Consider the following 136922-nt stretch of genomic DNA (forward strand, 5'->3'; position numbering starts at 1 on the left):
AGAGAGGCAGCAAGCCGAACTGTACAACCCTCCTTTTTCTGCCCAGCAGACAAAACCCAGTAGAACAGCATCTCTGTCTCACCTCTCCCCCAACATGAACAGCACTAGAGGGGATCTGAATCTCTACAGCTTCAGCAAAAGCAGAGCTGACACATTAAACCCAAGAGCAGAATTGTCTTTGTCTGGTGCCCACAGAGGCTGGCATCAGATGTTAACCCCGTAAGAGCTGACAGCACTGTGTTCAGGCTGGCACTCGGCAGCAATACAAGAGCCAAAATATTTTTATAAAAGCAGCAGATTTCCTGACCTGGAAGGTGCCGGTGAAAGGAACACTCCCTGTAGAAATGGGAATTGCAGCTACCAGGTATGTGTCCCAATGTAAAGTCTGCCCTGTCTGCAGAGGCAGTAGAAAGTAGCTCTAAGTAGCTGTGCGCAAAAAAAAAAACTCGGGCATATACAGCTGCAGGCTGAGCAGCACCTCACCTACCTCCACACAGCTTTGGGTGGGAAGGGGGTAGGAACTGGAGCTTATGGAGAAGTCAGGTTTGTGGGGAAAAGACTAATTAAGATCAGGTAAAGGGTGGTTCTATGTAAGACGGAAAAAGCCCTCAAAACACAATCTCACCATGAAGTCAGATGGCAATCACTCCAATGAGATGACAGAGTAAGAGGCTCCTGCTGCAAAAGTCATTCAGTGGGGCTCTGAAAATCTTTCAGGAGCTGGCGTATGGTAGCCAAAAGAGAAAGAAAGAAGCAGGGAAAAGCATGTGAACATGTGGCATGTGATGCTGCTTTGGCTGGCACCCATTTTGGAGGAGGAAGAGGATTCTTTGAAAGGCTTTTAAGTTATTAAGTACAACATTAATCCAGAGCCCTATAAAATCAGCACTCTCTCTTTCCAGTATTTGCATGATCAGTCTCATGCTGACCCAGTGCTGAATGAATTGCAAGCATCTGTCATCAATTTCTGATGCTGATTAGATTAGATGCTGCCCTAAGAACTGTCAGGATAGAGAATCCCCTTCTCAGGGCTTTGTTCTGTGGTTTTATTTCATTTCATTATATTATTATTGATGCCTCTGTTTTCTCAAGGGCCAAACCAATTTTATTCTTATCATTTACTAGCATTTCTCAGTCATCTTTTCCCTTGCAACCCCACAGCATGGCAAGATTACACAGCAAGAGAACCAGTGGTGCAATTCCTGCCCCACTTTCTCTCTCTCTCACACACACTTCTCACGAGATATATCTGCTCTTCTTGACAGCTATAGCTATAGCTCAAGGGAAGGAAAGACACTTTGTATAAAAATACCTTATAGACAGAAAGGCTTTGTCCCTGTGTCTCCAAAGTCTTATCTAGCTAGGATCTACAAAGAAGCATTCCACTTGATAAGAGAGGCACTCTTATCCAGCTCTGGCTGCTGTTGGAAAGGGGCTGGATTAACCAGAGGTCTGGTCTTTGACTAGCTGGCAGCCAACAGTTCATACATAAACCACTGCAAAGTTTTGTTGCTTCCTTTGCAATGGTTTGGCTAGAGATCCAAAAGCAAATGTATAAAAGGCATACAGATTAAATCTACTTTAATGTGACTACCGGTTGAGTTAGAAAAAGTACCCAAGAGAGGTATGTGGTTAAGAACGTGAAAGGTAACAAAATCTGGATGTAAAATTCCTTGGCTGAGTCAGTGTGGTGCCCGCAGGATTCCCCCTAAGATCCTCGCTCAGAACTTCACTGCTGGCACTTTAAGCCTCTTGTTTTGCTTACTCTTAGCTTCTCTTAGACACCGTTATCCAGGCTTCTTCTTTTGGTGAGGTTACCAGCTCATATTTGATCTCCATGACTTGTCCTTTCACTGGGTGGAGATACAGTTTCCTTACCAGGACACTCAGCAGAACTGTAGCCACCATATAGGCAAACCTGAGGGAAGAGGCAAGAGAAAAGAATAAAAACCTTGCTATGATGTACATCTGTCAAAGGACGACTGCCAGCTTGGACAGATTGTCTCAGTAGTAGCAAGAAGAGGCTGAAAGCACCTTCTCTCCTGTCTCTGACAGAGGTACCTGCTCACCTTAACTCCGGGCACTCCTGGCTTCCTGAAAAACCCAACATGGAGAGGTTTTTCATGGCTGATTCCTCATTAAATCTCTCTGGATCAAACCTATGAAAGACAAAATACACTGAGGCTTTCTGTGCAGGCACGGGATCCTTTCCCCAGACATTGTGTGCACACACACAAGTAAGAAACCAGGAATGAAATACAGAATCTCGCTAATTCGCTCTAAATCATGCTGGGTAATTCCACACAGATATATGAAGGCAATTGTGCATCCACTCCATCTATGTTCCCAGATGGTCAGCTGTGTTCCAGCTTGGTCAAAATGCTGATAAACCGAGTTAGTGTGACAAAGGGCTGTAAGTAATATGCATTACCTCTCAGCAGTGGGTATTTAGCTTGAGCACACAGCTGAGCTGATGCTGCTACCTGCCCTCTATTCCCCTCCAGGGCATACACAATCTGATTTGTCTCCCTTTCCTCCTGTGTCCCTTTCTCTCTCACTTCCAAAAATATTTCCCTTTTCTCCTTGCCCCTCACCCTTCTCTTCAAGCATCTGGTGTGTGTATGTGTATGTGCTGGGGGAGGGAAGCTGGTGACTCATTCAAGTGAGAAAAGTGGTTTCCAGCATTAGGATGGTAGAGGCTGTGAGAAAACTATTATCCAGGGCTGGCATGAGTTAAAACAAGTTTCTCATAATCAACTAACCACAGGGAGACTAATAAAATATCATTTAATTTAAATATATTTAAAAAAAAACACCACCAGGAAATTTGATGGATGGAAGGCAGTTCTCTTTCACTTTCTGCTAAATCTTTCTGCTTATACTTCAAGCCTTTGGCTCTCAGTCTAAACATCCAAGCTCTGCCTCTACCAAGGTGAAAAGGCATGTGGGTGCTGACCCTCAGTAAAAGCAGCATCAAACTTATGTTCCCTCTGAACTGAAGTGGCAAATTACAGATGTTGTAATAGGAAAGAACATTCAGCTCATTCAGCTGCCTAGCAAAAAATTAGGGAGGGCAAACACCATGCACAGTGTTTTTATACAGTAGGTAGGTGAAAGGATCACAAAGAGCTGATCTCCTACCTCTGTCACAGAAATATATGTCTACCTCTGTCTAAACTTCAACCTCAATCTCCTCCTCCTTGGAATAAACACACTGTGCTCACAGCAGTCCTCACTATCTCTCCCATGAGGCCTCAGCAAACCCTTCCTAAAATCAGAGCATGTCCAATCCTAGTGGGCAATCTCTGCCAAGACGCTTTTAGATCAGTGCATCAATGCCTGACTCTTTTGTAAGAGCTACACTTGCAGAAGAGGACAAGTGCTGTTCTAAAGCTCTGTTCTTTCTCCTAAATCTCAACTGTCTGTTCTCTCTGTCTGGAATAACCGACCCACATTTTTTTCCCAGCCCAAGTGAAGTCAGTCAGTCACACGTTAATATTTGCCACCTGGAGGCCGCAGGAAGCTACAGCAATTTTTTCTTTAACCTCCAAAATACTGGCCTGGATGCAGTTTTGTATTCACAGATAGAAGTAATGAGGTAGCATTTCCCTTCCTCCTGAAAAAAACAAAACTTCAGACTGACATTTCCTCTCTTGTGTCATGGTTTCACAATGACAAGCAGTGATTCCAAAGCCATTCAAATCACTGTTTCTCTCTCACAAAAAAAACTTAAAAAGAAGTTACCAGCATTTTCCAGGGAAGCTCTGTGTGTGTGTGTGTGCGCGCGCGTGCAAACAAAGTTGCTATTAAACTCTAACACATACACACACGCAGACCGGAACACGGTAGGATCACGACTTGAATTGCCCCAAAATGCCACCCATGGAGACAAACAAACCAAGACCTTCATAAATTGATTTTCTTACAGACTCCCTTTCATCTCCAAAATCTGCTTAAGGCAGGCCCTGCTGCCAAACAGGCTGTGCTGTAAGACGTAAACAATATTAATTTAAAAAAGGAAAGGAATTGGTTGCAATAAAATTCTTAATTCTACATACTTGTATGGTGACGGCCATGATGAACTATCTTGCAGCATCACACCAAGAGCATAAAGCACAAGTGTCTGCAAAGAAAATTAGGACGTGTATGTCAGAGTAGAAAGAAACGCACAACTAAAGACAACTCTGGACAGCCCTGCTGGATGACAATTATTCTGTAGACTACTCATATTTATTAGGTGGATTAAAAAGATAACATGCTATATTCATACACAGTTTCTGTAATCCATGCCTAGATGTCAGGATTTTAACTTTAATGGGTCTGATCCCATTTTGATAACTATTGCAATAACTATTGCTGGCATGTATGTATGGAAGATACCAGTCTGTGTGGGAAACACGGGTGACGTGTCAGGCCTGAAATCATGCTCTTTTATGCACAACTGAACCCATAAGCCCCTTCAAAAGATGATTCACTCCTGGTGGACCCAGAACCAGAAGCAAATCTGCTCAGAAGAGAACATGAATTCCCAGAGCTTCTCCCACAGAAGAACTGCAGGGCACACTTTGAGCTAAAGTGTACTTTCAGATGACAGAGCAGCTGCTCGGGTTCAATAGCGTCAGAAGAAATGGTCTTCCTGCCTCACCTCTCCGCAGGAAGAAGAGGAAACAGCAAATTACCCTTCAGGAAAGGAGGGTGGCCCAGGGCTCCCAGTACTGCTCTACCTCTTTGGGGATAGTATGTTGGTCAACTCTGCCCTCCAGCTCCTGCAGCTGTGCCGCAATGGGAGTAAGCTTTGCTGTTCGCACTGTCTCGCACAGGACCTGCCGACAGTATCTGCAACCAGTAAGACTTGGTTAGTTTAACACTCGCAGAGAAAAGCCTGTCCATGTCCTTGTGGCAGCATGGACAGCTGAGTCACCTGCTGCATTTAGGGTCACAGGCTGCTCCTGGAGCTGTCTCAAGCCACACAGACGCACTTCATTTTTTTCTGGCAAGGAATCTGAGTATCTTTGCAAGAAGCATTAAATTCCATTGTTGGCTTTTAGGAAACATTATCAAAATCTCTCTTCACCATGCTTTTTTCAGCTATTAAACCAAACTAACACTGCTAAAAAGCATAAGCTTTTCCTGGACCTCTCACCGATACAAGCAGCAGCAAGAAACTCACATACTCAATACTCCCTTACTGAATGAAACTCTAACACTAGTCCAAATACAAAATGCACCCAGTTGCACCAACAGGTGCATGAAAAATAAAGGCACACTGTTGACCAGCCGTCATCCTGGTTCTGGGGCCCTTTGAAAAGACTCTTCTATGCTTCTTCTCTAAATATGTCTAACATGAATCCAACTATTAAAATGACTGATTACCTCTACTTTTGGAAAACTAGGACAGAAACCAAACAAAACAGTAAGCAAACAAATTTTGGCCTGGCAGCCAGGGCACGGATTCTGTGTTTTCCTCTGCCAATGAACTTAAAGGGCTTCCTATAGACACCCTGAAGAGAGCAGCTTCGTCCCCATGTCTGGAGCCCTACAGCAGATTCTCTCTGTTCTGCAAGTCATTCTGTGGTTTGATCACTTCCAGAAAAAAGAAGGGAGTAGCTTTTGGATGCCTGCTCCTGGCCCATTGTAGGCTGTACATCAGGCTACTGCACATGAAGCCTCTGCTCCCACCATATGAGATACCCTTCCTCTGCAGTTCCTTCCATGGGACTCACCTGAGCTGCTCGATTTTCTCATGTGTAATTGGTCCCTTCCCCAAAACACGGTCCATCTCCTTGTAGAGATTCTGCTGGACATCTTCTGAGGTTGTCAGGAAATAGACTGCCCAGGTACACACTGGGGAATAAATGAAGACAAGACTGAACCCAGAAAATGCAGTCCCTTACAAACTGCATTCAGTTTTCTTACTTCCTGTATTTGCGACGTTACTTTTTGACCCAAAAGAGAGTGAACTCTGTTCACAGGCTGTACTGATTCTGTATTCAGTGGCAGGATTAGAGGCTGGACTCCTGTGTAATGAGAGACCCTGCAAGCTAAAATTCTCTTTCCAATATGATGAGGAGCTTTGCGAGCTGTGCAGGAGACTGAACCATTCAGCCTCACAGCTCTGGGGAAGGGACCACACAACCCAGCAAACCCTGGGGAACCAGGGTTATTAGACCAACCATGCAAATGAAACACTAGTTTGGCCAAAGCATCAGAAAAGTCCCTTATTTAGGGGACTTCCCCAGGACATCTCAGGTGAGTGCTCCAGACAGCCAATGTCTGGGGCTCCTGACAGGGAGCAAAAAGAACAGTACAGCTCTCTGCAGCAGGTTGGCCAGCTCTTGTCTCCCCTACACCTATTTTGTGAGGTACTCAAGAGATATCTTCAACAGCAGAGTGAAAAGAAACCTTGCATAAGAAATTAGTGTGTAGGATGCAGTTTCCCTAAAGCTACAAGGAAATGCTTCTACCACTCCGAACTGTCTATTCATGAGAACTATCTGGAATCCCTGAGGAGTCAAGCCCCTTAAAATGATAGTCTTCCTGGAGAGGATATTCTCTGAAGAGAGTATTATCATAGTTGCCAAATTAATTTTCCACATTCTTTAACACCCAGCTGCTCCTGGGAGGTTTTCTTTGGAGTCTCAGCATCATTGGCTGAGATACAGGGCCTGATAGTCATTGCCCTATCATAAGAGACTTTACACACTTTACACAGCTCCTGGTTGTATCTTAATTTGGGTTTTGTTGGGGGTTTTTTCCATAATCTTTGCACAAATCTCAAAGTAGCTCCTTTGAACGTCTTCCATACATGGAACACAGCTATCCTCCAGAAATTCAAAGCAGTCAGTCAGGTTGCAGCACTCTGCTCTAATTTCCTTCCCATGTGCCAGAACCTATTTTACAACATGATATTTGTGGATTACACCTCTTGGTGCTTTTTCATCAAATTTAGCATCAGTTGGCTGGGGTTAGAGTGCAAGTGGAAAGCAATGGGAAGAAATTCTAAGGTTCACCAAAAGACTGGGAAGGTTGTCAAACACAGCTTAGTTTCAACTCACTAGCTGTGAAGCTGAGTCGAAAGTCCGTTGTAAAATTAGCTTCTTCTATACATCTGCATCTCAGGAGAAACAGAATGATGAATATAATCTTTTATTAGCCTAGAATAAGTTTTATGTCATCACACACAGTTTTAGCCAGTTGAGTCTAAGGATGGAAAGTTACCTAAAATCTGTACTTACAGTTAGCAGTGATTATGGATCCTGCCAAGGAGAAAATCATTGTATCTTCCAGAATCTAGGAAATAAAATCTACTTCAGAGAATGAAGTTCATAAAACCGTAAAGCTAAAAAAGAAGTGGCACATTCTCCATTCAAGTGCATGAAATCCATTTGGTGCAGAGAGCAGGAAATACATCTAGAAGACACAGACTGAACTCTCTACAGAACTTCCACCAGAATGGCACATGAGACATGCTTGATACTAACATACTTCTGGTTTATAAAAACAGCAACGAAGCAGTGGCAAGGGAAGCTACCGAAGTCTAACAAAATTAAACATTGTAGGAATGGAAAAAGAATGAGAAACCTTGCTGTATTAAGGAATCTGACCTAAGATGCAAAAACTTAAATTAATCAAAAGCTACAATGTAATGACTTTGTAATAGCAAAAGTCAATTACTGTGTAATGACGTAACAGCTGCACAGACCTGCTGGTCACTCAGGTTCCCCTGCAGCAGGGTGTCTATAAAGACGTGCCTGTTGAATGATCTGCCTCGGTGCTCCTTTGTAACTTTCTTTAAGGTGGATTCCATCTCCTTCAGAGCTTTGGAAGCAAAAAGAAATGCTTATTTTAAAACTTCATCATCCTGAGTGCTGCAGAGAAGCAAATCCATCTCCCCAAGCAGATTTTCAGACCAGCTGTCCCTGCTGGGCTCACTTACAGAAGCAGCCTCTGTTACATGTTACTGTCAATTTGGAAGGTGGTATCTGCAATTCAGCTGAAAATGTAGGAACCAAGTAAGACTGGTTGCCTATAAAAAGCCACCCTTACAGGTATAGCTGAGACATGCACTCTCCGAGCTGAAATCACGTCAGGGGAAGTCAAGTAACAGTTAGTGTTGAACCAGCAGAGGACATGTTTAATCAGCCCCATAAAAAATTATTGAGCTAGATAACACTACTTGCGTGGCCTGTGGAGTTATAATTACTGAAGTGTTAGAGCACCTCCAGCCACTGATGGTGTCCCTTCTGCTAGGGGTTCTACGAGCACGGTGCAAGAGGATGGCTCTCTGCTAAAGAGTCTGCGTAGACAGAGAGAGGATGGCGGCGAAAACGTGGGAGGGTTTTGGCACAATGAGTCCACACATCTGAAGATATCTGGATGCCTTCCTGATGGCTGTTGTGGCAACAGTGGGGGAGTTACGGACCTAGATGCCATTGGCAGTCTGCTTTAAATGACCTACTCAAGACTACCCAGGAAACAAGGAGCAGAAAGTGGATCTGAAACTCAATTTATTAAGGCCCAATTCAGCCCACTTGTCTTAGAACTACCCTTCCTCCCTCCTCTCTGCATGGGAAGGCCAGCAACACTTAAACACCAAGCCTCACTATGCGGAGTTTGTGAAATTGTGTCCTAATGCATCATCCTACTACAACTCAGGAACAGTCCTGAACAAGTGCCCGTGGGAGAAGCCCATTTTAACAAGGCAGTAGTTGTCCTCAGGTTCTGAAACCCACAGAACCAGCAACATAAAGAAGGAAACACTGGGTCTGGAGGATTCACAAGCAAATCCTTAGTTCTAGATACAAGCTAATTTTGTTTAACATTTTATCAATCAATACTGAAATGCTGTAACTACTAACAGCAAAAAAGACAAGACAACTGAAAAATAAAATAACTCACTGTGAAATATATGAGAAATACAAGGACTGCCATAACAGACTTGAAAATTGTATTACCATGTTAAAAGCACATCAGCGGCTATCACGTGGAAAGCATCCATCAAAGCAGCACCTCTGTACTTGTGTCTTCTAGCCCTACGAGTGACTGTCTGGCAGTGCATTCACCAAATGATGCATCATAAGAATGACCATTGAGGCCAAATGAATTGGCTCCACCTCTCTCCACCTAGCACAGTTGCCTGCCTCCAAGAGAGGTCAAAAGTGGACACTAGGGAACAGAACAGGAAGGGAGCAAGCACAAGATATTTCACAGGGTCCTCTATCAGCCTACAGGCTGGACAGACCCTAGAAGTAGACCTGGAACTAGAGTTCCAGTCCTACAAACTCCTTGCGCAATGGCAGGCTTCTCACTCATCTCCAAAACAATGATCTTAGGCAAGAGTAAGGACACATTTGGCAGCTTACAGCATGACGATCAACTCTGCAGAAAAGCCAAGACAGCTGGGCAAATTAAGTGCTTCCATACTGTGCTGGTTTTGGCTGGAGTAGAGTAAATTTTATTCATAGTAGCTAGTATGAGGCTATGTTTTGGATTTGTGCTTGTCCTGGGTTTGGCTGGGAGAGAGTTAATTTTCACAAGAAGCTGACAGGGGACACAGTTAGAGGAGCTGACCCAAACTAGCCAGGGGTATATTCGATACCATATGACTTCATGCTCAGTACGTATATTGGGGAGCTAGTCGGGAAGGGGAAACGCAGATCGAGAGCGGGATGCGAGAACAGGCTATGCATCGGGTTCCAGGTGCTGAGCAATTGTATCACTCGCTTTGTGTTGTTCTTTTATCAGTATTATTGTTGTTATTAACCCTTCTCTCTCTTTGTGCTGTCCTATTAAACTCTCCTTATCCCAACCCAGAAGTTTTACCTTTTTCTTCCAATTCTCCTCTCCATCCCACTGAGGGGAAAGTGTGACTGAGTGTCAGCGTGGTAGCTTAGCTGCTGGCTGGGCTAAACCACGACAGTGTTGAAAACAGCGTTGATAACACAGGGACGTTTCAGTTGTTGCTGAGCAGCGCTTACACAGAGTCCAGACCTTTTCTGCCTCTCACACCACCCCACCAGCGAGGAGGCTGGGGCTGCACAAGGAGTTGGGAGGGGACACAGTTGGGACAGCTGAGTCTAACTGACCAAAGGGGTATCCCCATACCATACGACATCATGCTCAGCATATAAAGCTGGAGGAAGAAGAAGGAAGAGGGGGATGTTCAGAGTAATGGCGTTTGTCTTCTCAAGTCACCGTTACGCGTGATGGAGCCCTGCTTTCCTGGATATGGCTGAACACCTGCCTGCCGATGGGAAGCAGTGAATTAATTCCTTGGTTTGCTTTGCTTGTGCGTGCGGCTTTTCCTTTACCTATTAAATTGTTTTTATCCCAACTTTTGTCCTTCTGATTCACCCTCATCCCACTGGGGGTTGGGGCTGTGCGGTGCTTAGCTGCCAGCTGGGGTTAAACCACGACACATAGGCTAGCTATCTCTAAGTATTAATCGGTACGGGAGGAAGACTGTGATTTTGGGAGGAACCTACCATCTTCGTAGAGCTTCTTCCTAGTCATGTTTTTGTCAAGGGACCCATCCAAGAAACCCTTCCCAATCTCTGACCAGATCTGAAAGAAGGAAAGAGAAAAGCACAATCACTCACCACAGCCCGAGACTGCTGGGACTCTTCTAGTCTTCCCTACTAAACTTTCCCCTGTGATCCAACACAAGCCTTCTCTGCCGTACAAAGAATGAAAATGAAATGAGAATGATAATGAAAACATCAAATAAAATGAAGACTTCCTGTGAATATGGAACTGGTCTCTTTAGGACACCATGTCCCATTCCAGGTATTATATCTATAATAGCTGAAATTCAGTTGAAATGAAACAACTGTAATTACAGCCGCAGGGGAAAAGACATAGGAATCTTAAATGGGAGATGAAACTGTTTCTTTCCTATCCTATCACCAGCAGATTTAACATCCTCAGATGTGGACACATCTTGGAACCTCCTGAGATCTTCCTTTCTCCACAACATCACGGAGCCTTCGTAAGATCTTTGAAAAGGAGAAGTTCCACTGGCATTCCCAGTAGAGTTTAACTGACTTAGGTACCAAACACCTCTCAACTGCCATTGGATGTGTTTCTGATCCCCACAGATCCTTTAGAAACACCTTAGACTAATGACAGCAGGATCAACAGTGGGATCTTTCTGATAGTTTCAGTGTGGGACAATTGAGGCAGAGCTCTTAAGCTTAATGTTAGCGTCTCATCAGTAGCTTGTACTAAACTGGTCACAGACACAAGCTGTGTGCTGCTGGTGTGGAAAAATATAATAGGAGATTTCCTGGCTCTTTGTGACACTTACTGCATCATGGTGCCTGCGGAATCGGATGACTTCCCGGTCATCTTCAAAGCTGCTGCCCATAGCTGTCTGCGTGACAGACTTCATGGCAAAGCCCAGCATATGCTGGCAGAGTGGCACGTGTTGTGCCTCAGGGAGGGAGAGCCATTTGGCTAGCAACTCTTCTGACAGCTTGAGAGGGAAGGAACCATTAGTCGGCAGTAATATCAGCAGCCTATTTACCAAACATACCCTGGAGACGTTCCCACCCAGTTCCTAAGGCAGACCACACTTTCATGTCTATGGCATGAAGCCACACTCTTTCCAGGGTTTCCTTCAATTGTTAAACAGTTAACATTTTAGCCTCAAATCTTCCGTCTCTTCCCAAGGTTTTCCCCCAACATGGTGGCCTTGTCCTCCTCTCCTGTTCCAACTGTCTCAAAAGAAACCTTAAAACCTTTAATATTAGTAGCTCAACTGGTAAAACAGATCATATTCTGACTGCTGGACTGAGTCAACAGAAGAGTTATTCACCTGTTTGTGGTCCCAATAGCTGGATCCTTGCTTCTCCTTTCTGTCCTGGGAAATAAATCTAAAATCCAGATGCTCCAGTATCTTTAACTGCATCTGGTATCTTGGTATAAGAAGTCACCAAGCTCAGCCCTTCCCCCTAACCCACTCGAGCTAAGAGAAACCAAATATTCACAACATGCCTCAACAGGCAGAGGCTGTTTGCTGTCTCAGATGCTTATAGTTCCACCGCTAATTTGAATGCGCTTCCTTTATCCTAGTGATCATTGTCACTAAACTTTCCCCTGTGATCCAACACAAGGCTTCTTTGCTGTATAAAGGCAGTCACGCACCTTCTGGATGAGAGCAAAGTTACTTTGCGAGGACTTGGTCACACCATTTTCGTACAGCTTTCTCCTCAGGTGGCTCTCTCCTGTCTCACCATTCAGGCTGGACTGGTACCTCAAGAGGGACTTCAGCATTGTCTCAAAGGGATCCACTGAAAGCAAATGAAACAACATTTGAAAGTCAGGCACTCACACCACACAGGGATGAGGAAAACTGCAATTTCTTTAATCAGGCGCTGCTACTTCTGGCCAGCAAGCCAGGCATGGCTCCTTCCCTCAGGAACAGTCTCTTTGGGGTGTCAAGCTTCTCTTGCTCAGTGTGGGCTGGGACCTCATAAGGTCTCTTCTCCGTGGCAGGGTACCACCCTGTGATGAGCTCCCCCTGCAAAGGTTGCCTGCTGGCTCTACCAAGTAACTCTCTACTAATAATGCCTTGGAAGCTTGTTCCCAGCTTGCTAGTTCCCAGCTGGTCATGCCACTGACTTGGTGACAACAGTGAGCGTGGCATGCTCCTTCCCCTTCTCCCCTAGATTGATCTGTAGTCCTTCTAGGCACTCAAGACGTATCAGCTCGCATGAGACAGCCAGAGGTTGCTCTCTGCACTCCTCACCTTGCTTTGCAGCCCCAGCAAACCTCATTTGACACCCTACTGCACCTGCATGATTTCTCTTACATGCACTGAGTTCCCTGGTGATGACCTCCTCCCAAACTAACACCTCCCTCTCTCAGTCAGGGCTGTCTCCAGCAGAGAAGCTCTTACACAAAACAGTACCTCACTAAGCTATAGAATCATTTTTACTTCTAATCACCTTACTTTCCGTCTTCCTTCCACGCAGACACTTGCAACGGTGTACAAAATAATAGACAAAAATACATATCCTCCATCTTCCATATCCATGGCTCACTTCAGTTATATTTTTATCTCTGAATTTTGCCACCAGGGGCCTCTATGTAATAAATTTGCTGAAGTATATTAGGTGTTGATGCGAAACTGTGCAATAAAGCATGGCATATGCTTTACCCTTTCTGTAAACTTTTCTGTGCGTCTTGCAGAACTGGCAGAATCTTTAAGGAACTATTTGGAAGCAGTAATCAGAGGATTTTCAAGAGGAAGATTTTCACTGTTTATCACAGTCTGTTATTTCTCTCAAACGGAGAGTGAAACTTCTGAGGCATCAGAAAACATCAAGGCTGGGCTAGACACATATGACTCTACCAACCGTGGATGTATTTAGGATTCCCAGCAGAGACGAGGGCTTCATTATGCCACTGGACAAACATACAAGAAGAGACAATTCCCACCTGCAGAGGACTTACTACCTAATGACACACAAGGAGCTAATGAGGCCAGAGGCATGAATACAGTAAACTTTCCTAAATGCTCTTCTCTCACATCATTTTCCTTCCAATGTTTTTAAGCTCTGCATCTCACCCTCTTTCCCACTTTGAACGACAAGGAGTATGTGCATGTGCGTTTTGGCAGAGCAGATGGCACCTGCGGCTCTCCACGTGGAGCAGGCTGTTATGTGACTCTAGCTGCTGCTGCCAATTCCTCCTCCAAGGTACTTTGCCATGGAGTGGCTGCTGCTATTCATGTCACGATTCTCTGCTGACTGGCCCTGGCAGAGCCAGGCACAGTACTGAGGTAGCAAGGAAGAGACATGGCTGGTGGTAAAGCCCACACAGCAAATCTGGGAAGCAGAGGCATTTGGAGAGGCCAGAGGATGCTTAGCACCATCACCTGCAGAAACTACAAAGTTCTGCAGTGCATATGAACTGTTCTCCCGGTGCATATGAAAGAAAATGGGCTCCATGTTTTTCTCCCCTGTCCCTAGTGCAAACTGGCAGTCCCATGCAACTGATACACTCATTGCTGCGAACTCAGGACTGCAGAGCCCAGGAGTCACTCCTGAGGAGTCACATGGCAAGGGTTTCAGGTGGGGCTGGCGAGTGAGGAATTGGATATAACCCAGTCCACAGTGGACTGTCTCCTGTCCCACAGCACTGTGTGCACAGAAGGGACACAGGCAAGGCCAGGTCTCCAACAAAACTGCGATGTGCCCAGAGCCAGCTGGTGGCTGAGAGCTACCACGACACCCATTCCCACTCACTGGAAAATGGTACAGGAATTGTTTTGCTACAGCAACTCAGTTATTGTGTGCTCTTTATATCTCAAAGCTCCAGGAAAAACAATCACTAAGATTCCTCACCTCTAACGAAGTTTGAGCACTTCTGACAAACACCCGTGCTAAAAGGAAAGCACTAATACAAGTAACATCGCTGCTTTTCCAGGTCTGAGTTCAGTACGGATCACAGATCCCAAGATCTGTACTGAACTCAAGTACTCAGCTCTCAAGCCTGCTGTGGCTGCCTTTACGAGGATTCCCCCCTAAGCTGTTCCTTCTGCTGGGCTGAATACACCTTCCCTGGCTCCTCCTGCACGACAGGCTCCCCACTCCTCTGAGAGCACTGGCAGCCTTTCTTTGCACTTGCTTTATTCAAAATTATGCCCGACTACAGAGGTCAGAGCCGTACACAGGATTCCAAGTCTGGCTCACATTCATCTTGTGCAACAGCCTAGATGCTTTCCTCTCTCTACAGAAAATACATGACTCAATGCACTCTTTTCTTTTTTTTCCATGGCTGTGTCATCCTGCAGGCAATTAACACAGCCTGCTTTTGCTCCTCCCCTCCCTGCTTCTGCTACCCCAGCCCTCAGGGCACACAACTCCTTGCTCCAACACTCTGCTTCCCTGTGTTGACAAGAGGTCCCAGCATGATGCCATCAGGGCAGGCTGCTAACATAAGTGGGATTATGTCACCTTCCCAATCCAGCATTTCTCTTTCTCAACAGAATCCAGCCTTGCTCCCTCTTTAACTTCTCATATCCCATCACCTCCAGCTTCACTGATAGCCCAAGCAGTGTCCAAACAAATGATGAACTGAAACTCTGACAGAAACACAGTTCTATCACTTTCCTTGTCTAGAAGAATTATCAAAGAAGTATGGTATGCATTTCCTATTTATCCCCATCCTTAAAAAATATGTTGAGCCCTTGGCATAGCAGGACTCCAGGCTAGTCTGTAACTGCTGGGGTCCCATTTGCTGCATTGAAATCCAGGCACCGTATTTGTTTTTCCCCAATATTTGGGTACTCCCAAATTCAGTACATTTCTGAGAACTTGCCTGCTAGGGGCCTGTCATCATTTCTCTGAGCTTTGAGAAAGTGACTGTCTGCTCGATCTCCCCCAAACACATTTGAGTGAATTCAGATCTTTCAGGGCAGGTTTCCACCTTCTGGAGTGCCATTTCTATCGACTGTGTCTTGCTGATCTTCGTCAACTCCCACTCCTTCCCCAGATCATCACCAGTTTTCGTCTGTCATGCAACATGCAACAAGAAGCTTACCTACCATGACCCCAGCATAAAGTGATGCTGAGATATCTCCCTGTACCTAAAGACAGCCTACAGTATCAGGTCAGAGGTGTGCAACTAGCACCTCATTCAACCTTATAAAATGAAAACTGGAAAAACAAGATGTTAAACCCAAACAACAACTGAGTTAACTTATTGTCTGTGATCACCCTAGGAAGAAAAACACCCATATAGGAGACTTATACCATAAATTAAAATGTCCTCCCAGACTAAGAGAATCAACTCAGCTACCAGCACCGCTGACCACTTCTAAGACTGGAAGATCACTAGAGGTTTTCAGCACAAAATTCTATATGCCAAAGAAAAACAAAAGTTAAATAACTTCTTCAAATAACACTTCAAAAACCTCCACACTGAACCACACAAGGGAGCTATCACAAACTAGCACAGCTCTTTTCAGATTTAATTTAGCAATTTTCCCCCTCTTAAATTGTATTTCAAGCTGCTTTTAAAACATACGTCAAGTTGCTACCGCATCTTCACCTTGCTGTTTCAAGTGACTAACAAACATGATGCTTTCCATCAACATTTGCCTGCAGGGAGATGGTAAAAGACGTAAACACACTAATTTCTGGATGGCCATATCTTGATCATTGATATTCAAATCCAATAAGCAGGACATACCTGAACCATCATGTCACTTGCAAACTAAGTCTCATTTTCTTTCTACTTAGAATGAAACCCCAGCTTCCTTTGACATAGGATGCCCAGCAAGGCCAGAAAGAACAAATGGACTCAAAGCAAAGGACACTTACACAACCGATTGGGGTTAGTATGTTGTTTCAGGAGATCAATTGAGCCAAGGCTGACGACAAGACGCCTTCCAAACCAGAAAGAGACCAGTGGGCCATATTTCTCATGAAGGTTCACCAGGAACTCATGCAAACTGCTGCTGGCAATGATATCTGGCAGGTTGCCATCCCTGAGGAATACAATGAGGTTATTTGGTCATGAACAGCATCCACTGCCAAGGCCAAACGTGACTGTCATGTGAAGATGGAAAGCACTTACTTTTCATCAGTTGGAGTCAGCCCAGGGATACCCGACGCTTGCCTAGATGCCTAGAGAGTAAAAGGAAATGCATCAACCTCCTTCAACTCAGATTTTATACAAGCCCCACAGTTTTCCAGCAGGAGAGATGAATTTTCCACACCAATACTGCTCTGTTACTTACAAACATGCAACAAAAGCTGGATAAGCCACATCTTCAGGCCTCAAACCTGCTAAGGCTTAGGAAGCCGATCAACCGCGTGTGCCTGGTCCCACTGGCTAAAGCAGGACTATCCATTTCGTTAGATGAAAGATCCCTGCGCAAAGATTTAAAGGCTCAGTTTTGCAACGCAGATCTTACACCCGGATTTAGCGCTGGAGACCTGCACACGCGCAAAACTGCAAGGTGAGCGGACAAAGCCTTTCCAAGAGGGATTCACCGAGACGGCTACAACACGATGCGTGCCAAAGCCTGCGGCCGGGGCTGCCCCGCTGGCTCGGCCGGGAACGCCCTGCACAACGGGCGCTCCCGCAGGCCTCAGCCACGGCCCCGGCAGGACCCGGGCCCCGGGGCCCCGGGGCCCCGGCGCCGGGCACCGCCAGGGCGGGCCTGAAACCCCGCCCAAGCCCCGGGGCCGTGCGAAGGGGCCGCTGCTGCCCGGGGCGCCGCGGCGGCTCGGCCCCGCGCTCCCTGCCCGCCTGCACCGGGGGCCGGGCCGTGCGTCCCCTCACGCCGCCGGCGGCATTACCGGGTAGAGGTAGAGCACGGCGCCCACCAAGATGAGCAGGAAAGTGACGGCAAAGATGGCGAAGTCCAGCATGGCCAGGCCGGGGCTGCCGGAGCAGCGACGGCGGCTCCTCGGCCCCACCCCGCGGCCCGCCGGCGGGGCAGGAAGGGGCGGGCCGGGCCGGGCCGGGCTGCGCGCACCGCCCGGGGCAGGGCGCGGGGCGGCATGGGGGGCCCGCGGCGCCTGCTGCTGGTCTCCAACTCCACCCTGCACGGAGGGGGGTACCTGGGCCACTGCCAGCAGCACATCAAGAGCTTCCTCGGGGAGTAAGCGCTGCGCAGGGGCTGGGGGGCCCGCCCCGGGCCGCCGCGGCTCTGAGCGCTCTCCCACCTCTCTCCTCGCAGGAAGGTGAAGCGGGTGCTGTTCGTGCCCTACGCCCTGCACGACCGAGACGCCTACGCCCGGACCGCGAGGGAGAAGTTTGAAAGCTTGGGTAAGGCTGGCCCGCCGCGGGCGCCGAGTGCCCCGGGCACCTGGGGCCGAAACGCCGCCTTCGCGCTGGGGCAGCCGTGCCGCAGGGGCCGGCCTCGCCGGGCAGCGCCCGGGCGGGCACCCCGCACCGCTGCCGTAAGAGGAGACGAGGCGGTGAACGCCCCCGGGCTAGCGGCTCCGCACCAGTCCGTTTTACGCGGGTCCGAACGGGAGCAGGGCGGCAGCGAGCGGCGGAGGGCAGCTGGGCTGGTGCCGGTCAGCAGCGGCCGTGAGAGCCGCGGGGAACTGCTGGCCCACTGCTGCCTGGAAGTACGCGCTTCAGAGGCCTCCGGAAGAAGTCTTGTTGCAACACTTCTAGCCGCTTCAGGGAGGAAGTTTTTGTTCTAAATACAAAATACTAAGTGGCATCTTTTTATCCTCCTTAATCACATGGGGGAACGTTTCTTCCCGTACATCTTAAACCTCTGCTCAAGCCGTGCAACTGCTGGTGTTAAGACCATTACTGCAATGCACTTCAGCCAGCCAGGTACTGCTATGATGAACAGCAACCCTGAGTAAAGATCTTTCCAGAGTAGCCTACAGGAACACCTCCACCTATTATCTATCACCATTCAGGATAACTTTGGACTTCTTACTGTAGTAAGAATCAGTACTCACTTCCCCGGGCAGCAGACTTTGCTCTTTGTCTTGCAGAAAAATTGCTGCTATCAAGTGTCCATGTTCTTCTGGCTCTCCTGGCACTTCCTGTACTCTGTGAACCCCAGTGAGGCAAATCTGTCAAAGCCAGACATTTTAACCATTACAAAAAACTCCTCAGATCAGATATTTGTACTAGTAATTCTAGACCAATGATGGCACATCCTGTTCAGACTCAACAGCCAAGCTGAAGACTGACAGCTTTTTCCCATCTCTTATTTTTTAGTTAGCTGGTAATGCTCAGCAGGACTTTGTGCCTCAGCCTGCACCTGCTGAGTGAAACGTTCTGCTTTTAGACACTGAGCTCGCATATCCATAAAGCAAACATTTGCTTTGGTACAGCTCGATGCAGAAGCCCTGCACTAATTGTAGGACGTATACTCTGGTTTGTGTTGTCGAGTTCTCTGAAGTTTCCCTGGTTGGCTGGTGAGACGTTTGTCTCGGGAGGGGAGGGCAGGGGGTGTTGAACATACCATGTTCTTCCTCCAAACTGAAGTGGCAAAGGTAAATACTTTTTCATTTAAGGTTATGGGCTGGACAGCATTCATGAATCTTCTGACCCAGTGGAAGCTGTAAGGAAGTCTGAAGCAATATTTATTGGTAAGTTTTACGTCTTGCTCCCTGATGAGGGTTTATATGGGGCACTGCATTAGTCCTGCCCAGAGCTGGCACGGTAGGACAACAATGAAAAGCGTTGGGCCTAGCAATTATTAGAAACTACAGACAACAGTACTTTAATTTGGAACAGAAAGACCCTAAATTTAGTGGTGGGGAAGGAAGGAGGAGAGATTTATTAGTGGAACTCCATCTCCACAAAGATTAAAATTATTCATTTGAACAGTACTTTGGTGTTAAAAACATGATTGTCACAGCTGTATCATCACTTTAACAAGTCTAAGAAGATTCAGGGCTGCTGTGCTCAAACTGAGTCTTAATACCATGCTCTGGGTATTAGAACCGTGCCCGCTGTCAAACAGCCAGTGTCAGTGTTACAAGGACTTGAGACGTGAGCCTGGGGCCTGCCCAATAACTATTCTTCTGCAGCTTCTGGTTTTACTGCTGCTCAAAGCAGGATACTACCCTGAATAGAGCACAGAAATCATTGAGCCTGACAAGTCTGTAAAAGCTTCAATTAAAACTGGTGGTGAAAGCATGTTAAATAAGCTGGGCTCTCTTTCTGCAGGAGGTGGGAACACATTCCGTCTCCTGAAAGCACTCTATGACAACAGTCTGATACAGGAGATCAGGAAAAGAGTTCTTGAGGTAAAAACTACAGGGCTCAGGCCAAATCTGAACAGCAGGATCTCACGCATAAGCTTTTGTTCAGATAAATCCAAGTTGATTCTACAACTTTGTTTCTAACATACTTCAAACATTGGACCATCTCATACAACCTGGTGAACTGAAATCTGTGACCGAATAAGGCTGTCATTAGTCACTGAAGCCTGAAAAGACTAAGGTCAGCAATCTGTCTTTCTAGGGCAGTTTCCCAGATGTGGGACTACAGTACCTTGGAATGTACAATGCTGCGTAGCACATTAGAAGTAAGCCCCTCAAAGTACCAGTGAAGAAGAGCAGTGCAGGATTTATTCTATGTTCAGAAACCCTGTTTTTCATCTTGAGATGTCCACTTTGTATCTTGTTAATAAATATATATGTGTTCAAGTTGTCAGTTGTCAGACAACGTACAATAGAGTTGGATCCATACATGCCTTTTAAACAATGTCCTGTTGACATTGAAAATGGTGTAATTAATTACCTTGGGTACCTCCTTGACCTGGAATTGAGAGGTACAAGTGCCATTGAGCCCTTTCCAGTCAGCAGCACCATTCTGGCTGGTGAATCTTGTAAGGCACAGCAAAGATACACCATCCATGGAAGAGAACAGAAACAAGGTGTTCCCCTAGCCATGTGGAACTGCAAATGACTTCAGGCAGATTTATGCAAGTACAGTATGTTTGAAATGGCCAGCTGCCAAGAAGAAAAGTAAGCTAGGTGGTCTTAATATACAGAAATTCTGTCCCTGTTACGAGCAGAAAAGCCAGAAAACATTTCGAGTCCCAGTAAGGCCTAGATACCTATTTGGTTTTACAAATTGTTCAGCATTATTCGCATGTTTGTGTGGAATCTTTCCATGTACAGCACAGTACATAGTACTACGTACCTAGTAGTAATACGTAAACTAGCACTAAACTGGCTGGTCATGGTACTGGTAAGCTGATGTTGTGCCAACATTGTACTCCGCTTCAGATGTTCTACTCTATTCAGAAGCTAGTTGAACACTAGTTCGGATATTTCCTTTCACTACAACATAGATAATTCTCTGCTTTCTTAATAGTTCAGTCCCATATATATATGCACTGACAACCCGTTAAGTTCTCTCTTGTGATAGGGACACAGAGTTCTGAGTACAGGATGTTCAACAGCTAGTTCTCTGACAAGCACGACATACACAAACTGTTGCCCACCTCAAAACCTGAATTCTCGTTCTTCTGCTTTTCACCTGTAAAGTTAGCAGTGAGATGAGCTAGAAGAACTAAGCCTGATCTAATTGCTAAGTCTCCGAGACTGATAGAAAATGCACTAATCATTGCTTTTGTCTTCCAGGATGGGATTCCTTACCTGGGATCCAGCGCAGGAACTAATGTTGCCACCATCAGCATCAATACTACCAATGACATGCCAATTGTTTACCCACCTTCCCTACAGGCCCTAGGTTTAGTTCCTTTTAATATTAATCCCCACTACCTGGACCCAGATGTTAAAAGCACTCACATGGGTGTAAGTAAAGCATGCCAGAGCTAACACAGTAACCAGGGTGCAGAGGTGTAACGATAGCATGTATTTGCAAGGCCTTACAAAGCTATAGAACCAACATCTAACAGTTGGAAATGACAGTGAGACAGCACCGTTTGGCTCCTAAAGCTTTTCTTTGCGTGGGAAGAAGAGTTGGCAAAAGTATTGCTGAGGTGAAACAAAGTGGTTTTTTACAAACAAGCTTTGCAATGTCTGAAATACTGTTGCTTCATACCTGGCATGGATCTGGGCAGGGCGGGAAGAGAGAGATAAACTGGAAATGTTAGGATGCAATTCACTGTGTTTCTGGAAAGTCCTGCCATAGTCTGTCTTGCCTGCTGCTTGAGAAGACCTAACTTAAACATATATTAAGAGGCTTATATATCTGAAGGAACCATCACAACAGGGAGATCTTGAGAGTGCATGCAAACGTGTTGTGTAATAAAATACCTGTAGTAGTGTCCCTGCAGAGAGCACACCCTGTAATGCCCAGTACTGAGCAAGCACACGCACTAGTAGAGCTGAATGAAAACCACTTCAACCATCAAGCACAAAGACTGACATCTCCACTGTATGAAGGAGCTGATTCCTCAGGGAACGGCTTCTGTGGTGCATCTCTTAACAGCCCAAATACTTTCTCCTTGTAATCAAAATTTCTTCATGGATAGAGGAAGTATTAAGAATGAGGGGACACCAAAGAGATAGAGGATCAGAGTGTGCTTCTAGAATTTAGATGAAGTTGTAGGTACTCATTTAACCAGCTTGTCACTAGATAAGCAGGCAGTCTTTTCCCTATAAATAACTCTTTCGCTATTTCTCTGAGAAGAGGCTGGAAGCTCTGTGGTGTACGAAGTCCCTGCTGTGTTCCTGTGTTTCCTTACCAACAAATCCTTCTGGTTTGATTTCTTTAACTACTGTTGCTCAGTTCAGCAGCAAACCCTCAGGAAACATGGCAGAGCTCAGTGTAATACCTACTTGAGGACAAACAAGCAGATATTTAATCAGTGGAAATCCATGGTTCACTACCCTCTTTCATGAAGGTGGCATCTCAAGCATTTGCTTCCACCACCTTCCTCAGTGCTCTTGTTCTGAGAGCAAGCATATAGATAGCATTTATTTTTATTTTTTTTTTTTAAAAAGAAGTGGATGAATTGAGTGGAAGGAAGTTTTAGGGCTTTTCAGGGTTGGGATTGTGTGAGTTCCGTTTGATCAACCTACAGCAATTGCTGCTAGTGATGAAGGGTAAAATACATGTCTATTAAAGTCAAACCTGCCACTTCCTTCAATACATTGGTCTAATGAAAGCATTCTGCTTGAGAGGAAGTGCCTGCTTTGTTTAATGTTATGAAATTGGCTCGGTGTCATGCTACTTGGATAGCTCCAAGTCCTACCTTACTGCCTAGGCAGCTAAATCTACACTCATTATTGCAGGAGACAAGAGAGGAAAGAATTCGTCAATATCATGAAGAACCAAACACCCCTCCAGTTCTGGTAAGTTGTAGTTCCCAGTCAGGAAGCTCATAGCTGTAGCATGGTAAACATTTTAAATACCTTCTTGGTAGCTTTCAGTGTGGGTTCCCCTGCCTGACAAGCCTTACAGAACCGTGGTATGTTCTTGCTACAAGCTTCAGCCTTGGATTTGGCTCACATGCAGAAAATGGGTTAGAACAAATAAAAGTGCCTATTAGACACCTGGAGTCCTGTCATAGGTGGTGTGCATGCAGATAATAAGACACCTCCCCTTAATCTTTTTGCAGATTGTCTTAACTTTACATTTTGTTTTAATCTCTGTAGGTTTCTGAATTTGCTCATTCAGTAGTACAGGGAAGTGGGACCTCTGGGTTTCCTGTCCCTGTGCTTCAGCTTGGAGTATAAAGTTTCTGTGCTAAAAAACCCAGCTGGCTGTTGCTTGGCCCAAACTGGATCTAGGAATGCTGGTAGTGGAAGTAATTGTGGAAAACCCACATTTTCCTTTTCTCCTTAATAGTTTCTCCTTCTTTCAAAGCAAAAAATAAAATAAACAAGAAAACTAGCTTCTAAAACAGGATAAGTCACCTAATTTTGTCTTGGCATCTTTGTTAGAAATAGGTGAGTGAGAAAGTCTTATTTGTAGTCGTGGCGAGCTGCACCAAGATTGGCCTGCTTGTGATGAGCATTCCAGCCTTTCAAGTAGCTTGAAAATAACATTAAATGCTTCCACCTACACTAGGGCTTGCGGGAAGGTGCAATGCTGCTAGTGGAAGGAGACAAAGCCACCTTGCAAGGAGTGACAGGAGCACGTCTGTTTTTGAGGTAAATGCTTCATTTGAATTTGAATGGATATCCTCCTTCAGACAGAAAAGACGACTGACTTCTATTAGACTCCTGGCACATGCTGCCTGTGATCCCCTCAGAAGTTACTTAATCCCTTGCTTCCTTTTCTCTGGGGAAAACAGGAATATCGCTTTATGCTCCAAAGGAGCAGGCAGTATGACAGCACTCCAAAAGATGTCTAACTTACCCAGTCAGTGCTATGGCATTACATTCACTGATGTTTCTGAACTATAGTTACCCTTCACAGAAGGAGCCCCAGTAGTCAGGTCTGTTACTGAAGGCCATGAGACTGGAAGTTTGGCCCTAACGCGCTGAACTCTAGAACAAAGGAACTCATGTCTTTAGTCATAGGAACATTAACAAGAAATCTAATATGTATGTCTTGTCATGCAGGCAAGGAAGGGAGTCAAAACTCTTGCTTGTTATGAACAAGGATGCCTTGTTCTATCTCTAGTGACAGATGGAAGCCCAGTAGTCCTAGCTCCTGTTGAAACTCACTGCATGGTTTGTCTTGTTTACAGGGGTAAGAAACCAACTGAACACGAGCCCGGAACAGATTTCAGTTTCCTCTTGATTGACAGTAATCTCCAGAATCTGTAGCCTTGCGTATTCTGCAGCAAAAGTTACTATATGGGAGATAATGAGGAGGAAGAAACAAGATGCTTCTAGTCCCAGGGTGGGTGGAGAACTTTATAAATGTAGATAAATATGTATTGGTGGGCTCTTTTCCCTACCCTAATTCCCTCCTTCCCAGCAAAAAGACAATTTTTATTGCAATACTTACATAATCATAGCTACTATTAGTCTGAAAGGGTCTGTACATTCAAGTATCCACTTTGATTCCTTCCTCACCAAAAAAAGTTACTTGAAAAAATTAAGACAGGACACCAAGTCAGCTGTTCCTGCTGCCTAGCTGTACCTGCTAAATGAAAGAATTGTTTGTTTAGTGTACTCCCACACTATTAGTTTAATTTTTGCACTATTAATAAAGTGAGAAGTTATGCATTCAATTACCTTTATTTGCTTCAGACTCATGTTAAATATATACAATGCTAATTATGTACAAAAGTGTGCATGATAAAAATTGTCAGGTTACAAACTTGCAAATCCTAGAAAAGTGCAAAATTTTAAAACATCTTCCACCATGCTGTACAGAAAAAGATCCATCATTAGCCAATATACACACTCTTAAAACATACTGATCAAAACAAAATAAGACATACAGTATACTCTTAAAGCACCCAGAAGGGAAAAAGATATTGCACAGAAGACTAACAGCAAGTTCATTACAGTGCCTGAAGGCTCATTTTTGAAAGCAGATATTTCCAACACTCCTCAGACTTAACATTTAACTCTTTTAAAAAAGGCATTTTTTGGCATTTAAAAATCCGTTTGTAATCACATAATTGCACAATCTGTCAGAATTATCAGAAGATATGGTTAACTGTTGCTGTAAGGCCTTTGTTTCCATTCCCTCATTAGCTTTAGTAAAAATTCATCAAGCAAACTGAGTAGCATCACAGCTTCCATCAAAACACTCACCACAGGGAGGTAAGTCTCACAAAAGCAGCATTTCTCTGATCTTATATTAAGCTGCTCTTGCACAGTGAACAGTTGAATCACAACACGTTACAAGTTTTCCTTGAAAAAATTTTTTTTCCCCTCATAGCTTTCTTTACACAACAGCTTACAGCTATGCATGACTAAAGCATTACTGTCAGGTGCAAGACTAAGTTTATTTTTAAAAGTTACTTCAAGGCAAAAAACATGGCTCCCTCACGAGGACAATACTGACTACACAGGAAGCTAAATAAACAAGTGGCCTCTAAGTTCAGTTAGATCTATGATAGATAATGCCTGGATGTTTTGCGTTTCAATCTCAAAACACCTCAGCAGCTTTAAACCATAATCTATACTGACAACCATGCTTCTGGGACAGAAGATGTATTATGAAATTGTGTCCACGCCGAGTATAATCACAGACCTAAGCTCTGGAAATAACTTTCTAAATTTCCTAAGTCCAGTAGACAAAAATAGAAAGAACATACTCCTGGAGGAAATCTCTCCTGAAGAAAAGAAGTGAAACACCTATTTCATCTGAGCCATTTGGGTAAATGGTAACTAGAAGAATGACACACCACTTTTCTTCCACAGATGCACAGCAAAAAGGTGCAAACCAAGCAAAGGATATCTTTGATTAAGCACTACAAGCAGTTCCTCAGGTATGGGATGTTCAAGACTGCAGTGAGATGAATAGCACTCAACTCAAACTGTGCCAAGCATGCTATGCTGCCACTCAGAGGCATTTCTGCAATCAGGCATCTGATGACTGCAATAGTGAAGAAGGGGACAATAGTGGTTTACTTTTTTTTTTTTCTTAAACCGCAGTAGCTTTTCAGAAAAACCTTGCTTCTTTTAAAAGTATGTACTAACAAGGGCAATTAGTAATAATAAAGAGAATTTGGCTCCTTGGGAGGGAAGGAAAGATATCTTCCCAACACTTCAGTTGAGTCTAACGTTGGTATACAATGGACCCACATGCATATGACTGCACAAAAACTATTACTCTCCCCAAAAGGAGACTACTAACAAGTGTCATATTTACAGCTGAAACCTACATAGCTTTCAAGCCAGAAAGCACAAAGGGGCCCATTCTAGAAAGCAATGAAGCACATGGTTGAACTTCCGCCAAAATAAATATAATCCTGTGTAGTGCTTTCATCGAACAGTATTCATTAGATCAGGCGTTAGGTTCACATTAGGGTATGTGTTTATATATGCTTTTTTTTGTTAATTATTTGAAAGGAAAGAAAAAAAAATTCACAGCACCTAGCCTCAGCATCTAACCTAGCCAGCAAGGTGCCTTTAACAGTGGAAGAGAGGGGTGCCTTCAGGTAACAATGCAGAGCAAACGTCTACGCAGACTCCCGGTGTAGGAGCGGAAGGAGGCTGACACCTCCTCTACTCCACTCCCTAGCTCTAAAGCTCCCTACCATACCATAATCTGTATATAGATACATATTTTAAATACGCGTACACAGTAAAAGCTTTATGAAGCATTTGGTTGCTGCATGTATATTTTCTAATGATTTTATTAATTAAGATTGGGAAAGACTTGCACAGGAAACTGGGAGGAGGGAGATACGATCTCGGGAAGTGAGGTATACAGTTCCCATTGACTAAGGCAAGAGTTAAAAGACCTACCTAATTATTGTGCATTATAAATAGAAATAAATTTATCACTCCTGCAGGACTATCTTGAAGCAAACTGTTACCAGTTCCATACAGAATTTTCACAGTGCAGAAACTTTGCACTTCATTTAAAGGACACAGAAATACAACTTTAAAGAGGATCCTTCTAAAGCAACAAATTGATCAGACTGTTTAAAGCCTATGAAGACTTTGATAAACCTGTTTTGTGATAATATTAATGATCTAAGGTATACCAGGGGGGAAAAAGCTCGTTTGTATAAGTGTTGCAGATTAGCAAAACAATTGTAACGTGTGTGTGTGTGTGAGGGCATTAATTGTGGGGTTTTTTTTCTTTTTAAAATCAAACAGGCTTCCTAAAACCTAACTTCCACAATGTTTACTAACCATCAGGAGAAGTGCAGTTAATTTAAGGTTGAGATTATTATTTTATGCTGGTGTTGGCAACGTACATGGATGATAGATGTGGTTTATAGATATCCTATGAGCGAGTATTAAATAACAAGTATATTGATACAGAATAATTTGCATATGTCAGATGTCAACTTGAAGAGCAAACATTTCTCTTTCTGAATGCTCATATAGCACAAAAACTGCGCGGACTGGATGAGATTCTTCACTACAGATAAAAAAGACAACTAAAAATGCCACCAAGAATTATAAGTAAATTGATAAAGAGAAATTTAACAAACATTTCACTTGAAATAAAGGAGAGATGTCTTCTAAATACCATCCTTTCGTATGCAAGTTCAAAACTCTGCTAGGAAGAAGTTCCTCAATACTGCTAACTACTTGATCTCATTTATATACAGGCATGAAGAGAGAGTAATTTTTCAGTTTCTTTTAGTGAGAGAGACATATGTATTTACACTCCTACTTACTTACTCAGCTTCAAAGGTAAGCATATCTTAAACTTTGATCAATATTATTAGAGTTGTTCCAAAAAATAAATGTAAGAAGATACCACCAAGGTCTTGACAAACGTAGTGTTATGAAACAACTGTCGCTTAAGACTTGTTTATTCTGAATTCCTAATCAGAATTGTCTCATCTCACAGTTTATACTTAAATAAATCCTAGTTCAAAACCAAAGGAGAATCTTATTTCACCAACGTGTATTGTTCTACACGAAAAATAAAGGTGATCATAAGCTTTATTGACTTGAGGTAATCAAAGAATTATGAAAGTCAGTTCACTAATTCAGTGCACTGCATAGCAGACTGCAATTCAACCAACCTAAACAGCTGATCAAAAGGATTATTTTCTACTTTAAGACGACTTATACAAATAAGTTAAAACCCCAAAATACCAGCTAATGCTCACACCTACCACCTATATCTTTTATTAAAAGCTGGTTTTCGACAAAGGCAAAGTGCAGACCGTCAAACCTATGGGGGTCTTTCCAGAGAGCCTCTGGCAAGAACGCTAAGCATGTGACGGTGTATACCTCCACCTCCCATCCTCAAGGACCAGATAAAAGATACAAAGGCAGAAGATGTTGCCATTCTGTGTAGATCATAAAGCAGCTCTGAGCTCACCCTGTTCCTCTCCTCATTCTACTGCTGCTGCTTTGTGCAGAGCACAGACTAGCCTCAAGTTTGAGAGCCCAAGAACTGTCCCCAGATATTTGTGATGATAATGCTATCACCTAATGCTTGTGATGAACTGAAATGATAGCATTCAAATGTCAAAGCTCTTCACCAAAAACTCTTTCTTCCTCAATTATTGCAACTACATTATATTTTATTTAAAGAATACTGAATACACTGTGTCAGTTTAATATTAAACTACTAAAAACATTAATTCAACTGTTGTATAAACATACCTAACCCACAGTAGGATGCTTTCAAACCCTTATGCGAACCACTCTCTGCCAGTGACAAAAAGAAAACTATGCTCTCACCAAACCCTACAAAAGACCTATCTTCTCAATTTTTCCACTTGATTCTGCCAGCCTGAAACATCATAATTTCCTACCCCCTTCCCCTGCAAGTAAACACACTCATATATGCATTTAAACAGAACATATATGCATGCTGATAAAAAACATCAACTCAATGCCCCAAACGAGTTCTTTTTTCAACTTCCCATAACAGAAAAATCTCACATTCTGAGCTGAAATTCTTCTAAACTACTCTCGAAAGAGCTCCCCTGAAATCCCTTCTTCATGAAATCATAATGGACAAACATACTTCACATTCTTATATACACATTTAGTACTTCCAGAGTATCCTTGGTATTCTTACTGGATATGTAATTTATTAAAAATAGTATTTTTCACTTCTCTATAGCTTATTTGAAAATATGGGATGTGGTTTTTCTACATACATGAAGTGCAAAAAAACACACTGCTCTACTTTTGGAAATTTAATGCTCTCTTGGCAAGTGACTCAGGAAATAATTCTTATTTTCTCCTAACTTTCCAGACGATCCAGTCTGTCACAGTGATTAGTTAGAATATTGCAACTATGCATAGACCCACTTGTTCACTAGTCTGATTTATTATTTCATTTACAAAAGTTAAGAAAAAGCAATGCAACTTTCTTTACACAGCACATTAATCAGTCATTAAGAGGGACTTTTTTTTTTTTTTTCCAGTAAAGAAATTGAGGAGAAAAAAGTTTTAATGAAATTAACCGAACTTGTAAAGATTATCCTTTTGCAGAGTAAGGAGGTACTACTATTTCTACAAAGTTAATAAATATTGTGCTAAAAGTTAATGAAATGAGATTTTACATTACGGAGTTCCTCAGGTAGTTCAACAGCTCCCCAGCCACAGGGAATATCTGATAACATTTATAGGAGGTACAACACACATTCATTTCCATAAATAAATAAAAATAACAAGAAAAGTAATGGTAGAGGGAAGAAAGGGGTAGCCGAAAGGCAACATACTAGGAAACAATCACTTATAGCTCTGCCTTATACCTATACTCCCCTCACCACATGGTATTTTTTCCTCTTAACAGACATACATACATGTATATACATATATATACACAAACATACACACATATATACACTTGTACACATACCTTTGCACGCTGACCCAAAAACTCGTATTTCTCCCTCAGCACCAGGCTTTTCTAACAGTATGGGGTTTATCATTTAAATCATTAACATTATAAAAATATCAGAACGATAGGAAAACACACATCCTTCTATCATCACGTACCATTAAACCAAAAAAATTCAGTAACGGCTTCTCTAAAATATAGCGTACAACCCATAACTATTCTGTTGGATATAGCGCACATTTGATATTTTCTTTCCCAGGTCTCAAACGCATCTTGAAAATGGATACATTATCTGTTTCCCTGCTTGTTTTTACAGAAAATAAAATATGGCTAACAACTGGTTTGATGAACACCAAGCCAAGAAACAAACAGGTGCTATTTAATTAAATTGTGCTTCAATGTTGTTTAAATGATTTTGAAGTGGAAATTTATCTTTTGTTGTAGGAGTTGCCTTACTAATGAAGCAGACTGATCTTTGACCAATACAGATACTGATTCTTCCTCTGTATTTCTTCAAGATATTAAATATATTATGGGTTTTCTTAGTGTATGTCTTAGTATACTTAACAATAGAAATAATTTTCAGCAGCAAGTATTTCCTACCTCTTTCAGCTCCTTCATCACCTTCAACTCTTTTGAAGTTATTCATGTCTGTACTTTAAACAATTTCTGATAATCAAGTAGTGCAACACAGACGTTCCTTGCAGAACAGACTAAAACTGGAACTACACAAAAGAAGATAGCAGCAGCCATTTAGAGGAACAAATTGCAATAAATTGTTCATTGGGCTAAAAAACATATTGAAAAGGTCGTAACTGTCAGCTATCTCAATTTCAAATCTGACCACTGCAACTGCCAGAATTTTAATTTACTGTTGGGGAATTACAATGCTGTTAAAGCAAAGCCAAATATCTTCTTTGTGATCAAGGAGCATCTGGCCCTATTCAGCTTTAAATCAAATGCTACTTATCTAAAATTCAATTAGCAAGCTTAGGTTTGGAGGCTTTTTTTGTTTGGATTTTTCTTCTTTCCTTTTTTTCTGAAACACAGTTTTAGCAGCTATTTAGAGAGGGATTCTCTTGTGACCAAGTCCACACAGTTTAGGAAAAATATGCAAGCAAGCTAACTTGCATGAATACATGTGCTTATTACTATACCTCTACCATGGGTTCATCTTCAACAGACTTAAGAATCAAGCCCCTGAAAGTTGAGATATACATTTAAAATGACCAAAAGATTAAACACGTTTCTGGAATCCAGGAGAGATGGTAGGAGCAGCAATCACTTGGAATCTTGAGTGTTATATTCAGTCTCTCCTGATGAAATCTGGCTGAGCCGTTTGCTTGATCCCCACAGCTTTCGGGAAAGCTGACCTGAGCGCATCTGTTCAAAAGTAATTCAGAGAAACAAAAGGAGGGGGGAAGGGATAAGGTGGATAAATTAAAAGAATTCAGACACTGATTCTGGTGAAATGCAGACGCTACAATGTACTGCATAAACAAAATTACAACAAAAAATAATTTGAAAACAAAAGTTACACTTAGGGATGATTCTGGGATCGACAAAAACAACAGACAAAACACTAATCACAGTCTTCTCTGATTTTGAACAGTTAAAAGGATATTGCCAAGTAACGTATTTAATACTTAACCTATTTCAAATGGCTTCGAAACAGCGTTTAGATTGCTATTTTGGTAGGAAGGGAAAAAGAGGTGAATGTCAAGCAAAAGTGAACCAAATTAGCAGAAAGGACATTTTATTTTAGAGATTTCAAACAGAAATTGCTAGAAGCGAAAAGGAAAAGATAACCAAAATGCAAGGCAGTGATGGCAGAATGAAGGAAAGAGAGAAACATTATCTCCTGGTGTCAAATTTATCCAGTCTCCCAAAGATCCCGAGTGAAGTGCTCAGATTAAAATTTAAACCAGAAATAATTAATACTGAATATTCCATAAGTAAAGACAGATAGCAAGCAACCAGAGGCCACATTAAATCCAGCACCTGGTAGGTCTGCAATCTGACAACAATTTGTAAGAAACTGCTTTAATTTACTCCTTAAGCACAAGGCTTATGATTGGCCAGTAGTGATCAGCCTGGCAGCTGATCAGGTTATGAAATCCCTTGCAGTTTAATGAACGAGATGCATGCCTTAACAGCACAAGTTTGACAACAGTTCCCAGCAGTTAGCACTACGAATTAGGCATGCTTAAGAACTGTATCATCACAGCAGCAGTGATCTAGAAAAGGCACAGTGCTGACAGGAATTAACACTAGCAGGTGGTAATCCCTCAGACTTCTGCAACATCCCCAACAGCTAAGCAACTGTTAAAACTACAAAAACATTTATTACACTTCGCTTCATACCGGATACTGTCAATGCAGAAACACTAAAGGCCAATCTTAATACCAAGCAGCATTTCACTTTATGCACAATAAAGAAGGTCGGTCTCTCCCTTTATCCTAAGGATCAGCATCACCACCAAAAGCCAGAACTACAACGCTGTCCTTCATGTAAGGACAAAATTCTAGTAATCAATATATTCCTTCCAAACTACAAATAAATCAACCAACAAATAAGTACTCCACATACACACACTTTTCAAATATATTGATTGATACCGTTATAGAAAACTAGAAAATCTGGGACATAACATTGTTCCTTATATGTTTGTGCTTTTTTTTAAAAAAAAACTATTTACATGGATATTAAGCTTGCAGATCATCTGAATGATAAACAGAAAATCCTGAAAAAAAAAAAAAGTAATTGGAAAGCCTCTAGATTCATAAAGGGAATCCAGTCTTTGAAGCAACACTTTCAGTTCATAGTTAGAAAAACAGATGTAACTAAGAACTGAAAAAAAGGAAACAAAAAGCCTTCAGTCTAATGAGATACATAAATTTCAGCCTACAAAAAAAAACTTTTCTATAGAATAGGAAGCTTAGAAATGACAGTGACTTTAAAACTGCTGTTACAAACATATGTTTAACCACATCATAAGCAGCTCTTTGTCAATTCTACAGTAGACAAAACTGTCCAAGTGGAAGTTAGTGGAAACCTCCCCTCCTCATTTGCTGCAAGTAAAATCAGACTACCGTTGTGTGAAGCTTGTTTCAAATATGAAACTATGTATTGCCTGGCTAAAACATTTTAAAATACTGGCAAGTAAATTAGCTCTGTTTTCACAATCAAATATAAAATTAAATTAAGACACACTTTTCTGGCATGTACTAAAGGTCATGCAAAAGTGATAATCACATTTTCAAATAAATACACTGCAGCACAATGGAGATTGTGTTATAAAGAGAAGCAGGTTTAAGCTAACTCAAGTATTCTGAAAGTCATAACAAGAAGTACTTAAAGCAAAAACCTATGTTTTGCACAAGAAACACTGGGCATAGCTATTTGACAGATGGATGCTCTGTATTTGATATTGCATATGCAGTACCAACAAGTTTATATTCACCATATGGAGCACAGAGCACATTGGGAACCTACACAAGTGATTCTTTGTGCACTGCAATTAGAGACTCTTAACAGAAAGAAGTGGTGGGTTTTTTTCCCCAATGTCAGTCAAGGCATATTAAAAGATATCTGACAGAAAACATAAAGAAAGTAAGTAGTTTGCTCTCTTTCATTTCCAATTTCTTCTGGAAAATTATTTCATCAAGAAGTGGCTGATAACACTATCACGTTCAGAAAAGGTTAGTGACTATGACTTTGCTTATTCAGATGTGAGTGATAAAGTCTGGAAGTTAGTTCAGCTGAGCTTCCCGTCTGCGATCCCTATGTACCTTTGATTCTTAATGAGAAACTTCAGTAGAGCGGTCTCAAAAGTTATTTCTTTCCCACTGAAAACTGAAACTTGCTCTTAAATTTACCCTGCCACAGAGAAGACCTCTTGCTCAACTGGAAAGCAGAAATAAATGAACTTCCCACTGTTCGGTAGAAAAAGTTCTTGATGGTGGGTTTTACCTCTGCTGGCTTGCCAACACCAACGATAATCAACTTGCCGTCCTCCAAACCAACAAGGATGTGGCTATACTCTTTGGTGACAGAAATGCAATGAATTGGCAGTCTCATGGCTAAAGGGGAGATGCTCAGACTGAGGCTGAAAAGAACAAGAAGCACACAGAGAAAGCACATCATGTATTTGTTTGCACGTGCTGCAAAGAATCACGCCGCAGTTGAAATTGCTGTCCACAGGACGCAGTACAAAACATGGCTTCTCAAGGATCCAGTTTGCAATTTCAATTATTGTAAACTCTTAAGGAATGATCTAATTGTATCCCAGATCAGAGCTCTAATAACCAGAAAAGGCATGGATGAGTAAGTCAGTAAATTAAGACATTTTCACTGAAGAACAGTAACATTAGTCCTGCAACCGCCTCAGTGACAAAGATCACTCCCAATCTGAGGAGTAGTGGAGCTCTACAGAGCGTAGCAGTAAGTGCAATTCAAAACTCAGTGCAGAACTAAATGAGGCTTGATCCTGCAGTTGCTGCTAAGTTCTCAGTAACTAATTAGACACAGGGATAATCACAGCTTGCAAACGTCAGACACAGCTCTTCCTAAATTCTGTCGGTTCTAGGTATATAAAAGGGATAAATGCCTGGGAAGAAAGGGGTCTGGTACAACCTCTCATTTTTCTTTTCTCTCTCTTAGTTCCCTCCAAAAGAGTTTTTTCAGGAGCACAGAGAAAAGCAGTGGCTACCACCAACAGCACCAAGCAAAGTCCATGTTACACAGTCATTTCTCAATAAGCCTTTACATTTGCATCTCAATAACAAACTACTGATGGTGGTACATTACCTGTAGAGATCTCGTATGGAAAGAAATCCCTGTAAGCTGCCCATCACGATATACTCGCCAGTCACACACATATCTGACACTTCCTCCTTCAGAGTCTCAGAACCCAGGTATTTTCCATTGACAGAATAGAGATGTAATGCATTCTTATCCTGAATAGATCAAAAATAAATCTGTCACAGAGGACTGACTGGATTAAGACTGTATTATTTGTATCTTTAGCTCAATAACAGGAGCTAATGTGGACAATAACCCACAGATAATATTGCTGACAACAGTTTCCTTGTTGAATGATACAAGAGCACCAAGCCTATATGCTATGTGTATGTATACCAGGTCCTGTATGTAATTTTTTGAAGTTACCTCTCGTTGCCTCTCGATATAACATGGTAACATCTTACTTATCCATCTAATTAATCAATTCCAAATTTTCTAGAAACATCCATGGATTTAATGGACAGGTTCCTATTTTATAGGGGTTTTTGTTAAGAAACAAGAAAGGAAGAGAGCACTCCTATCTTCAGCCCTGCTGCCACCCACCCTCCCCTCACCCCAAACTGAAAAGCAGAAGGAAACAGGTAAATTTCCACTGAGCTAGATCTACAAGTATTTTCTGCACAAGGCAATGAATTCTTGATGGATTAAAGACGCAGCTAACACAACTATCTTAAGTTCTTCCAGCCTAACAATACCTCGGCCTCTTCTCTCCCCATCTTCCCAGTGCAGCTAGCCTACCTACAACCAACAGATTTGTCTGCTAAGAAATTTCTCATACTCATAGAAATTGTAACAGCTTTACCCTTATTAAAGCAACTACACTGCTACTCAAGAGACAGAATAAGCTATACTATGAACCTTGTGTCTATCTCTCCAATCTAAAACTAAGAAAAATCAGTGTAGTCACTGGGCATCTTGCACCCAGAACTTACTACTCCACTTATAGGCCTCTGTTTTTGTGCACAGTGGAACTTGTTTCCCCTAGTTTTCCATTTTAAAGCAGCTCTCCCAGGAAGATTCATTAGCACAGGCTTGGGCATCTTCCTTGCAGGTGTTTGGAGACTTTCAGGAAACTTACAGGAGCACAGTATGCCTGTGATTTATCTTTTAATCAAATTTCACTCAAATTGGCTAGCAAAACAAAAAAATAAATAAGGAAACACACACAGCATGCTCAAAAAGCCTCATTACTTTAGGAAATAAGGATGAAGTTAGGTAGATTTATGATTAAAGTCTTCGGTGAAAGAAACAGAGATACTCCATGAACCTAAGTACCTTAAGAGTAGTCTTTCCTTCTATGCTGGTGTGGACAACTACATGGCCTTCCCAGGACACAGCCAGATTTGGAACAGTCAGCAGGAGAGAACTCTCACAAGGCGGCCGCAAAGTCCTCACGTACTGACCTTTCCGGATAGTGCGGACAATAACAGTCCCATCCTGCAGTGACCAAATGTAGATAAGTTCTTACTTAGCAGGTAAGTTACCACAGCACACAGAAAGAGTATCTAAATACAGAGGGAATGTTTTGAAAGCACTTAAATCCTTAACTGGAGATCAAGACTCCTGAGCATTAGGAACTCTACACAAAGAAGCCTTCCCCTCAAGGCCATGTACTACAGGCATGTTAGAAAACAAATGCAAGCAGGCTAAGAGGGGAAGGATAGGTAGCAAATCACACAGAATCACAGAATGTTAGGGATTGGAAGGGACCTCAAAGGATCATCTAGTCCAATCCCCCTGCCTGAGCAGGACCACCTAGATCAGATCACACAAGAACGCGTCCAGGCGGGTTTTGAACATCTCCAGAGAAGGAGACTCCACAACCTCTCTGGGCAGCCTGTTCCAGTGTTCTGTTACCCTTGCTGGGAAGAAGTTTTTCCTCATGTTTAATCGAAACCTCCTATGTTCCAGCTTATATAAATCAGCCATTTCACAGGTCACATTTACGAGTAGGCATTATGTGCAGTACAGATTCAGAGTTCAGCAGCTTGCCAGTGTATTACAGTAAGGTAGAGCATGATGAGTAAGCTGCACAGAACCTTAAAGGTTAAAGAAGCAGGGAAGAAGCTGGCACAGAATTGTTTCTATGAGAAGCTTAAAATCTCCAAATAAGCCCACACATATTAAAGCTCATCTGTGCAGAATAACACAACACTGTTAGCTGAGGCCTATGCTGTGCAGAGCAGTTTGGGACAGTCTGATTTAAGCAGGCAGCAAGGGAAATGGCACATATCTCCTTGATGCGCAAGGCTGAAAAAAAAAATCGTGAAATAGTCACATTTTTTGTATTCTTCCTAATCAACTTCAAACATCCTCTATGATTTGACCAGAGAAGAGGCAAAAAAGAGAAAAGTATGAGGATGCTTACCCTGGATCCTGACACTGCCATATCCAGTTCAGTGCTGATGCCAACACTCGAAACTTCATCAGTATGCCCATAAAGGATCTGTAATGGCTTAGGTGCCAGGCCTACAGGCACTCCTCCCTGAGAGTAACAAAAAGTGCAATGACACATTCTCTTGCAGCTGAAGGACAAACAAAAAATAAATTTCTGGTATCTCCAAGTATCGATTGCGTGAGATGTATATTTGACATAGGCCAAAATCAAAGGCATAACTCACCCATTCCAATTTCAATTTATTGCCTTTTATGTCAGCAGCCCTATTTACTGAAATAAATGAATGAACATACAGTTACTATGTGGACGTGAAAGACAGTTACTTAGCTGACTCGTTTCTATCCCTTCAGATGTCCAGATGCTCAAGAATGACAGCGAGCAGTCCTAACAGGAGTTGTTCACCATCCACCTGCTTTGTCTTCTCCTGTGTGTCTGGGCTTGTTCAGTTCTTACAGTTTACCCAGGAATTAAGCACTATCTTCACAGCCAAGCTTAACGAAGCTGAAAACTATTTTGCTTAAAATTACAGCAACTCTGTTCCATTTTCTAAGGAAATAATCCTTCTCAGTGACTACTAGTAGCATGATACACAAAAGAAATCTTGCAATAATGCTCATTAAAAATAGTAATTTTCCCACGATTGCAGGGTGTCAAAATTATTTAGTACTTTTGTTCCAGTGAGTGTACCGTCAGCACATATAGACTTATTCTCAAACCAGTTCTAAGGCAAGACCTGTGCTTAGAGAGAAGGTACAGTAAATAGTCCTGCAGAGAATTCTTTATTCTCATTTCTTTGATAGAATTTTGACTGCCAATCAAGCCCCGAAAGCCTGAAGCATGCAGGAATGTGGAACGAGTGTCAAAACACAGAGCTGGGAAAGAAGATGACGATGCAGAGTAGACAAGTAGAACAGAAGTGACAGTATGCAGGCCATCGCTGTCACTTTATAAAGACGAAGATAAAACTCTCATAAGAAGAATTTACAATACATACAGCATCATGTATGTATTCATTAAATAAAAAAATACATTAACAATCTTACAAAAAAGCAATTCTAAACAAAGATAACCTCCAAAGGATGACTTATTTAACTCACACTGAAAAGATGAATAAACTAAAAAATTTCCAACATTTATCCACACTCGAGACAAACAAAATACTGTTGTGAGCACTGAAGTCTAACCTTTATGACCACACACCATTGGTACAAAGCACTTCTTGAAAGAATTATAAATACTCCCACCATAAAAACAGCTTCCACAAAAACACATGCAGTTATGCACCACTGTACTGGTTCAATGTGCTGACTTCAGTTCAATAACAAGGTGACATGGTCAAATATACTGTCCGTAACATGACAGCTTCCCCCTGCAGTTAATCCTACTTGTGTATCTGTAATGCAGCAATCAGAAATGTAAATTTAAAATGCATAACACTGGAAATGGCCACACGTTTGAGCGTAAGTACGCACGTGCATCCCACAACCACTTTTGTTGTGTGACAGCACAAGACCATTATTAAAGAATTCTAAAACACCAGCGTAAACCCAGGTAACAGACTAGCGTTGTCTTTGCTAACTCCTAGAGCAGTCATCAGTACTCCCCACACAGGAAATGCAATGCTACAAAGCAACTACTGGAGTGAACAGCAGCCTAGAAATGTAAAAATCCTCAACTATAAACATTGTTCTGACTAATTCCAGTAGTCCTAACTAGTGTGTCTCTTCTTCCATTCCTCCATCTGTACAATGGGGAATAATATTTGCCTATCCTGAAAATAATCTAGGAAATCTTTAAGAGTGCCTCTAAAATACTGTACTTCAGCTATACAGTTACTAATGTATATAGTGAATATTTCAAACACAGAAAACGAAGGGAGTAACAAAATTACTAAGTTAATCAATTTTAGTGGACTATCCTCCCTGCAAACCTGAAAGAAAGTAAATCAATAAACCACCATAGCAAAACAGAGAAGCACCAAAAAAAGCATTCGGAAACTGCTTCTCAGAGTATGCCTAAATAACCCACCTGCTGAACTATTTGCCATATCATACAGGTAGTATCTCTGGAGCCTGAAATTAAATGAATTCCACAGTAGTCTATTGCCAAGCAGGTCACAATGTCTAAATAAAGGAAAGAAAACTGGAAGTTAGTGCAGAGATATTTAAGATTATTTTCCCACAGAGTGACAATATGCATGCAAAATGTCAACAATGTATTCTGATTTTCAGTCAGTATGAAATGTTCCACTGTGGTAACAGCTGATGAGATTGTATTAACAATGAAGTCATTGTACAGCCAGGTGTACCAACCTGATTTAATCAGCTTTGCTACCTAAAACCAGCTGTCAAGTCTTACTTTGAAACTACATTAAACCATCACTACAAAAAGTAAAAAGTCATGCTCCAGTATTTACGTATAATCATGGTTCAAGTATTCTTCTGTCCTTATGCTGCCATTCCTTTATAACTGCTGTGCTTGTCTGCCGAAGTGCACTGGCTATAATTCTTTCCAGAAAAGACCAAACATCAAGGTACAATGCATAAAACCTTTCATTTCACAAAATAAATTGTTACTAACCCATGTGCCTGATGTGCTGTCCAATCAGCTTGCCTTTTGTAAGAGATGTCACTCTGATGCTATTGTCCCAGTGTCCTCCACTAAAGAGCAGTTTTGCATCATGGGATACTGCAAACAACTTAGAGGTGATCTCCAGCCCTGGTGCAAAAGGACCACTCATGCTGCGCTGTGTTCTGTAGGCGAATGATGAGCAGTTAAGAGAAACCTTAGTTCAAATCAATGTATTTTGTACTTCCTATATCCTTAAAAATTAATAACAAATTCCACCTATAGAAGAGGCTATATCTAAAAAAAAAATAATAACATGAAATTCTGGCCCCCTGATATCCATGGGAAAACTCTCACTGCCATCAGCAAGTGGAAGCAAGATTTCACCTTAGATCTTTTAGTCTTTTATGAAATTTGATTTTGTATGGATAATTCATGTACTTACTAAGTATTGGAACATTAAATAAAGCAGCAAAAAAACCCAAAACCACCATGTATACCTGCACTATAGTGTAAGAAAGTATCAAGACTGACCACCTCAGATTCCAAGATGAGTTTTTATGATTGATAATTAGAAAATAATATCAGAAGGAGCTCTAAGAATGAAAAACCTTGAAATGCCACTTACATAACTCTTTCCTAGAACAGTATTATAAATTAGAGGTAATGTTATTGAACATCAGAAGATGTATTCTTAGGTGAAAAGTCAGCCAATGAAAACAGTACAATCCACTGATTGTTGAACAATTACTGTATTTTATTACTGTAGATGCATTCATCTGCATCTCTCCATCATTTGCTTACTTGGGATTTGTCACTGTGGTATCTCTGATGAATGTAAAATAGTTGGAGATATTTTTATCATAAGGTAGCCAACCATGAGTTCCAATAATGCAGTTCAGACTTGCTGTTACCTAAAAGAGTTTGACAGAAAAATTGGTGAAACCCAGAGGCATATTTTCTGCTTGCCTTCGATGGTAATGGAGCTTGCATAAAATGCAGAATAGGCTTCTTGAGAATTTATCACAAAGAAAAAAGCACACACATGTCTCCTCCCACAAATTAAAAAAAAATAAATCCAGCTCAGATGAGTTAATTCACATGTGGTACATACTACCAAGTTAGAACAGTGTATGTTCCAGATAGGTCAGAGAAGCTGCGTGGGGAGGTGGGTGGGGGAGAGACAAAAACCCAGCCAACCAACCCCTCTCAAACATTTCATTACAATTCAGTTATTTAGTTTAAGCTGCTGCTTCTCTTCTTTGAAATAGTAATCATTAATAGTTAACATATTAACACAAGAAGTTTTTTAAAAAAATTGTACTACAGTTCTATTTCTGAGAAAGCGAGGAAGGAATCTAGGTGTTTGAACTTATTTTCATCAGATATTTAAAAAACAGAATGAGAATTTTAGACGTGTCCGAATTCCAAATGACATATGCACGCACATACCACATTAAGCCAGGACAGTAAGTCTGACCTACAAAATAGGAATATTGGAAAAGAATATTCATTCCTGCAAAACATAGGTAGTATTGCACAGGGGCCAGTATGCAGACCATACATACAGATATCAATACAAAAACACTCTCCTTTCACCATTTGGCCATCTGCCATAGCACTAGCACCTCTATTAGTCAGTGCAAAAGTTAATTTTAGGAACAGTGCAGGCCTTTGGAGTGTGTATACAACACATACAGTATAGTTCAATATCTGGGTTGGAAAGCAATGATAAACATAGTGATGCCATTCATAAATCAATCTTGTAATTTTAAAACTAGGCTGCATTGCATTAGGAAATTGATTTCTACCATGGAAGTGGATCAAGTGGACAACTTACAGTACACCTCACTAAAACTTACATTCATGTCTCAACAGCTCTTAAATGCCATTCAACAAATCAGCCTGGCTTCCCTTCAGAAGACAAGTATTTAACTTATAGCTGACATTCATGATAGGTTAAAGGAACACATTTGAATAGGAAGAGTTAAGAAGTGTTTCTCTACAAGTTGTATCAAAAAATTACACCTAAGAGCATTGACACATGCAACTCACCAAGATCTCTGGGCTTCCCTGAGAAATAAAGGAACGTGACTGATTCCTGGGGACAACAGCTTTGACGATGGGCACACCATCACTGATTCCCTAAGAGAAAGGACATGGTTTTGGTCTGATTATATCCAAGAGCTAAAGGACAAATCTAGAACCTGTAAAGAGTAATACCCAAAGCCTCTGGAATCAGTGTCAGACCTGTACAGTCCTCTGAGGCACTGGCACACACACACTCAGTTCACGCAGGTATGCCTTGTCACAAACACCAGAAACAAAACCCTGGCTCTGTCTTAAATCAGTGAGTTTAACTATCAAGTTCAGTTAGTCCTCAGATACCACCAGAGATATTCTTAGCTTTCTTGGTGCAGTAGTGAACTTAATACTCAAACAACACCCACATAAGTGACCAGCAGATACAAATTCATGGGATTCAACCTCTATGAGGCTAACTAAAAAGACAGAGCTCATTTTATACATACTGTATTTTAAAATATTTTCTTTAAATAGGAAGCAAGTTTATATTTTCATCTAGGTTGTGACTTTTTGTTTCAAGTTCATCAGAAGTTTCAGATTAGACTTTAAACAATTTTGAGGAAAACACCCACCTCTATGAAGAATGACTTCAGCTCAGTGAGGTGTTGGAAGAGATTCAGAGTAGAGGTATCACTTTTAGTTAGTCTTTGCACTACTTCTTCTGCTGACAGCCTTTGTGGATGGGGCTCCTAGAAGACAATATTTGAAGGAATACCAAATTAGACAAATTTATCAATATGTTCAAATCACATAAGATACTCCAAATCTTACTGTCAATCAATGAGAAAACAGACTCTTAAGCATCTAATTTCCATTCTTAAAGTAAATGAATTTCTTTTTAAAATGGCGTGCTAAATTTCCATCAGTGGAAATTTACAAATGGTAATGTGGCAAAGACTTAACATTCGTAAAATTACAAACCAATATCTTACAAACTATTATCTTTTCATTTTTCAGAAGTCTTTTTAACTCAGTTGGATTTAATTACAAAGGTCTGATTAAGAGGGAACAAAGATCATCACCTTTAACAGCTGACAGGGAGTTTGCCCAAAATTGTTTATCATCCCTTCTAAAGCTTTCCTCTCTTTCTCATCTGTTAAAGCATCCAAATCCACGGCCCCTGGAATATAACCAGAACGATGAAGGGTAATAAAAAGGAAAAAGAACATAATCAAAACAACTTATTGAGAACCAATATGGTCAACAAATGTTGCAAAATTTAAATTAATTACAGCATTATCACCCTTTACCTCAGAAAAGCCTCCAAACAATGCCTCCATATAAAATACGATCTGAAAACTCCACTCTGCACACGGAGTTTTAAATGCATTGTAAGTGCAAGTTTTTCAGTGCAAGAACTGCAGGCTTTTGTCTAATAAAATAAATTTAAAATACTTCATGCATGCAATAAGTTGCACACAAAAGCCAACCAAAATCCACCTTTGGGATTAACAGACTAACATTTGTCTTCAATATTTGTTGGCTTTAAGCAACTTGCCTTGACTCCTAAACCACGGAAACCTATTCCCACAAATGCTTTTAAGCAAGCAAATGAGAAACTAACAAAAACCTCCAAACGCTTTTAGAAACAAAATACACACAACTGGAACAGCCCTCCTTTAAAAAAAAACTTTATTAACATTTCAGGTTCACAAGTTCTGATCAAAGCATCAAATATTCAGGTTATTTGATGATAAATTACAAGTTATGCTGCCATATTCCATCTATAATTCAGTTGCCTTACCATATGATACTGTATGGCATGCTCATAAATCAAGTGTTTTCTGCCTAATACTGAAAACCCCCAAGTCTAATGACAATGACAAGAGAAAGTACTGCTTTGTACCTTCGTAAGTACAATAATAGAACACATTGAGCGCCTCCACTGCAGCTGATCCCCTCTGCTTGTAGCCAAAAATCAAGTCTATCCATTCATGAAGATGAGCAGAAACATACTCAGATTCCTAGAAGGAAAAAAAGCTCTTTGTAAGAATAAGTACTGCTCCCTTCCTGAAGTATTTACTACTTTCTGTGAAACAGATTTAACTCCTAAACTAAAAAGTATCCACAAACCAGGTTTATACCAATGTATAGGGCAGAAGCATAAGAATACCCATGTGTGTTAAGGACAGTAACTGCCAGGTCAGAAGGAAAATTAATCCAGGGAAGCAGCACATCTAGACTATTGAAATGCAAGGCAAGGCAAGCTGCTAGTTCCCTACTAACATACAGAATAATCTTTAAAAAGTAAGGGAAGCCTTATCACCTAAACCCACCTAATTCTACATTTTATCTCCTACAGCAGCCAAGTCCGAAATGATTAGTATCTTCAGGCTCCTTCCTTTTTTGTTTTGAGCATTTTATCAACATGCACAGTGCTTTTAACTGAAAGTTTTAATGGTACTTGTAATGTCAAGTACAACCAGAACTCTAGTTCGAATGCAGTCTCATTATTTTACACTTCAGCCCCAGTGATAATGTGTAGGTGTACTTTCTTTATCATTACTTCACACATATAAACATAATCTTACCAGAGCCTTCCTGTGTTTATAAATGAAGTCTTCTGGAGAGTGAGCCCATTTGGGGAGAATAACATCATTCACCACCTCTTTGGATATTTGAAGCTGACCTAAGTTAAAACCTAGTGAAAAATTTGGAGAATTTTAAGAGTTACTAAAAGATAATTTCAAACATCTTGATTTCTCAATAAAAATTAAAAAGCATTATTTTCTCAACGTAAGGGAAGGATATTGAAAAATTCTTAATGTAAACTTCCAATAACCCTACCACTGACATAGGAGGCTAAGTTCTGCTCTGAATGTTTAAAATGTTAAATGATACAGAATATCAATTGTCCAAAGCACCTAAATGATTTCAAAGCTGAAGTCTCAACCTTAAAAGTAGCATTAATCATTTAAACATCCATCTGTAAACACATCTGCATTTGCTTTGTTTTACCAGAATTAAAAGTCCAAAACATTTCAATGAGGTCATTCATAAGAATGAAGTTACTTATAGATTCTAATGGTTGTAGAATGAAGGCCTTCAAGAAGTCTTAAATCCCACCACCTTTCATTAGAACAACTCTAAATACTTAAATGACTTGGATGTTTCCAATTTTTGTAACTTCGAACGGTAGTAGATTGTAGCTAGCGGACTGAATTAGCAGCAACACAAACATATAAACCCATTTTTAAATTGTCTAATAGGTAAAGAAGCAATTCCTTATGCAATAAATGTGAACTAAAAAATGGCTAGGAGTCTCCTATCAGAATGCAGGATGCTGTCTTTTCAATCAGCATTATACAGAGAGTGGAACAGCTGTTTTGGGGTTTTTTTTTAATCCCCTCCCTTCTTTCTGAGGGGTACTGAAACCTTAAGTGGTTCTAAAATCAGGTGACTTAACATTGCATTGGAAGATAACAGTAACAAGCAGAAAATACATTGGTTGCCTAGAACAAATAAAACACCTCACATGTTTGAAGATGTCCAAACTCTATCACTCAACGAACCCAGTAAAAAGAATACTAATGTGTATTAACTTTTGCTAACTATTTAATCAGTATTAACTATTGCTAACTTTTTCAAACATCCAAACGAGTATCTCTGATATTTTACATTAAGTAAACAACTATTTTTAGCCATCCTTAAGCCCCTAGTCTGAATTTTAAACAACATTTAGGCTGCTGCTTAACACAACCGGTGTCTTCATTAAACAGTTTGAAGCCAGCATGATGATTAAAGTAATTTCTACAAGCATACTGTAAAGCTCACGTAAGATGTGTTCCACAGCATTCACAAATACTTTTTCACAAAACCATTCACAAAACCATTGTTTTCTGAAGAATACAAGAACAGTTTTCTACGAGAATATTCTGAGCAGTCAATTTACCATTTTGATTCTCCAGGAACTCTGGGAAGTAGAAGAACTCTGGGATAAGTTCCTTGACATCATTGGGGTTGTCCATGAGCGCCTGCCACGTAGCAGGAATAGAGTGGAACTGCCTGTCTGCACAGTCGAATCTGTAGATCAGAAAACTCGAGTTAAACTTTGATCCTTCCCTCAGGAAAATGATAAGGAAGAAAAATAAAGACGCTGCTTATTTGGTCACAGTATACCTGCCACTTTGAAGTTGGATATGAAGTGTTGTGAAAGGTTCTACCCGAATAAGATAATGCATGACACCAGCAGCATTTGAGTAATGCGTCCCATAGTGAAATTTGTCAATTATCCCAAGAGGATCCTCGAAATTGTCATATCTAGAAAAATAAATAAATCTCTATAAATACAACTGAGCACTCCAGCTGATTTACATTTGGATTATACTTATTAGAGGCAAGGATTCAAAAAGTAACGATCACAGCAATCTACAAGAGAAAAATATATTGAGTTCTATTAAACACGAGGATTCCAATTCTGACTTATAAAGACCCTAAGCAAAAGACTGGTGAAATGTTCACTGGATTAAGCCTTGGCATACCTGTTCTTATACTCTTCCCTAAAAATTTGCTATCAGCTGTCAGAAACTGGACAAAGGGCAAGATAGGCATGATTTTGCATGACTTTATAAAACAGACAAAAAAACCCTCATCATTAAGCTGAATATTTATTATTGAAGGAATTTGTGACAGTTTCCTGCACAACTTTTAAAAAAAAAAAAAATTAAAAAAGAGTAGGTGTGTGACTGTGTCAGGATGCACAAGAGAGATTTATCACTCATGTTCACTTGCTTTTCTACTAGCAAACTCACTCTACACTACCATGCCATCACTTGGCTGATATATTTCTCAGTGTCACAAGGCTAGTAAGAGAAATTATAGTTAAACATATTGCTAGAAAATCAATTTCATTATAGTCACTCTATAGTCTAGAGATAGAGCCTAATCATTCTAAGAAAATTCTCCATGTTCCAAGTTTTCAGAATAAAGCTGGTTTTGAAGAAGCCTGACAAGTGCAATCTGGTATGACGGCACACTCACTCCCCACATTAGCAAAACAGGAAGGATCACTAGACTGATGTGTGGGTGTTAGTACTTGTCATTCCTACCTACAGAGGAGTTGCTGGAAGTCACTGAGTTCTGTTTTATTTCTAAGATAATAATCTATGCTTGAAAAAAATAGCAGGAAGCATAGATTTAGGACCAGTGGTACCTCTCAGCACAGCACAGACAACTCAACTCATCAGTATTATTTCACATTGCTTATCTTGAAGCAGACATGGGATAAAGTTATGCCTCTTCAAGCTGCTGTGCCATTAAATTCAGTGTTTCTACAGCCCTTCAGTTTTTCATCTCCACATACGAGAAATAACTGAAAATTTACAACAGTTAAGTTTTGTCATTTCAGTGCCATATAAACTGACTAATCTGCAGCAGGAATAACAAATCCATAACCTTTGCAAATACATCTGTGGTGTTATAAAACTAGCTTTTAAAAATTTCACCATCACCGCTTTATTTTTAAAACATGTTATTAGCCTGGAGGCTCAGAAAAGACAAGAGAAATATAACTGAGTGTTCAAATACATACTTCTCTTTCACAGTCTTAGCATTCTTTTCATTTACCACCCCTATGGGTTTGGACAGATCCCTGAAGACTGCAGGATTATTCAGGTCCAGCTCTTCTGAAGTATAATCTCGTAAAATCCAGGGGAACTGAAAAAAAGAGTCAGAGATCAAATTGAGATAAAAAATTTACCTTTCAAAATAGAAAAAAATACATACCTTTGGCAAAAAAAAAAATTTTAATTACCACTGGATATTGAGCAAGGTCATTGTAAGTTCGTCCTGCCATTGTGTTCAACTGAATAAGGTAGTCAAAGTTGGATATTTCTCTATTCACCCATTTCTGAAGGAAAAAAAAAAGATACAACAGAAGTCACTGCTATATCAAAGACACTGCTACTGCAAATTACATGTCTTGTCAGTGTTTATTTGCCAGAGGACAGTATTGGCATAAGACTAAGAATGGTATGAAAGCCCAAATTTAAATTTCTCCTTAAAAAGTTGATTTTCCCTTTGATTCAGTGAATATGCTACCTATATTTCACTGAAATCATGTCCCTGATTGATGCCAGTACTGTTTTAAATTCTGGGCAGTAGACAACTAACAGCCTCAGAATAAAAGAGAAGAAAAACAGAAATGAAAGAAACAAAAAGGCAGCAGGTAAAAAGGTAGTGAGAAAAGGGGAACAGAACTTCGAAATCCATTAAAGGTCTAAGGTCAAAACTTATTATAAATTGTTCTTCCATTAGTTAGCGGTACAGGAATTTTTAAACTAACATTGTCCTTGTGCCTTTGCTCCACTATTATATTTTAAACCAAAGAACAGACAGAGCTTTGTTCGGAAGGGCTCAATATTTGTCTGCAGTGTGACAAAGACCATTTCATAACAGACAATATTTTCTCTACATAAATACACAACATCATAGTTTTTACTGTTGGGGAAACAAAGAAAAAAACAAAGTATTTCCAATATTTTAAAAGTCGTTTGTAAAGCTTCCTCCCTCAGAGAAAAGAGTAACTGTGGCATAAAGGGATGGAAAATAAAAATACTTTTACTATATCTAAAAAATTTATCCATGTTTAGGGTAATACAGAGATTTTGACATTTTCCTTTTATATCAATATTACTAATTCTCTTGAGACCATATGTCCTGCTTAATCTTCACATGGATTTTGTTGAAAGCCCCATCAAGAAGAGGTAGCATGAAAAGTTATTTGCACACGTAGTGAAAGAAGTTCCAAAATGTGCACTCAAGATCACGGACTAAAAACAGAAGCAAGTCTGCTACATGTTTTCCGTTCTTGTTGGAACACTTGTCATATCACACCAACAGAGCCTCGCTCTCTTCATTTACCTCGCTGACTAAACACAACACAGCAATTCTAAAAATGTGCATGTGAAAGTTCAGGGACTAGACTGAGGGTACAGCAGTTGGCAGTTGTCATCCAAACACTGGAGAAAAAAAGTAGAATCAGTAGCCCAGGATCTTCCAGGACTCCTTGAAAAAGCAGAGGAAGGCTCTAGACCATTTATGCTGGAGTCTCGTACCTGCATCAAACCTGAAGCTTTAAAAAGTTCCTGTGGAGATCTGGTCCCAGAAATATTCGGAGAACGCAGTGATAATATTCGACTATATACTTTGTTTCGTACCTGTTGGGAAACAGCATTGATAAGAAAAAATTACTCTGGAGATTGAAGCTGACAAGTAAACATCTTCTCTGCTAATTAATATGTGAAATAGAACACAGTTACACTTTTAAACACTTCTGTCTTTTGCTGCATAAAATGTTTGGACGCGGATGGACATGTGTCCTTCAGTTATAAGATATAAAGGCAATTACGTTATGAAGTGATTTTTTTTGTGTGTGTGTGTCTAGATGCTACACAGAAAATCATTATTCTCTCATAAGCCTTCTAGGAAATGCTGCTCTTGTTCAAATATGACACCAATGCTTTTCCTACAAAACTATTGCAAAGATTTATTTACTTAAAAAAAAATTCATAGGAACTATTCATAAACTCACCTAATAGCATGTAACTCACCCTAAGTTATCTTAGTCCCACATACAAAGATCACTTGCATTATCCAGTGGAAAAAAAGTTCACTAATCCTAAACCATGGAATATAGAAATATTAATAATTTCCAATGTTATGGTAAAATAGAAGGTCTCCTTTGCTTTGTAATTAATTTGCTCAGAATATTGAAAAAGACATGGGCTTCAAGATACTCAGATTACTACTGATGTAATTTGAGTTGATTAATTGTTCTGTATAAGAGCAGAGAGAGGGAAGAAAAAGAAGAATCTTGTTTTATCCACCTTTTCACAATTAATCATCTCCTACATGCCAGACTGAGGTTTTCACAGATTGCAATCTAGTTTTCCCACAATGGCTGTATCTAGCAAACCTTTTGCTACTAGTGTTAGAGTATTATGAAAGACACCAGACTCAAATTAGACACAATCAGTGAACTTGACACTTGTGCTAACTATACAAATCAAACAAATTTGGGAAATTCATACCTCCTTATTGAAGTTGAGGAAATAGTTGGTTTGATCTGTGAGGAAGATCTCCAAAGCTGACCTCCTCAGGTTGTACCGACGCAAATGTATCTCTCGAATTTGAGAAAGATGCCATTTGAAATCAAAACCTACCCCTAAAAAGAGTACTTTGATTATTGACTTAGAATATATATAAAAAATTTCATACAGACATAATACAGTATCATTTCCAATCACCTTAGTGTTATTTTTAGAAAATGCAAGTTTTGTATGTGGCTTGATTAACCATTTTGCTATGAAAATATTATTAATTTCAGCTATTGTTCTGCTGAAAGAAAGAGGCAGCAGGAAATATCCAAAAAAAACCAAAAGAATTTGGTTTTGCCTTCTGATCAAAGACACATTATAAATGTATTGTGTTGACAAAAAACATGAACGAAACCCCTTGGCTTTCTTAAACAGGCTCAGATAGAAGCTTTTATGTTTAGAATTCTCAAAAGGTCAACTTCTTGATACACTGTTTTTGAAGATTTCAGCACTATTGGTCAAACATTTCAGTTCACTGTTTTCATACTCAACTGTGCACATTCTATTCAGGTTCACCAAATTAATACAGATTATTAATGTTTACATACTACTACTTTTTAACCATTACTTACTACTACTTTTTAATCAACATATGACTGAAACATTATTTGTCAGGGAGAACAGGGAGGTGCCATTTAAGCAGCAAATCAGAGGTAATGACATTTTTTTAGTCAAACTTAATTATTTTTTTTAATAAGTTATTTTACTAAGAATAGTGAATCAAGTTAACTGCTCAGCAAGTACAGCTCCAGATTCTTGATTCTGAATGGATCGGCCAGCCACTGATCATCAAGTACAATATTAATTTTAAGTACAGGTTCACAACTCGTCTCTTCATACTCGATTCTCAAAAAATGAAACTCAGCCTACAAAAAACCAGAATGCTGAACTGCACTGAAAAGAAAGAGGTATTGATCATGCTCACCTTCCTCTTTTTCAATGCTACCATCAAAGAAATAGATGTGCTGGTTAGTGATCTCCAGCCTGCCAGGTATCACATCAATTATTGTAATGAGTTCACAGTCTTCAGACAATATTAGCTTTTCTTTCTGACTTTGTTCATCCTTCTCATCCCTACAAAAATACCACCAAGTGTTATAGGTTTGGGTAGATCATACAGTTGCTTAGATACTTGGTTAAGAGTACAGTTCAGAAAAGAATCAAATTTGAATGGCATTAAAACTACAACATAAATGAGTATATGAAGCTACTTCCATCAGCAGTCTTGGATGTTTCCGACTAGACCTCCAAATATCATTTCATAGCATCGCTCTTCAGGTTTGATATTTCAGTCTCAGGCACAAGGGACTTGACCTCCCTTGAAGTACGGGAAGAGAAGGCTGCATTTCCCTTTCTTATTTAATTGCTAGGTGCTTAAATTCTCTGGTCCAGAGCAGAGCTGAGTCCTAGTTCCTGTGACTAAAGCTATCTTCAGAAGTATTTGAAGTAATGGTTGCTCAGAAGTCTATAGATATTACACATCACAAGCAAGCATTTAATAACCTTTAAGATCTTTAAGATACAAGGAAATGCATTTGTATCACTCAAAGATGTGCCACATCTCTATTGGACTTCAACAGCATAGACACACACAGATGCACGCACAACATCACATGTCCAGTTACTGGATGTGAAGTATTTGCTATCTTCCCCTGCCCATCCCCCTCCTGCTCCCTGTTTTTCGTTTTTGGTTTTGGTTTTTTTCTTTTACAACCACAGAAGTGACATGAAGGAAGCACAGCAGGCCTTCTCTATGGAATACTTTTAAACACAGGGGACAATCTAGCAGATTAATGGCAACCAAGCAAACGTACATGCTATGCAGCTGATGGTATCGGGAACAGCCTTGGCATCTACGCACAAAGCCTGCTCCAAGTAGAGGCTGGGCGGAGAATGGATTGAGAGCAGCCCTGAGGAAAAGGACTTGGGAGCGCTGGTGGATGAGGAGCTCAACATGAGCCGGCAATGTGCGCTGGCAGCCCAGAAAGCCAACTGTATCCTGGGCTGCATCCAAAGGAGCGTGGCCAGCAGGTCGAGGGAAGTGATTCTGCCCCTCTACTCAGCTCTTGTGAGACCCCACTTGGAATACTGTGTTCAGCTCTGAAGTCCCCAACACAAGAAGGACATGGAGCTGCTGGAGCGAGTCCAGAGGAGGGCCACGAAGATAATCAGAGGGCTAGAGCACCTCTGCTAGGAAGATAGGCTGAGAGAGTTGGGGCTGTTCAGCCTGGAGAAGAGAAGGCTCCGGGGTGATCTTATAGCAGCTTTCCAGTACCTAAAGGGGGCCTACAGGAAAGCTGGAGAGGCACTTTTTACAAGGGTGTGTAGTGATAGGACAAGGGGCAATGGATTCAAACTGAAAGAGAGCAGATTTAGGTTAGATATAAGAAAGAAATTCTTTACATTGAGGGTGGTGAGGTACTGGAACAGGTTGCCCAGAGAAGTTGTGGATGCCCCATCCCTGGAGGTGTTCAAGGCCAGGTTGGATGAGGCTTCGGGCAACCTGGTGTAGTGGAGGATTTCCCTGCCCATGGCAGGGGGGTTGGAACTAGATGATCTTTGAGGTCCCTTCCAACCCTAACCATTCTATGATTCTATGATCTACGCACAAAGCCTGCTCCAGTCTGGTCTATGCCTTTACAGGGCAGACCGCCTCTTGAGAATTATAACCAATGTACATAGAAAAGCCTCAACAATTCTGTAGCTTCAGATCAACTGTGAGCAGCGAATCACCAACAGATCTTCACAAACATCTGCTGTGCCTTATTTTCCCTGGGGCTCTGTATGTCTCGTTGTTGACAAAGATAAATCCAATGGTAACTTTTCTGCTGTTCAAAACTACCACAGAGCCCTGGCTTGGATTGCTAAGGCCAGACAAATAAAGAGGGAAGCTTTGTATGCTAATCGACTTCCGAAGTTGTTTCTCACTCCTTATCCCTATCACAGAAACAAATTTCAATTGTTCTGTTCTGCTGTACTTACAAATTGGAACTGGCTGCTGTGTCTTCTTCCGGTAGTTCAAGAATATCATCTTCCAAGTCACTCACTTTCACCTGCTTCACCACCTCCAGAAGCAGAGGCTCACTAGAGGGCTGTGTCTGGTGCACACCTATCAGAAATAAACATTTCAGCTCAGAAAATTTTTTGCTACAACATTTTAAGAAATCTAAACCACTGAGTGTATCTTCTACTGTTGTATGTTGTTTTTAACTGAGTAAGAAGCAACCAGAACACTAAAAATACTCCCTGAACTAAGCTGAAATATGTGTCAAATCTTAACGCTATAAAGGGAAGACATAAATTTGAAAATCTTAAGCTGAATTCTGATGTGGACATTTCCAATAAAACATTTTGTGTTCTGCCAGACACTTTAAAGCATGCAGATCTCATGGAAATACACGGCATTTGTTTTTTGCTTACTTTTAACTCTTTTAACACAAGAGTGTTATTTTTTTGGTCTGAGCCTTGCTATCCAATACACCTAACTTAAGGAACAGTTTACACCACTAACTGAGCTGTTTGGCACACTTCTAAAACAAAGCACTTCATATCTATACATTTTAATCACAAGCTCTAAAAGGTTTTAAACAAATACTGCCTGCTTACTCTCATTTGTTTCTTTTTCTTGAAAAAAATAATCTTATGCAAGAAAGCTATGTGACTGCTTATTTTAAAACAAAGGAGTTCTGTAACTTTTATTATTTTTTTTTTCAACAAACCCACACATTTCAATTAACAAGGGGAAATGAATTCTACTCAGTAGGAAGATGCTGTTTCAGTTCAAAGCATCACTCTTACGTTACACATTTTACCACAGAGGAAATGAAGAAAAATCAAGATTTAAGTACTTACTATACACTGATTCTTAAATAGAAAGAGTAAAGTGTGCCTCTTTCTTTAGTAAAGACTGAGGAATCTCAAGTGAAATAGCAAATACAATATAACTTTACCCAAGTTATCTCTCAGGTCACTAGCATCCTGATGGGAGTTGAAGTTGTAATTCTGCACTAGTTTTAGTCTCATACGTGAGAAATTTTCCACATTTGAAAGTTTCCAGTGAATAGGATGCTGTTTCCTAAGAAAACAAGAATATTAATAAAAACAGTTCAAAGAAAGTAAAGATCTACATGAATGAACTGATTACAAAAGAGTACATATTTAGAAAAATACTGGTCATCCACTTGTACATTTTAAAACATAAAAGCAATAAACTGCATTTCAATTTTATATTTCATATTTCATATTATAACTCTGATCATCCTAAAGTACTAAAGAGTGAATCCTAAAGAGCATTTATTTTCTACTGAAATATATCAGTAGATATATTGTCTACACTTTCAGTTAATGACAATTAAAAAAAAAAAAAAAAAAGAAATTTCTTTATCCAGAACTTCCCCAAAAGCTAAGACAGGGAAAAAAATTTCCTTTTATATTAAAAATAAACTTCAAGCATAAAAACTCAAAGTCTTTATTAACAGTTCTATTTTCTCATTTCCAACAGAACCACTGATCTGTAGGATCTCTCAAGAAGTTTGCAATTGTTTCATTGACAACTGATTTTTATTTGTCACTTGGCAAGAAAACCTAGCATCCAGGTAACCAGCTCAGCATTACACCTCAAACTCTGCATTTCCATAATCAAATGTAGAAAACAGTATAAAAGCTGCATTCAATATTAACTTCACATCTCAAGAATGGTTATCAGAGTCAATTTGACAAGGTTCTAACCATGTGAAACAGTAAGTTATTCATGTGAGCAAATTCCTTTTAAGCATCATATACAGTTTAAGAACTTCACTCTTACATTTCAGACCAAGGACCCCGTTCAGAGAGCAAGTAAAGCTGTGCTGCTCTCCACTGTCTCAGAGTAGCCGTGTGTTGACTATGAAGTTGCTTTAGCATACTGTTGTACCGCAGATTTTCCTGTCGAGCCTTTCTGCTGAATGGTTCCACAAAATGCTCCTGAAAGACCATTAAAAATAAAACCAGCCCTGAAATAACTCTGACCTTTGAAAACACAGTTTTGTGGCTTGCAAGAATCCTCACAAATTATGGAGAAACAAAAAACGTTTAGCAGTAAAAACTTCTGAAAATTTAAGGTAATGCTTACAAAAGAAATTTTAAAAAGCTTAGTACTGTTAGAAATGGTGTCAAACTTCGACTTAAAGATGTGAAGAAAGCATTATCAATGCTGAATTCTTATGAAAGCAATTTATCATCGGAAAAGTGGTCCATATTGGAAATCTTATTATAACAGGTAGGATTTTTCTTTAAATTCTGGTATTCTAGAATGTTATATTGTATTTTTCCTTTAGCTACTTGAATAAAAAAGTCTTACTACAAGGATCCTTATTAAGAAGACAAAGGGAAAACAAGAGAAATGTAACTCAGCTGTGGATACTAAAAAGCTAGAAGCAGAAATTTTCCAGCTACTGCAGCATCCTGTGAAAGTTCTTTTTCCCATGCAGGCTAGCTGAGAAACAGTTTGAGGTTTTTGTAAACTAAGACTTTATCTTGCACCTGTAGTTTGTTATGCAGTCCTGTTTATGGCACACTGGGAAAGTTGTTTTGAAATGGGTGTTGTAGCATTCAGCCAATCACTCTGGGAGGTGGATGGTCAAGCGACCAATTGCCTTGGCCATCCTTGTGAACCATGTTATATATACGGATTTGTAATTAATTAAATGCTGTGGTTGGTGTTGGTGTTTTCTCCTGGACCTGAATTCTGTGTTGTTCTTCTCTCCGTCTTCAGTACGACAGCGACACTTAGCCATGATATTTGTTGTAATTACCACTTAATTCTAATGCTTAAACGAGTCTCGACTTTATACAGAAAGGTCTGTTCAGAAACAATTTTTCCACACATTAAACAGGAACTGTTCACTGTTTAAAATGTTTTCATCATATTGAAGTAGGTTTTTTTTAAAAAAAAAAAAAAATCACGCTGACTCATCTCACAACAGAGAAGAGGTCTCAGTAATTCAAAATATAGATCAGTAAAGAGACGCAGCTTATAGAGCATAATTCCAGGCTGCTGTACTATGAGAAAGGCCTACTGCTCTGAAATGACTCTGCTTACAGGGAAGACTCTTAAATAGAACAGAATTAAAAAGCATACCCTACAAGTGTATATAGGCATGCAACCCATGAAAATCTTAAAACAGTCAACCTGCCTGCAATCATTTGAATTAGATCACCCTGGAATTCAGTTTCTCCATCTTTTAGGAGACAACTCCTCAGACAGTTCTTAGAAGACAAACTTGCACTCATTTAAAACCTTACCTGAAATTTAAGCTTACTTTCTCCTCTCTCTCGATCTCGCTTGTGCATGTTCACCATAAACGCTTCGTAACAATCTTTCCAATAAAGTGCCATCTGCTCATGATCATGTCTGAATGAATTCTCTTCATACTGCTTCATATTTGGAATAATCTGGTTCCACCAAAACAAAAAAGGACATGATTTCTGAATGAGTTTCTCTGCTTTCACAGCTAAAAAGAGAGGGAAAATGATACAAAAATAATTACTTACATATTTTTCTATGTAAACTTGCCACTCATCAGAGCTGCAGTATTCTTGAAAGTCCTCAAAGAAAGATGGGCTGCCATTGGTAGCAGGCAATGAAGGGAGATGCAGATTCATGAAGAGAAGTTCATAAATCTTGGATACCAATGTCCGAACAAGGGGAATCAAAAATGAGTAAGTTTCTGTCTTCTCTTTAATTGATCTACTCAAGATGCCTTCCAGCTTCCCCAGGAGGTAGCATGCTTCAGGTTGGCTCTCAATTACTTTGGTCTGAAGGAGGGTGTTTAGTTTGGCTGCTGCCATAGCACAGACCTACATAGACAAACAATAAAAAAATGAATGCAATCCTCAAAATAGTTATGGCACCTATCTTTCTAGCACAGGAGTATGTACATATTCTGGCTGCATCCCAGGTGCCTGAAGGCACAGAGGCATCAAATATGGGCACTGATCACTTATTCATCCTGTGATGTCCAAACTCGAGTCAGCTGCAACCCCAAAGTCACACAGCTGCATTGAGACAATCACATATCTAAATTAACAATCCTGGCTTTACTGAAGGGCTCATATTCCAGGCATAGCTCTGTTAACTTTGTTTGAAATGTTGATTTGGCAAAACACTTCAGGTTCAGGAGCACTTAATGTATGTAAACCTGAAACCACTAATAAATGTATTTTACAGTAGAAACAAAAAGTCACGATCAGAATCACTGTCTTACTACCACTAGTGCCTACGTAGTCCCATCTTCAAACAGCTTGCCCTCTACCTTTTTCTCAGGAAAAGCACATTGACAGGACTGTAGAGAAAATTTGCAAATGGTAAGAACCAATAAAACATCTTCCCTACAGATGGATGAAGGACTGCTGGTACGAGCAGCTCACCAATAAACCACAACAGTTACATCAAACATACACTTAAAACACAGTACCACTTGCAGGAATTTGCAACAAACCTGTAAGTTATCTTGTGCAATGAATCCAAGGAGCAACTGGACTTGCACCCGTGAAAGCCTCATTGCTTCTAGGCCAGCGGAATACCAGACGGACAGGCTATCCATGAGAGTCACTAGTTCTTCCAAGAGCTATTGTAAAACAGATTTCCATGAAATAAAATTAACGACAGCTACTCCAGCTGGAGATACAATAATTTCAAAGAGCTGATGAGGCTGTGTTCACACTCTGACTTACTCAAACCCATAAAATTATCCCAGAACACTGCAGTTAAAACAGTGATTTGAAACAATTCCTGACTACAAAATCTGACTATTCCAGTATGTTAACTGAAGTATCTCCCCCGAATAAAGCCAAAACCAGCATGCAGTATATATGCTTATGTTTTTCTTACAATTTAACTTCAGTAAATGCCATTTCCCTAGAAAAGTTAGAGACTCCATGAGCGGGATTATTATGATTGAAAAGACATCATTATTAATAGCACAGATACCATACCAATTTGCAAGTTCTGAGTTCAGCATATAGAGGATTTAATTTCATTCTTTTGCTTTGTATTTTAAATTATTTGAGTGTAATGCTAGTATAATTTATCAGCAATACCAATATGCACAGTGCCCTGAGAAGGAAAACAAGGCTTCTTTTATGAATATCTGACTTAGTGAAATGCTTGAAACTTCATAACAACTATTAATGTCTTTTAAAAAATAAAAATAAATTAGGAGGCACTTCTGTTATATTTTGATACTAGAAATGATACAAACCTTGTGAAAGGTAGGTTCACAAGGCAAATGGCAGACTTCACTATCCAGACATGTTTGCTTAAAACTAATATATCCTGATACATTCTCTAATAAATCACTCAAATGTAAAGTCATTTGTTTATTAAGCCCCAGAAACACATGAATGCTTCTGTGGCAGATTGAAAGCTGTCCTGCTTAGAATATTATGGTGCTTTAAATTCTCCCCAGGCATAGTGGAAGATAATTTATGAAAGTACTGTTATTTTCCAGAGTTGGCAATAAGCACAACGCTCAGTGCTCTCAAGTTCAGATCTCATTTCTAATTAGATTTCACAAAGCTAGATCACAGCAGAAGGCAAAGCTTTTGCCAAGAGGAGACTTTTTAAAAACAAATAATTAAGAGCTTTAAGATTAAGCTATATTTACTTATAAGGAGGCATTCTGGAGAACAGCTCAGGAATTATGTTGATGACTCTAAAGGTTACACTTTTTTAAAAAAAAAACCCACCTAACAACACATTGATTTTTTTTTTAAGGATTTATCATGATATAATGATGGTTTCCATGTAATATCTCTTCCCTTTAGCCTTGAAAAATGGAAAAGCAATGACAACTCAGACAGTGAAGGAAGCAAGACCACTGCCAGAGATTACATAAGTGTTGAGGCAAATTATGCGTGTCTACAACATGTATGTCAAGTAGGCAGGAGAAACAGCCAGATGACAGAAAGCTTCTTCACATTACTACTTATTGTGTTTGCTAGTCATTTTCTTCTTCAGGCCTCATGTTTCTGACTCTGATATATAAAACTGAGCTATTTGCATATATATGCACAAAATCACATCGAAACTCAATATGGGTCAAAGCCTAGAAGTGACATTTCTCAGCCTGCAACTGAGAGCAGGGTTTTGGCTGGTCTATTATTCAGGACAAACACAATGCTTCATATATGCTGGTAAACAGTGCAAAAACTGCTTCAGCTACAATGACATTGTTTCATTAGCCTCTACGTTTTCTAAATACTTCTCCAGTCTGAAGAGACCTGGATTTTCAATAAAAAGTACCACTTACAAGCCTATTAACTTGCAAAATTAACTAAATTCCCTGTAGTAAGCATTCACACTTTTTTACTCATTAAGGGGCAATCTAATCCATTCCACTACAAACCCTTACTCTGCAATACCTATAGTTTAAAAATATATGCCTAGAAGGGAAGACAGTATCCAAGCTGACAACTTTTTCATTACTCTTTCAGCCCACACACATACTACCATTATGCAGTTACTGTACCTTTTCTGTCCATAAATTTGAATTAACTAGTCCTTCTGCCTGCAGGAAATCTTGCACAATTAGCAAGAGCTTGAAGGCATTTTCAGCATGCACAGGGAGAGCTTTTGAATCTCTGTTATCAGTGACTGACCATTCTAACATCTTCTCCAGCAAGCTGCATGGAAAACAAAATCCCAAAGTAATTATTACATGTTCTAAGTGTAAGCGGCTTTTAAAAAAATCCAATTAAGTATTTAATTGAATCTGCTGTCTCCTTGATAAGTCAATGAGGTAAAAGAGATTTTGAGAAGCTCATGAAACCAGTGATAGTTTTAAAACCTTATGGCCACACAACACTACTAAATAGGCGGCAGAGCATACTTCTGCAGTATGTGAAGAGAGAGCAAAGAAAAGTCTGTCTTCTTGGGAATCACCCACCCCTTCCCAGCTTCATTAATGCCCCTTACTTTTTCTGGTTTTCCTCAAAAGGGGTGAAAGAAGTCATCCTTGAACTGTACACTCACTTGAGTTTTATTTCATCAGAAGGCTGCAGCAACTCATTAGATACTCCCAGTTTGGTCAGTGCAGAAAACACCTGTCCTCTTTCAATCCAAGCACTATCATCAGACTTTTCAATGCCTTTCCACATTATGCACAGTAGGATGTCTGTAAGTAACTGTACGAGTTCATTACCACCTCCCTACAAAAGAAGAGAAGTGTTTACAGCCCTTCTTGTCCAGAAAAACCTTCAAAACATTTCTCATTCATCACAGTCCCTATGCTAGCATATTTTAGCATTTTTGAAAACTCTGCAGTCTAAAGTTCGATTGTTAAATGGATGAAAACGCAAATATAAAACTGTGGCTTGCTTGTATGTTGTAATACATACTGACTTGACTTCTACATCATTATTTCAGCCTGATCTTTTGCTACTCTTTATTTTTTCCACAGTAAGCTGTTTCAACTAGACAACCAAAAAAGACTACACATTACAAAAGGAAACACCCCTACTCACTATAAAAGAGCTATACTGTTTGCTTTTCTGTTGGAAGACTGGGAGGGGAGGTGGGGGTGGGGTGGGGAAAAACAATAATTATCCATCAGGAAGATGATTAAAAAAAGGAATTGCAGACATTTGGAGAAACTAACCACACAGGGAATTAATTACTTACTCCTTGGTTTTCAAATAAAGAAAGATCAGAAGTGAAGCCCGCATCATTTATAACGCCCAGCTCTTTGTCAGACTGCCCAGAGAATGGTTTTGTGTTCTCTATAGGTGATGGTGTGCTGGGCTGGCTATCTGTCATTTGATTCACAATGTCAGCCAATTCATAAGAGTCAATACTGGACAGGTCTAAACTCAAATGTGAAGGATTACTGTGCCACAACTCTTCTCGGTCCTCTGACCTAAAAGCCATCTCTGCTGTGGATGCATCTTCCATTGGCATGACAGAGAAATGAGGAGAGACATCCAGGGATTTGTTGTCTTCTAAACTCCACTGATCAAACAGACCATTAACAGACACAAAGCTGCCAGTTTTGTCTCCCTCAGTCTTAATAGGTTGATGTTTCTGAAGCTCTTCAGCAGGAGGCTTTTTCTCCTCTTCCCTTGAGGAATCAGCTCTGTTTTCTTTAAAGCCCACTCGGACCTCTGAGTTTTCTTTCAGGAATAGTCTAATCAAAGTGTCCTGCCAGCCCAGCTGCTGAGAAATCTGTTGTGCTGCATCCAACTGGGAATGCAAAAGGTGCAAAACCTAAGGATAGGAGAAGACATCCCATATCTACACGTTAATTTTAGCTTGTAACTGCATTCATTGTTGCTTTTAGACAATGCAATTAGACATTTTACAATCTTACGACTTTTTTGCTTTTTGTTATAAAACTTGTTAAAGAGCCACAATCCATTAATAATAAGAAAACAAGCCATAAAACTATTTTTCTCATGAGAAATACATATTCAAAAAATATTTTAGAGGAAAAAAAGAAAAAATAAAAAGTGTAGGGAAGAAAAGAAGCTATCAAAGCATATTGTTAAGTCCTCATTTCAGCCACTCTTCTGCAACAATTCCTGCAAAAGCCAGTTATCGCAACAAATAATTCTATTCAGCCACTAGTCTACAAAAAAAGAAAATCTAAAACAGAAAATATTCTTGACAAGGAAGTATTAAGGATAAGGAACCATTAGTTAAAATTAAAAACAATACAGTATTAATAGCTTACTGATAACATACATTATCATTTCACTTTGACTTTGAGAAACCTTAATAGATAATACAGTGCTTCACAGCAACATTCAGTACTACTAATTACAGTAATACAGGCCAGCGAGAACTCAGTTTAGGAAAGAGCCACTGCTTCTTCCCTATCTCTTCCTTGCATCCATAACCACTCTTCTGAACCATACAGGAAAGCTGGAGAGGGGCTTTTTACAAGGGCATGTAGTGACAGGACAAGGGGCAATGGATTTAAACTGAAAGAGGGCAGATTCAGATTAGATAGAAGGAAGAAAAGTTTTTACAGTGAGGGTGGTGAGGCACTGGAACAGGTTGCCCAGAGAAGTTGTGGATGCCCCATCCCTAGAAGTATTCAAGGCCAGGTTGGATGGGGCTTTGAGCAATCTGATCTAGCAGAAGAAGGTGTCCCTGCCCATGGCAGGGTGGTTGGAACTAGGTATCTTTAAGGTCCTTTCCAACCCAAACCATTCTGTAATTCTATGAATATGTTCTGTCACAATAATGTACTAAGAATACAAACAAAGCTTCGATCATGGTCTTAAGCATCCTTTAAGAAAACTTCATAATTCAAGGAGTCTACTATCTCCAACCTGTAGAAAATACAAGCTATTTGAGAATCATGATAGAGGCTCTGACTTTTGTTTTGTTTTTTTAAAAGGACTTGACTACACAGAATTCGACATTAAGCGACAGATGGGCTTCATTTTTAACATTAATCATTGCTAAAGCAAACAGTAGCAACAAATACTACCGCTGTGTCTCAAATAAATAACTAAGCTATCACACTGTACAGTTTATGGGCTTAGAGGACAATATTCCAGTTTTAAAATGACAACAAACCTTTCTACAGATAACCACTCTCATGCTTATATCTGATCTATGAGCCAGATGCACTACAGCTATGAGATCTTTGTAATTCACAGCAGGATCTGTAAGGGAGAAAGAAAAAAACAACATAAATGATATCACGCAAGAGAATGTAACAGCTAAATATTAAAAATAGCCTTGGAGGTCAACTCTACCTCCAGAGGTAGTAAACAGAAGAAACTTCAGGGAACTAACAAAACGTCAGCTGAGACTAATGGGAACTTCCAACAGAACAGCTCTGTAAGGGAACAGCTCTGGTTTTCCTGAACAAAGAGCCAAATACGTTTGTCTCTGAGCAGCAGGAGTTTACTGATGGTATACCACAACACTTGCCAATTACCTGCATATAAAACTTGGTTAAGAAGGTTTTTAATAAGAGAAACAGTAACTGGCGATTCATTCAGAAGGAGCCCCAGTCCAGAGTATCCCACTTCTCTGAGTCTCATACGGTGCTTACTACGTTCATAAACTTTAGTACATTTCAGCATCTCTTCCACAATCTGCAAGCAAAAGTACATACAAATGCAATTTAAACACAAAGGAGCATCTAGACTTCTTAAAACTTGTGTATAACATGCCGGTCCACTGTTTTTAAAGTTTACTTTGTAAGCTAACTCAAACAACAGGGACTTGTTTGGTTGGGTTTTTTTTAATAAATCCCTTTTATTTCAAGAGAACTCCAATTCCGTAATGACTATGGCAGTAAACAATAACATCTAGCTAACATAACACAAGAGGAAAAAATTCAAAAACTTGGATGATTAGTATCTTCACAATTGCATATATTTCTGCAGTCAGACTACTGAAAAATACAAATTTATGTTCAATTAATTTAAGAACATGTAATTCAATTCATTACCTTGAACACAAGTTCTTTAAGCCTGTCAGAGTATCTTTGATGTAGTAACAGAGCATAAAGAATATCAGCATTCCCTGGTTCAAAAAGCAATAAAAAAAGTTGGTCTGGGGTTGGGCTGGAATGAAGTAGGCTGAAGAGAACGTCCAGAATTCCATAAAGCTACAAAATTAAGACAACTAAATTAATCCACAGTTCATTCAGACTTCATGCTCTGTTTGGGGAAAATTTTCTTGGCTTTTAATTTTTTGACCCTTCTTGTTCTAAATTAGTCATTTTATCAGCTCAATATTACAAATAAAATTAGATTTTTTTTAATATATTTTTTCTATATATAGAACACCTTATCAAACTGTAATTAGAGCTACAAAGCAAGTTCAAGTACTGTTGACATATACAAAATAGAAACTGCATCATTACAAATTCTGATCAGTTGAAGTATAATTCATTTGATTTTGTAAAGTGAGAGAACATTTCTAATTCAGTATTACATATCGTGTGCTTTCTGCTCCCTTCAGGGGAAAAAAAAAAACAAGCCACCCTCATAAAAATATGGCCACCTGCTTCGGCTACATCTACACAGAACCACGCGTCAAGTAACACTTTGCTTGTGGCCTTTTTCTTTTGCTCCCTCCTCTTAAACACACGACATTCCTAAACACCAAAAAGCAAAACCAAAACATGTACAGTTTAAACTATTAATTTACGCCATATTGGATACCTGCTCCTCTTCACTGGTGGCAGCTATGTATCCTACAATGCTCTGTATTTCTTCATGTGTTCCACCTTTGCTCAGGAAATATTTGATCAGTCCATAGAGGGATGTCCGTATTGTTCTCAGGTCATCAGGAGCCAAGTCACTGTCTTTACAGCCACTCCTACACACCAACAGACAGGAAAAGCAGCCTAAAGAAGTCCTTCACAACTCAAACGGATACTTGATTGTGCTAGTTTTGTAATTTTTCATCTACCCACCATACCATGGCTCAAGTCATCAATTTTTACTGAAGTAAGGCAACTGAATAGTAATAAGCAATAGTAGATCAGACTTACCAAGTCTATAAAAGCCCTGAAATGTAGACTTGTACTGATCTGGATACAGGTCAGGATTTCAGGTTCCCCCCTCCCACCCTCTAAAGGAAAGAGCAAGGTCTCTAGCCAATCTTCCTCAATGACATAACCATATTCATAAGCAGTTATAAATCACCAAGACTGAAAGCTAAAATTTTAAATTCCTGAAAAAGTCCTACTTCAAATTCTTCAAGGATATAAAAGAACAACATAGATTAAAATGACAAATACCCTCTCTTTTCTTAATGGCAATGAACTATGAGTTAACTTGCATTGTTGATAACAAGTCCTTCAATTTTGTAATTTTAATGACTTTTCCAAGCATTTTTAGTATCATTTACATAAATTTTTTATAAACTTATCATAAAAATTAAAGTCAAGGAAGAGTAGCAAGTCAAAATGAAAAAAAAATTTAATGTAATTTGGAAAATTAAATCAACCACCAAAAGCCAACCTGCGGTTTTATTTATTAATTTCTTATTAGGATGATGGGGAGAAAAAAATAACAGCCACATAAAATAAACGGGGAGGACTCAGAAGAGGTAAAACTCATACCCATAATAAATCCTGAGTGTGTCTAGAAGAAACTGCACACCGTATTTCTTTCTAAAGAGTCTTCTGCTGTCTTTGATGATTGTAGAAAGATATTGTATATGCCCTACAATATAAAGTTTTCCATTAGAACCTGATAAAGATTTATACCAAGTGAATAGTACTGTGTCTTTGCACAGTTGCCCAAGTCCAAGAGCTCACCAATTCTGAAGGGAAAGTCCCCACTGTTCCAGATACTGAAGTCAAAAAGTAAGTGTTGATACATCTGTTGCAAAAGCTGCATGTTCTTTTCTACTGAGACTTGTTCTATCAACAACTGTACAGCCATCAGTACGTTCACATCCATTAAGTTCCTCGGCACCTTTCAAAACAACAATAGGGGTTAACACTCAAAATATTAAATATTCTAATAAACCTCATTTTTTAAAATAAAAATTTGAGATTCTTTTATCTTCTGCAGTAATATCTGCTTCCGTTAAAGCAATACGAGAAACACAGAAGCAGTCTAATTTGAAGAATCATACAACACAGTATCTATAACAAAAAAAGCAGAACATGAAAAAAGACAAAACACCGTCTTTCACTTTGCAGGTTAAGATCCAATCCTCATACCTTTTGCTTCTCAGAAACATCAGAAAGAATAGCAGGTACTAAGGAGACCTTTGGAGACCCTCACATCCTGGCCAGACTAAGAATGTTTCAAAGTAATCAGGACCTCATCCATAACATTCATTACTAAGGGATGTTTCTCAAACTTGTTCACCTTCTGTAACAAAGCTCCTAGGGTGGCAACTCCATGGGAGTGAATGAGATTTTCTTGATTAACATGGTGTCTCTCAATAAAGTGTTTTACCATCAAGATGAAAGTTGCAACAACGTTCTTCTCCAGGCGAGCTTCTGCAAAACAGAACAGTAGGAAAAGCCTCATGGTTTTTGTTGGAACACTGCATAAAAGCAGAAGTGAAATAGTAAAATCAAGTGTTCATATTCCTCACTATTTCCTGAACTTCTCAATTCCTTTTCTGTTTGTTCCCTAGCTGTAGGGCTGCCTTTAGATTTTTTCCAGTGCAGAGGCATAACCATTCCACGCCTCTCCAGAAAAAAGTGATCTCAGTCCCCACTTCAGTTGTTTCATCCATATAGCTGTAGGTTACAGACAAACTTCTCTTTCTATTATAAAAGTTATAATCTTCTACATATGCCGCAGTTATTCTCTCACTGTAGTTGCAAAATGACACTTTCTAGCCATGATACACAAAATATTAAGAGACTGAGAGAAAAAGATTATTTTTTTTTTTTTTTAGTAACTTCACTCCACCACTTCATATTCAAAACAAAAAAAAATGCAGTTTTCCCTTGCAAGGTCTGATTTCCCAGTGGTTTCTCTTAAAATCAAAGTTCATTCTCAATATTAGCACAGTTTTTAAAAATCTATCCTTAAAGCTTCTTGCCATTTTTTTAAATTTTAATACTAAAATCTGACTGTATGGAAGAGGTAGAGTCTGAACATTTTCCTAAGAAAATAAAAGTCTGGCTAAAGGCTGAACAATATTGTTCTGATGCTACAAAGTCTTCGTGTGGCTGGCTAACCTAGCACTCAAGTTGTAGAAAAGCTCCTCCAACTGATATCAGTAGGCTTTGCAAACATAATTTCTCAGATAATCAGAAAAACCTTTTCAGAACACAAATTTAAAAACTGCACACTTTCACACTAATGTAATAGTAAATTATGAAAAGAAAAATAACGCTATTAAATCAGCTATATTTGAAATATGTTAGTAAGTTAATTTTACACAGTGCTGAAGTCCTGGTATTCAGTATCCATGTCAGATAACTAGGAATAGAACGAGCCTTTCAGCTTTGCGCAGGTACTCCGGAAAACCCAGCACGAAATAAAACAGCTTTCTGTCATTCATAGGAAGACTTTTAAAATCAAGCTTAAAAACTATTTCAGTTCAACTGTACTTTCCTACCTGACGCCTTTGTGGATGACAATACTACCCAGTCCCCCTCTACAGGAGTGACTAGTTCTGGAGTTAGAGTTTGCCCTTCAGACTTCTCAGGCATCTGTCCACCAAGAAAACTGATCTGCTCCAGCAACGGAAACAGCACATTTACTCCACCAATACAGTTGATCATATCCTAAATCAAGAGAAAATGGAGCAAAAACATCACTGTAAATAAAACCTCCTAAACTATGTAACAGAAATTTACTCCAAATACAAGGAATCTTACATAATCGCTAATTAATCAGAATGTTTCATATGCCACTTTGAAACTAGTTTCAAACACTGTGTTTAACAACAGAGCTGCCCAAGTTTTACACACTGCAATTACACACATCTTCCTGTCAGGTCTTGTTTTGAAAGTGCATTTTTACCTTTCCTTCCTCCTCCCCCCACATAAACATAGGTAACTGAAGAATACAAATCTTAGAAAGAATCTTCTGCTAAAGATATTTGAAAAAACATGAAAAAAGTATTTTCCTGATTTCTAAGTTACTTGCAGCAAGCAGTAAGAAAAGATTACACACATCTGTGCTTTAATCACATTCCTGTGAGACTATTCAGGTAGTTAAAAAATAATAAAATTTGATTATTTCTTTTTAAAGTAACTTTATAGATACCTCAATTCTAAGCCTCTTTTTAAAATTCAAGTCTCCTAAGCCCCTTTTTTGTCCTACTCCTCACAAGCAGATATAGCATGAGACTTCAAACAACACTTCTAGTGATAAGGTATAACACAGTCATATCACAAGATTTCTCTAAGCGATTCACAATGCCACTTGGAAAATCAGGATCTCAGCAAGCCAGCCAGAGACACCTGTTCAATTGTCCAGCTTAGTCCAATGAAAACTACTGTGTAGTAAAACTTTAACAGCCAAAAAACCCAACATCCTGTAAGCCAGTCTATGAATGTGGGATATTACTCTCCCTGTCCAGACAGAAATGTTGGGGAGAAGTGGGGAAAAAAATCATCCTTTTCTTCTCCATTATGTTCTACTTTTTCAGTTGTTAATCTGCTCCATGGGTCTTTATGATGCCCCCTCTCCAGCCCACATTTATCAAGGTGAATTTAACAAAACTGAATGGTTAAACTAAGAAAGTTTTTTCAAATCCGCAAAACCTATCTCATAGATGAAAGTTTCTATGTTTGTCGAGCAACACAAGAGGCACCACAGACCTGCGGCTTTTGGAAACAGAAATCAACCCGAAAAACAGAATTTGTCTGAACCACAAGACAGCAGTAACTGTAGCTCCTTCTAGGCTGTATCTATCTCCTCATGAGCTCCTGATCAGGTCTCATGGTTTTTTCCTCACTCTAGTCCTCCTCAAGAGGGTGCTAAACCCAATTGTGTTCGTTGATGAAGGATTCATCCTAAAATTTGTACACACAATATGCTTTCCCATAAAGCTAGAGATATAACACTCCTCACACATCCTTCTTCTCACTACTGGGTGAAGAGAATAAATTGCAGTATCTTCAAACTATTCGTATCATAGCAAAATTAATTAGCAAGTGTCTGAATTTTCCTAACATTAATCTCCACAAGTTTGCATAGGCACAGTGTACCTCCACCAATATTTCCTTATTAATTTGTTTGCTAGTACAGTTGATTGTTCCCTGTTCTTAAAAAAAAAAAGGCAGTTCATATTTATTTATTTGAACATTTTTCCTCAGAATAAAAAAAGATATGGTCTTCTACTGACAAGTTTTCTATGCTCAGACTTTGGATTTTATTCTCAAAGCTAAGCGCCCTTAATCAAAGATTCTGCCTATAGAACAGAATTTATGTACTCTATCTAAATTTAAAAGAAATAAATCCTTATTTATGTCACTATATCTGGATCAAACTCTGATGCTGCAAATAACTCGATTTCATCACGCAGAGCTAAGCCTGACTGATTTTTTCTGTATTTATATGTGTTAGTGGTCACGGAACATATAGGTAGACAAGTACACAAAGGTATTTATTAAGATAGTGTGCATTTCATGGTTTCCTCCTCCTCTCCACGAACCAGCAAGTAGAAGACCATTTGCTTTTTTTACACAGAAGACAACTAATGGACATTTAACTTCCCTAAACGGTATTCTGTTTGTGGAGCACCAAGAAAGTCTAAACCACTAGTACTAAATCTCATTGGGAGTGTTGAGTTGATAAAATCGTGAGTTTTAATTCTACAGTATAAAGTCAGATCAGAACTGTCAGTGGCATGAGACTAAGAAATTAACTGATTAATCAGAAGGACACAAGGACTGTGAACTGGTTAAGAAAACAAAACAAAAACCAAAACATAGGACAGTTTTGCTATAACAGCATATTTGAGCAGGAGACTAGAAACAGCTTTAGCTAGAAAATGTTGAATTTTAAGCTCTAACACTAATATAGCAGTAGTGCTGTGATTACAACTGCTAGCAAAAGTTAAACAAAGATGATTTACATAGTCTGTAGGAATCAGATATCCCAATGTATCCAACGACAAGGAAAAAATATTGCACAATTAGTGCATAGCAGAGACAAAATAAGGTATAACACTTTAGTGAATATTTGGTGTCTTCTCTGAAGTGAGGTTTTTGGACTGTGAGATCATCTAGTCCTGCCAACCTCAAATCAAAAGTAAATAAGATAACTAGATTAACTCATCTCTTAACAAAATGCTAGGTTCTTGTAATATTTTAATTCCACTCTGCTTTCTGTTGAAGTTAGTCTGCAATTCAGTAACATTTTTTATATGACTAACACAGAAAAAGTCAAAAGTGTTAATTTAACCCTACTAATCTTAATCTAATTCAGAGTTTAAGACCGCAAGAAAACCATGACAGAATCCCCTAAAGATGATAAAAGGCTTTCAATACACAACATGCATTGAATAGACTATGAAAAGTAGTCAGCTACCACAAAATTTCTTAATGCACTATCTATGAAATTAAGACCAGTAGCCCTTCTAAATTCTCAATAAATGTAATACTACTGCAGCTACAGCATTAACCTATTAACTCTCATAATAAAAAAAAAAATGCTTTATCTGCTAAATTTCATTTGCATTATGATAATAACTTCCAGCATTCCCAAAGTTAGGTGAAGATATACAGCCACAATCGCATTTACATCAGGTTCTGCTTCTTCAGCATACATTTACCTTGATGTCCCAGTTCACTACTTTGTTTCCAGTTAGTCTTCCATGTAAAAGATTTGCAGACAGGTCAAGACAAATTGGGTTTTTGCAGGCCTGTTAGATAAATGAAGAGGCTACAATTTCATTTAGGAAACGAGTTACAGATCCTTGAACACATAAGATTTCTGAATGATGCATAATATGTTTCAGGAAGTTAGTACCATTGTATTAATATTAAAGCATTTAAACAATTTGGAACCTTTGGAATATCATATACGTTATCTTGGATTTGACACTCACAATTCTACAAAACAATTCTGTCCTTTTGCCAAACAAGAACAAACCCTACTCTCTCTGCACAAGACTACAGTTTAAGAAAGCTCTCATGCCTCCTTATGTTCCCATAATAACCACAGCGTAAAGACAGCATGGTCACCTGTTCTATGAAACAGCAATGGTAAAGCAAAAAAAAAAAAAAAGATCATTTAGAACATATTCCGAAATTACTACACACTGTGTAATCAAAGAGAAATTACGTATTGTTTCATACCTTCGGTGTATAATGAAGCAGCACCTTACTGGGGAGATCCGCTACTTCAGCCTCTTGAGACTTCCATGGAGTTAAACAGTTTGGACCTATTAAAAAAAATATACAAATTATATAGTTATAATATATATATTTAAAAGTACATAGGATATTAATGTTGATCTTCACAAATTTTATGCTACTGTACTTTGTTGAAACAGCAAATAGGACACTCTGAACCATACCTACGAGACACACTTTGAAGTAATCTCTACGACTCATATCATTCATTCCATAGGGACTGCTTAAAAAGAAATACATTCTTGATAAAAAGCTAAACTATATAAAGAACGTTTTTTAATACAGTCAAACAGCAGCAATGTTTCTGTCTTTACAAACATCTGTCTTATGTTTGCCATCAGTCTTTCCATCATCAAGCCCAAATGTCCAGGAAATGCATAATCTTCAAGACAGTTTTGTTTTGTAACACAAACGATTTCCTTTCAATGATGGAAGTGGTTTTTTGCTAATCTCTAATAACCTCAAGTCATTGTGAAACTTAATACCTTTAGACCTTGAACTGTAAGACATAGCTTATCAGATTTTTTTTTTTTAAATGATCCCTTAATTGATTCTTTTGGAAAAACACTCAAGCATAAAACACCTTGAAGCGGCCTATCAAAATGAGGGCAATACTTTAAATTAGTCTCAACTATAAACTCACACATAAGCAAACAGTAGCAAAAATTAAGAACTTACAAGTGAAAATACTAACTAATGTTTTAATTTTGGCAGTTCTGTCATATGATAAATAGACAGGCTTATGCAAACATTTTAAATAAAACTTCATAAAATACTTGTAATTCCATTTTAAGCTTATTTGTTACAAGGTCCTCTCACTTATGTCTGCTCTGCAGTTCTTTTGGATTGTAACTTATTCCTTACGCATCTGTGTAGAGACATTCATACTTTTACTCCACTAAAATCAATACAATCAACACTTACCTGCTAAATATAATGCCTTCACCTGAGGAGGTTGCAGTGCTTCATGAAAGATGATAACTGACCCAAGCTGGCCCTCCAAAGATGTTGGACATCCCCATTCACTGTCCTGAGTACCTGCTGAGATCATCTTGGTGATGAGCTCTGGTTTTCCAGGTATCCCACCCCAACTTCCTGTAGAGAGGATGCCCCCAAGTGATGTCCGATGGGGCATAATAGGGGAGGAAAAAGGCGGATCTGGTATCTGAGATGGAGGAGGAGTTGTTGTTCTTTGTCCAGCTGAACCAATGCAGCAAGAAGTAAAAGACTGGAGAGTCACACATAGAAGAAAGAAAACAAAAAACAAACTGTAAATCTAATCTCCTTTTTCACATTTTACAAAGTAAATCTGAAGACTATCTCCAGCAAACCCGAACTAAACAAATTAAACCATGAGCAACAAGTTCTGGAGTGCCCTGGAAAAGAAGCAGTCCAGCACAGAAGGCCAAGAAAAAAAATAAATAAAAAGGCAGGCATATAGTTTTCACAACAGCAGAGTGCACCTTATCTCCAATAAAGAGCAATTTGATAACCACAACTGTTGCGTGACCTCTGGCAGAAGCAAAGCCAGGAAGTCAGATACCCTGGTAAACATTACCCTTCTGGATTATATTCCAAAACACTAGCCCAGCATATCTGCTACTGTACATTTCTCATATCAAGTATTCCACTCAAATAGATGCTCTGATGGGAAGCCTACCCACCCTGTTTTTAGCTACCTTGATTTTAAAATGTTTATTCAGAGTTTTGTTCCAGAGTCTTGCAATGGAAACCACATTTACTCTCATTTAAGTGTTATACTGATTTTACTATGACTGCGTCTAGTTTAAGTGTTTGCTCAATACATTCAACAAATATCAAATTAGGACTTACAAAAGAAGGAAGAATGTTCAGTATTGTAGCCCAGTTTAAATTAGATTTGTTCCACAGAAAGAATGGGCAATGCTTACAAAGAAAACTAAACATGACATATACTCATTTTGATGGCTACTGTGTTTTTTTTAGGTTAAACGTACACACATTCTAAACAGTTAGATTAACTATGTGTGAACAGCTTACCCAGCTAACAAAGCAGGTATAAGATTAGCATATTAAAGAAACACACAGAAAATACAAGTCAAAAAGTTACAACAGGGAATATCCCTCACTGAGTACTGTCACACCAATCCTACCAGCAGAGTGTGATTTATTATGATTTTCTCATCACAAATTATGTCAGCATATTCAGGTAATTACGTTGAGGAAAATTCCACAATCTAACCAAAGTAATCTGCTTTTTTTTGTTTTGTTTTGATTTGAAACTGAGATGACTAAACAAGTCCTAAATAACGGTTAGTTATACTCCAAGTCGATACTCTGGACACTGCCCAAAGTTGAACAGAAGCTTATTAACAATACACTAAGCTGTTTTAAACTCCTACACAACTTCCAAATTAAAAGCACCAACCATGTTCTCATTGTTCTACAAATGCGCATCAGGACAGGGTTATGACTCAGAAGGTGAACTTACTTCATTCATGGCAGGGAATCGAAGTGGGGCAGAGACCTTCTGCTGTCCATTCACATAGATGTACACAAGGCTTTGACCAAAGGGCCTCTTTCCAGGCATGTGAACAATAGTTATGTTGTGCTGATTAAGCAATATAAAATAATTAAGTCAATATTAAAAAGCAATGAAATGACTGTACAGAAATATTTAACTTCATCTCTATTATTAAGCGGTGAGGAAACCACTTAAGAAAATAAATCCAAAGCATCAACAAGAAGATAAGACCACCTATCAGTTGCTTCCATTTTTAAGTACTTTACATATAAACAGGTTTTTGAAGGAAAAGAGATACACCTCTTTCATGATAATGCACATCAGTCCTTAAGTATGGGAACAGAAAAGGGCAAGGCAGAAACAGAAGCACATTTTATTTATTCACATAACACCAGTCACCTATGCTTGTTACAATTTAACATAAAAAAATCTTCATGTTAAAAAAGAACCTCTAAGCACAATGCCATAACTAGCTTATCAATAACAAATGCCTAATAACATAGGCATCGTTTAGCTCAGTCAACCACTAATCTACACGGAAACTGCTTGCATTATTTGAGATTAGATCTGTTCTTATGCAAAGAATTATTTAAATATTATAAAATAGACCACTTGCAAAACAACAAAAAAAAATTGAACTTTGACTTCTGAGCTAACAGTTCTATCCTAAACAAAGTGTTTTTCAGTATCAAATCTTACCCAGAGAGAGTCAAAAAAACAATGGTCAGGCAGCATTACTGTTGCATATTCCCTCTTCGTGCAAACTGCAACCACCAATACCCCCGAGCATGTAATAAATGCTTCAAAACCCATACCACTTCCTGTAAAAAAGCTACAGAAAAAGACAACAAAGCACACAATCAAGGACTTCATCAAAACTACTGGAAATACCTAACATTACATTCATTAAGGAGAGAATCAACTGCAGTAATTTGTCACTGGTCCAATATTTACTATTTGATTAGCTATTACTCTTGTCCCCCAAAAAATAAGCCATAAAACTGCCTGAAGGAAGCACAAAGAAGAACTTCTTCCCAGTAAGGGTAACAGAACACTGGAACAGGCTGCCCAGAGAGGTTGTGGAGTCTCCTTCTCTGGAGATGTTCAAAACCCACCTGGATGCGTTCTTGTGTGATCTGATCTAGGTGGTCCTGCTCCAGCAGGGGGATTGGACTAGATGATCCTTTGAGGTCCCTTCCAATCCCTAACATTCTGTGATTCTGTGAAGCCAAGGTACAGGACATGCAGGCCAACAGGTGATCCAGAAAGGATCCTAGAACCATTTAGGCTGGAAAGGACCTTTAAGATCAAGTCTAACTGTTAACCTAACACTGCCAAGCCCAGCACTAAACCACAGGTCCCTAAGCACCACATCTACACATCTTGTAAATACCTTCAGGGATGGTGACTCAACCACTTCCCTGGGCAGCCTGTTCCAATGCTTGACAATCCTTTTGGTGAAGAAATTTTTCCTAATATCCAATCTAAACCTCCCCTGGTACAACTTTAAGCCGTTTCTTCTTGTCCTATCGCTTGTTACTTGGGAGAAGAGATCGACACCCACCCAAGAGAGCGATAAGGTCTCCCCCGAGCCTCCTTTTCTCCAGACTAAACAACTTCAGTTTCCTCAGCTGCTCCTCATAAGACTTGTGCTCTAGACTCTTCATCAGTTTTGTTGCCATTCTTTGGACACGCTCCAGAACCTCAATATCTTTCTTGTAGTGAGGGGTCCAAAACTGCAGACAGTATTCCACGGTGCAGCCTCAGCACTGCCGAGTACAGGGGGACAATAACTTCCCTAGTCCTGCCGGCCATATTATTTCTCATACAAGCCAGGATAATACTGGTCATCTTGGCCAACTGGGCGCACTGCTGGCTCACATTCAGCCGGCTATCGACCAACCCCCTCAGGTCCTTTTCCACCAGGCAGCTTTCCAGCCACTCTCCCCAAGCCTGTAGCATTGCATGGGGTTGTTGTGACCCAAGTGCAGGACCCAGCACTTAGCGATGTTGAACCGCATACAGTCGGCCTCGTCCCATTGATCCAGTCTATCCAGATCCCTATGTAAAGCCCTCCTACACAAGCTCTCAAAGCTGCCTGTAGCCATCGATCTTCTACATGAAAACACAACCTTGGTCTCAACAAGTAACGGCTTCAGTTTGACCAACACAGCTTAAGCTGGTTCTGTTAAAGTCCTGCCCGCTGTAGTCTCTGGAAGCTACAATACTGAAATAAAGAGACTGGCCTGCAACCTGTGCTGTTTTCTACCAATTAAATTGTGCCCATCAGCCCCTAGTAAAGCTGCCAATATTGCATGCAGATTCGTGACATTACAGCTACAGTTATCAGATATGTTTTCTCCATTTCCCTTGTTTTACATCATAGTATTGTATACAGAGATTTTATTTATTTTAAAGAACAAAACAGCACATGGAATAACTCTTCTAGAAAATGCAGAAAGTTCCATCTCTAATTCTATAGACAAATCTGCATTAAAACTGTTTGATGAGATAATAAGTCTTTTTTATCTGTGATTTTCTATCAGTAAGAATCTTACCTTAGTGCAAAATGTAAATGTAGTCATTGTTATATATCTTATTTCACTCATACACTAAAGAAAATCAGCTGCAAGCAGCTATCTATAAATAAGCCCTGCAAGCATAGATTTGCTTTGGGAAACTTTCATTTTTTAAGTACTTGAATACAAAAAATTATACATAAATTGTGAACTGTTATCAAAACCTGCTACACATCCTAAGGCACTATCATTCCAAGTGGATGCATTAACTACTGTACTATCAAATACCTGCATCTATCAATATAAAACACAAATAAACACACAGAGAGCACGAATATTATAGACAATCTCAATAGATGTAAGCTGTCTTACCATTAAATTCTGTAAAACATAGCAGCTAGATAAATTTTTAATTATTTTAATTCAGTTGTGCACTTAATATTTCAAGCTGAAGCTGGAACTTTAAACATTTCCTCTTTTTGTATTAATTTCAACACCCCAGTTTTAGCTTCCCAAAACTGGAGTAATGTCTTCAAAATTGTATGTAAAAATGATAGAAAACCAGTCAGTTATTGGTACAACAGCACCAAACTGAAATCCAATTGCAGCTTTTTTACTTTGTAGTGCAATTCCACCCAGTTTTCTAAAACTGCAGTCTACTTTAAAGATCTTTAGTGGGACTGTCGCAGTTCATCAGGTAGTACCCTTCGTCAGGGCTGTGCTGTACAAACACACAGGGCAGCTACAGAAATCCAAGGGTCTCCACCTGCCACCATGGTTACTAATAAACAGAAGTAACAGTCTAAGACACAGGGGCTTGGAAAATACTAATGCTGCTACAATTGCATTCTTCATGTTTCCCCTGAAAGTGCAGTGCAGTAAAATGGACTGGAGTGAGAGATTCGTCAACTAGCATTTCCCTCATTCTGCGTTTTGTTTGCTGCTGAATGTTAGCACCCAGAAAGTCAGATTATATCAAGAACCATCCATGTCAATGCCTACTATTTCAGCGAATGAAGATGTCCTTTTCTTCGTGCTCTCATATAGAAAACATTTCATTACCTTCACAGGAAACAGTGGGAAGGCTGTTCTGGTTTGGGGTGAGTTTTTTTTTTTCAGTTGGGGTTTTTTTGGTTGGTTTGTTTGTTTGTTTGAGCTATGAACCTTAACACAATTTGCAGTTATGGATATTGAAACTGTAGACAAGAAAGCATTATAATTGAGAAACTACATGCTTATTTCTGTAACACAGCCTGACTCCGGCGACAGATGAAACTGCTCCCTTCCATAGACTAAGCACTATACACTGCGTTCTGTGAAGACAGGCACAAGTGCCATATGTCATAGGGTACCATATGCCGCAGGGAACAGATGACCCAGATTTGTGCTGTCGAAGTAGTTATAACAACTATACCTATAGAGTTGCTTCCTCTTGCCACTTTTGCTAGTTGTGCTAGGGTCCACCCGGTCCTGGTCAAGGCAGAGCCAAGCGCTGAAAGAAAACGCAGAGCCTGGCCACTTATGAATTGATGGAACAGCAATTCCGGCCATGCTGTGGTACAAGTTGAAATACTGCAAGGCACTAGACATGCCCTGCTTCCGGGCCATTGTTAGAATGGCTCGCATCACTGGAACAACGTAAGGGTGAGCTTGTTTTGGTTCCTCAGTCCTCAGGAGCCGTATTAGTTGAAGCAGTTCTTCTGAGCCCATTGACTGGCTGCCCAAAGAGCCCAGAAGGGCGATCAGGTTCTCTGCACAAGTACAATGGAGCGCGGAGTGGGAATTTAGTGTCTCAATGATACAGATGACCATGTTCGCATTGACACACGTGGCACGACTCTGTCTGTTAATACAGCAGATTCGCCTCAACCAATTTGAGATGAAAATCTGCAGGTCATGTGATTCTAGTTCTGGAAGCCACTGGATAAGCAGCAATAAAGGCTGGACATTACTAATGCCTAGTATCCCAACAGCCATGTGGTCACCTTCAACGGCCTGAAAAACAGCAGAGAACTCAGACATGAAATACAATAAATTAGGGCCATAAGTACTGTTGAAAAGATGCAAGCATTTTAACATTCAAAGTAAGCACATCTCACCATATTCATGAGTTCTTCCAGCAACTCCCGTGAGGGTTGACCCAGTGATTTTAGTACCTCGTATATGTGTGCATAACCAATTCTCTCCTTGAAGACCTCCTGAGGATAAAAATCCCAGTCTCACTAACAAATAAAATGGATAAAAATTGCCCATCTACTGCAGTAGGTTCTAATTTAACGTAGTATTAGACACAAAATAATTAGAATGCAAGAATAATGTTTTACAGGCTAGAAATCCACCCGTTGTGCTATCTCTAGCATGCTGCACATGAAGAGGATCTCACTGCAGCATGCAGATAAACAAATAAAAGATCAAAGTTCTATTTTAATAATTACTTATACAAAAATATAATTGCTTTGGTATAATCAAAATGTTAATTCTATCACTAAATACTAATAGCTTCATTTTTAATGCAAACTATAGCATGAAATAAAGTGATTACAATGCGATTAGAAGTATTCAGACATTAATTTGAGTGAAATATTTTCCTGGATCAGCTTGATTAAAAGCCACCCATCCTAAACAGTTTGAAAATGAGAGAAGTGTTCCAAGGAAGTTTTTATGAAAACTAATGGATTTTACATGAAGAAAAACAATAATCAAGTAGCAAAATCCAAACTGTAAGATCACTTATGGTTTAGTTAGTAAACATCCAACACATCATACGGAATGTACACTCTTCTCCCAGCTGCGCTGAAACTGAAACTTTTTTTTTTTTAAAAAAAAGGATGAAACTGTCAGCAGACGTGAGATGATTGTTTTAGCAAATATGAAAAGAAAAAATACATTTGTCCCAGTGGAAGCACAATTGAAAACTGTACTGACCCTTTGTGAATCACAGCCAGTCCCCACCTCCAACATACAACTCTCGCCAGGCTTTCCAGAGTCAGTGGAGAAATAAGCACTTTGAGCAATGCTCTGGAGGAGCATAACTGACCCTGTCATTTCTCACTCAGACTGTACTGCAAGAAGCAATCAAATCATGTGACTCCCACTCTGCCTTTAGCCTCCACTGTGCAGCCACATCCCTTTCCCTGTGCCAAGGCTAGGGAATCATTCAATCACAGTGTGAATCTAGTGACCTCAGCAATCTAAGAATAAATGCACTATTTTTGTGTGGATTCAGCTTCCAGTCAGATTCACAAACTAACCATAACCTATGCATTTATGAAACCACAAGTATGACTATAAAAGAAAGGCAGGGGAACAGCACGTCCACCATTGGGACAGAAATATCATCCTGGGTTACTTTAAAGCCATGATAAAACTACAAAACAAACTCCTGTCTGAAAATTCCTGTGAATACTCATTAATTCTACCTCACATATTCATGGGACAAGTAACGATGTGCCTCTTTTTACAAAGGTTCCAGCTGTTATCAACACTCTGATCTTCCAGTTTTGATAGAAAGATGGCTTAGTGTCTAACCATTAGACACCTATAAAGAGATAAGGCATGCTAATCAGCTATTCCTATCCGGCAGAAATGTGTGACCACAATCTACTCACCTTCATTAGCAAGATTCACCATGATACTGTGCTAGAAACACTAACTGGAAACAAGATCAAGAAGCCTACTGCAAACAGATCTCTGCATATATACTGTTACCTTAGCAGCTGGAGACTTGTGCATTACTGCTGTGAGGGCTTGAATGGTTGATACTGCCAAGCAGTCTAGGTGTCCCTGAAACACCTGAAAGTAGCAGGTACACAAGTTATATACAAATGTGTAAAACAGTTCAGCTCCACAACCTATACTGTGCCCTCCTGCCAGGAGGGAAACAAGGAGTTTGCTAACATGCTTCAAAAATCACCTCCTCACCAGTCAAGATTTCATAACCCCACGTCCTACAACGAATTACGTAACAGTAGACAACTAGCCACATACTTCAAGAGGAGAGGAGCATTCACAACACACATTGCACTTCAAATATTCTCATGGACAAACAGGTCTTCCTCATGCGGCTAATGGACAACCTCAAGAGGGAGGGAGGAAAACAAATTAAGAAACCTCTTGCAGCATGTGTGTGTGCGCTGCTGGACATTCAGGCACCTGCAGTTCATGTAAAGTGTTTTCTTTTCCATCCAAGTCCCCACACGCCAATGCAACACACAAATTATAAGAGATAAATCACATCAGCACAGTATAGGTGGCTGCCTCACCCATAGCCTTGTCGCATTGATCAACATCTCTTTTTCCAATTTAAGTTATCTTTTAAGGTTTTTTTTTTTCGGTAGTTCCTGTCTACTTTGATATTTCTATGGTGGTTTTAAGTGCAAAAACGTTGGAGTACTATTTTGCATCCATCAGTAAACCTAATTAACAAAACTGTGCAAACATACTCTCTTTCATCATCTCCAAAATTTTATATGCACATTGGACATATTTTGAAAATGAAATGTCGAGAATCAGAAGAAAGTGTTATATGTGAAGAAACATTTACATGCGGTTAGTGTCGCACTGAGTTTCTAAAAAAGCCAAAGCTATTAGTTAGAATCACAATTGGTAGATTACCATACCTTGTATTTAGCATTTCTTTACATTTTTAATCAAAATTAATCATTCTACCATAAGATTAATAAAATAACAATGCATTTGAAACTTTCGACAATATTTTGGGAAAATTAAAGCAACAGGCTATTCCTACCTCCCTGATTCAGCCTGTCCATTGTTTTGTGAACATCTGTTCTTGATGACAAGCAAAGAATCAGGACATCAAATACAACCATTGAGATTCACAAACAAGGCCCCAGAATCCAAAACACCACAGTGCTGAGACAAAGAAGCAAAAAAGAGGAAAGAGAAAGGGGGGAAAAAAAAAAATCACCACCAGGTTGATAGAATTTATTTGGATTCCATTCATGTACTTCACCTTTTCCTCAAAAGAAGCATAACTGAGGCTCAATCTATTTCAAATATCTGCAATTTGAAGCAGATGAATAAAACTGAGGTCAAATTCAATCTGTTATTCAGAAAAACTACATTCCAGAGACAGGAAATACTGATGTGTGCAGCAACACAAGTTCATCTTGCTGCAGAAGGCTTAAAGAGGACGGTTAAGGTGAAGCACAGGAAGCAATTTTCCTGTGATTGTGTCTTGACTTCAACTGAAGCGAAATACAGGTTAGGTAGGTACCTGGTCCTCATTCATTTCTGTCAGTAATTTGTTGGCAAGGTCTTTCTCACTCTTGTCTGCCACTTTATTGTTAGCATTTAAAAACAGCTGTTAGAAACAGAGACAAGAATAATGGCAATAATTGCATTAAACAGTTACCTGCAGCCAAACCTGTGGAGGCTGCCTTGGATTTGTATTTCATATTTAAAAAAAAAAAAAAGAAATTAAAAAATGAGTTCTCACACTGGTGAGACACAATCCTCCATTAATATTAGTCTTCTGTTAATTCTTACAATACTTAAGATTACATTGTATTTTTGCTAATTAGTAATCATTTTTTCCCACCAGAATTAAATTAAAATACATAATCACTGAGAGAAGGAAACAGATCCTATCTGGAACTTATACTGGTCATCAGCTTAGCCACTGTGACTTCATTTACAATATGCAACATGACAGGAGGGTCTCAAAAATTTACTTGTAAAAAGCAAAGACAACAGTGGGGCATTAGTAAAGAAACAGATACAGATGTTTAATCATTTTCCACTTATGTTTCATAGTAGATGAATGCTGAAAGTACCTAGACAGAATATTTTAATCTTCAAACAGCAGCAGAATTTCTGGGGTACATAGTCTTTAAGACAGGAAGAAAGTTAAAATATCTCTGCTATCACCCTAAGAATCAGACGGGTTGAAAATAGCTATATACCAAACATACGCCTATACTGCATCTTCAGCTAAGAAATTGCTCTGTTTAAAGTTTAAATTGCAAGGTTAAAGCTCATCCAAATACTTTCATAATTGATCACAGTTACTTTTGTGTGCAAAGTTTAGCTGTAACCTACCAAGGACTAAAATTTATCTTATTCTATTTTTAGATTATATTGAGATGTTAAAAAAATCCCTGATCAAAATGTTTTAAATATCCCTTAAAAAAAAAAGGAACAACATTTTCCTTTAGTGGGGAAAAACTAAGCATTTGTAATTTTTTTTCCCCTCATACATTTTGTTCAATTATCTACTAGGTAGTCTATCTGAAGAGGAACAACCTGAGAATTCAAATTCCACGAATTAGGGTAAACAGAAGAACAACACTCAAGATATTACTTTGACTTTCAACGGTGTGAAAGCACATAGTTAGAAAGGTACATCAGGGTCAAGAGCACTTAACACTGCAGAATAACTATAATATGCCTCAGAGGGTTATAACATTAACAAGTGGAAATAAGAACATTAAACAGAACCAAATACAGACATGCAAAAAAAAAAAAATCAACAAATTTTTCATGTGGGTACTTCAATTCTGATAATATATGTAAAATGAAAAAACATATTTTTATTATAATGTCCATATGGTTTTAATTCTTCTAATTAAAAGCTGTTGAGAAAATAATTATTTTTTTTAACCAGGCATACAGCTAGAGGTCGTTGTGCTTTGCTCAAAGTCTGACCTCTAAGGGAGTTTAATAGATGAGAAAAAGATTCAGGACTGACAAAGCAGCTTGTTAAATGACTCTCAGTATAGCATAAGCACCTCTCGACACCTCTAGAGTACAGTCCCTCCTTTCACATGCCACAGGCAAAAAGTAACATTCAGATCATCAAAACTTAAATGAGCAGTTCTGAAAAGTTTTTGTGCAGATCTCTAACCCTAGAGCACAGTTAAGGGAAGACAGTTTGCCCATAAGCCTTAAAACCAGCAAATATCAAAAAAAAAGAATCAATTCTAGAAGATTGTTGAACTGTAAATGACTAGGAAGTACGACTAGAAGTATGGCCTTGAACGCCCCAAGTTCTTTGTGGTATCCATAGGAGAAACAATGGTATGGATTTTCTTTACTCCTCCTCTCCGTGGAAATTTCTTGCCTTTCAAATTTGCTGAAGATTCAGTAACTTCCTGAGTTTCAGATATACGTATGGACTTTCCTGCTATCTGCAGAACCATCCTTTGCACAGCGTGCTGGTGAATCCAGTACCAAGGTTTTCACAGGTAAAGAAGAAAGACGTAGAAACAGGGTTCTCCACCTCCAGTTAATGAGGAGAAATCCTAATTCCCTGGTTAAATTAATCTTTGCTATTTGGCTTTGAAAAAGAATGGAGATACAGTGTATTGAAAAATACCAATATACAACACCTTCCCAGCCTCCACCTTTTCTCCACTTTTCATCCTCAGGTGTATTTTGACCATGAAAGGTTAAAAATAGCCCACTATGTAGCAAACTGGCAACACTGATATCAAATCAATTACAGTAAAATATGAGGGAAAAACCCCTCAAAAGAGAGTATCTTATGACATACATACAAGCAGAATTAAAACAAAAGGAGTAAGCTGCAAAAATAGAGTAGCTGTTCCTGCTTTTTTAAATTCCATCATTTGTTTATACGAGGGCAGGAACATAGCTAGAGTCTCCATAAACAGGTAAACATCACAGTACTTGATGATTTAAGAAGCAGCTAAAAAAGAAATTTGTTACAGAGTACAAGGTCAGTACAAAGATAGGCACGGATTCCCAAACAGAGGAGGAGAATGGAAAGGTCAAACAATGTATTTTTAGGAGGAGACAAAAAACTAGAAACGCTATTCCAAACACTTCAAGTCAGTTGGCATTCTGCCACTGATTATAACTATGGTTAAGACATAATCTGAATACATTTATTTTTAATATATCACTGCACTGATATATGTTTTATCCCAAAATCTATATGTATTTGAATCAAATTGCATACTGTACCTAGCATTAAACTACTCAGCATTAGAAGAGCTCAAAACAGCTATGTCACCAACGTATCACAAAAAAAAATATATTCCAGAGTTATATCATATCTATGTTCTTTTGCATAGGGAAAAAATGAAATCTACAAAGCAATCAGTGGAAGACACTAGCATGCAAATTATGACCATCTGAGATTGAGATGAAAACACAACATCTAGGAAAACACCAAATCCTATGTAGGAGGAGTAGAACAATCGAAGGACATTTGTAACAGCTTGAGCTCATGTTTTATGTCAGCTGTACAAGACTCAAATATTTTTAAACACTTAGAAAGGCACACCAGCAAGGTTTTTTAAAGTGGAAAAACATGACTCTGAATTAGATTTCAAACCTCCATCTGGCAGCAGTTTTAAGTGGCTTCCTAGCAATTCAGTGACAGAATATAAGAAAGAAAAAAAAACAAAACAAAACCACACCACAAAGAACACACATCACCAAAAAAAAAAAACCCACACAAAAAGTATGGGGAAGATTGATTCTAGTAACAACCTTAGCAGATTTTAGAGACTGAGTGGGGTCTGTAAAGGTGGTTTGCTCAGGACTCAGAATAAGCATTCATTGCTTTAACCAAAAGACAGACATGAAACACCTCTACTTCATTAGGAATAAAAAAAAGATTTTAGAGCAACCTGGATCTTTCAGATCTTTTATGGCATTAATGGCTCCAACCAACCCAAAGTTTTACTTCCAGTATGTAGACACTATAAAATTGCATCTAATTCAGAAGGTATAAAGGTAATTAATACACCTGCAACATTACAGGACAAGTTTTGTTAAAAATACGCTGAAAAGGAAAAATTTACCTTGCAGTTCTGCAACAGTCGAATGAGATGCTCAAAGCAGTTACTGTTAAGGAAAATTGCCTGCAGAACAGGCCTGTCTGTGCAGTCTAACATAGCTGTGATGGTATCTATAAAATTAAAACAGAACTGGCATCAAAGACAAAACACTTCCCAAATCGTCAAGCATTTTTTCTGCACATTATATAATAAACATAGGGAAAAAATTATACGACAAACTACATGCTGTGAATTCTTTGATCAAGAGTGATGTGTGTTTTAAGCACAGAGCACTAGGCCGAAAGCTAAACTTTTTGATGCTGTAAAAATTACCATGTAACCTACTACATCTGGAGAAAAATTCAACTACCAAGTATCTTTGATTGCTTTGGGGCTGTTTAAAGACATTGTAATTTGTGAGTACACAAGCAGCATGCCTTTATATAAAAGGACACAAACACTTGCTTCCTCATCAAGCAATTACTCTGCATTCTACAGCAGCTTTATATAGTAAGCATTCTTCATTGTCTCATTGTTATTCCTCAGTTTTCTTGGAAGTCTGGGAAAAGGAATACCTTCATTTGTATTTCCCATTCTGAACATCACAGTGGAAAAAACTCCAAATACTGAATTCTTACCCAATGACTTAAATCCAACTCTTTCAGACCATCACCTTTGGCCAATGTTTACAATAATGCTGTTTGAAAAGCGAACTACCACAAAACAGCCACAACATGGGTATTTTATTACAGACTCCTCCTATTCTGCAATTATTAAGGTGCTGATGAGCATCAGTTGTTGCCTAGCACAAGTGTTTTGTTTTGTTTTTAAAGGAGACCAGCAGTCTGTAAATCTTGACACTATGGTTAAATGGTAGCAACCCTATATGGTTTCTTCTGGTTTTGTTTTTTTTTTTGTAGTGAATGATTAAACAATGCATCTAAAGTATTGTCAATGAAGAAACGTTTGAAATTTTTCAATTGCTTAGCCAATTGAACATTTTTTGGTAGAACATTCAGTTATATTACTATCATGGTTCAAACATGACTTGTTTCGGAGTTATTATCAACAGACATGTAAAGGAACTGCACAGTTGAGTACTCACTCAGCATCTGGATCTGTAGTGCTATGAACCTGCTCTCCCACTGCCTGCATCGCCTTGGATTAGGTAAAGCTGAATGGTCTGAATTAAGCAACTTGAAATAGTTCTCCAATATTGTACTTGTCTCCACTTGCCGCTGGTCAGAACTGCTGGTTAGAAGGATATGGACAACTTCTGTCAGGCACTTCAGAGTCAGCTCTGCCTTCCTGCTCACTTCCTCAGGGTTCCTGTCATCCCAGTTTTCACAGTCTGCTAAAACACGCATCAAGACTTCCATGGTGGCAGGAGACACTGCTTGAAGAGCATTCCTCTGAAACACATGCAAGAAAAAAGTGATTAAGGAAAAATAAACAAACAAATAAATAGAATCAAATCTCTACAAACTAGAAATTTTCGAGTTATCTGAATCATGCAACATGCATTATTATGCCTGTTAATGCCCTGTAATTGTTAAATTAATATGAAACATTCTACTTGGGAAGCATTTCATCTGTAGCCATTAATATAATCCATCTTGTTCACTTAACTAGGCTTTATTTTTCAAAGAGAATGCTTATAGGGAAAAGGAAATATAATTTAAATGTATGTTATAAAATTCTTATAAAGCTAGCCTTGACAAGCTGCTAATCCTAAGTAAACCTTCACTTGAATTTTCATTTTAGATCATGAGATTCATGATACTTTCAAATTTTTGAAAAGTACATAAAAATTAGCAAACGTTTCTCTGGGCCCTGAGTGCATTTCCCTCACCTCCCTTCCTGAGGGTTTGACTGCACAGGCTCAAGGCCACCTTAAATCCAGCAGGAGCCCAGCCTCATAGAGAGCCTCAAGAAGTCTTGTCAGGGACTCCCTGTCTTCTCCTCCTTCACCTTTTGCCAATGAGGTCAACTGCCCTTCCTGCCTGGTCATCGTGCTCAGTCTCAGCTTGCTTTCTCCGGCAGAGCAGTGCCTGGCTTTGCTGCTCCCTGACAACATTTAGAAATGCTCTCTCTTCTAGATCATCAGAAGTAACATCTGCTTGTGACTAGACTAAGTAGCACATTACAGAAGTCAGCCAAGACAGTGGATGTTTGCTTTGCTGATGATAAGCATCCTCTTTTTTTCCACATTTTTTCAAACATTTTAAACAGATTCCAAGCTATAAAGGCCCTGTGCCTCTTACAGAAACAGCTTACTTCCAACATCAGGAATTAAGCTAGATGAATTTCATGCGTTGAAACAAAACTTACATTTTTTCATGTGGAAACTCCTAATTACCCACATTTTTTTTTATGATATGAAAATACTACAGTAAATTCACATGAATGTGGAGTTATTGTAGAGAGCAAATTTCTACTGTTATCCAAAAGCAGGACCTAGCTTTTTGCATTGAGATGCTATTGCACAGAATAACCCCAAACTTGTTAAGACCAACAAACAATTCACAGTCAATAATAAATTATTCTCATTTACGAGTTATGGTGTATTTATAAGCCTTAAACAATGAACAGGCATTCGGAGGCTTCAGCAGCTGAAAAGAGTTTAGAACATCCTTACCTGACCACCAGCCACAATAGCTCCAAAGAGATGTAGCAGGCAACATTTTAGGCTTTCCTTGAGATGTTCACTTTCTTGAAAACATTCTGATTGGAGTAAATAAGAAGGAAAAGGATTCCTTAATTTGGTCATACAAATTATACCAAGTTTCTCCTCTCAAAAAAACCCCAGCAACAAATGAAATAATAAAAAAAGCTCCTCTACTCCCTGCCATCATGTAAACTTTAAAAAATTTTCCAGCTATCTAATCTCCACTTTCTTTTACATAAATCAGACACAAATATATCAATTCCAGCATTATCAAAGTAAAATGGCAAAACCACATTGATTAAGAATTCACAGGGCCAGACCTTCGAGGAGGAATGGGAGAGGAGAGAACCTGCAGATGACATTACAGTAGCAACCTTTATAGTGGGTTTCCAATGCTCTGGCACAAAGATAACGGCATTTTACTGGCATCACCTCTTTGGTCTTTTTGGCAACTAGACTATTTTACATACACAGAGAGGGAACCTCAAGGGACAGGAGGAGTACATGACTCAAACTTAGCAAAACCAAATCCATAAATGTTACCACTCTCGGAATAGAACCTTTCTTTTTTATTTTCAATTAAAGCTGAGTTGACAGCTGCAAAAAGGACTGATTTCACTCATACCCCCACCTCTCCAGCATATTCCTGCTGCTTCAATTCTGTTGGCAGAAGCACTTTGGTGTACTCAACTGGCAAACTAGCTGGGCATCCCACCTTCCCAAGAATTTAAGTGCAGAACACGGCCACAGAATTCACACAGCCAATCTGTAATGGTATTTGTATTTGTACAAATTCCAAAGTAGCCATCATGATTTTTAATGATTTAACCAGAGACAAAACAGAGCAGTTTCCCAAACTGCAGTCCAAGGAGCATTTGCTAGCTGGATGGCACAGAGTTTCCTTCTTTCTATCTATTAAATCACATTAAGAGACAAAAAGCACATGAATACTCTCCTAAGATTATTTGTCCATGCAAGTTACCATTACAGTTGCTACAGGGAACTTACATGCAATCACTACATGTGCCCTAATAAATGGGAAAGTTGGCAATTCACCAGACCTAATAAACCACGTTAGGCACTGAAAGTGTAAAAAACCCAAGCTTTCAAAGATGAGCAAGAACGACAAGACGGTGATGCACGGAGCAAGAAACAAGCAAACAAAGTAACTCACTTCATTCAGCCTCAGCAAGCAAGGCAGGCGCTTTTACATTTATCAGGCATTGGGAAAGGAACTTGGAATCACTAAGTTCACTCCTCCAAAGACAACTATTTTTAAACATGCTGTTGATAATACTTACGGTAGAAGAAAGGGACAAACTCAACAGTGAGGGAAGCTGGTTTATACTTCTGTCTGCTCTTTTCAACTGTACTAAGGAAACGTCTGCAATTACATTAAAAAAAAAACCACACCAAAGAAATTAGATACAATACCTTTGTTTATGACTGACTTATTAATTTATGACTTCACAATAGAAAATTCTGTCAAAAAAATCAGGAGTTATCTTTTGCCTACAGCGTCAAAAAAACAGTAAAGTAATATTTCATCCTGAAAAAAACGAATTGGAGCTAATTCTGTATTTATTGTTCTGCTCCTAGAAATACCTTAAGCTTTTACAATACGGTTTAGTTAAAGAAAAAAAGTCAGCAATCTGTTATTTAGTTCTTGCTTATTGTAACTAAGCCACCACTTAGACTGCAAAATTTTTTAACCATGCAATCTGAAATGGGCACAAAACATAATTATGGGTTCGTTATGGGCAGGGAGGGAACCATTAAAGGGATATAATTCTACTGATGCACTTGCAAACTTCTGTTCAAAGATGTACATATCAATATTGTGACCTTCAATAACTTCTTTTGCCTAACTCAACTAGGTCTGCCTACTCTATTCTTTTTGGCTTCCTTGTTCCACCAGTTTAGAAAAATAGGTCAGTTTTTGAAAGAAGCAAGCAATGGAAGGACCTTCATGTTGCTCAGTTACAACCAAACACCTCTTAGCATATTCTCAAATTTAATTTTGTTTTAACTTCTAGACTTCCAGTAAATATATTATAATTTCTAAAATGTATTTAAATCATACATAGTTTCAGAACGCACAACACTTGTCTGTGGTGTGATTATATTGATCCATTGCCAAATTCTGCACCTTCTTTGGTTGTAAATTCACGGATTTGGAGTAATCATACTTACAAGATGTGCTAGCATTACCTATACTAAATCTGAAAACAGCTTAGCAGTACACTGGCAGGCCGTATGTGAGAACTGGTGTCAATTCATGCTCTATCCTAGAAAAGGGGAATTCTCATATTGCACAAAAATACCAGAAGCTGTGATCCTTACATGCTGCTTAAAACTTTGTGCACAATGATTCAAGCTGTTATTGAGAATACTACCTTTTGCTTCCATAACAGCCTCATGAAACCTGCAGTCCATGCACTACTATGGCATACTACAGGTTTCAAGCTACAAAGCAACCCCAGCAGCCAAGGTACACAGCTCACATGATCCCCGCTCTGTTTGCACAGAGCCGGACGAGTGACTTGCTGCACAAATGCAAGTCACAGAGCTAGCATAAATACCGTGCCATGAGAACAGACCTGAGGTTTTACAAGAATAGGTAACATGAAATATGATCTCTCTATGCCTATAGTTATTTGCAAGCACAGGCCCAATATTTGATGCATGTCAAAATGGTCCTGATGGAAATAAAATTGAGGACCTAAAGGAAAAGCAGCTCTAAATGACAGCAGCAAGGAGCAAACAAAAATTTCATCCCTTGTACACAGAGCAGAAAAACAAATTAACTACACAAGACTATGTACATTTAACATTATTGTAATTATTTCAGAGCTAATAAGGGAGAGCTCTACATGAAAAAGATCTCATAGAAATTTATAAGAGGTGTCTGAAGAGCCAGTTATAGCAGATAAAGTGAATCACTAGTAGTTTCCAAGAACAGGGCCTGTGCCTAGAATGACAGAAAATTAAGAATCTCAGAAAGCCCATTTCCTGGCTCTCTACACTTCCTACCTTTCAAAAAGCCTCACAACCCAGCTTTCCACTAAATGGAACAGGACATGTTAGTACTCTGATAACTGTGGTGGCTATGAAGTTCAGTTTCAAGTACGTCTGCTTCACGATGTTAATTGCGGTAGAAAAACTATTTCATTAATGCTATTCCAAAGAGTGTATTTTTTGGAAAAAAAAAACCAAACCAAAACACAGTATCAAGTGCTCAAGGCTATCAATTCTAACAGTTGTAAAATGCAACAGCAGAAGAATATACATGTAAGTACTTTTTATTTGTTTGACATCAAGTAGCAGTAGTTCCATCAGAAACTTTACAAACTGTTTATCTAAAGTTATCATAAAGCACAGTATTTATAATCCTGTCTTAGTCCACACATACCCTGCAATTCGCTGCCTCCAGTTTCGATATGGATCATAGAGACTTTCACAAAAAGCCAATGCATGTCTCACAAATTCTTCTATGGGAGTCTGATCTTCCACTTCTTTTTCTTTTGTTTTGCTTTTTAACTAAGGGGGGAAAAAAAGAGAAAGCTATAGTCAGAAGATTTCTAGAAGTTGAAAATTAACCTTGATCTCCTCCAAAACACTTCTGAGCCCACAAATTGCTCCCCACACAATACTATCATTGAAAAAGCAGATCGCATAAGCAGGGAGTATTGAATGGCAAAAATAACAGATGAGAATTGTAAACCACATACCTGTTGAATGTATAATGTAGTCATGGTGATAACATGGTTAATGTATGAACACATCCCAATCTCCTCCACATTAGCCAAATTTCTATGAAGACAACATAAAAACCACAGAAATGTACACAGTGTACAATTTGAGGCTAGTTCAAACAATGTTTGGCTTAGCATTCTGTCTATAATCATATAAAAGTATATCAGCATTTCAAAAATACTCTCCAAAAGACTGCATGTACTCAAATGTTTATCTGTCACAGTAACAGAGCTCACAAGTTTTCTTCTAACAGAAAGGAAAAGAAAGGCCTGAGTCACTCTGCTGTAGGCCAATTCTATCTGGAATTTGGGGTTTCAGAGGTTAAGCAGATTCCCAGGACACTTTAAATAGAAAGCTCAGAAAGTCATCTGATAAAGACAATAACTTCCACTTCTCCCACATTACTAGTGCATACACTTTCTAAAACTTTAGCAAACATACTACCTAGAAGCATTTATTCACTTTAAATTCTCCCAAGGAGAACATAAATAAATCAATAGCAACAAAGAAACAGCATGCACACATTATTTCTCAGTCTTGAGAACAAGTCATAAAAATCAGATACTGAAGTGATGACAAAAGGAGAATTTTTCAGCAATTAAGAAAGACTGACAACAGTTTGTAATTCAGAAGCACATTACCACCCTCTCTACTCAGCTTATATCTAATATTCCAGGATATTTAAACATTGCCCTACAGTCCTTTGTATTGTTTCGGGGTAAGGAGAGCCAAAGGACTCAAAAAAAGCTGCTTCAAATACTCGTCAGAAAAGGAGAGTTCTTATTATATTTTATCCCTCTCCTCTTTTAGTGCAGTTTACGAGAGAAGACTGAAGAAATAGTGAGGAATAGATCCCTAAAAAACTGTTTATTCACCTGCTTCAACAGAATCACAAAATAAGGCATAAGTTTCAGAAAGAAGCCAGTGGCATTAACAGTCTAATAAGTCAGTTTCCTAAGCTGTTTATGGAATTATAAGCATGTTAAGAATGTGAAACACTTCTTTCTGTACTATTCTTTCTCGAGTTATTTCATATCCAACACTTGTTAAGAGTGTGCCTTTTCTTTTAAAAGTATTCTCATACCAGGTACACCATAGTCTGAATTCCCATAGATTTATTTTATGTAATTACAAGGAATTTAGCATCTAATCCCCTTCTATTTAATTTCTCATTACAAACATTATTGCTAAGATGACTGCATTGCTCCCCCCTCTCTCTTTTATTCCCTCTTCCTGTATTTTGAAGATTGTGAGAAGGTGCATTTGTCTGTTTCTACCGGAAAGTGTCAAATCACATTGTACATGTCATTAGAATCTGTATTTATAAGCTGCATCAAGATTTCATAAGCAAAACAATAGCTTTGCTGAGGTAACAATCAGAACAAATACCTGCAAAGGATGATAAAGAATTTCACAAGTAAAAGTGACAGAGCCTGCTGCTGCTCTTCTAGTCCATCTGACATTTTCTGGACACACTGTAGCAGCTGGAGCCTGAGGACCTGAAGAATGTTATCAGGAAGCAGTGATATTCCTGGAGGAATGTCGTCCACCCTAAAGAGAAAAGCCACACACAGAATTGTTAATCATGCAAATGACACGTTGCAAATCAATTTCAATGTGCTCATGTAGTGTTCCAATCAACCTGTATAAGAAAGGTTACTAAACTGATGGCTCACAAACTCTAATGAATCACAAGGAAATGCCTGGTGGCAATATGCCAGGTTGAACTTCCTTTTCCCCAGCAACAAACTGCATTGAAATAAAAGTGTTAAAAATTCATTAAGTGGATTCCTAAATGCTCCTCCATGCAATGATCTGCCTTAATTGCCACAGAGAAATCACATGATCTTCAGCAGGTAAATGGTGGCCTGGGAAATCCCTAAATAAGGAAAAGGATGGCCACAATGGAATGAAGCATGAAAACTAAACAAGGAGGAAACATTTTCAACTCTCTACTGAAGATTAAAAGTGTCCAAATAAATGAGATGCTAATTATTAAACAGTTATTGAAGCCCGGTTCGTGTTCATCCACAGTGAACCTCATGTCTTTCTCACATGAATTACAAAAAGGCATACAAAATAAGATTAAATACAAAAAGAAACCTGTACACAATAAGATTAAACAAAGGAAGACTTTGGGTCTGAAAATCAGGGTCTGAATGTGCAGGAGAGGGAGCTCTCAAAAAGCCATCTGACTCTTGCACAATGATTTTGCATGAAAAGCTGACTCATCCTTTTTAGTTTCTGGATATCATTAACCCAGCAAATAGCAGAAAAAATCCTAATTATTTTTAGGAGAGAAAAAAAGTAACTGTAACAAACAACAACAACAACAACAAAAAGAGTGCTGCGATGGTGTTAAATGTAACAATTCTACTAAGCCCAGACATGGCCCTGAAGAACATTGGCAAAACCAGTAGACTAGAGTATCTAAACATTCTTAGAAATACACCAGTGAGAACCAAAAGAAGACAAGGAAAAAAAAAAAAAAAATCACAAAAAAAGATCAGTAGCTAAGCCAATGTTCCAGGAACAGTCATACAGAAACCTATTTCAGCAACAGCATAGGAATATATAAATGTGTTAGAACATTCTCTGGGATGAAGACTGTTTATCCACTGTTGCACACAAGACAGAGTGCCTTTGGCATCAGCTGTTTGCCCTGACACATTCTCCATGAACTCTACACAGGAAACAGAAGACACAAGCAAGAGCCTTGCAGCGTACAAAAGCCTTCAACACGGCCAAAGCCAGGTGCAAAATTACAACAAACAAAATGCAGCTAGCTCAAAAACTCACTAGTATCACACTTGCTTACATACATCTGTGTAAGAATAAGTATCAAAAAGCGTGGAGAAATGCAATGACTATACACTGTGATATCAGTTATTGGAGGCAAATGGGGAACAATACATTGCTTAGCTTCTAAAGTTGAAAAGGAACCCTACATAGAAGGGAAAAAATGAGATCAAATTTAGTAAAACAACTAGGCAGATAGAAGCGACAGCAAGCTCCATGTCCTAGAAAACAAGTGCTACCTACATGTATACAGAGGACCAAATACTGTTCATTCCCTTGCCTCTTCAGAGTGTAGTGCCATTTGCTTTTCGGATCCTGAGATTCAGAATCTCGAGGGATTCAGAAAGTTTTAATATAAATTTTACAGGGCCTAGGCTCTAAACTGATAGAGACACTAACCACAAAATTGAGAGCAACCGCTATTTTCCAACACAACTGCCAAGAAATTTTAATTTCTGTGATAGCAACTTCACCCCTCAAGATGCCAGAAGATCCATACCCTCTGAGACTACAAGCGTGGCTCCTCATAATCTGACAATTCATTATCTCTGTATTAGGGAGACCATAATTTTTGACAGCTGAGATCGCATATCCAGAAGTAATTTCCCTAAAATGGCCAACGAGTCTTTTTCAGTAAGATCATAAAATGCTTTGCAAGAGAGCAAAAGGCATACCCTTCATGCCTCATGACCCAAAGAATGTTTTCTCTGCAGTAGCTGCCTGTCCGTGCTCTTGCACAACCCATGAGAATTTACTGCCTTATGCAAGACTGGCACAAGAAATACTAATCAGGATTACTCAAACTGAATATAGTATAGAATATATAAATAAATATAAATATTTACAAACAATCAAACTTCTTTTTACCCCAGAACAAATTACTACTATATGAGCCAAAAAATCTAAGTTAAATTTGTGGACATGTAGTATCAATTTTTCCCAACAAGACTAGCTTTGTAAACTAAGTATTCCAAAAAGGAAGGGAAAAAAAAAAAAAAATCTCAAAAATCATACTGACATGAACTGACATTCTTATTTGACTGCTAGTAACCTACATCAAAATTATGAGACAGACTGTGACACATTTGGGCTCTTTTTGTTTATAATTTCCTTGTATTACTTTGTCTTCCTTTATAACACCTGAGATGGCAGTTTATATTGCTGCACAATCATGTTAAATTAGTCTCTAAATTGTATTCACCTATTACAGCTCAAACTCACACACTGGGACTTTCAACCTCTCCACCAGTGGTAAGCACTCTGGAACAAAGTGCTATAGAAAACCAGGTTTTACTTTTCAACAACCATGAGACCACGTAATCAGCATTCCTACCATGATTCCAGCGTCATTTTTATGTGGGTTTGAAGTCAATAAGTTAACAAAGTATGATTTTTCTACAGGACTTTGCATGAGCTTCCTTTAAGATCCTTTGCTTGAGATCATGGAAACCAGCAGTAGAAAAAGAGCATGACAATGCCCTGGAGGCCTTTGTTGTTTCTACAAGTATTAAACCAAATGACAATTCCCCTCCTTCAATGACGGGGGAAAAAAAACTCCCACCAGCTGGCAAAGGTTTTATCCTTTTCACAGTAAATACCTATGAGATGAATAAATGTTTTTAGAGAAAGAACAGACAAGTGCATTAACTCTTTTGTGCTAAATGCTCAAAACCATCAGCATAGCTATTTTCACTTTTTCAGTAAAATCACCTCACCTTTTCAGTAAAATCATTGAGAAACACCATTAATGAACCATTTCACTTAAAATATAGGGTAGATGCACAAAGACAGAGGTAGAACTGAAGCTGTAAAAGCCTATAAACTGCATAACTGTATAAGCTCTACTTATACAGTCAAATCATACCACTGGACACACTCATCCTCTATATTCAGAGATCTCCTAATTCTGTACTATGCAGCATCTTTCAGATTTCCAAAGAAGATTTCAGGAAATTATATATTTTAATTTACAGAAGAAATACTCTTATCAGTTAAATCAGCAAGTGACAGTGCCAATTAAGAGTCCTTCTTTCAGGGAAAAAAAAAAGCAAAACACTAACAGTTTCACTACATTTCTTAAGGGGTGTTTTCTTGGATGCTAAAAAAACAACATGTTTTACATTGACACAAAATTTCATGCCTGTCTTCCAAAAGGTTAGTTTTGTCCAGCAATCTGCACAAGCTTTCTTCTCCCTACACAGTTTCTCATTATTTCCTGGCATTTGTCCTTCAGTACACAAGGTCTTTCAGCCATATAGTTGTAAAGCATATCAAGATTTATATAAGGAAAAAAAAAGTATTAGTCTAATCAGTAGTTAGTTGAGTTCACAGGGTCCTATGGCCCCTAGAGAAGGGTCACTGGAAACGAGCATTTGGTGGTTCCACTCTGACCTACTTTTTTTTTTCCAGGCTCAGTATTATCAGTTCCACAATGCAAATTCCTGCAATATAAAACTACAAACCCCAGAAAGATGCCACTTTTCACAGGCCAGATTATCTCACAAATGTAAATAAGTGCAGAAACTGCAAATCGTTGTTAATTCTAATATCTGCTCTCAAAATAGTGTAACTTGTAATCCAGCCTTCAAAGCACAGAAATGATCTGCCTTCATCCCTATGCTGTTTTGCTATGTTTTCTCTACATCTGTTAGACAAATGAGTCTAAACCCACACGGGTCTATCCTTCCAGACTAAATCGCTAATCTCGTCATTAACCTCAGAAAAATACACTATTTTTATGTTCACAAAACTACCAATTAGCACAATGAAGATGCTGCTATTGTTCTGCACAACTAAGCTTCATGTTTGTTTTTTAGCTTTTGTTAAGTTGCTGTAAAAAAACCCCAACAAAACCAAACCCAAAAACTATGAACACATATAAACCAAAACACACTTAAAAACCCCAAAGTATCAAGATATTCTTTCCTTCCACTGTTCAGATTTCAATATTAAACAGTATGTTAAAGATAACCTGTGCCAAAGGATAAACTTTTTTCCTTAACTAAACACAGTAAGATGCATTTTTGACACCACAAAGAAAACAGATCTTCTGTAAGAGCACAGAATTAATTTGAAGGTCTTGCTTACTGGTAATTGCACTCAATATTTTGCATTCAGATAGGCATTATGAGGAAATTTTAATACAGAGAGCAGAGAAGTCCAGTTTTTATCTGCTGAGATCCAGTTGCAGCATTCTTCATTTCCTTGTAACAGTAGAGGCTATCACTTACAATTCAAACACGATCTGATCCAAAGCCCATTAAAGAATTTCCATTGACTTCAACAGGGCTTGGACCGCAGCCATCATGCAGGGAGAGCCACGCTTTGCATTCAACCACCAGTAGCAGTATCAGCTATAATACAGACATCAGTTCTCATGATTTCCAAATCTTGCAACATATGTGATTTCTTAAAACCCTTATTTCCCGGTTTTGACTGGCACAGAGTTAGTTCTTTTTAGCAGCTAGAAGAGCTCTGTGCTTTGGTTTTAGTCTGGGATTTGTTATGAGAAGAATGTTGATAGCGCACTGATGTTTATAGTTGGTACCGAAACATCAAGGACTTTTCAGCTTGCTGTGTTCTTGCCAGTGTGCAGGAGCACAACAGGCTGTGGGGAGCATAGCTGGGACAAAGGGTCCACAGCTCCCTTATGATTTGAATTTAGATTTAGGATTGAGGGCCAAATTGGCCAATGCAATATTCCATATCATGCAACATCATGCTCAGTATATAGATGAGGGTTGACTGGAAAGAAGGGCTTTTGCTCTTCCAGGACTCTGTTCCGAGGGCTCTCTCTCTTGGAGCACTTGCTCTCTCCTTCTCTTGTGGGCCTCTCGCTCATCCATGATTGCGATGTCAGGACTTTCCTGTTTTGGGACTGTTAACCAGGATGGGACAGGCCTTGGTCACCAGGTGATGAGCAATTATACCATGCATCACTTGTTTGTATATCTTATAATAATTATATACATATATATATTCATATATTATTATTAAATTGTTCTTATCTCAACCCACGGCTCTCCTTCGCTCTGTCCCTTTAATTCTCTTCCCCACTCCCTGGGGCTGGAGGAGGGTGAGCAAGTGACTGTACGGCGTTTAGTTGCCGGCCGAGGAACCATGACACCTTAGTTCATGCAAGCATCTCAAAAGCAAGAGAAAACATCCAGTGCCTAAGTTTCTACTCCTCATTTGCAAAGTTAGTGTTGAAAAAACAATCCTTAGAACACAGCACACAAACGCAAAACACCAAATATGGAACTCCAAAATTAGACTTCAATATCATCTCATGATTATATCTGAGAACTTGTGGTGAGCAACATGAGCGAAGTCAGCAATACTTTTGCCCTGAACTGAAGTCTTCACAGATACAAAGAAATCACTTTAAATTCTATAATTTGTGCATATTTTCATTTTTAAAAGGTTTTCAGCTAAGACATCCAAATCTTTCATTAAGCATTTCATCTCATCCTTAATCTTAAAGCAATCCCTGAAATAAAATGACAAAACTCTTCACCTATATCTTACTCCTCTTCAGTCACTGCTCATGCAGATACCAAACACTAATACTGACTAATACTATTTCATATGCAACATTTATTGAAAAAACAATTATATTTCTATAAGCAGGAACAAGTGAATACTCATGGCATTTCCTGATACAATGCAAATACCAGTATTTGCCTAGTTTCATCATTCCCAACCCAACTTGACCTTCAAAAGAATGGGAGTGCCACCCAACAACTGAAAACCTTTCTTTTGTTTAAAGGCAGTATTGCCGTTGAACAAGACTGGTCTCTAGGCCAGGTCTGTTTCAGATATCAAACAAAGATGAACAGGTCTGTAATTCTACATACCTAGTTGGGAGCTTCTCAAAGTCCACATCCAGAAACTGCTCATAGCTAGAAACAAAACTATCCAACCAGAGCTTCAGGTAATCTGGATCTTTCTGTAAAAAAGAAGAGAACATTAGACAATATTGCACTCAAGGTCATCGGTCAACAACTCTGTAGTACAAACCTGAATGCAAAGCTTTTCTTTAAAGCATTTCAAATAGGAGAAAGGAGGGAATATGCAGATTTTTAGAACTAAAATAAAAAAAAATTCCACTGTGTCCTTCGAAATTCTCAGTCATGTTGTGCTGATGTGACATTCTTGCTGTATTCATTGGTCCATGCGCTTTCGCTTCCTGGTACCAATGCCAACCAAAGCGTTTTAGCTTCTCCCCCCACCAACAATCTTCACTCACTCTCCCGAGTAATACATAGCAGCTTTACAAAATTACTAGTATATTCTAGTCTTGATAGCATAGGCTTTAGTACAAAACACTCTTTATACCTTACAAAATTAAATAAGAACTCCAATGACAATCCTAATCACAAAATAATTTTGCTTTTTGCTTCATTCGTTGATCAATATGGCAGCTAGCAGCATATTAGAGCCAGATGAAGTGTTCCAAGAGACAATGCAGGGCCTGTGACTTGTATAGTAGATATCTATAAAACAGGTAGGAAATTAAATTTAGGCTTCCTAGTTGTTCTTAGTAGAGCACAGAGGCTCTGTTCATGACCAGCAGTTCCTCAGGGCTGGGTACTGTGCCAGCAGAGAGGACAGATACTAGACACTGTAGGATTGCCAAACAGACAAGACTTGCAAAAGCAACAGGTAAATCGTATGCCAGAAGCATCTGACTGATTAGATGTTGGTAACTTAGGGCTTAGAAATCACTAGGAAAAAAAAAACACAACACAGTCTTCTAGCTTCTACTAATCTATCTGCCTTAGTAAGAAGGCTTCTCTTACAGCCATTGTTATAATGTTACCATGTTCAGGGTCATTCCCCAGCAAACCCAAGATTGTCAGACAAGTCATCTCTGAGTTTGGTAGCCCTGAACCTGAAATCATGTCCAATCTTTGTATGTCCAAAACCACCTGTGTTTGTTATTTACACCAGACCATTCTGAGAACAGAACAACAGGATATTCTAACACAGAAGAAATTCAAGGGACATTAAGAACATGCTCTGAAGGAGCCACTTTGCAATACAGACTTGAATAGGAAAAAGATCTGCCCCTGGGGAGCTGGAGAAAGATCCTAAGGAGCTTTCAACTTTTTTTTTTTTTTTTTTAATTATTCTTACAGAAAATTCCACTCCATCCACTTTGGAACTGGACCACTACGGTGTGGGAGTACCACACTTGGGATTATCAAGGAAAACAAGCTCAATTTCAGTGAAAGCACTGTAAAACAGCTTCACTGTCTAGTTTACTGTCTTTTCACTGAAGAGGAAACGTCATTATCAACGTAACGTAAGAAGCCTGAGGCAGTGGTTGCTGCCATTTTAACGTCTAATGAAACCAAACAACCTGTCATACATTCTTCTATCACTCTCACTGTTTCCCATCCGCAAGCTCAAAGCAAGTGGCTTACAGATAGGGGAAAGGAGGATACTTTCACGTGACGTGTCTACTAGATAGCTATAAAACAGATCGGAATTTAAATGTAGGCTTCCTAGTTGCTCTTAGTAGAGCACAGAGACTCTGTTTGTGAGCAGTAGTTCCTCAGGGCTGGGTACTGTGCCAGCAGGGAGGACAGATACTCAACCACCGCAAACCACCACAGGAAAATTCTGTCAAAACTCGCCATTTGAGATAGCCTCACTTTAGAAGTCAAGCCACTTAATTTTCAAAAGTGAGCTGCCAGACCATAGCTAACACATTCCTCTGCAAGGACCGTACAGTCATGTCCATTAATACACAGCCCACATTCTATGTCACAAATAATTTTCAAAATAACTTTTAAAATCTGTAATACTTTAAGCATATATTTTAATTATTTCCAAATCCATTCCATAACTTCTAAAATTTCGCAAAAATTTTAAACTTTTTTGTCCATCCTTCTCTTTTCCTTTTTCTGTATCTTCTCACACACACACACACACGCTGCAAAATTCTTCTCAGAGCATCTTTCCACAGCAAGTACAGGAGTTATAAAGCATGGGAAACCCCTTCTCATTCTAGACTTTACCCTTCCCCATACCCCCAAAGACAACTCTAACTCAAACGAGAAGTGTCAGAAACACTCAGACACAATTTATTTCACTAACACTATTAATTATATATGAAATGTGTTCACATACTGTGACAACAGGTGCCAAATCAAACTCTCAGCTAGACACATATCTTGTCTGATTATTTGCTTCCACGGCCTTTACTGCATTTTCTTGTTCTTTTTTCCTAATTACCTTATTTCCCTTTCTTCCACTTCATTCCTAATCTCTCCCTCCTTCATAAGGTTTCTTCTCATCTCTGCTTTTATTCCCCTTTCAATGGTTTTCTTTTAAGCCATCACTCCCTTTCTTTTTATGTTAAAAATTTGTCAAAAAAGTGTTGTGTCCTGTGAGTTCAATGCAGCCTTGTCCTCATGTTTAATATGCACAGAACTACCCAACGGTTAAGTTATCTTAACCGCACACCTATTAATTGCCCTCAAGATGAAATTGCAACATACAGAATGCAGGAAGCTGTTGAGATAAAGAACAAATTCAATGTTTCCAAGCTACTGTTTAAGCTACAGAGGGTGACAGATTATCTCAACCAGGTGAGTACAGAGCACACGTTTTCCAGGTTCAGAGATTGAACACCTTGAAAATCAGACCAAAAGATGGGCAAGTAGTAAGACTTGCTAATATCCTAAAAGAATGAGCTCAAAGCAGCAGAAGATGCTGTCCTTCAGACGTTATAGCTTTTTAGAAATGGTTGTGTATTTAAAGATTTAATTTTCCTGTAACTCACAGCAAGTTACTTTAACCACATGCAAGCTATTTCACAGGGTCATAAAGATGAGGAAAACCAGGATACAATTTTAGCAATTACAATATACCTCAGGCTACAAAGGACAAAGCAATAGCGCCCATGCAAAGTAACCAAGAGAAACTTCACCATATGCATGTGTCCATGCCTTTAATGACAACGCACATGTATGTGGAAAAACTGAAACAGTTTGATGGTTTTTTTCGTGTTGAAGGAACTGCTTTGTTTTTTTCTTGGCATAAGTAAGTTCCCCTTGAAATATAACATGAATTACTAAATTGATTCTATTTGTATTCCAAAATAAAATCTTTTGTTGATACAGCTGAGGCTCATCACTAGTTGTTGATAGTAAACTTCTGTAAGAAAACTTAGTTTTTCTTGGTCATGTACCATGAAAGCAGCTGTGCTGGTAACATCATTATCTGACTTAAAGTTGCTTTGACAAATGGTTATGGATGAGAGAAGGGGAAGGAGAGGACAAAAGGCAAAATTAGATTAAATGTCTGTTTGCTCCTTTTTAATGATACAGCCTAAATCAGCTTCAAGCTTAAGATTAAATTAAACCTTATCCTTGAACTATAATGCCTTTGCAAGGCTATCAGTGCAGCCTAGCAGTAAGAGGGAACACTGGCAGACAAAATACGCAAGAAAAACCAATTACACAGATGACAAGAGTACGCCACAGATGTCATAAAGGCCAAAAGTTTTCGCTTACCTGTAGTGCACATACAGCTCAATTCACCTTGCCACTAAAACTCCTCCCAGCTCTGGTAAAAAACAACTGCAGTACTGTTTGATCATTGCCCACAGCACACTGTTAAACCTAACTCCCTTCTACCTCAGTCCCCTGCCAGCCAATTAATTATATATTATTCCAAGTTATTAAAATAATCAGCTTTGATATCAAAATACCAGGTAACACTACTGCTATCTGTCAGTAGAAAACAGCTTACACCATAGATGACTCATTCTGAGTCAAGTCTAGAGATTTCCATCCAGGCAATAGCACTAACTCAACACTACTTGGAGAAAAAAAAAAATAAAAAAAAAACAATCATTGAGGCAAAAAAGTAATCACGGTAACTCAGTAACATAAAACCCACTAAGAAACAAATCTCCATTATAAACCTCCTAATAAAAGTATGCCATCTTTCCAGAAACAAACAAAAATGAAGACTTATGAACTAGAAATAAATCATTCCAGGAAAAAGTGACCTAATATTTAACAGTTTTGCTACAAATTAAGATACATGAGTTATTTCAAAGATGTTAGTAAGCAGAAGTTAAAAACAGCTTTCAAACTTTGATTCTGGCCCAGGTTTTCCTTATTCTTTGTTAGCAGCAATCAGCCCAGATCTCATATACCAGTCACCTGTAGAAAGCTGCACGAAATCTAAATTTTACTGAAGCAGTTTTAAGAAAGTAAACTTACAATGGTAAATGTTATACACAGCAAAGTACACAAGAATGTGCATTCCTAAAACACAGCTAAATATCTACCTTTCATAAGACCATTCCACATGTTTCAAATGCATCTTATATTTTCCCAAACTACGAGCATGATGGTTTTTAGGAGAAAAACTGTCATTGGTTTAAAATTCTAATTCCATAATAAAAACAGACAGTAGTAATGGGTATCAGCTGCTTCAGGTGCACCATGTACACTGCAATTATCCTATCCAGCATCTTTATCCTGAATTGAACTTTTTTTTTTTTGAGGTCAGCTGTCATTTAATCTGAAGTTTAGATTCAGTGGATTTTAGAATTTATTTCTGTTGAGTTCTCTTCCCACTCACCTTTTCAACTACCCTCTATTTTCTCATGACAGAAGTGGTAAACCACATTACCAGCAGATCATAAATTGACCTAATTTTAACATGAACACATTTGTGTTCTTCAGATCAACTTTCCAAGCCAGTACATGTTGCAATCTGACAAATATCGGTGTTACCGCGTGGCAGAGGATTGCATATCCCACAGGTATGGCAATACTTCAGATCTGTGTTGCTACTGAGAGCAACAAATCACGGAACTGCAACCCAGGCTCCAACTGATTCACTACAAATTCTTAGCTAGTCTATTGTATCTGCAGTCCTCCTAAGGAAGCTGCGTAACTTAGCCAGACCATAATAAAGCATCATAAATACTCAGAAGCCTTGTTACCAGTAAAAGCAGTGAAAGCCATGGAATACATTCTCTTATTTCCCACTTTCACAATTATCCTTTTGTTGTCCTTCTGCAAACAGTTGCTGGAGGCTGCATGTCATACAACAGCTCCAAATTGTTTTCCATGGTGCTGGTTGAAGATGCACCATGCTTTTAAAGCACTGCTTACAAAGCAACGTATGTTTTGATAACACACCACAAGGACAAACTGTGATAAACCAATTTTAGACTGGCATTCTTCCCCAGCCCCGCCACACACATTCTGCAGACATGCCCTATGAGATTAGCAAGAAATGCAGAAGGAAATTTTTGGTTGGTACAACAGCAGTAAAAGCAGAAAGAAGCTGCATGTGGTAATAAAACACCTTTCACCAGTTACACCTTTCCAATCACTAGAAGATTAGAAAATGTTGATTTTTGAAATCTTGCAGCTCTCTAAGTCACAAGCCTAAGCATTTAATTTATTTACCTGAAACTTGCCTAGCTGTTGTGCAAGACAGATTTCTGTATCTTATTTGAATAATAATTCATATATAGAAACTGTATGCCTTAAAACTTCCGGAAGATAACTTCTCCATGGCTTGAAATTCCAAGAAGCTAAAATCCAACTTAAGTTAGCCATTTCTCTTCATAACGATAAACTGAAACAATAAGAGTTTTAACAAGGCTATCTTAAGGGTGTCATTGTAAGGATATGTGCAAATTAAAAAAAAAAAAAAAGTAAAAAGTCCTTTAGTTGATAGCGACAAGCCTGCAGAGCCTAAGCTTAGGCTTCTGAGATCAACATATTGTAATGAAGGCCTGTGAAACTGTTATAGCAATAATCGGTCATTTACCTGCAGTAATGAAAAAACAAGTCTTAAGCCTATTAAATCAAATGTAGCTTAGAGCACCTGAAAGTGAAAATAACTAAAATAACTTCCTTGTTCCTTCTCTTCCTTAAATACCACTGGTTTTCTTTAAAAAAAAATAAAACAACCAACAACAAAAAGCACAACGCAAAAAAAAAACCACCACAAAACAGACAAAAAAACAAACAAGAAAACATCACATCCCCCTTTAGGCCTCCATTTTCATGAGATCCCCCTCGGCACAGTAATAGTTGTCATAGCTCTTCACACTTTAAAAAGAAAGACTGCCAGGCCTGAGCAGTAATATGTTTATAACAGGTACCTAAAAAAACCCAAAAACAAAACCACACAAAAAAAAACCAAAACAACAAACAACCACAAAACATCCAGAAGATGTTTGTTTTGTTTTGTTTTCTTTACCAACACAGTTAATACAACGCTAGAAAGAAAAAAGTTTGCTAAATAAAACCAGCCTACTGGTCTACAGCAACAGATAGCAATACTGTGGCTAAACATCACAAAACAATTAGCAAGTTTCTCATTTTAACAGTTGCAAAATATATATAAACTCTAGCGAGGCCATCCTTAGACTTGGCGGAACTGGGAAACAAGCTCTCAATGCCAACACCAACTTTAGTGTTTAACAACACTGAATCAAAGCCAGTAGCAGAGAGGAGGTGTAATACACCTCCAATAATAAGTAATCCAATACCCACCTGACAAATACGACATTTTTCTAAGGCAACGAAGTGAAAAGAAACTATAATCAAAATCTACAAGTAACTTGGGACAGGTTCTTGTCTTTGATGTACTAAATTATCTAGAAATTACAATAGCTTTCTCTACTCTTTACGAAGACTGATGAAACAAATGACAAAGAAATGTTCCAATCCAGTCATTTTTTTTTTTCGGTTAGTAACTAGTTTGCCTATGCAAGAAGGTCAACAAGATTTTTTTGCACCAGTAATTTTTAACATTTTTTAATTGTAACATTGTAACATTTTTTAAATTGATAACAAGCCAGGTAATATTGAACTCTTACAGCTTACTCTAAGTCAAATAAAATTATTTTACTAAAAATTAGCATTGAAGTCCTCCCACTGAAAAGTCTTTAGACCTGTGCCAGTAGAATACAGGCACATTTATCCAAGGTTTCAAATCGACACTATTTCTGAATTTATATACCAGTTGCTTTTAGATCTAACAGTAACTTCCACAAAGCTTCAAGCAAACAGACACAACCAGAAGGGCAAAGCTCAGTACAATTTTTGTAGCTACGTTCAGGAAGCATTAGCTGGTGAAAACAAAAGCTGGACCCACCCGAGGCTATTTGCAATGTCACATTCCATGCTCTAAAGGCAAAAATTTCCTGCAGAGCAGTTAGTTCAGAGTCCGACTGTCAGACAAGCCCTACTTGTTTGACAAGACAGTTGTTTGAAGTCGTTAAATTTAACACACAGTCATAAAATAGCCAGCCTGCTCCGACGACTGCGCGTAGCAATCGGTCAACCTTCAAAGTGGATTTCAGCCCAGAAGCACTACCATAAAATCTCACTGGCACTGGTATTATGGTAACTAATCCCCCATCCCCAAGCATTATCTTTAAAATATGAACAATCCCTTGGTGTTAAGGCTGAATTAGACCTACAAAAAGTAATGTTAGGAAATTAAGCATGAAATAATGCCTTTAGATCACTGGTGAGTTTAATAGTCTTAAAACTAATTGAAGGAGTCTGCATAAAGCAGAATCATAGAACATTTCTCAACTCTATTTGAAATAAACGATTCACTGGGGGATTAGAAGGCTTGTTTTAAGGGAGGTTTTTCCTCTTCATGTTTTCAGTCATAAAAGGCAACATTTTCAGCACAAGATCTCCTAACAGCCTTTATTCTGAAATATATCAAAGTGCTTATGCTTTTTGTGAATCTTCCAAATCTGTAAAATGCCAAAATAAAACCTGAAAAGCTTCGTTATATCAGCAATACTACAGTTAGAATTAATAAAAGACTTCATGATAAATCACTCTAAACTGGATAAATCGCCTTGATAAATTCAATTCTAATTATCAAGGGAATCAATTTTGGGCACAATTTTTCATTTTAAACACAACACTAATTTTGAATTAGCTGCTGATCCAAAAGAAGAAAGGCTCCTGGCAAGTAATTATAAACCTCCTTTTTCAAAATTCACACAAGCATTCTGTTCCATTTCTGGAATTAAAAGAAAAAGGAGGGCGGGGTTTGTTTTATAAATGGGAGTTGCAATGAATCACAGCAGAAACAACTATTTTGGGACAAGTTAAAAAGCTCTGTTTACCAAAATAAACCTACACCTGTCCATCATGATAAAATTTAGCTCACAAACATTGGAAGCCAAACTTAATATATTTCTTCTCTTTTCAAAACAAGAAAAATAATTGTAATCTTCCATTAATGCCTTAGGTTAAAGAAAAATACAACTATCTGAGAGCTGTTATTCAATTTCCTTTCTATTTCAGATCCCCAACAAAACTGGAAAAAGAAAATGAAAGAGTTTTCTTAATAAAATGGAAGTAAAACCTCTATTTTTTCTTTCCCTTGCTCTTTTTTGTTGATGTTGTTTTTGATTGACAATACAGCTACAGCCTTGTAGCTTGGAACCAGCATGTGACTGATGCCATCCATGGGCTGAATCTAGTTAATCCGAACTCAGACTTTAATGTCATCGTCACACGTGATAGAAAACACCACTAGGCAAGTTCCATGTACAAGCTGGCACACGATATTTCAGCCTTCCAGAGCCCACTGCACAGTACACTTACCAGGAATTTACCATACTGTGACATATTACCTTCTATTAACATTCACTTTTCCCATCAAAGTAGACATAACGAACCAACAGTAGCAAAAGCCGGAAGACGTATTCTAAGCCTAAGGAAACAAGAAGCGTCCTAAATAATTCAAAGTCAACTAAATTAACATGATATCAAAAGTCTACAGTGTCAAGATAAGCCTAAATTGAATGAAAATTCAAGCTATAGCTTAGGAAAGGTTTAGAGTTTAACACTTGATTGTTTTTAAACTCAAAGTTATGCCATTGTTTTACATGAGAAAATAGATGAGTTTTAGCAACAACACAAAGTCAGCTTTTGCCCTATGAAGTTTCTAAGTTTCACTGCAAAGCAAGAGACGATAAAAGTTTAACACAGACACATTGAGAGGAAGCAGGATTGTGCTACAGCAGTAAAACCATCAGCCTATTATTTCACTATATCAACAGCTAAATATTGTCAAGTCTTTCAGCAGATAAAGGCTGAGAGCTTATGTACAGCTTATCAAAAAGAAGTCTATTTGTTTCAAAGTTTCACGTGGTTACTTTACACTGAATTTAACTAAAGCAAATTTTTTTTATTTCTTTAGCTATGGATTTAACCATTCGTTTTTGTCTTTTCAACCTCACCAGGCCTTACATTAACACTGTACTGCAGCTGAACTAAACATTGAAAGTGCAAAAACTCAAAATCCACTTTTCAAAAGCATCCTTAAAAAAAATCAAAGGCTCAAAAACTAAGACACAGCAGAATATGTGATACTTGTGCAACTGCTGTTTGCCATCCATTGCACTTCTGCTGGTACAGTTTTTAAATGATTAGCCCAGGTAAACAATGAGGTCCGATTTATGCAAATAACACCCTTGGTCTCTATATCCTGCTTTATTCCCAAGAGCTTTACCCATCCAGTATAGTAAATGATGCAGGGTCCTGTGGAGAAAAAACTGTATGCAGTCATTCCTGAGCCAACTGTACTCGTTGCCATTTTTGAGACTTTTTTTTTTTATTTTAGGTTACCATACACAACAAGTAGTAAAGGACCATCTTTCTCATCACAGTATTTTCTCTCCCAAATTTCAAGTTTGCCTTTGAAAACATGTGAACACTACAGATATAACCAAAATTGTTATTTTAAAAGATAATAATAATTAAAATAAAATCAAATAAATAAAAAAATCAAATAGTAAATCTAATAAAACCTTTTCCCTCCTTGCTTCTCAGAACATGCAAAACCATTTAACCTACAGTTCCCAGGAAGCTTAAGTCATTTATCAAGAAAACTGTTAATTCCAGCTAGTCCCAAGTTCAGCAAAAGCACAGGTAAATGAATACCAAGTTTCATATAACTGAATGCATTAGCCAAACATTTATTGACAGAGTTGGTTAGGCAACTTGCAGGCAGTCTGCACCTACCACAACCACTTTCTACAAAACTTACGAGGATTATGTCACTAGAAACACTGGGCTCATGCCCCATATATATTGTCAGTTAACATTTCCAACCACTCTTCCACAGAAGCCAACTATTTACTCTTTTTGCATGATGCCTTTAGAATAGGAGGTTTCAATAACTTTTAAAACTTCTTTTCATTTCCTAAATTCTCCTTCCACATTCCAAGTGAAAACTGGCAGTAAACCATATGAAGGTACGATGCTTTACTAAAATTATTAGTAATATTAAAGGATTCAAACTCAAACTGCTTCATTCTCACTTTGCTTTTTATAGGTGTTTTTGGTATTAATGCTAAAATCTTCTTTCCAGCGCAAGTGTTACCTTTTCAACCTCTGCTTTCACTTCCTTATTAGTTTTTAAACATCTTATGGGATACTCCTACAGGTTCTTACGCAGATTCTGGTGAATGATAATTGACAATAAAAAGAGTACCAATTCTCCCTCTATTAATAATTAAAAGTAACCTCATTCACCATGTTCATTCAGACTTCAGGAATAAGTCCACAAAGATTTGCCTTCATTCCTATCTCCCCCACAACTTCAGTCTAAAAGCAAGAATAACTAGGACTGGTTATTTAAATAAAAGTGTATTTTCTATGTTAAATTGCTATCTATTAGATCACTAAAGGTTTAGCATCTGCTTTAATTGTATGCTCTCTTTGTGCTATGTAAGAGCAGTATTTAACAATGAATTTATTTTGAAGTTTTGTTTGTGCCTCCCTCCAATGTCCTTTAGATAAAGTATTCAAAAGCCTTTAAAGTCTCTGGAATTTAACCTCTTAAATAGCCTCACTGTTTTAAAATATGTTCTGCTTTTAGAGACTACTATAAATAGATATTCTTACGGTTAAATTTAATTCTTAATTTTACACAGCCATAGTTACCAGTGTTACTCAATGGTCAAACAATTACTTAAAGCCATTTATTCCTATTGCTTACTATAGCTATATGCAATCCTCAATCATAAATCAGATTATCATAAATGCTTTAAATATCAGAGGAAGTATCAACACACACACATATTTTATCAGCACCGAAATCTAACAGTTAATGCTTAGATTTGCAGATGCATGGAGGAGCCTTAGCGAAATGCCAAATTTAAAACAGCGTTTATGATGAGAATAATCAAGTATAGTTTTCATTTCTTGGTGTTTCCTGCCGTATCTCCCATTCTCCTCTACTCCAGCCTTCCATTTACTAGAAGATCAACTGGAAAAGTTATCTGAACAAACGGCTTTTTTAAAAAAATGCTTATCTGAACTGTCAAGATGTGCATGCTTTTTCCTTCTATGTATTTCTTTCAACAAGAAAAGGTCAGTAATTAAAGAAGCTCTTCTCTCTTCTGTGACAGCTGTTTAACTTTTCTGAAGCCTGTAAATATTTTAACAGTATCTATTGACAACATTTGGATCCAGGCATTAAGCTACAATGCTGTTCCATGGGCAGCTGGCAAGCCGTTCTCCCATTTCCGTATTACAGCACAAACACAATCATAGAATGCTTTGAGTTGGAAAGGACCTTAAAGATCATTTAGCTCTTGGAAAGGACCTTAAAGATCATCTAGTTCCAACCCTGCTGCCATGGGCAAGGACAGTTTCCACTACACCAGGTTGCCCAAAGCCTCATCCAACCTGGCCTTGAACACTTCCAGGGATGGGGCACCCACAGCTCCTCGGGGCAACCTGTTCCAGTGCCTCACCACCTTCAGAGTGAAGAATTTCTTTCTTCATATCTGAGTTGATTCTGCAATATTCTTTTATGAGGACACATGCTATCCCCAAATCTAAACCAGATGACCAAGTTAAGCATGCCATAACTCAGATACCACACAACAGCCCAGTGTTTGTTAAATTCGCTCTATTAGTACATCAACACACAGAACCAGAAGCCTGTGTTTCTAGCCTTGTGATAAATCATTCCATTTAAGAGACATTTGATGAAAAAAAACTTGATCTGAAATACCTTTATTGGTATGTTCAGAACTGGATGTTTCTCATTAATTCTATAAAACACTAATCCACAAACCTGTGGACATGTAGGGATTTCACCCTCAGGCTGGACACCAGTAAAACCCTGAATCTTACAGCAAACACATGGACAAACATCTGACACTTCCTTATCGAAAAGTAGCAGCTGCATACATGCATTGCCAAATATATCATAGAATGACAAGAAACAAAACCAATTTCTCCATAGTTCGCAAAATGCTAGGGTTTTCTTATATCTCTGTTTAGATTTATCTGCTGTCTCATTTCAACCTGAAGTCTGCATTCTCTGTGGCAGTCCCCGTTCTGTGTCTGAACAACCACCAGCACAAGATCACCCTGGCCCATAATTACAGAAGGTAATAGCTACTGTAAGTTAAGACTAATGTCTCACATGTACACAGTGGTTACTTACATGAAAAGTTCTGTATTTGTAAATATAAGAATTATGTTAGCTCTTGGACTGTGAGACATCTCTTTAAATAGCAGACTGTAAATTCAGAATCAAAGACCAACTGTTCTTGTTTATCTATATCCATTCTTAGTTCAGCACCTCCTAAAGACAGAACAAAGATATTTTCACCAACACATGGCCGCGAGTGACTTGTGACGTGCTCTTTTACAAGTTACACTCTCAGAACGCAGAGATTTATTTAAAACAATCTGCAGAAAAGTATTTTACACAGCAATTGTTTAATAAATCTTCACTCACTAGCTTTAGCAGAGGCATGAATTCACATGACAGACTTATGAAAAACTTTTACTCAATGTTTGGTTTGCTCAAGCATTCATCTAGTTTTAAGCTGAATACTTCTGTGTCATGTAACAAAAGCAACATATAGCGATGTGATATGAATCACTGACAAATCAGCAATTGCACAAGAAGGAAGACAAGTGCAAGCTAAGTCAGGATGAGATCATATTTGGGATGCAAAGGTCAGTGTTTCACAGGGGGCTTAGAGTTTAACATCAAAGATTATATTCTTGTGGAATTACATGTGTCTCACCACAACTAAGCGAAATTTTGCTAAAAACACAATTCTTTGAGAAACACAATAGTTATATCTGAAAGTTGATCCGATCACAAACCGTTCTAGTTTATTTACAAATACTCTCCAATTTTATACAGGGACAGAGGTTAAAAACCTCTTACAAGCAAAAACTCACATTATTTAATATAAACTGATGACCCATCCCTTGCAATTTCATAATACCCTTCCAGAAGGTATATATTTGCTGTCACTTAGTGAACATTACGTTAAATGCCCTAATCTTTTGGGGCAGATACAGGTTACGGAGGGATTCAAATGAACTAAAAAATATCGTCTGGGAGGCAGTACTTTGTAAAACAATAGTGAAAGGATGCTGACAATATGGCAGAACCCCTTTTGTCAGTGACAGTCAGGTAGTAGGTCAGCGTAGCAAGACTGCAACACCACACATTGAAAAACTGGTATGTTCTTTCTCCAAGTCAACTTTTTTGCCTATCAAGATCACCTCCCTTTTATGTTAGTTTGGCCCACTAACACAAGGTGGCTGATGATAAGAGAATTCCCCCCAAGGAGCACATCCTTGAAAGGATCTAAAGGTACATAAATTTATCCTCACAATTCAAGGTCAAATTTACACAGTAACAGAGAATGAATAGAAATTATTCTCCTTCATAGACTTCTCATTAATTTAAATGACCTGTTTAGTCCTCGTAATGCAAATATAAGTTTAACTCAAGCCAATTAAACAGACATGTTTATATGTTAAAGCTTTGCAATGGTTTTCTGCTCACAGAGACAGCCGTGTCATTACAGAAAAGCCAGCACTGCTAGCACACCGCACTTTGGAGCAGACCGCTGTGAAGAGTGAGGTGCTACAGACTAACAGAAATCATAATTTCTCCCAAGACCACTTATCTTCTCATTCAAGTCTTCCTCTGATTCCTTTAAGGCAGCCTATAAGGATCCTAGATGAGGAAAAAAATAACTCAAAGTAACAGGACTTTAACCACTGTAAGACATTTTTAGGATAATGCATGTAGCCGCATTTCATGTTTTTCTTGTCCAGCTTTTGATCTAGTACAAGAAAGCACTCTCCTACAAAAAAGTACCACATCTCTTTCTATGCTGCAATACTAAATGAGAAGGTATTTATAACATACAGATAGCCGTCACTATGCCGGAAAGAAAACTACAATATACTTGTCTCAATACAATCAGATTTTGTAAAAACAAACGAGAAGTACAGCACAACATAAGAAAGTACATTTAAGATGACAGCTTATACAGAAGTCTGCTCCTCTTAATACAGCAAGAGATACGACTGTCTCAGCTATCTGCATTAGTAAAGTCAAGAACATAATGATTACCTTTACACCTGCTAACACACAGAGTCCCTACTGTATTAATGACACTAAGACTGAATATTCCCTTTTAGAAATGTGAAGCACAGGCTAGAAGCTGGCTGAAGAAGAGACTCATAGCTTTCCCTTCAAACTATTATATCCCCTACATGATAAGGCAGTGTTTTAATGAAATCAAGGCTATACTGAAGACAGGAGTGTAAGAAAAAGCTCAGAACTGTTGTAATACAATGAAAACTGAAGATTTTCTGAGGTGCATATGGCAGCTATGCGTCTGTATTTATGCCTTTGAAACCCCTCCTGAAGGCAACTGGAGATTATTTTGGTTTTGATGGAGGAGAAAAATCTCTTTCCATATAAAAGTGTATCTCATCACTTTATGAGTAAAATCAAAAATATCAGATATCCTGTCATGCTTTATGTCCAAGAGTCTGAAATACCTTCCATAACAATCAGAGGAGATGAAATACACATAGCTAAAAAAATCTTACAGATTAAAATAGAGGTTGAATGCCTTTAATTTTAATCTGCATTAACAGTTATTTCAGAGGATTATAAAACATTAATTATTTTTGTATACTGGTATATAATTAGCATGTAAGAAAAGGTTAATCAACTAATATTACAATAGTAATAATATTTACAGCCGTGTTAGTCTAAGGCTATGAGGCAAAAACAGCAGAGATTACCTCAGTCACACGAACATGAAAAGGTTACAGACACATGAAAGCATGTCCTTTTCCCAGACTACTTCAGTTCACACAGCAGAGCTCTTCTCCTCCTGTACACTTACATTAGTAAAGCATTTTCAGGTATCTGCTGTATATGGACTTATGTAAGAAGCATTTCATGCTCCTGTGTAGGTTATTGAAGGCTTTGAAATGACAATCAAGAAGCTCGATGCTACTATTGTCTACCTAGCCTACTGGAGAAAATTTTTCCTAGTGACTTCTGTAGACAGGATCTGTGTTACCTACTCTACATATAAGTCAATTATCTTAAAATGCACACACTCCTACATTTGGATGAAGACTGCAGCTTAAATCTATATCAATATTCAAGTGAATAACAGTATTGTACATTTACAGAGAATTGAACAGGAAAAAACCCAATAAAACCATTTGAATCTGAAAATCATTAAAAAACATGCCAGCAAGTTGCATCCTTAACAATGCTTTCTTTGCAGAAGGTTTGACATCACCATTTGAAAAAAAAGAAAAAAAAAAGAAAAGGAAAAATAAACAAACCCTCAAGGCAGGATCAGCTCAGACTATTAACGATGTTGTGATACAACCAAAGTGACTCAAATCTAAACTTCACTAGATTTAATGAATTTTTAAACTGCTTCCATGCAACATCAGAAGCATCATAAATCATATGTGGCTGCTACTTTCATTGAGCATCTTAAACAGCAGACTGTAATCTGCAGCTTTGTAGCTACTGCCCTACAGGATAGCTTTTAGAGGAACAGAAGAAGAAAAAAAAAATCCAAAAATCAAACCCCAACCTTAGATTAGAAACTGCCAGATAAAAAACCCACAACTGAATACCAACTAAAAATGAAAGCAGCCACTCAAACAATCTTAAAAGACAAAAAGAAAAGAAACCACCTCCTACATGGTGTCATCCAAAGACTGCTTCTGCAGAGATCCTGGTTACATGCTGCTGTGCATCCAAATTTCCAGTTGCTAAATTGCATAAGAGGCAATGAAAGTAGACAAATGTCTTCCTAATGTTACTCTGCACAAAAGTAATTGTTGTAACTGACACCTGATGCTGCCAGAGATGTCAAGTGATCACAAAGAACAAGAGTCATGACCCAGGATAGACGGTAAGATGGTAACGCAGCATTATCCCTCACTTTGAAGCTGTGAAAAGCCTTGCTGCTGTAGCACAGGGTGCTATATTTAACATACTATCACGAAGGACCTGGTTATCTAAAAAAGGCAAGACAAACAAGGCTACTTATATAGCAGCACTCTGAAGCATCACACAAAAAAGGAGCTGGGATTGCAACTGTTTCTTTAGCTAACAAGGCTGCAAAACATAAAGCCACATATTTGGGATTTGTGGCACAACAAATTCCCACCTTACTCAACTGTGACTCCCCAGCTTTTGCAGTTTGGAGAAACTGTCTAGCTTTCCTTCCTGGGACGTCAGCCACAACAAAGTCATGACAGTGCAACACACAGGATATGATACTACACTTCACTGGGCAGTCCCAGGTATAGAGACTTCTCCTTAAAACACTGTATCCTGTCACTGGTAATTATTTATTGCTACACCTTCCCCTTGTGCTAGAGGCTCAAGGACAACAACAGCACACGGACATTTTCAAGACACGACTGAACTATCTAATTCACATTAAGGCTTCATAACATTTTACATCCTAAGACGTAGCTTCTTTAGTTGCTCTTAACTTCACCAAACTTAATCCAAAATGAAACACCGTTAACGATGGATGCCTGCCTCAAGCAGAATGAGGTATATTTTAACCAGAACCAGTTGAGAGAGAGTGAGAGAGAGAAGGAAAAACCAGTTTTGTGGCTAGCACTTTTTGAAAAAGTGAAGACCGCTTTTTTGGAGTCATTAGCTGCCTTTTAAGACAAGCTGTTTTATTTTAAAACAATATATTTTCCTACTTAAGAACAAGTCCCTATCAACATATGAATCCACCTAATCATGCTCTTAATATTTGTCTGGAAGAAAAAAAAAAAGGCCAGAAAAGTCACTGACAGCTCCTGGTGGCTGAGTATATATAAAAACATTCTTTTAATAGTCCGTCGTCCACCTCCTGAGAGCTGACTAGACTGTGTATGCATCAGTTCCATAAAGAAACTGAACACCCTCTAAGTGATCTAAAGCATACATTTTAACCAGCACTCCCTTATTTATGCAAACTTCCTGCTGGAATGCAGACATAGAGATGGAAAGCACACAATCTGAATGAAAGGTTCAAGAGAAGGGGGAGAAGGTGTAAGACAGAAAAAATAATTTTATAAAGAACTAGGGAGGAAAGAGACAAAGACTGGCTGGGCAAAGAAATTCAGAGCTTGGCTCATGTCTGCAGCTCTGTGTCTCCCAAAGCTGAGGAAAGCCTGGATTCTTGGAGTCTTTTCCAAATGTCTTTGTTCTTCTTACATCGATGAACTCACTGGCAAAACATGCATCTCCTCCAGTGCTAGTCCATTTCCTACTGCCATTGGCATTACAACATTAGTTTAAAAGGCAAAGGTCTATGCAAACATGTTTCAGCCCAACAGATCACCATGCGAGTAGCAGTAAGAAATCATACCACGCTGTTATGTTTGCACTAGTTTTATTTTTAACTACATATAGAGTATTAGGTTTGCAAACTCACACAAAAAATGAGAAAAGCTACAGTTAAGACCACTTTGTGCAACCTTGTCCTAGTTTTAGCTGAGACAGAGTTAGCTCCGCTTTTTAGCAGCTAGGAGAGCTCCGTGTTTTGGTTTTACTCAGAGGCTCGCTCTGAGAAGAATGTTGATAGCAAGCTGATGTTTGTAGTTGGCACTGAGGTCTCAAGGACTTTTCAGCTTGCCGTGTTCTTGCCAGTGTGCAGGAGCACAACAGGATAAGGGGGGAGCATAGCTGGGACAAGGGGTCCACGACTCTCCTTACGATTTGTACCTGAATTTAAGATTGAGGGCCAAACTGGCCAATTAGTATTCCATATCATGCAGCGTCATGCCCAGTATAAAAGTGAGCGTCAGCCGAAAAGAGGGGCTTTTTGCCCTTCCAGGACTCTCACTTTCGCATTCTCGGGGTGTTTTCTCTCTCGCTCGCTCTCTATCTTGGGGCCTCCCATTCATCTGGGATTGCAGTATCGGGATTTATGATTTATCTGTTTCGGGATTATGATTATGCAGCTTCGGGACAAGACGGGCCTCAGTCAAGGGGTGGTGAGCAATTACACTGTACATCACTTGTTTGTATATATTTATCCTTGTACATATCCGTACATATAAATATTGGTAGCAGTAGTAGTAAATTGTTTTTATCTCAACCCACTGGTCTCTCTTCTTCTTTGATTCTCTCCCTCACCCCTGGAGGTGGGGGAGGGTGACTGTGTAGGGTTTGGTTGCCGGAGCAGCCTAACCCACGACAAACCTTCATCCACTGCTCTGTGCACTTGCACTGTTAAGATGGTCTGCACCTAAAATCTCACATTCTGTGCTCTTGAGATGGGCCTTATCTAGAAATGAACTGGGAAGAAGAACAAGATAATTATCTGTTCTACCCTTAATGCCCTGCTGGTTTGAAAAGTTAAAGAAATTGCAATACATACCAAGCATGAGACTGCAAAGAGAAAACGCAAAGCAAAGCCAGAAAATAAGGCCACTAAAAGCTATCCTTGCCACTGTCACTGACTTCCTATATGACAGTAAGCCAGTCCTTTCCCCTGCCTTTACAGTTATTTTTTTATGTTCCTTATTTACAGATACATATTTAGATAATCTGCAATCCAATTTGTGTACATACTCAGCACGCCCAGCAGCAATTAGGATCTGGTCTTTAAACACATGAATCGCCTTACACTGTAAAATGCAAATGGAGACACGATGGTATTTTAATAACCTTCCTGCCAGGTGAAAGAAATTATTATTAATGGAGTACTTCGATGTTATGTTGATAATCAGCATAGGAAGACTCAGGAGTAAATTCAAAAATCTGGGAAGGCTTTTACTAATATAGTTTAAATGAAACCAGACCCGCACAGAAAACGGTAAGTGTAAAGCTAAATACTAGACAGCAGTGAATTAAATGAATACAATACATCTTAATGCCATGGTCCTACAAACCAAAGAATTACGTGAACACATGCATTCACATGGTTAAAAGATACAGTTACAATAACTGCTTGAGCTGAGCCATGAACACTGTGCAATTCACACCTCACGCACAAAAAAGCCCAACCTGAACAGCAAATCAAGAAATGAGGCGGTAAATAGTCCAAGAAGTGCAGTTATATCCCTACAGAAGCTAGACAAGTCTATCCAACTTCTAAGAAAAAAAAGCGTTAAAAGATGTTACAGATACATTTCTTCCAAACCAAAGAGGGAAAAGACACACAAGCAACCTCCCCCAAAATATTTACCTTACTGCAGTAAAGCATCCAAAGCTCATACAGCCTCTCTCGGGATGCCATTCCTTCCTTTCCTCTTTCCGTCGATACCAGCGACTTTCGTTCAAGATCCTACCATGCTCAGTTCCCAAGTGCTCTTCCTGCAGCTTTGGCTTTATTATTACAGCTATATCATAACCCGAGAAGACGTCAAGGATGAAAACAACAGGGTCTCAGCCTCTCTTTTTCGGGTAAACAACGCAGCACAACACAAGCTGCTGCAGAGAAGTGTCAAGCATGTCCGTCCTTCGCCAGCGCTGCTTCAGTTTTAATCTCTGAAAGTGAAAACACCCTTCAGGCCTTTGGTGGAGGAAGGAAAAACAAATCCGTACTCAAAGCCCACAGACAACCTCGGGAATTACGCGGCGGCGGCCGGTCGCATTACTTTCGCCTCTGACGTTATTACCCCTAAGACGGAGAAGTCTGGTTTCCAATTTTCGGGGCGCTTTCTCTCTCTTTTTCTGTGCAGAGAGTCAGCGGAGGGGAAAGCAGCGGGGCTCTCGAGAGAGGACGCCGGAGCCCCGAGGGCGCGGGGAGAGGCGGCGGCGGTATCGCGGCTCACGCTGCCGCCGGGGGGGCGGCCGGCCGCCTCCCGCCCGCCGGGGCCCCGGCCCGGCAGTGGCAGCCGCCGCCGCCGCCCCACTGCCCCCACCCCCGGGCTCCGCAGCCGGCCTCGGGGCCCGGCGGGCCCAGGCAGCGGCGTCTCCCGCAGATTAGCGGCTGCCGAGGCAGAGACGCCGGCCGCGGCCTTTCCCGAGCCCCGCGCTGCCCCGCCGCCCGCTCCCGGGCGAGAGCTACTGCCCTGCGCCGCCACCCACCGCGCCCGCGGCCTCCCCGAGCTCCCCCCGCGCCAGCGCGGCCTCTCCCCACAGCCTACCCGGGCCACGGCGGGTGGCGGCCGGGCAGCGCCGCGCGGCAGCCGGGCAGCGGAGGGGGCCGGGTCTCGCCACATCGCCCGCCCCGTCCGCATTCCGGCACACGCCCCGGGCCACCGCCGAGGGGCGGGGAGGCCGCGGGCGCCATCTTAGCTGCGGGCAGGGACAGAGGCGGAACCTGCCCCGCAGGCGGAGGGTGGGCGGCCGCGCTCCAGCGCCTCGGCCCGAGGCCGCTGGCCGGCCAGCCCCGGCGGCAGAGCCGTGCCGGGGCCAGCGGCGCCTCACCCGAGGAGCAGCCGGTCCCTCTCCGGCGGTGCGCCTCTCTGCCGCACCGGGAGTCTGTTTGCCCGTGAAAGGATTCGGCACTCCCAGTCCTCGTGGGACGGAGCAGCGCAGGAAAACTCCGGGCTGCTTTACAAGGGATAAAGGATATCAAGCACATACAGGTGTTTACATGTGCTCCTGCATAGCCTGAGGAGCGTGGATACATACATACATACATAAAGTCTGCCCGCATCTCGTCTGCAGAGCTTGTGTAGGACTAAGAAAATGCTCCTGAAATAAGTTAGATTTCTAAAGGAGAAGAAGCATGAAAAGACACTCCTCAGCTTACTGGGGTGGCTCTTTCCAAGCATTCCAGTAGCACAGCGGCCCTCCCGAGGCACAGTGCTCCAGCAAAGGACTTTCCTCCTGCTCCTTCAATAACAGAATCCCAGAGAACTCCCCGGGAGCGGGCTTCCTTCTGTGCCTGTCTGCTCCCTTGGAAAGCGGGGCTGGAAATTAATGTTGTGTCAGGCTCCAAAGCAGGAAGAAGGAGATTTAGGAGGCCTGGGCCGCCTTCGCAGTTTGCTGGGAGAATCACAGCCCTGATCCTTCTGCTGCTGAGTCAGCTCCTCACCTGGATAAATCTCGTACAGCTTCACGTGATGGAGCATTAAGTGCCATTCATTGCCCAGTCAATTCCTTTACAGGAGATTTCCACACCACTGCAATAGTTTCGTGCAAGGTTTGGAAATCCTTTGCAAAGGAATCGACTGTGCAATATCATTATATTGTCTGCAGCATAAAAAATTGCTAGGGATGGATAAGTGTCACCAAGAGCTCAGAAGCAGTCTGAGATTGGTCCCTGCAACATGCCTTTGCATATTTGTCTTGCTTTTAGAAGATCAGTGAAGTTTCCCTGGAGAAATTTAAGGGCTAATCTGTACTCTGTTTTGTATCATATGGATCAGTAGCGTGGGAGTGGGCGAAGTATCTTTTACTGCAACATCTAAACGTAGTTCTTAGCACGGATGGAAGGACACTGATAAGAATTGGCCTGTAAAATTGTTTTTAGTCATGTGATACATGTGTTCTGGTACTTGCTGCTAGACACAATAGTGTCAACCACCTTGAGGTTGTGACATAATTTTTTCCATCAAGAAAAAAGTAAGAGCTGAGTCCAGCTCTGTCCCCGGGGCAGGATCTGCTATGTTTAAACCACTCCAGACACCTCTCTGTGAACAGCCTCCAAGAACAGAAGAGATTCTGCCTGTTCCATGAGGGACTTACCTCAGAGTTCAAGTTACTGCTAGGAGCTCCTCCCAACAACCAACCTGCATCATCTTTGAAGCAAATGCAAACCATTACTCTTTGTCCCTTCCATAGCAATATGGGAAAAGGAAGCTCTTTGTAGCATGCTTTTTGAGTTACAAAGTTTTGTCACATCTTCTTACAGCTTTTTCTAGACTAAATGACAGCCTATTTCAATCTTCTCTTACAACTTGCTCCCTTTGAAGCGGTCAGGCCCAAGCAAAGCTGTGTACAAACCTCAATCCTCCTGTGAGATACTGCTCTGCTTTCTTGCATTACTGACTTGTAGAAGTGATAGCAGCTGCTCCCACATACAGAGGTCCTACAACAGGCTCTACTGAAACAACAAAAAAACATCCTCTGCTAGAGACTCCTCCCTTCTTAAGTGCTGCCACCCACATAATTAGGGTGCTCACAGACTATAAAGCAGCCATTTTCCACTCAGTTGGAGTTGTGGCAAGGTAGTTATTCTGGTGGGCCTAGGCAGTTGCTGCTACTTGTGTAGGCAGTTCTTGTCTTTTATAGGTGTGCTGGAGAGAAAGTAAAGCGTTTGTGTTTTGCAACAGGACCATCTGTTCTGGTGGCATATAGGGTGAGTGGTTTCCTGGTCTAATCTTCTAGAGGTTTTCCAAAGCTAGGTAGCTCCCTGTAAAGTTGTTAAGATGGCTTTTGGGTGTCTGCATGACTAGATGTAGGTCAAATTTAGTCTTCCTGTTGATATATGCAAATATTCAACACTTGCATATGTAAATATGAGCAATAATGAGAGAGGTCAGTAAAGAAAGGTGGGCTACAACTTTGTCCTCACAGGTGTAGTGTAATAATAGATGTGTTTCAGCGTATTTACCTTCATAAAGACTCAGCTGAAGATATAGAAGCCAAAGAATGGAGGACAATATAAAAGGAAGCATTACCAGATATGTATGGGTATCTAAAATATGACTGTTTATGGATTAATCTAGCTGTGAAAGACAATTATTAGACTTTTCATCACCTTCTCTTGCATAATTGTGTACTAATTGCTTCATGAACCTTAAATACCCAGGTAGGCAGTGTTCATTTGTATTTCATTGTCCCTTAGCTGCTGTCTTGTGGTAACTGTCTGTTTATAATGGTGGTTGTTTCTCATACTTTGTTCATTACTTGTGGTTTTATACTTTATCTTTCTTCAGTACCTGTAACTCAGTTGTCTTACTATGGACTGAACTCATCAGTCAGCAAGTTCAGGTAACACAATGGGTAGAGAAAAGGGTGTGAACAGGGAGAAGACTTGAATTGAAGTGACAGGAAAAAACACTCATCTTATTGTAATTCTTTTGTTAAGCCATACTTATTTTCTGTAGAAGCAAATGAAAAAAATACAAAAATCTGTATCTGACTTTCAGATATTCTCAAACCTGTTGTTTGGCTCTAAGGCTTCTGAGATCATGCCTCAGGCCAGCAAAAATCATGCTGAGATAGGTCTATGGCAAAGCTTTTATCTGAAGTTTTGCTTGATGTCTTAGGGCTAATGCTTTGTTTACTAACAATGAAAACCTGAAATATGTTTAGAAATGAACCTGTCTTTCAACTCTTGCATCTTCCTTTACAAACAGACTCTTGCACAGAAGCAAGGAGTAATCCTTACGTTCGAAGTAAGCAAGTGGCCTTGCCAGCTGCATTTAAAGTTCCCACTATAAAAATACCTTTGCTGCATGTAAAGAAGTAGGACTTTGTGGATGCTAGTTTCTAGACATTCAAGCAAAATTAACTTGAGATTGCATTTGGTGTGGCTATTGGAAAGGAGCAAGCTGGCCTTTGCAAGATGCCAAAGCCTCTGAGATGGTGTTTTGCTCAGGGTGGCACAGGATCAGCTTGCCTTGAGTTTCTCTGGCTATGACTGCGCAAAATGAGTGTGCAATTGTTATATTAGGAAAGCCAGCAACCTTGATTAGTGTTTAATCTTCCTTCTGTCACCATATTCACGTGGTACCCCAGTTAGTTCAGGGCTTGTTAGTTGTTTGCAAAATTTGGAAATGGGAAGGAATTTGTTTGCCCCTTGACACATAAGCTGGTATCTAGGGATTTTAGCTGCTTTCTTTCAAAGTGTTGGAGAGTGGCCACAGCTAAAGCTGGGAGGTGATGGTCTGGCTAATAGCATTAAGTCCCTCTGGCTGCTCTGCTTTCATGTATGCAGGGTTAATTAAACCATTCACCAGACTTAAAATCAGGAAGGAATTTACTCCAGGGTAACCTGGGACCATGGTGAGTGTTTTCGTCCTTCTCTGTCCTTTCAGCTTGTTTCCACAGGGGGCCTTCAATATAATGAATCCCCTGCTGTAAAAGGCCCAGGCATTGACTTGATCTCTTCTGCTCCTTTTCTGTAGCATAAGTTCCCTTTCCACAGGCCTTAAGTTTGCAGCTGTGCTAGGAATGTTCTTGTGTAGGGTACATCTGAAAGACTCTTCCAGATTAAATATATAGTATACGTTTATATGCTTTGGTCTGCCTAGGTTCTTACACACTCTAACAGCCAGTAAAAGTTCAGGGATGGGTGTTCGGGCTTAGAACTGCCCCTCTCTTCTGCTGTCATCTAGGTTAGCTGTGCAGGAGCTAGCATGCATAGACTCATGCTACAGCTGTCTTTGTTTTGAAGATGCTTGAAGACACCAGTTGTTACTGCACAAGATTGCATCATAAAAGTGTTCCTCCTCCACCAGACTGACTTTTCACTCAAAGTAAGCCATCCCTTACTGTCCACTGCCTTATTGCCAGTGACCAGTGAATTTACTATCCTTGCACTTCAAATCATTCTGCTGTAGTTACGAAGTTGTTTAATGAATGATTTCATTATGTTGTGGTGCTCAGCAGATCTGGATCTGCAGCATGGCTCCTGAATGCATTCAGTGTGTTTGGGAAAAAAAAAAACAAACAACATGGCAGCAACCAAAGTTTAAGGACGTGTAGCTGCTGTTAGTCTCTGGTGATCTGTCTGAACTTAATTTTCTCTCAGCTGACAGGGTAAGGTTGTCCTGAGAACGCCTGCTACAGCAACTTGGGGCCTAGCTCCTCTGGGTTTGGGGAAGAATGCAGATGAGGGGAAATCACTAAAGAGGAACAGGCTTAGGAAAACTCCAACTGCTGCTAGAGGTGGAATTCTTGCAAAATGTTAGCACTGTGGTCTCCCAGAAGTTAGATGTTGGCTGCAGCACAGTGCTTGCTTCTGAGTGTGATGTGAAGCCAAGGCTGTGCCCTCGTGAACCCTCCAGGGCCTCTGCTGGCATAACTCCCGACACAGGAGGGGTACAGGGACCTGAATGATGGCTAGTGCTGGAAAACCTGAAAGTAGAGTTTTAAAGATCCTGCAGTGTTGTGTAAACAGTGTGCTGTTAAAGTACGCGTGAGACTTGTAGGGGCCCACTTGCACACTGAACCCACTGAAAAGGCTGTAGACTCTTAACATAACGGGTCTCTCTTCTGGTTTCTAACCCCAGACCCTTGGGAAAGCTGCTGCTTCTCTGTGCTGTGGAAGGTCAACATGAGTTCATGTCTGCAAACGTTGTGAGGTCCTGGCTACACAAAAGAGCATAGTGTAAGCCCTGAGCTGGGAAGAGGAGTGATGCAGTCCTGTGCAGAACTCTGGACTTTATGCCAAATGGCAGCAGGAGCTATTGGGCACCAGGACTTTTTTCATTATGAAGGGAAAAAAGCAACTGAAAGGTTTATTTTTATATCTGTAGCATTACAAATAGTAATTGACAGAAATAATTCTTAGTAATAAAGATGGTAAATACTGCAAATGGCTTGCTCTGTCTTAAGTCACCTAGTGTCACAGCTGCAGGTTTGGTATGCAGGGCCTCCGTGATGATACTGTGGCTGTGAACTTGCCAGTCTATTCACAGGAGAACTACTTCTGAGAGGGACATTACTTTTTATGGGGCTGTTCAAGATTTAAGGTACACCTTGGAATAAATTCAAGCTCAAGAGTTGGTTCCATGGACTCAGTTACAGGTGAATTTTTGGATTTTCATTATCATAAATGAAGAATGTATTTCATTTTTTTCCTCTAAGATCTGAAATAATATTTTTCTTCAAAGATGCTATTTTTAAATTGATCTGAGACTGCAGATAAAAATTCAGCTTGGCAATTTAGGTACAGGTTTCTCTGGTGTTACCAGTCTGTCTTCACTGACTGGAGGGGAAATACTTCTACCAGTAACGCAAGCCCAGGCTCTGAAGCCCACTGTAGTCAAGACGCTTTCTGACTCTGCTGGACTTTAAATCTGAGGCTAAAAGCATTGCAAGAAAAGGGAGCCTAATCCATATAGGGTCCAAAACTCCTTGGCCTTAATGAAGTACTAATGGCACTACTCATTGACATATAGCTTAGGAAAGTGCTGGTTAGGAAATAACTGCTGTTGGTTGGGAGGATCCAACTTTGGCAGTCATGGCACCCCAGTCAGTGAATTGCTTGTACTCACCAGGCCTCAGGATTTACTTCTGTCCTCAGAAGAGTGGCTGTTCATAGGAAACCTGGCTTCCTTCAAGTATGTTGCAAGACTGGATGTCCCTGTAGTGAAAGTCATTCTGGAGAGAAGGGCAGTTTTCTGTGAACTCCAATGTCATGCCTTTGAATTCATTCCTTTCATAGATCTGTAGCTGGCTGTGCCCTTGGGGTTGTGAAGGCAAATCCAGACATGGATGCACAGGATGTCAAGTGGCAGTTCTAGGTGACTACAGCTTGCTAGATGCAATACTGATGCTAGCAATAGAACAGTGAATAGCCCCTAGTATGTGGAGAAAAGTCAGTTTAACAGGAATAAATCTGATTGGATCCTAACTTAAAGCAACAGTGCTGTGAGTCCTTTCTGCTCCAGTGAGAACACAACTGCAGTTGCTTTGAAAGAGTTGTACGTAGTAGGGCAGGAAGCAGAAGTGGGGTCCAGCCAAGATCACACTTCAGCTGTACATGCAGGTAAAAAATAAGCTCAGTGATATATCTGGATTGCCACAGCAGTCATGTGCTCTCAGTTTTCCTACATGTTGATGTAATAACTGGATAAGGCTCTGGCTGGGATGCAGGGGAACTTCTCACCCTATTCTTGTTGCACAGCCTTAGATCGGAAGGATTTTTTGCTTTTCATCTACTAAGTTGAGGAACTGTTTCAAAACTGTCTCTAACTCCTCTATCTATCACAGCAAAGATTTGATATAGAAAAATACTTCCTGCTCTTGCATCAGTGCCCAATACAGTTATTGCAGATTCTCAAAAATTGTATAGACACAAGAGCACTGCTGCTGTGCAAAGACCAACACTTTAGTTTTAAAAAAAAAAAACAAACACAACCAAACCCAACAACACTTTAGTATCTACATTTATGGAATCAATCTTCCTGAACTCTCTTTTTCTGAATCTAGAAAGCATGCAGAAATGTGTACTAATTTTAGGATTTTTTCTACCCCCATACTAATTCTCAGAGTCTCTGCTGCTTCTCAGATACTTCCCATCCATCTCCCAACTCAACTTCCCTTCTTTCATCTTGTTCCCACCCACCTCATCTGTGACTTCTTTCCCTCTACAGCCTGAGAGGACACAAGTGTCTGCACTAGCTTTCAGCACTTGAACCTGAACTTGGCTTAGCTAAGTGAAGCCCAGAACTGCATGTCAGAGAGCAAAAATAGCTGCCTTATCCTATGCAGATGGAATGTATCTGGAAACTCATTGTGATGGTCTATGAAGCTTCTACTGAACAGGAAAACTGTGAATTGTACATAAATTATGTTCATCCATGTTGTAAGCTTTCTCATGAACATTGGAGAGACGGTCCAGCATCAAGGCTACTCTTGGACCAAATCTCAAATCCTTAGCCTTATGTGTGAGTATTGGTATCTTTCACATCTTGGCAACCTTTCCCCTCTTAGTAAAACTCTTCCAGGGAATGAGTCTAGGAGGGAAAAACACCGATCTATTCTGAGCTGAAGTATTCAGAAAAAAGTCTATTATGCAGCAAATAGCTTTCATTTACAGCTCAAATACATGGTGGTGTCTCTGCAATGGGATGTGTCAGGTTGCCTCTGTAGTAGTGTAGTCACCAACTTTGCCTACCTTGAAAGAGCAGCTTTGACTCAGGCATGGAAGATGTGGTTTGGTTCTCAGCTCTGTACTAAACTTCCTTGTGTAGATCAGGTATAGCCAGAGTGGTTTTAGAGGATTGAAGTTAAGTGCTTTTATATATATGTATAAAAATAATATATACGTATTCAAATAAATATTAATACAATTTTTATATTAAGCTCCCAAGCTCTAACCAACTGTCTGCTTGGCTGAGAATCCCAATTGACTTATCTACCTCTTTGGGAGTCTAAATCCTGTTAGGTGTGCTTGTTAGGTTTCCTTTCTACTACCCTCTTTCTACATAAAGGTCTTTGAGGAAGTTGTTGCTTCTGCCAAAGCTATCAAAAGGGAGTGTAGTGCTCTGATTCTAATATAAGCAGTAACATACACAGAGACAATACGGAAAACTTACCACTGTGATGATTCAACAAGACCTAAGAAAGTCACTGAAGCCTATCCAGTGCTAGTAGTCAGGATATTTTCCCTTCCTCAGAAAGTATTGATCACCTATGTAGCTGGGACATTCATAGATCATATAGCAGCTGGTTTCCACCTTGGTAGAGTTGCAGCAGTTGAGGTGAGCATGCAGGTCTGGCTGGTCTGTGGTGGCTTCACAGGAGCAGCTCTCAGAGTCTCTATCATCAAAGTGATCTGCAATAAAAGAAAACTAATCCCAGTCACACGGGAAAGTATTTCAAAGCTGGCTTTGTTTTGCTGAGATTGTACAAAACAATCCAAAGACTGAAAAGGTCCATAGGGACACTGCTACCAGGCCCAAAGACTAGCAAAGCCCTTATGTCTGTTTTCTATAGGATGCACAGTTACTGGTGTCTTCATTCCTGTAGTACTACAAATGACAGATGGATGTCCCTTTGGGATACTGGGAAGTGGGTGGCAACTTTAATCATGATTTCATGCTGGAAATAGCCTGTCAGCAGCTTCATGACAAGTTTTTGGGAGCATTCGGAGAAAGCAAAACCCAAATTGCTCTTTGACTGAAAGCTCTGTGGATGACTTCCATGTATCATACAATCATTCAGCTTTGTGCCTATCTCCTGCACTCAGTCCTGGGCTCCTAGAAATCCTCTGCAGTGTAAAATACACGCAAAGGAAGGAATAATTCTCTCACATCTGGATTGTGCTGAAGCTTCCATCTCTCTTAATGATACAGGAACAAAATAAGATTGCTGTGTCTAACCTGAGTTAATCATTGAGCAGTCTAGTTCCTGTTGGGCAGCTATATCTTAGCAGAAGTAAAATCAAGTTAGAAATACTTAAATTCAGTGGCATTGTTAGTGGTGATATTTATTACATTTTATTGGAACAGAGTACTTAACCTTATTTTCCTGTGCATCCTAGAAGTCTAAGAATACATAAACTTTAGGTCTCTTTCAGCAGCTGACAAACTCAAAGAGAAACTAGCCAGTCAGAAAAATAAAATCAGAAGATTTTTATGTGCAAATATTTTGGCATTTAAAGGCTTCCAAGTATGCTATAGGCTTTCTTTAGGAAACTTACCAAAGAGCGAGATTATAAAACAATCACTTGATGTTTCCCCTCTGCTAATTTGTTGGTAGACCAATGTACTTGCCGATGAGGAGCTGCGCATGTGCTAGGTTGTCAGCGCTCCATTCACTCAGCTGTTCTTACCTTTGCCGTTTTTGTCAGGGTTTAGCTGTGAGACCTCAGCACGCAGGAGGAGTCGGCAGTCCTTTATATAGAATGCGCAGTGCTGCATCCACAGGAATAGGATAAAAGATAATTTGTTGCTCAGTAAAGAGAATGAATGTTTTGTCCCCTCCTTCTCTTCATTATCGTTCTCTAAACAAAAGGCAATAGCAGTAGTTTGTGGGGTACCAACTTTATTGTTACTGTGGTTAAGCAGAGGATGAGAGTAAAGGGTAGGTCAAGCAATATTTCTGTTATTTTACTGATGGAACATGTGCAAGCAAAAGTGCTGGAAATGCTGCAACATAACTCTTTCCTGTCACTTTATTCTTAATCTCTTGACTGTCTAGTGATTATTTGAGACAGGTTTTTTAATGCATATGGATTTCCAGTGATGATACTGTAAAACAATTTTCACAGTATGTTAATAAAAACTGTCCTGATTTTCAAGGGACTAAGTATTGCTGCCTGTTTCCTGTAACAGTAAAAGTATATGTATGAGAGAGAAAATAATGTAATAAAAAAATGTGTGGTAATGGACAGTTACATCCATCCAAGCTTCACTGCTGAAATTCTATATTAATGTAATTCAGAGTTCATAAAGAGACTAGAAGGATGGATACCACTTGCTTAAGTCAGAGAAGAGCCTCTCTAAATCTGCACAGAGAAATGTTTCACTTGAGAGATGTACAGATTTTTGGAGATCAGTTATGAGTCATTGACGCAAAATGCAACAGCATAGTAATTTCTTCAGCTGAAAAAACTTGAATTGCCATTGAATTTTTTAAAAAAAACTTGCTTAGGAGGAACACTGTGGTAAGTGTCTGATCTGATTAATCCCAAATATGCTCAGGACTGTGTTCATTCTGAGCCCTTGTTTGATATGGTATAGTGCAATTCTCAGTCAACTGATACACCGCAGTGGTCTTTAGAAGTCTGGGTAACAGGAAGCCTCAAAGTCAGAGCTACTGTGAATTTATTGGAAGGGCAGGCTGAAGATTATGTACTCTGGGGCTATTTAGGTTAAATTATTCTGCTGCTAATTATCTTTGGGTTCCAGCAGGAACTTTTTTCTCAGTTTGTCTCATTTGAGTAATGGGAGGTAAGCTGAGTAAAAGTTTTGCACTACTAGTGCTAGATCAGGCCTTTTAAGTATTTTCCATTCAGTCCAGTAATTACAAGGCTTAAGTACAAAGCAATGTTAAAATATAAAGGAAATGTCATCTACTTGAAACTTTAAAAAATAATAATCCAAGACTGTTTTTCAAATAAAAAAGGTAAATAGCACAGTTTTGAGTTATTCTTCTGGAGTTCTAAATATTTCTCTATAACTTGGTTTGTTTTGTGTTGGTTTTTTTTTTTCCCCATGGATGATTTCTTTCTCTCCTGCTTGCCTTCCTTTTCTCTCCTTCTATACCCACATTTGAACTAACATTCACAAAATCCTATCACATACAGTGCCACATTTCCATATTTTCTGCTCATACTGCATGGAGCAATAGTGGATCTTTTTGTCTCACTGGCTTCTTGTTCAACCGAAACACTACATGTTTGTGCTTTCTTGTATGTGTCTTTCATTGAGTCTTGTATGGTGATTTCATGAAGCTACAAAACTTCATGGGCAAATCTTTAGCTGGCCTGTTTCTACACAGGTCTAGTTGTGCTTCTAATGGGTGTTGTAAATGGTATCACTGCTGTCAGCCTCTCTCTTGGAGAGCCAGAAAATTGTAGCCTTTAACACTGAAAGAAGAGTGAGGGAAGAGCGTGAATTTAAGTCTATTGGTTGCTTCTGAATACCTCCATGCTTTCTGTGGATCAAAAATAACTTCTTCCTGATGGTTAATGCTAAGCAAGTTGAATTCATTTACAGGAACAACTTCTATGTGCAGGCCTGTGCTTGCATTTCTCAAAGAGCTTTGACAGGCTTGGAAGTGTTACGCTTTTTTGTTTGTTTTTTTTTTCTGTGATCATGCTTGCTTTGTGGAGCCAGCTTGTCCTTTGGGTCCCATATGGTCCTTCGTAGTCTAATACAGTGGGCATTGGGCTTGCTGATGAAGTTTGGTACCTGAGAGAACAGAATAGGGGCAGAGATATGTGAATTCCTTATTGTAGCTACAAACATAGAGCAGCCATCATGAGTCAGACCGGCAGTCCAGCTAGACAAGTAACTTGGCAGCAACCGCGACCATGAGTAGGAACAGAGGGCGAGCATAGATATGAAGCAAATATATATGATACTTTGTTCAGACTTCAAGATCTCAAGTGTTTTTAGCTCAAGAGGTTTTCTGAGCAGGAGGTTACTTCTCTCTGGTTAATTAACCCTCAGTGGATTTGTCTTCCAAGTACTCATTCGGCTTCTTCTAGAATCCTGTAGACTTTCCCCTTCCCAGACTGCCACAGATGGGCTGTGCACTGCACGAAGGGCTGTGGGTTGATCTTAAAATCTGGAGTCAAAATATCTTGTTAGCCAAATGGTATCCATGATCTGAGGAATCTGATTATTTACCTCTGTTTCAACCGCCCTCAACTAGTATGTGGTTCTGACAGCTGCTTTTACATGGAGATCGACTGCTTTTGCACCCCAGAAAAACTCAAGCATAGGGATAATCTGGAACAGAAACATACCCTGCATGCCAGCAGCTGCAGTGTCTGCTACCAACCATGAAACAAGCTACAGGAACCTAGAAGACTTGTTAGTGAAAACTTGGATGCTCCCTGTGAATTCCCAGTGCTCCTCTCCTCTAGCACACTTGTTCTTAATGTCTGCTTTAGATTCTCTGAGCATTTGCGAACAAAAGCAAGTAAAACCTCAGTGTTCCTTGAAAACTAGGAATTGCCACCATTCCTGTCAGGTGGAGAAGTTTGGAGAGGTTCAGCCACCCCCAAACTCTAGGACACAGCAGAGTTAGGAATTGAGACATCCTAACTATCGCTCTGATCACTGAATAGTGCATTTCTGTTTATTCTTGCCTTTGACCAAAGGAATGCCAGCATGTAACCTACACATCACTGCGTAGCCATATTTCTCAATTGCACTAATTGAACCAGATACTTTGCTGGAGTATGTAGTCATATGTTAATTGCTGTGTGGTGAGCTGGTCTGTTTTTTCTTTATTTTATTCTTGCTGAAGGCAAATAAAATATTTTGGTTCCTTATTCTAAGCAGGCAAGTAGATACTGTGCTTGAACTGCTGTGTTATTTTGCAAACCTGGGTTAGCACACTAACCTAAGTGTGCTAACACACAGGTTACACTGTGCAGTTTCGGTAAATGCACAATATTAGGTATTTGTGAACAAGAAGAAACATGCTTTTTCACACCTCTGCCTTGAGAGCTGAATTGTTCATGCTCCATTTCTCTCTGGCTGAAGCATGGTGTTCTTATGTACATCAGGCATTTGCAGCAGCTTAACAGCCTACTTTGTGCAGTAAAGGACAGGCAGGAGGGCAAAGATAGTGTCCCATGTACAAAAGAAAGGATGAGAAGGGCAAAGAATATTTCTATTTTCCTCTCCAGGGTTGTCAGGGAAAGGCTGGTAAGGATCACTAGCAGGCTATTACTGATGGGTCATGTGGGTGTGAAATAATGGCTAAATGAGGTCTCTGACATTAGCAAGTGGAGATGTGAGTTTCGCAGTCTACCTCACAGCTGTAGAAGTTGCTTGGTTTTATTCAAGGACTCCATTATCAGAATGTTTACTAGGCAAAACAAAATCAAAGCCTACTGTTTAAAGCCCAGATGAAATGAGACTTAAAATTAAATATGTGCTGGATAAGGTTACAGAGTGGTTCTGTACTCTCTGTACTGCTTTCTCTTTCCAAAAGTCTTCAGCACCTTGCTGAAGAGCAGTAGTATATTTGCCTCAATATGCCTGGGAAAAACACATATCGAGACTCCACTACCTAAATGAGAAGAGGTATGTTAAGATATGAGATCCCTTAACTGTGTTTTATTATATTTTATTATGTGTCTCATTCATTATTGCACAGAGTGCCTGCTGGCACAGGATTCGGTGGTGATTAGTAGGCATATACATAATGACTTGAATGATAATTAATGCTGCAATAGACTTTTTCCAACACAACAAGATGTTGTCCTATTTCTAATCCACACTGGTATGCTTATTTAATTCCTTTTGCATGAAGAATAACCTGGCAGTTGAGGGATTTGGCTCAATCTCCTGCTGCAGCAGATCAGTGCAGCTCTGAAGTTAGTAGAGGCAGGGCAATCAACACTGGCTAAATATCTCATTCATGAAGTACAGGGTCACTAAAATATGATGTATAAAGGGGGGTGTGACTTAAGGATCTGGAGAAGTTCTTTCTGGAGGAATCAGCTGGGATAAGACTGGAAAGCTTTGCTGGACTGGTGGTAGCAGAGAGCAGCTTGTGTGCATGAAGTATTTCATGCCAAATGCAGTGTTCACCACCTTCTGAGTTCCTCTGCATCCTTCTGTCCTTTCCCTCCTCAGTCAGTACTTCACTGGATACAAATGGGACTTACTTTTCTGTTCTGTACATTGTAATTTAAATAACTGTTAAAGGTTCAACTGCATATTGTTCCCCCTGGTGAGAATAGAGGTGGAATCTATTTCTAGATCAAAACTTGTAAAACTGGGGAAAACTTAGATGAAAGAATCATACTTTCCCATTGATAGCTACATCCAGTGAAGTAATGACTGAGGAGCTCTACACTTACCAGGGTTAGCAATATGCAGTTGGAACTTTCGCAGTTATGAAATTACCATGTACTGTGGAACAGCTAGATAATTGTGAATATTTTTAAAATTATTCCTCCTCTCCCCCTAAACCGTGAGAGAAATCAGTTTTCTCTCTGGACTGCACTTTAATTTGTTTGTAGTGCTGAAGGAAGATTCGTTTGAACAAGGATTTTGGAATGCATTCACTGTTTATTTAGCGTGGGAGCAATAACTCAGTGCAAGTCAGGCAGCCTCTGCAAAGAGACAATTTTGGCATTTACTGCAACCCTGTCAAGGAATCTTCTGTATTCCCTGGGTTTCAGTAAATACTGTTGGCCCCTGAATTTGGGCATTTCATACAAGATCCAAGAACCACTTAAAACATTGAGGGAGCAGATCTTGGGGAAATGGATGTAGCCTGGGACCAATGAGCAATCATCAGTGAGCTCTAACACTTGGCCTTGGAGCTCTTCTTTTTTATAGAGCTGAATCTTGTGGGAAACAGTATTCTGCAGTGGCAAACACAGCAAAAATGTAGGAAAGACAGAAACTTAACTGATTCTGACATTACTGAACAAGATGGACATACAGAAAAAGGCAACTTTCCCAACTACTATGTGAATTTCTGAGAAATCGTGTTCTATTCTGGAGATGTGATTGTGAGGAGATTGACTTTTTTGAAGCTAATAGAGGAGGCTTAATTATTACCCACATGGAGGAGCTCAGGAGTGCCAGCAAATGGGTATGATCACGTGTGGTAGGAAGTAAACGGAGGATGCTTTATGATTCGAAGAAATAGGATTTATAAGGACTCTGTTTTGTGACAACAAGAGAAAATGTATTCATGTGACTTTGAGATGATCTGTGGTGTTTACTTGTGACCAGGCAAGAATAACTTGTCCTTTTCAGAATTATGCCACTAAAAGACATTTACCGTATGCTCTTATTATACACTGGTGCATAGGCAATTGCCATGAGGCAAATTGCTGAGCTACGTGAAGCATAACATATGGAATGTTCCTGCTGCTATGGCTTATATCTTACTAACCAGAGAAGTCCTTTAGCAGGTATTAATTCTTTGCCTGATTTTAACCAACACAGCTTTTATGTTGGGAAAGCTGTAGCCATTGCAAATCTGATTTAACATATTCTTGTGGCATTGAATCATAACATAGTATGGTCATGAGCAAGTTGCATACATCAGCCCTCAGAAGGACTTTGTATCAGCTGGCCTTGCTAGCCCTTCCCTGGGCAATGTAAAAACACTCTCTACCTAGAAGTAGTCACTCAGCTTTCTTTTAGCATCTCCAAGTAAGGAACAGGTCCTGGAAATAGCACTGATATTAAACAGATTATTTCCTTTGTCTCCAGTGAAACTTTGCATTGCCTTACTGAACTTTACCTGTCTCTCAAGTTACTTGAAGAGACTTTGGCTATATTCTTAAAGGATAAACTATACCAAATTTCTTAAACTATGATACACTGCCAAGGAGAACTCATTTGTAGGATTACATGGCAAGACCTGTTGGGGTTGCAGACTGAACCACTTCTGGAAGTCAGGATGGTCTTCCCTTTTTAAAAAGTACCAGTGTCCTGAGTAGTTGGGGTTCTTGTAAATCATCCAGCTGCCTTTTTCCACTCAGATGGAATTGCATTGTTTCACACAGGACCATAGGTCAAGGTGATCACTGCTACATTTATAGCAGTAGCCCAGAAGCTCTTGTCTTCCTAAAAAAAAAAAGATCTGCAATATAAACATTTGCAAAGATTTATAATCCATCCCAGTGTCTGTGTCAGAGCAGGGTGATGGCATACTGAGGCTTCTGTTTACTTTTCCCATTTTTAGCAGTTTGCTGAGATGAAAGCTGAGAGCTGTAAGCAAACACTGGTTGCTTTTATATACCACAGTCCTAATGCTGCATCTGCAACAAGTAACACACAAGGGCCCATTCTAAGCTGTGGGGAGATCTCATGTTTCATCTTTATTGTAGTTATGGCATTTATTGTATTTACCATATGGGACTCTTGTTTTTTCTGGGTTTTGGGCTGCGTTTGCGGATGCTATGTGCAAGTGAATTACTGTGTAACTGTGGAGTAGACTACACTTTCAGCTGGTATCAACTGTGTCATGTCGTGCACCTGACCCAACGGGGGAATGTGTGTATAAGACTAGCTCTTCACAGAACCTCCTTTGCCTGAAAGCTATCAAACTCAGCGGACCTGAGCAGTTCCTGGCGTAGGTCTGTTCCTCTTCTACCCCATTCTGTGTCGACTGCCTCTTGCCTAAGTTTGTCCCCTGGTAATCTCTCCTTTTGTGAGAGCCAATGAACTTTGCTTCAATTTTAATACTTTGTCACCCGCTTTATTCTGGAAACAGGAAAAATCTCTGTCTGTGTTGTTGGCATTTGCCTACTAATCCCTTCTATTGTGTACAGATTTTAACACAGATGAGTTAGGAGGAAATAGGGATTAAAAGTTTTGGTCCCTTCCTGGTGTGTGGTTAACTGCTGCATCTCTGAAGACAAAAAATAATGGAAATCAAATGGTTCTTAGGAGGTGTTTATCAGTGGATCTGAATTACTGGTTAACATTGCAAATCAGTCTGGGTCAGTTGGTTCAATACTTTCCCTTTGAAAACCTATTTTGAAAATTCAAAGGGTGCAAGCTGCATTAAACTCAAGATGCTTTCTATCTGGAACCAGGAAGGATTGTTTTTTAATGCTAAAGCACAGTGCTTTAACGCTAATGCACAGCTAGTAGGTAACAGAAAACTGTATTCCTCTGTTTCAGAACTTTTCCTCTGTTGTCTGTTTTTTTTTTTTGTTTGGTGCAGAATTGGAACAAACCTTAACTTGTTCTATTCTGATTATCATTTTCTTGCACCTAAATCTTAGACTCTTAAAGACAAACTGCTCCATGGAATATGCAAAGCTGGTTATACAAATGTCTTATATCACCAGTAGGTGAGGCTTAGATCAAAAGAAAATACTGCACTCCAAAAACAGATTTATAATGTTAAGTATTTGAAGAAACTAATTCAAGCATGTAAAGGCCTTGTCAACATGACTCATCAGTTAACTTGGCATGCAGATGAACACCTTTGTAGATCTAGTTTATTTAAAAGAACTATTTGCAAATACTTAGTCTCCACCTCCAGTGGAACAGATGAGTGTTTGTGGCTGTAAGGAGGGAGGGCAGGGCAAGGTTTGGGAGGCTTAGTGGAGTGCAGCTTTGCTTGTAAGGTTTTGAGGTAATGAAAGGGGCTTTCAGTGCTGTAGCAAGAAAGGAAAGAGAAAGACAAGAGTGTCTTCTGGGGAAATGGGTAGCAGGAATATGAAACTTCCACCTTCATATCCTTCCATCACAAACCACTTCTCTGATGCTGTTTTTAACTGTGCCCTTATTAAATGACGGGGGCTAGTGTGCACTCACCATTTCCAAACAGGTTAGATACCCTCCTGTCCTCTTTAGTATATTCAGCCCTGTTCTTCCAAGCTTTCTGGGCTACCTCAGAGCACCTGCCCTCATCCTGTTGGATTTCCTTGTCATGATGTTTGCTTGACTGTTGTACTTGACTTGATGTATTGCTGCTATTACTGTAAGTACACTGTTCAGGGCTTGATTTTTGTCTGCTGGCTGGATGGGTTGCTGAGCTGGACTCAATGAAACTGGCAACAGGCAGTGTGAGCGTGCAAGAAATACTTGAAACAGAAAGTTAGTGCAAAGTTGTCCCAGTGCTTTAATGTCATATCTGACTCTATTTCAAAGTGTGATCCCTTGCGTATAAAATCATTTAGGTTGGAAAAGGCCCTTAAGATAGAGTCCAACCATATGGCAAACTGGTGGGGAGATCCCTGGGATGATGAATGG

At 39.4% G+C, this 136922-nt stretch overlaps 3 protein-coding genes across 8 annotated transcripts; 1 reads left to right on the top strand and 2 right to left on the bottom strand.

Moving 5' to 3' along the window:
- Nucleotides 1–1564: 1564 nt before the first annotated feature.
- CYP20A1 (cytochrome P450 family 20 subfamily A member 1) lies at nucleotides 1565–17419 on the bottom strand. Of its 2 annotated transcripts, none has more exons than XM_086615315.1 (13): nucleotides 17313–17419; nucleotides 16585–16634; nucleotides 16329–16495; nucleotides 12145–12290; nucleotides 11306–11473; nucleotides 10485–10563; nucleotides 7703–7818; nucleotides 7236–7290; nucleotides 5724–5844; nucleotides 4725–4836; nucleotides 4059–4123; nucleotides 2070–2159; nucleotides 1565–1918 (listed from the first exon to the last, which is right to left on the bottom strand). In XM_086615315.1, the coding sequence occupies exons 1-13, from the start codon at nucleotides 17382–17384 to the stop codon at nucleotides 1768–1770; spliced, it is 1392 nt and encodes a 463-aa protein (XP_086471441.1). In that variant the 5' UTR covers nucleotides 17385–17419; the 3' UTR covers nucleotides 1565–1767. The 2 variants fall into 2 exon arrangements, with proteins under 2 accessions (XP_086471441.1, XP_086471442.1); XM_086615316.1 differs by lacking the exon at nucleotides 17313–17419 and adding an exon at nucleotides 16748–16870.
- Nucleotides 17420–17510: 91 nt separating this feature from the next.
- Nucleotides 17511–24598, top strand: LOC104374519 (alpha-aspartyl dipeptidase). The gene is made up of 8 exons (XM_086615317.1): nucleotides 17511–17617; nucleotides 17696–17784; nucleotides 19005–19079; nucleotides 19663–19742; nucleotides 21087–21260; nucleotides 22707–22766; nucleotides 23485–23567; nucleotides 24110–24598. Exons 1-8 carry the CDS (start codon nucleotides 17517–17519, stop codon nucleotides 24186–24188), a joined length of 741 nt encoding a protein of 246 aa, XP_086471443.1. The 5' UTR covers nucleotides 17511–17516; the 3' UTR covers nucleotides 24189–24598.
- Nucleotides 24599–24641: 43 nt separating this feature from the next.
- NBEAL1 (neurobeachin like 1) lies at nucleotides 24642–119060 on the bottom strand. 5 transcript variants are annotated; one of them, XM_086615310.1, is made up of 56 exons: nucleotides 100183–100214; nucleotides 99605–99617; nucleotides 98427–98518; nucleotides 92161–92322; nucleotides 90747–90828; nucleotides 90428–90555; nucleotides 88317–88399; nucleotides 86986–87071; nucleotides 85453–85759; nucleotides 84372–84478; nucleotides 80816–80902; nucleotides 79288–79371; nucleotides 77679–77777; nucleotides 76994–77574; nucleotides 73760–73892; nucleotides 73028–73147; nucleotides 71482–71785; nucleotides 70501–70586; nucleotides 69975–70064; nucleotides 66807–66975; nucleotides 65597–65730; nucleotides 65035–65194; nucleotides 64837–64939; nucleotides 63932–64088; nucleotides 63214–63372; nucleotides 62695–62854; nucleotides 62328–62416; nucleotides 60426–61007; nucleotides 59778–59953; nucleotides 59275–59428; nucleotides 57244–57372; nucleotides 56297–56602; nucleotides 56048–56197; nucleotides 54570–54727; nucleotides 53716–53840; nucleotides 52748–52874; nucleotides 50691–50839; nucleotides 49700–49833; nucleotides 48725–48826; nucleotides 47422–47517; nucleotides 47200–47324; nucleotides 45789–45929; nucleotides 45562–45692; nucleotides 44201–44310; nucleotides 43516–43633; nucleotides 42692–42789; nucleotides 42242–42358; nucleotides 41640–41729; nucleotides 40389–40498; nucleotides 39597–39769; nucleotides 39045–39139; nucleotides 36987–37103; nucleotides 35894–36055; nucleotides 34625–34773; nucleotides 33694–33923; nucleotides 24642–31197 (listed from the first exon to the last, which is right to left on the bottom strand). In XM_086615310.1, exons 1-56 carry the CDS (start codon nucleotides 100212–100214, stop codon nucleotides 31121–31123), a joined length of 8238 nt encoding a protein of 2745 aa, XP_086471436.1. In that variant the 3' UTR covers nucleotides 24642–31120. The 5 variants fall into 5 exon arrangements, with proteins under 5 accessions (XP_086471436.1, XP_086471437.1, XP_086471438.1 ...); XM_086615311.1 differs by lacking the exons at nucleotides 80816–80902; nucleotides 99605–99617; nucleotides 100183–100214 and adding exons at nucleotides 118118–118419; nucleotides 119022–119060 and having other exon boundaries at nucleotides 33788–33923; XM_086615314.1 differs by lacking the exons at nucleotides 24642–31197; nucleotides 33694–33923; nucleotides 34625–34773; ... (3 more) ...; nucleotides 99605–99617; nucleotides 100183–100214 and adding exons at nucleotides 37104–37143; nucleotides 37240–37286; nucleotides 118118–118419; nucleotides 119022–119060.
- Between the last annotated feature and the right edge of the window lie 17862 nt (nucleotides 119061–136922).

Source organism: Tauraco erythrolophus, chromosome 8 (genome assembly GCF_009769465.1).
Source record: "Tauraco erythrolophus isolate bTauEry1 chromosome 8, bTauEry1.pri, whole genome shotgun sequence".
In the NCBI taxonomy this organism is placed as follows: domain Eukaryota; kingdom Metazoa; phylum Chordata; class Aves; order Musophagiformes; family Musophagidae; genus Tauraco; species Tauraco erythrolophus.

Bases quoted from the DNA above. Each gene is read 5' to 3' on its own strand.
- LOC104374519 (XM_086615317.1), top strand. From the start codon at position 17,517: ATGGGGGGCCCGCGGCGCCTGCTGCTGGTCTCCAACTCCACCCTGCAC. The intron at 17,618-17,695 runs GTAAGCGCTGCG...CTCTCCTCGCAG, and splicing joins ATCAAGAGCTTCCTCGGGGA to GAAGGTGAAGCGGGTGCTGT. The intron at 17,785-19,004 runs GTAAGGCTGGCC...TTTTCATTTAAG, and splicing joins GGAGAAGTTTGAAAGCTTGG to GTTATGGGCTGGACAGCATT.
- CYP20A1 (XM_086615315.1), bottom strand. From the start codon at position 17,384: ATGCTGGACTTCGCCATCTTTGCCGTCACTTTCCTGCTCATCTTGGTG. The intron at 10,564-11,305 runs GTAAGTGTCACA...TCCTTCTTTCAG, and splicing joins TCCGCAGGCACCATGATGCA to ATCTGGTCAGAGATTGGGAA. The intron at 4,124-4,724 runs GTAGAGCAGTAC...TTTTCTTTGCAG, and splicing joins AACATACTATCCCCAAAGAG to ACACTTGTGCTTTATGCTCT.
- NBEAL1 (XM_086615310.1), bottom strand. From the start codon at position 100,214: ATGGCGAGTTTTGACAGAATTTTCCTGTGGTG. The intron at 54,728-56,047 runs GTAAGGTTTTAA...ATGGTCTTTCAG, and splicing joins AAAGTAAGCTTAAATTTCAG to GAGCATTTTGTGGAACCATT. The intron at 33,924-34,624 runs GTAATGTACCAC...TGTTCTTTTCAG, and splicing joins TCCATACGAGATCTCTACAG to CCTCAGTCTGAGCATCTCCC.